General features: G+C 40.2%; 6 protein-coding genes and 1 pseudogene across 6 annotated transcripts; 5 read left to right on the top strand and 2 right to left on the bottom strand.

The window, feature by feature from the left end:
• The first annotated feature begins 4403 nt into the window (after positions 1–4403).
• LOC137288165 (uncharacterized) lies at positions 4404–14042 on the top strand. The gene is made up of 8 exons (XM_067820588.1): positions 4404–4454; positions 5959–6062; positions 6555–7555; positions 8049–8255; positions 8729–8856; positions 10283–10419; positions 11121–11203; positions 12557–14042. Exons 1-8 carry the CDS (start codon positions 4435–4437, stop codon positions 12776–12778), a joined length of 1902 nt encoding a protein of 633 aa, XP_067676689.1. The 5' UTR covers positions 4404–4434; the 3' UTR covers positions 12779–14042.
• A 10235-nt stretch (positions 14043–24277) lies between these two features.
• LOC137256224 (uncharacterized) lies at positions 24278–25090 on the top strand (annotated as a pseudogene).
• A 4169-nt stretch (positions 25091–29259) lies between these two features.
• Positions 29260–39211, top strand: LOC137288155 (uncharacterized). Its single transcript, XM_067820576.1, has 8 exons — positions 29260–29449; positions 29696–29799; positions 29931–30931; positions 32770–32976; positions 34606–34733; positions 35878–36014; positions 36577–36659; positions 37274–39211. Exons 1-8 carry the CDS (start codon positions 29412–29414, stop codon positions 37493–37495), a joined length of 1920 nt encoding a protein of 639 aa, XP_067676677.1. The 5' UTR covers positions 29260–29411; the 3' UTR covers positions 37496–39211.
• An 888-nt stretch (positions 39212–40099) lies between these two features.
• On the bottom strand, positions 40100–45887 carry LOC137272481 (uncharacterized). Its single transcript, XM_067804866.1, has 4 exons — positions 45708–45887; positions 41429–41691; positions 41129–41226; positions 40100–40804 (listed from the first exon to the last, which is right to left on the bottom strand). The coding sequence occupies exons 2-4, from the start codon at positions 41679–41681 to the stop codon at positions 40664–40666; spliced, it is 492 nt and encodes a 163-aa protein (XP_067660967.1). The 5' UTR covers positions 41682–41691; positions 45708–45887; the 3' UTR covers positions 40100–40663.
• A 4625-nt stretch (positions 45888–50512) lies between these two features.
• On the top strand, positions 50513–82749 carry LOC137288147 (protein sel-1 homolog 3-like). Its single transcript, XM_067820564.1, has 24 exons — positions 50513–50779; positions 61372–61921; positions 62778–62904; positions 63687–63826; positions 64777–64895; positions 65592–65650; positions 66180–66315; positions 67150–67288; positions 67875–68074; positions 68485–68619; positions 70687–70804; positions 72025–72086; positions 72716–72835; positions 74010–74147; positions 74652–74714; positions 75503–75673; positions 76384–76508; positions 77229–77312; positions 78051–78141; positions 78988–79078; positions 79658–79764; positions 79964–80091; positions 80187–80289; positions 80855–82749. The coding sequence occupies exons 1-24, from the start codon at positions 50720–50722 to the stop codon at positions 80951–80953; spliced, it is 3165 nt and encodes a 1054-aa protein (XP_067676665.1). The 5' UTR covers positions 50513–50719; the 3' UTR covers positions 80954–82749.
• A 976-nt stretch (positions 82750–83725) lies between these two features.
• Positions 83726–97409, bottom strand: LOC137288138 (vacuolar protein sorting-associated protein 26C-like). The gene is made up of 9 exons (XM_067820552.1): positions 97007–97409; positions 94098–94241; positions 89090–89239; positions 88440–88520; positions 86888–86962; positions 86509–86589; positions 85712–85808; positions 85048–85173; positions 83726–84367 (listed from the first exon to the last, which is right to left on the bottom strand). Exons 1-9 carry the CDS (start codon positions 97058–97060, stop codon positions 84285–84287), a joined length of 891 nt encoding a protein of 296 aa, XP_067676653.1. The 5' UTR covers positions 97061–97409; the 3' UTR covers positions 83726–84284.
• A 7-nt stretch (positions 97410–97416) lies between these two features.
• LOC137288130 (stabilizer of axonemal microtubules 2-like) lies at positions 97417–114494 on the top strand. The gene is made up of 7 exons (XM_067820540.1): positions 97417–97764; positions 103187–103421; positions 104158–104380; positions 105290–105412; positions 110689–110917; positions 111204–111342; positions 111928–114494. Exons 1-7 carry the CDS (start codon positions 97679–97681, stop codon positions 112393–112395), a joined length of 1503 nt encoding a protein of 500 aa, XP_067676641.1. The 5' UTR covers positions 97417–97678; the 3' UTR covers positions 112396–114494.
• The last annotated feature ends 2623 nt before the right edge of the window (positions 114495–117117 follow it).

Raw genomic sequence — 117117 nt, 5'->3', positions numbered from 1 at the left:
TAACACACAGCTTATTGCTCATAGTACATATCCCATCTCACAATATATAACACACAGCATATTGCTCATAGTACATATCCCATCTCACAATATATAACACACAGCATATTGCTCATAGTACATATCCCATCTCACAATATATAACACACAGCATATTGCTCATAGTACATATCCCATCTCACAATATATAACACACAGCATATTGCTCATAGTACATATCCCATCTCACAATATATAACACACAGCATATTGCTCATAGTACATGCCCCATCTCACAATATATAACACACAGCATATTGCTCATAGTACATGCCCCATCTCACAATATATAACACACAGCATATTGCTCATAGTACATGCCCCATCTCACAATATATAACACACAGCATATTGCTCATAGTACATGCCCCATCTCACAATATATAACACACAGCATATTGCTCATAGTACATGCCCCATCTCACAATATATAACACACAGCATATTGCTCATAGTACATGCCCCATCTCACAATATATAACACACAGCATATTGCTCATAGTACATGCCCCATCTCACAATATATAACACACAGCATATTGCTCATAGTACATGCCCCATCTCACAATATATAACACACAGCATATTGCTCATAGTACATGCCCCATCTCACAATATATAACACACAGCATATTGCTCATAGTACATGCCCCATCTCACAATATATAACACACAGCATATTGCTCATAGTACATGCCCCATCTCACAATATATAACACACAGCATATTGCTCATAGTACATGCCCCATCTCACAATATATAACACACAGCATATTGCTCATAGTACATACCCCATCTCACAATATATAACACACAGCATATTGCTCATAGTACATGCCCCATCTCACAATATATAACACACAGCATATTGCTCATAGTACATGCCCCATCTCACAATATATAACACACAGCATATTGCTCATAGTACATGCCCCATCTCACAATATATAACACACAGCATATTGCTCATAGTACATGCCCCATCTCACAATATATAACACACAGCATATTGCTCATAGTACATATCCCATCTCACAATATATAACACACAGCATATTGCTCATAGTACATATCCCATCTCACAATATATAACACACAGCATATTGCTCATAGTACATATCCCATCTCACAATATATAACACACAGCATATTGCTCATAGTACATATCCCATCTCACAATATATAACACACAGCATATTGCTCATAGTACATATCCCATCTCACAATATATAACACACAGCATATTGCTCATAGTACATATCCCATCTCACAATATATAACACACAGCATATTGCTCATAGTACATATCCCATCTCACAATATATAACACACAGCATATTGCTCATAGTACATATCCCATCTCACAATATATAACACACAGCTTATTGCTCATAGTACATGCCCCATCTCACAATATATAACACACAGCATATTGCTCATAGTACATATCCCATCTCACAATATATAACACACAGCATATTGCTCATAGTACATATCCCATCTCACAATATATAACACACAGCATATTGCTCATAGTACATATCCCATCTCACAATATATAACACACAGCATATTGCTCATAGTACATATCCCATCTCACAATATATAACACACAGCATATTGCTCATAGTACATATCCCATCTCACAATATATAACACACAGCATATTGCTCATAGTACATATCCCATCTCACAATATATAACACACAGCATATTGCTCATAGTACATATCCCATCTCACAATATATAACACACAGCATATTGCTCATAGTACATATCCCATCTCACAATATATAACACACAGCATATTGCTCATAGTACATATCCCATCTCACAATATATAACACACAGCATATTGCTCATAGTACATATCCCATCTCACAATATATAACACACAGCATATTGCTCATAGTACATGCCCCATCTCACAATATATAACACACAGCATATTGCTCATAGTACATATCCCATCTCACAATATATAACACACAGCATATTGCTCATAGTACATATCCCATCTCACAATATATAACACACAGCATATTGCTCATAGTACATATCCCATCTCACAATATATAACACACAGCATATTGCTCATAGTACATATCCCATCTCACAATATATAACACACAGCATATTGCTCATAGTACATATCCCATCTCACAATATATAACACACAGCATATTGCTCATAGTACATATCCCATCTCACAATATATAACACACAGCATATTGCTCATAGCACATGCCCCATCCAACGTTATATAGTACAAAACATATTGCTCATGGTGTATATCCCATCTCAGGTAACAGAACACACAACATATTGCTCATGGTACATATTCCATCTCAGGTAACAGAACACACAACATATTGCTCATGGTGCATATCCCATTTCAGGTAACAGAACACACAACATATTGCTCATGGTACATATTCCATCTCAGGTAACAGAACACACAACATATTGCTCATGGTACATATTTCATCTCAGGTAACAGAACACACAACATATTGCTCATGGTGCATATCCCATCTGACGGTATACAACACACAACATATTGCTCATGGTACATGCCCGATCTTAAGTTACACAACACACAACATATTGCTCATGGTACATCTGCAATAATGCAAAGAAATTCTGAATTTACAGCAAGCGTTAACTAAACTCTTATCGAATAAAAACCCTGTATATCATTCCGTGTGAAACAATGGTTTCACTTTACCATAATTACTGAGACAGAGAGTGATGAAGAAATATCACAGTGTCATCGCTTCCAACATGTATCTTTCAAAGGTTGTTTAAATGGAAATAGAAACAATTGTGAATCTCCCATATTGAGATCACCATAGATAGATAGATAGATAGATAGATAGATAGATAGATAGATAGATAGATAGATAGATAGATAGATAGATAGATAGATAGATAGATAGATAGATAGATAGATGCCACTGGGACCAGGATACGACTGCTGTATCAGCAACAAACGTACATAGAAAGCGTATAAAATTTGAAGAATGCACCATCTCAATCACCTCGATGATGAGAGTACAACCCTGTTTTACATTTCTAGATGTAGAAAAAGCCCTGATCGTTTATTATCATCCACTCACAGAAGCACGCGTACCTTCTAAAAGTACTAACATTTTACCATGGCATCTCACCCGTCTGTTATTCTTTCTGTTCATATCGCTGGAAAGGTATTACGGGAAAAGTTCAATGTTCGTCCAGTATGGTTCTCTGGTGCAGCCATTTGCAGCATTTCTATGGAACTCATACGTAGTTCCTGTGTTACCCTGGGCATTTCTTTTGTATGTTTTCCTAATACTGCATCTCTAAAATGTGAACTGATCAGTTTTTGTACCGTTTGTAGAGTTTCAATACACCTGTCTCGTATTACTGGACATTTCTTTGTGTGTTTCCTTTTTTTATTTCTGCATCCCCAACAAATGTTTTATACCGTTTGCGCGTGTAAACACACATGTGACGTTCATATATTATATTACCCCAGTTTTGTCTGAGTAATGTGCCCTAAAATGTCATACTGTTATACATCATCCTAACACGAGCAGGAACATATGTCGCCACGTGTAAACAACACTAGTACCATAGTGTCTCCTCATACACCAAACTCATCAACGCGTTTCGTCTACCTGTCAGTACTGAACTATGTCGTACAACCTTCTGGTATTACCGTCCCAAGTGTTACAGCTATCTGCTATTACCGTACCATCAGTTACAATCACGCAATACAGCTATCTGCATTCTGTATACATCTAGCATTTAGTACTCTTCTAAGGGTTACAACCATGAGCGCTATCAGTTACATGTTCATGATACACCTATCTTTACTCTGTTTTACATCTAGCGTTTAGTAGTGTTATAACTCTCAGCGACTACAGGGCGGTCTGTTAAACTATGAACTACAAACTATGTTTAGGTAAAAAGCATTAACACCTTCCTGTTCATATTACTGGAATATTGCACAAATCGAAAGCGACACAAAACTCTCATTCACCAAAAAACAATGGTTAGTTTCACGTGCCCCTAAAACAGACTGAAATGCAAACATATACTATAAAAAGTAGGGGAGATTCCATTTCGCGAGCATAACACAAGCCAATCCTTTTGGATTCGTGAGCCAAAACTTACATAAAACGAAGACATTTTAACGGTCTAATAATTCACAGAGGGTGAAGGACCTGCACCGTTTCCTGCGTGCAAAACCATGAATATAGGTATTGACGAAGAGAAGAAGCTCCAGGTTTCGCTTCATGAATCATGTGACCGGTTGTTAACCGATAAAGTCCCTGGGTCGAGGGTTACCTCTCCTGGCTCCCATTTAATTCGGTATCAGCTGTCTGCGGGCATACGGCACACTCAGGAACAATGGCTCTGTTCCACTCAAGGTAGGCATGGCTAATATTAAACACTTCGCATTATGTTCATGTTTAACTACTGCGAATGGTCATCTGTTTGTCGCGTGTCAATCAACCCTCTCATTCTAGTACTGTAGAGTGTCCATTGCTGCTGTTACCCACCTTGATGTTGCTGGAATATTGCTATGAAACCAAACACACTCAGTCACTCAGCCAGTACTGTGGAACTCATCTTCAATTGCATTCAATGAACAGAATCTGAACAAAGTCTGTTTTCGTTTGGATTCATTGTGATATCTGCCTGTCCATGGCATAGGATCTTGTGAAAAACATCTTAATCTAGACACTAAAACATAAACATCTGAGATAAATATTACAGGTGGCTGTAAGGATGGGTAATCGGAACCATCATCGACTGGAACAGGTATAGATTATGAAGTATATTCCAGTAGTATGGACATATGACACGCGGCGGGATAGCCGTCACGACTAAGACTCGAGTTCGATTCTCTACATGGGTAGTGTGTGGAGCTCATTGCTAGTGTCAATGGCCGTGATATTGCTTGAATATTGCTAAAAACTCACTTACTCACTCATTCGCTCGCTATCGATCTGTGTGATACTGCTTATAAATTGATCTTAGGAACATTGTCTTTTGTGACAAAAGCACTTGGTAACTTTTTCGTCTTGAAAAATTTGGATTCTCTCTCTCTCTCTCTCTCTCTCTGTGTGTGTGTGTGTGTGTGTGTGTGTGTGTGTGTGTGTGTGTGTGTGTGTGTGTGTGTGTATCCATGCATGGTATCTCAGTACAAACAGCCATACATACACAGGCATGCACGTCGTCGTGCGGGCAAAATATTCTTATGTACGACGTTAAACCACCTCACCGTCTTTCCATGACACTCCATGAATGTCACAATTACCTCAGACTGTGCCATTCTTGGGTCAAATCCCAGGTATATCATTCTTTTATCAAAACGTCGGGAGCGTTATGCAAGGAATGTCAAACAGCGTCTGGAAACTAATGAAAGAAAATGTTAAAGGTGTGACTGGAATCTCACATAATGTCTAGGATTTTTCAATTGTATGTCATACAAAGTCTAAAATTTATTATGGGATCCATAGGATGTGTGACAAGACATGTAATGTTCTCACTGGAAAGTACGACAATATCTGGAATGTTATCATTGGAATATCACAGAATGTACGGGGTGTTATCAGAGAAATGTCAAACAGTGCCTAAAAATCATAAATGGAATGTCAAATAATGTCCCGAATGTTATGGAATGTCAGCCAGTGTCTGAAGTGATATGCATAAAGTATTAGAAAATGACTGGAACGTTATTCATGGAATATCAGATAATGTCCAAGTTGTGTAAATATCAAACATGCGTATTGTCTGGTCAAGATTCGAGTATATACTGACCACCCCCATATAACCGCTATATTGCTGTGTTACAAAATACAAACTGATACAGGAAACATTGCAGACACAAAGATGATTGTCCACAAGGATAGTTCTTCCTGTTCTCAGGTTCACGCCATCCCTTGTCCTGATTGTCGGACTTCATCTTGGAACACTTGGCCTGTATCTCACGTTCAGATCACCTTCACAGAATGTCCTTGCACTTCTTATAGGTGAGTGATGGTTTATCGAGATCCACATCTGAGACATTCTAGCATCCCTGTGTTGTCTACCTTAGCTTACAGGATACGGTCAAAGATTACGATCCCGTCACCATCAGCATCATACACCCATTTGTGTTTGACGAAGCTGTTGAAAGGCAACCACCAACAGCGTCAAACACTAACAAATTACTTCCAGCCTTCCTGCCACACAAAACTGATGCGTCTTGATAGTGCCACTTAAGGTGTTCTCTGGCTTAATTCACTCCTTGATGACGGAGAATGTGCTTACCGCATTAGGTAAAACCGAAAGCCCTGTTTCTATAACTATCGTATAGCTGAGGATAGACGTGATGTTGTTTCTTTCCGCTTTTGTAAAGGTGGAATTCTAGAAAGGGCTTGCTGAGCAGATTTCAAGCCCTGAATGCCTTATTATTTAACTGCGATTTAACAGAATGCTCCATTGTTAAGATTAAGGCAGAGAATAACGCAACTTTGTTTCAGAAAGATTGATGGGTATTGTCTTCATGTTGGCCTCCCTGATAGCAGCCGATATATACAGATCGAAGCCCGTACACTCCCATACATGGAGTTCTATGATACAGCAATATGTCAGCTTCAAGAAACTCCTCATCCAGCATTACCAACTCAAACGAAAGATTCTAGCTCATATGCAGAACGTGAAGACCGCCCAGGTTGACCTCCTGCGAGACATCCTCCATCAAAGAGCACAGACGACATATGGGAAAGATTTCAAATTCAGTGACATAAAAACGGTAGAGGAATTTCGAGCTAGGCACCCACTTACCACGTATACACACTATGAGGTTTACGTGTCTCGTGTGGTTGATGGAGAGCCTGACGTCATGTTTCCGGGAACTCCCCAATACATCGTCCTTTCTTCGGGAACAACCTCAGGGAAAAGTAAGAGGCATCCAAAAGACCTGAACTTTTACGGTACGAAGAGCTGGATGTATTTTCTGTATCTCAGAACCACACTGTTCCGATTTCGACACATGTCAAAGCTACAGTTATGGCATGATATCCGAGTTAAACCACCCATCACCAAGTCGGATATGGGAGTTCCTATGGGAGGCGGAAGTGGGTCGGCATATTTTGTGTGTCCTTTCTCTGCGTCACCACCGGAAGTGTACTCAATGGAAAACGAGCAGACGGTACTGTACCTTCATTCTCTATTTGGGCTGAAAGAAAAACACGTTACTCTCTTTAGTTCGATGTCAACCCCGCTTGCACTCAACTTTTTTAAAACAATTCAAAAGTGCTGGAAACAGTTGTGTGATGACATCGAATCCGGGAAAATAAACCAAACGATTGACCTTGAACCTGCCACGAGACGAAAACTACAGAAGTCCTTGACTGCAGATCCAGAAAGAGCCGATGAACTTCGGAAGATATTCCATAAAGGAACTTCTCACTTCGGTCCACTTGTGTGGCCGACATTCGCAGCCCTCCACGCTCCTGGAACTGGTGGCTACTCGTTTGCTGTGAGTATATGTTTAGAAGCGCTGAGTTTTAAGAAAGTGTGATTTGTTACTAGCAATCAACCCCTCTCTCTTTAAACTTGCCCGCAAATACACTTTTTACCCACAGAATCGGGGCAACCGCTGGGCAAAAGATATACATTTTACGTCGATGTTCTGCTACAGTCACCATGTTTCCTGATAAAAGGAATATAAGAAGTTCGTAAATGTATCAAAATGATTGGTGTATGATGTCATGATCAAGTTTTGCATCTTATTTTTTGTGTAGGATAAGTCTTTTTTCCACACTAGGCGTATTCCTTCAAAAAAACGTACATCACCGCGCCAAGTCCAACAAAAGCTGTATGACGTGTTTAGCTTTAGACGTGTTTGGGAAGGTCTTCAAGGCTTACAGTATCGCTCGACTCCATTATTATTCAATATTTTCCCAGCCACCACGTCTGGTATGATAAATACCCTTTTGGAACGTGCTGGTAACTCCATTCTATCACTACAGACGGAGCTTTTGAAGAAGAACTTTCTGGGGGGCGTGCCGGTATCATCTGGAGTCCATATCTCATCTGAGAGTCTGTACGGTCTGAACCTGCACGTGGAGGATCAGACAAAGACAGAATACACAATCCTTCCTTGTCTGAACTTCTACGAGTTCATACCTAAAGACTGCATAGACAAGGAGGATCCCACGACTCTTCTAGCTCATGAGGTAACTAGTGGTTAAGCATGTGTAACTGACGGCCTCAAGGCACCTCTCCGCTTTAAATAACACTTCCGTAAGAGACATACAAGCACCCTTTTGGCAGCTAAGGCTATACGTACCATCGGTGTAACGAGCGGACCCTTTAACCATTGGGCACCCTTCCTACTCAGAACAAATGGAAACTTACTGTAAAGACAAACATTACGTAGGATGTATGGATTATATATTCGACTACGAAAATGCAGATTATATACCATCACCACAAAAAAAGAGCAATCGGGGGAAAGGAGAAATTATTAAAAATATGTTGCTTGTAAAAGGTGTAAAAGTTGCTGTTATTCCTAATACTGACAGGTCCTGGTAAAGTTTTTATATACAATATTTGCTCTGTGACAGAACAGCATATTTACCTCCAGTATACCCAGGTTTTCCTTATATTCAGGTCACTATTTATGATACCATATATTCATCCCCTGCAGGTTGAGGTCGGCGAGGAGTATGAGATGGTGGTGACGACATGGATGGGGCTCTACAGATACAGGACCGGGGACGTCGTGCGAGTCAGCAGCCTCACTGGGACGACTCCCAACTACACCTTCTCCCAGAGGTAATTTGACGAATGTCATTGTGTTGCATGAAGTTCCCCTGCTGTTACCATGGTGCTAACATGGTATTTGCCCTCTGTTTCCGGGGTTTTCACCTACTATTTTCAGGGGTTTTGTGCGCATCTGGGTACTGTAGCGACTCGAATGTAATGTGTCATTTTATCATTGTTGTATTGCGTTGGGTTTATAAAACTTCTTTTCACATCCCCTTCCTACAGGTGATAAGCCATGTTTATAACCACAATACTAAACGCTATGTCATGAAAAAGACTGCTTGTGTCAGCTATTTGACAGTTAATTGTCAGTTATTCATTTTTCTTATGGCATTTTTGAGAAAAGATAAGCGCAAGGCGACGGTTGTCCCAATTACACGTAAGTCCCCAGGCGAAACTCTCATCTCGTCTCAAACTATCTAAATCTCATAGTGTATGCATCAGTTTGTGACGAACCTTTGGGAAGAAATGCCAAACCCTTTTCAGCACATGTGAAGTACCCAGTCAAATATTAGTGAAGTCCACTGGTATTTCTGAACACAGCTATTGATTGGTTTCCCTATGTGTTCCTATATCAATAAACATATTTGTTATGCTTATACCATTAATTTTAACAAGAAAAGGACGGTTTAGATATAACCATTATCTGAGATGATTCAATAACCATCAAATGCAAAGTTACGAGATTCAGAGTGACAAGACACGTGACGATCTACGTTAGAATCGGTCTTCAGCAAACCAGTCTTGTCATAAAAGACAACTAACGCAATTGGCTTGTCAGGCTCGCTGACTTGCAACTGATTAATGCATATCATCGTATCCCATTTGTGTAGATCGATGCTCATGATGTTGATCACTGGACTGCCTTTTTCAGATTCGATTATTCAAAGATCGACGTCTGACAGTAAAAGACAAAACACTCTCTACTCAACTGAGACATAATAGAATCCGCACATGGGTACAGTGTGTGGAGCCCATTCCTAATGTTGCCCTCCGTGATATTGTAAAATGTGACCAAACACCCACTTTCACTTTCACTTTCATCATATAATAACATAAATCAGGCATTGTGAACTCGGATAGGGTATCAATTATGCCAGGTTTCTGTTAGACTATGCATGATGCCGGTGTGCATGTTTAGACAGTCCTGGCCTTGTATCCAACACATATGTGATGTGTGTATTTTTCATTACGTAGTAAATGAGCGAGTGTGGTTTTACCGCGCCTTTAGCAATATTCCAGCAATATCACAATCGGGAACACCAGAAGTGGGCTTCACACATTGTACCCATGTGGAGAATCGAACCTGGGTCTTCGACGTGCCAATCAATGCTTTAAGCACTAAGTTACCCCCACTACCACATTTTCAGGTAGAGAGAACATATACCAAATTTGAAGCTCAAAAACATGGAATCCTGTTTTGAAATTTCCTCAGATCATCTGACTACATGGACAAGTACCCACAGTTCTTGTTCACGGAGGCAATCCACGACGCCGCTAGAACGTGGACGTCAGGAACGTCATTGTACAGCTACATGGCATGTGAGAGCCACCACATAGACGCCATCACAGGTACAGCAAACAATATGCAACAATATATTTCTTAAGATAGATCCCATTGCTTTATATTTATATGCCATGAATAAGAGTCAAGATATGTCAGTTACCTCCCTTATCTACAAAAACGGGATTTGATGGGTGAAGTCCAGATTCCATGTCATACAAAAGCACTACCACTGCTTCCCTCCCGTGTCCAGCTATGACGAAGTGTTGGTACAACTGTTCAAAGTGAACCCAACTCGTTGTAGATGCTGCCGCATGGGGATGCAAGGTCTGGACACGTCCCCAGTAGTCTCTGTGGGTAATGACCGTCGCCATATTGCTGTAATATTGCTGAGTGCGGCATAAAACTCTCTTTGTGGGTATTGAAGGATGACCAGATAATTCTACTGAGTGTGAGCATCCCCAATCCAATCGTGGTCATTAACTGTCACTATTTAAGACATCATCAAGTGATTAATTGTCTGTGACTAATATCAACACAATTATTGAATGCGGTAATTCCATGCCGCGACGCTTCGGTTACGATAGAAATAAGCCAGAAGTTAGGACGGACAATGGCATTAGAACCGTCGCTCTGTATTACAGAAACTGCGTCTAAAACGCGTTAGGCCAGAAGTTATATACGCTGACTATTCGCTAATAAAACCCATCGCCACCACTAAATCCCACCAGAGTAATGCCATACATAACAAGCTACTGTGTGTACACAGGAGATGTAAACTCATCAAGGTGCTACTATATCTTTCTGGAGCTGGACGATGATACAGTCCTGTCTGAAGAGGACAAAGGGAAGGTAAGCCTCCGCTTCTGTGTGTGAAAGTGCATATTAGGTTTGTTTAATCGTTAGGTAATCCTTAAATTCTTGTACGTCTATGGAAGCGGAAGCATTTTGGCATGCTTTTATAAAGCTCTAAGCATTAATTAAAAACTGAAAGTTCTTGTACGTCTAAGGACGTGATGACCCAGTAAACACAGTCCAGTAATTGTTTCGTCTTTTGTGAAACCTAGTTTAGCTGCCATTCTGAAACGAATCCTGTGCCTTAATCATGTCAGTCTGATTCAATCAAATGTTATGATCAGTGAGTGAGTTACTTTTACACACACACACACACACACACACACACACACACACACACACACACACACACACACACACACACATAAATATTTCAGCAACATCACAGCGGGTGACACCTGGAATGAGCTTCACACCATCTTTATTGGTTGTTTGTTTATTTCTCACAATTTTAGCACGATGTTCTTTTTCATACCAAGAGCAAACGTTCTACGTTTCATGTCATCCAGCACCTTATAAATCTGCTTGCTACGTTTGCTCTCTTTTCTATAAAAAATAAAACTCCTTTAATTCTAATTAAACGTTTGGCATCATCTGAATAAGCTTTAATGATGACAACTAGAAGTAGACAATGTGAATGATCCAATCGGTCTGTCACTGTGCAGTGAACAGGTATCATGCCGCTGTTACAGGTCATTGGTTACCTCCCTCTGCAAGCAGTCTGCGTTATGCTTTTTATTTTGTTGACAGTTACATAGGCAGATTCTTTCATACAAATGCATAAAATGCATGATTTACAATGTGATTAGGTTGTCTAACAAAACATTCACATGGATGAAGAGTTATTTACAAAAATAACGAGTCCACATTTCATGGCAAAAGGTAGGCTTCCCCATCGCACCTATATTATTATTAGATCTAATGCCTTGATTTGTCTAAATGTATACATAGTAGGATACATATTTGCTATACATAGAAAATATAAATAATATAGGGTACATGTTGTTACCCTACCTCGGAATTAACTTTGATGTGATCACTTTAATACTTTGACTGCAAACCACATTCAACTTATCCCTGCCATCTGACAACGTCTTCAGTGAGTGAGTACGGTTTTACGCCGCCTTTTAGCTATATTCCAGCGATATCACGGCGTGGTACACCAGAAAAAGGGTTTCACACATTGTACCCATGTGGGGAATCGAACCCGGGTATTCGGCATGACGGGCGAACGCTTTAACCGCAAGACTACCCCGCCGCCCCATATTCTACAGACGGAGAGTACAATGTGCACTATTAAGCGCTGAATGTGAAAAATGATCTTGTACTTAAGATCTGATTGCATTTCAGATTGATGGTGTACTTCGATCCCGTTTCGAATATTACCATGGTAACAGGACAACGGGGAAGGTTGTCGCCCCTGTCATCGTGCAAGTCAAGGCTGGGACACTTCACGCGATCAAACAGGCCAACTTCGATCTCAACACTAAAGCTGCGTTACAGCAGTACAAGTACCCGAGTTTTACGAAGAAACCCGAATTTTTACGAATCTTGTTGGCAAACAAGTTGTAAATGTTATAGTCTATTTTATATGAATATATACGTGATGTGTATGACGTCAACAAAATCCGTTGACACTTAATGAATTTGGATTCTATCGCGGAATTCTCTCCACTGAACCGTTTTCAGAAAAAGAACAGAACAGAACTTTTATTATGTTCAGGCCGGCATCAGAGGCATACATAGAATATATGCGATAGTGGGATGGTTGGGTGGTTTACATTGAAGATTTGTACAAACACGTTACAATTTAATTCTCGACTCACAAAAGTCCAGAAACTCTCCGTACTGTGGCCACTCTCTCACAAGGGATTTGGAAAAAGTAAACATGCAGCTGTTATGTATATGTGCTAAGGATGAAAAATTGAAATTTTGGTTTTTCGAGAACTCAAAATTTAAACTCGCTCGGCCATGAGCATGCCCATGGGCGAACAGTGGGCCACAGGCAGGCCCATGGGCGAACAGTGGGCCACAGGCAGGCCCATGGGCGAACAGTGGGCCATGGCAGGCCCATGGGCGAGAACGTTTCATTTCGTCCAAAATAAATGTTTTGGAGGTTGTAAATGAATGAAAAAAATGTTAATAAGTATTATGACACAAATTTCAGCTCGTTGTTACCTTGACTCCGCTAACTGACAGCGATTTTAAAGAATCTCGCCCATGGGTGAAAAACATACAGGCTCATGGGTGAGAATATTTACTTTCACTGAAAATATATGTTTTCCCATGTTTTGCAGTTTTTAGATAAATGAAAGTATATTTATTAGTGTCGTGACACGAAATTCGGCCAATTTTGACTTACTTCTGCTAATTTTGAGCGATTTTTAAAAATATCTCGCCCATTGGCGAAAAACATTTGGCCATGGGTGAGAATATTTACTTTTACTCCATATATATCTTTCCACATGTTTTAGGGGGTGTAAATGAATGAAAGTACATGTATGAGTATCATGACAGAAATTTCAACTCATTTTGGCTTATATTTTAATTCCGCTAACTGAGAGCGATTTTAAAAAGTCTCGCCCATGGGTAAAATACATTTTGGCCCGTGGGCGAGACTATTTCCCTTTGCTCCAAATACATCTTTTCCAATGTTTTTGGAGGATGTAAATAAATGAAACTGCCTTTATGAGTATCATGACACAAAATTCAACTGATTTTGACTTAATTTTGCGAATTCAGCGCGATTTTTACAAAATGCTAGAATGATTACTTTTACTTCAAAATACATCTTTTCCTGTGTTTTTGAAGTTGTAAATAAATGTAGATATATTTATAAGCATCATGGCACTCATTTTGACTTAATTCCGCTAATTTCAAGCCAGTACAAGAATCTGCACTTCCACTCAACTTCATAGTTTCTTTATTGTCTTCGAAGTTGTAAATGAATGCAAGAGTGTTCATAAGTATCATGACAAAAAAAATTATTAAATCATTCCGGTCTTAATTCGACTAATCTCGCTCGTGGACGAAAATATTTTCATTTGCTTGTTTCCTTTAAAAAATTGCAAACATATGGTATAAAAATAGATCAAATTATAATGAGAAATAATTTCTGTTTAATTTAGTGAGTTTAGTTTTATGTCGCACTCAGCAATATCCCAGCAATATGGCGGCGGTTTGTAGATAATCCAGTTTGGACCAGACAATCCAGTGATCAACAGCAGGAGCATCGATCTGCACAACTGGGAACCGATGACATGTGTCAACCAAATCAGCGAGTCTGACCCCCCGATCCCGTAGGTCGCCTCTTACGATAAACATAGTCGCCTTTTATGGCAAGCAAGGGTTGCTGAAGCCGTGTTCTTCTTGTTACGGTTAAGAATTTACCGTGACAACAATTTAAGAAATCCCCTTGTAAACCAGCAAAACAGAACAAAGACAAGTTGTTTGCGTTCAATTTCTTTATTGTTATACAACGAGAGCAAGATATACAGAGTCACAAGTCAATATAACAAAGCAGATTTCAGGTGCAATTCAATTTCAAAATCTAAATCAGTGGGTCACAAAAATACAATATGTCAAACTCACCGAAGTCTTGGTGTGAGAGGGAACAGCTATGGCAGAATGTAAACACAGCGATCGTGCGACAGCAGATGATGTAGATTCAGGCGTTGACAGGATTTTGATGATCAAGCGTGGCAGAGATGTAAATGAGAGTCAGTGTGAGTGTCGTCCTCCACACTGCAACCAGCCTATTTATATATAAACTAAGTCTCTCCCCGAAAGTTCGGGCACAAACGAACGTCGTCAACACTGTAGAATGGTCTCGAAACAGTATCCCAGAAGTGAACATCGAAAACTAGGAACAGATAAATTCCGGAAAACCAGAATGCTGAAAGTGTTGACCAGATATTAAAACGAAATGTGACCCATCATATTTAATATTCAAAAACACTAAAAATTTATGAATTAATAATAAAATATACAAAAAATACACACTCGTAACATACTCCAGATCTTCACGGGTCTTGAACCCAGAACTTTACTTCCAGCAACGTATACAGTACACATAGAATACTACTTGAGATTCTTTTGAATTTAGGTATTCTATAAATATAACGAAATTCAAGCTATATCTATGAAGTTGAAGTTATTTGTGGAAGTCCTAATCAAGAGTGACCAAACTCCAGTGACAAAAATACTATGCTGGGACACATTAATAAACGGTGTTGTGAGATCTTTAAACGGTTAGGTCATATTGACACATTATCTATACAATGTAACATGCGAAATCGTATCATACGATATTGTGTCATGCTATACCTATCATAGTACATTATACAATTCATATCATGTCATATAATACATCATATCACATGTTAAACAGCAAATTTATCATGGCATATCAGTCATATACATAGATCACACTAAGTATACTATAGTGTCATGCCCAATTACTCCCTTCAAAATATCATATGTATGTGTGTATATTCCCTATGCATCTCATTTGTGGAATAGTTCTATGGATAACAGAGCTTTGTGAATAAAAGTTGCAATATTTTGGATCACCTTTCCATTTTAGCAAGTCAACAGTGAGGAGAATTTATCAATCGACGGATGCACAAAATCGCATTCTTTCATGTATGTTCTACCGAGAGTATCATATGCTGGACAGACAAGAAGGAAATGATATTCGCCTTCTATAGTATTGCTGGTGCAATATTCGCATAATCTGTCATCTCTTTTTATATTCATAAATCTCCCTTTTTCAGTCAATAGGTCATGGGATGAGCAACGGAAACGTGACAATGATGTTCTGAATTTCTTGACATTTACACATGATAAATAACCTACAGTGTAAATGTGGGTTTTTAACATTGAATAATAATTACATTTTGCTGATAGTGAAATTCAAGCTATATCTATGACGTTATATGTGGGAGCCCTTATCAAGAGTGACCAAACCCCAGTGACATAAAGACTATGCTGGGACACATTAATAAACAGTGTTGTGAGATCTTTAAACTGCATTGACTGGGTAATTAAGGAAAGAACTCAAAATACTGTCACCTTCTGTCCAGGACGTCACGTGTTACCGATCGGGAGCTAATGGCCTTGTAAAAGCTCTCACAAAGGAAACACAAAGCACCAAAACTGTGTTTCTTTCCAGGTGACACGCGATATGTAGTCAAAGTTTACGTTGTTGAATACATTCTATCGTGGGCAAAACCTGGAAAGTGTATCTACCCAGTTGCGTTTTAATATTGTGGTCTCCAGTTGTAAATATTGTGGTCTCCACTTGTAGTAATTCCCGTTTGCCCGTCCCAGCTTTCCTTCGACCGAGGTTTTATGGGGTAGTCTCCTATTTGTCAGACCAGGAATAATCTACAACAAGAACAGGTCACTAGCTTGCTTTCTTTAACATTTGTACTAATTAACATGCGCCTCGTCATGCATCAACGCACTCAGTGACTTGGTTTGTTTCCATCGCAACTTCGGCTGCGTTTAACAGTGCTTCAGACAGTTTACTGTATCAGTCGAAATCGTACAATCAATGAATGACATATGCATACATATCATTACATCAAATACAACTATCAGATAAGTAACATATAAACACCAATATATTTAGACTCTAAGTTCACAGTTTACTGTATCAGTCGAAATCTTACAATGAATGAATGAATGAATGAATGAACGATTGAATGAATGAATTATTTAAAGCAAGAAGTATGTGTGAATGAATGAAATAAATAAAAGAAATAAGTACATATGTGAATGAATGAAAGAATAAATAACACCAGGACCATCCCTTCCAAAACAATACTATCGTTAGGTCACATGTGTTAACATCAGCTTGTCATAGTCGCCCTGGTCAGACCATCAGACATAACAATTGTCAGACAGGTTAAAACAACAAACTATCTGGTTGACTGCACAGCTGCCTGTTGACGTAGTATACCCACATCACCTAATTTTCCCGCGAAAGTTTCATCTACATCACCATCTACAGCACAGAGCACAGAAGGCTGTATAGCTGTAACCAGTGAACCGTGGGTCCCACTGTTCCCAAGTTCATCTAACAAGCTCAACGCATGCAACTTTTAACTAAAATGTGATGTTATACATGTAATAAAAGTGTTTTTTATATATTATTCAGCTGATACATTATCATTGTATGATACATATATATATGTACACACACACACACACACACACACACACACACACACACACACACATACATATACATATATATATATATATATATATATACATACATACATACATACATACATACATACATACATACATACATACATACATACATACATACATACATACATACATACATATAGTCTGGTTCATAATTATTGAGAATTTTTCTTCTTACTTTAAGCTATCCTAACACCTCAACTGATTCACTGATACTTAACACTAAGTAATGGTATAAGGGAGGTAACTCATCTTGGCCTACTCAGTATAGTACAATTAGAGTTACCTCACCTGAATTTGTAGCAGACGTCATTTTCCTCAGCACTGTCAACAATGTCTGCTGAAGATAAAAGAAGGTTGATTTTTGAGTTGTGTAATCAAGGAATTGATGATGTAAATACATTGGCACAGAGAACAGGAACTCCTCTTTCTACTGTGTATAGGATTAGGAAGAAGTTTAAAGAGGGAAAGGATTTTGGGCACCAGAAAGGAGCAGGGAGACCCAGAAAATTGGACTTCTCAGATCGCGTCCGGCTGGGAATTTTAGCGTCTAAAAAGCAAAGGGCAAGCATCTCCAACATCAGGTATGAAATGATAGAAAGGGGATCAACAGTTGTATCAAAATCTACAGTTAGAAGAAATTTGATTGATCTTGGATGGGAGAAAAAGACTGGAATTCCTTCTCCTCTCATGAAACAAGAACATAAAGACAGGCGTGTTGAGTGGTGTTTGGCACATGAAAACTTTGACTGGGAAAATGTGATTTTTACTGATGAAAGCTCAATATGGGTATATCCCAATAATGTGAAAATATGGACAAAGTCTGCGTCAGCACCGTTGTATCGACGACCTAAATACAGCCCAAAGTTTCATGTATGGGGAGGGATATCCTTATTAGGAACGACCCCGCTGTGTATGTTTGAGGGAAATCGGACAAGTCAACGCTACACTAACATATTAGATAATTTTTTCCTTCCAAGTGCACATGTGTTTTATGGAAATGACTGGATTTTGCAGCAAGATAATGATCCTAAACACACCGCAAAACATGCCAAGCAGTGGTTTCAGGAGAAAAATGTGACTGCATTACCATTTCCTGCATATAGTGTTATTCTTTCACTCCAACGTGGTTGCTAAATCCCCTCTGAACATAGTACATGTGGACTCTCCCACACCCAGTTCCTGAGAAATTAACCAGACATGACATACCCACATCACCTAATTAATTTTCCGTACCTATCGAGTAAAATATACAACAAAAAGGGAGGACATTCTAATAACTCATGGGAATGAGCCTTTTAGAAAGTAACCTTACTCTCAGAAACCCACAGATGGAGGAGAAGCGGAAGTGTTTGTCGTGGATTCTTCTGGCTTTGACAAATAAATCATACATAAACATGTAAAATAGTTTGCTTTGATTGTGTAACTACCCACATTATGACATTGAGACCATCATGAGTTATCAAGTAAAATACGATTGTATAGTTTAGAGTTAGAACATATAACCGTTTACATAAAGGTGTCTTCTCGTAAAATAAGTAAGAGGAAACGTGAAGTACAGTAGCGCATTTACCATAACTGAAGTTGTTTAAATGATAATGAAAACTGTAATTTCCAATATTCACATAGCAAGCAATTTTATTAAGAAATTAAATAACTCATTACTGATGGAAGGAGTGAACTGAAACTTCATTTTATTTACAAAAGTCACTGAGTGAACTCGCTAACATCGATTCACTTACATTGTGGTACACGTGTCGTATTTCGTTTCCTGAGGAAACACAGTTTACGTTTTTGTAGAATACCCGTGTCTAATCCCTTTAAACAACACCGTCACTACACCAAACGATTTTGACCTTGACCCAAAGCAAAGGATTAACTTACAGGACTACCCTGTATACGTCGCTTGCTTGATAACGTTGTACATCCACAGAACTTTTTCTGTTTTTCAGCTTATCATGACCTGAACAGATATTACTTTGGCAACGACTTCATGAGAGATTTTCAAGTTCTAATCCACACACCGATTTCCACTTTTTTGTCATTCTGACTTTTATGTCAGTTCGTTGAGAATTTTAGCATAACTCGCAAAGACAAGATCACTGAACGGAACGATGACGTTTTTGATTCTCCGCGTTCTGTTACGTAATTTCCGCAAAAGCGCCTACGACAATTTGCACCGAAAAAGTCGTGTCTCGTCCGCTGGTCTTGTGTATTGGAGTAAAACAGCTGCCGCTTTCAGACTGACTAAGGCGTCGAGCTGGTTTTGTGTATAAACCTCCTTCGCCATGTGAACTTAGAGTCTAAATATATTGGTGTTTATATTGTGGATGCTGGCAGACTTTATATACAAATATATGCACATGAATAATCTAGAATTTTGACCTTTTGTAAAGTTCTGTCTCCATTAAATTAATTGTCATTGCACTGTAAATATATTGAAATCAATATATATACATGCATGTGTGAATGAACAATCGTTATAGGAGTCCCCTCTTATCCACCGAGCCAAATTGTCGCTGTCACGGCCCCACAATCCTACACGCCCTGCTGGGGTGTGGATTCGAGTAAGGGGGGTAACAGAGGAGATGACCAAACCAAGGAAAACACAAGTACTCCATATTCTATCATGATCTTCCTTACTGCTTGAAGATGGGCCTTTTCTCACTGTGGTCTATGATGAACGGAAACAAAGAACTTATTCACCGTGAAAACTAGAAAATAGTTGAATCCGTCCGTTTTATCATAAAACACAAATTAGAAAACTAATGAACTTATCAATAACCTTCTCACAATTGTTCAGTGTTTCTACAAAGAGCTAGTCAGACACAGCAAACCGTAAATCTCTTTTTATGTTACGTATGTGATAGTTGTATTTGATGTAATGATATGTATGCATATGTCATTCATTGATTGTACGATTTCGACTGATACAGTAAACTGTCTGAAGTACTGTTAAACGCAGCCGAAGTTGCGATGGAAACAAACCAAGTCACTGAGTGCGTTGATGCATGACGAGGCTCATGTTAATTAGTACAAATGTTAAAGAAAGCAAGCTAGTGACCTGTTCTTGTTGTAGATTATTCCTGGTCTGACAAATAGGACAGACAGACAGACAGACAGACAGATAGTTTATTCCAGTCTCACCTCATATATTACAATAAATTTTACAATGTTAAAAAAAGGGATTAAAATATACGAGCCACCCAAAAGGGTTATGAGAGACTTACTAAAATATCAATATACCAAGTAAAACACACATAAAATAGAAGCATAAAATGCGTCCTTACATCAAGCATAAACGACTACCCCATAAAACCTCGGTCGAAGGAAAGCTGGGACGGGCAAACGGGAATTACTACAAGTGGAGACCACAATATTTACAACTGGAGACCACAATATTAAAACGCAACTGGGTAGATACACTTTCCAGGTTTTGCCCACGATAGAATGTATTCAACAACGTAAACTTTGACTACATATCGCGTGTCACCTGGAAAGAAACACAGTTTTGGTGCTTTGTGTTTCCTTTGTGAGAGCTTTTACAAGGCCATTAGCTCCCGATTGGTAACGCGTGACGTCCTGGACAGAAGGTGACAGTATTTTGAGTTCTTTCCTTAATTACCCAGTCAATGCAGTTTAAAGACCTCACAACACTGTTTATTAATGTGTCCCAGCATAGTCTTTATGTCACTGGAGTTTGGTCACTCTTGATTTGGGCTCTCACAAATACCTTCAACTTCATAGATATAGCTTGAATTTCGTTACATTTAAAGAATACATGTACCTAAATTCAAAAGAATCTCAAGGCTTAGTATTCTAATTCTGTATAATGTTGCTGGAAGTAAAGCTCTACGTTCAAGACCCGTGAACATCTGGAGTAGAACACGGCTTCAGCAACCCATGCTTGCCATAAAAGGCGAATATGTTTATCGTAAGATGCAACTAACGGGATCGGGTGGTCAGGCTTGCTGACTTGGTTGACACATGTCATCGGTTCCCAGTTGTGCAGATCGATGCTCCTGCTGTTGATCACTGGATTGTCTGGTCCAAACTGGATTATCTACAAACCGCCGCCATATTGCTGGAATATTGCTGAGTGCGACGTAAAATAAAATCACTAAATTAAACAGAAATTATTTCTCATTATAATTTGATCTATTTCTATACCATATGATTGCAAAATAAAGAAAACAAGCTGGGGAAAAGTTTCGTCCACCAGCGAGATTAGTGGATTTAAGACCGGAATGATTTCATATTGTTTTGTCATGATACTTATAAACACACTTTCATTCATTTACAATCTCCAAGACAATAAAAACTATCATTTTTGAGTGGAAGTGCAGATTCATGTACTTGTTAGAAATTAGCATAATTAAGTCAAAATGAGTTGAATTTTGTGCCATGATACTTATAAATATATCTTGATTCATTTACAAACCCAAAAACATAGGAACAGATGTATTTTGAAGTAAAAGTAATTATATTGGCATTTTCAAAAATCGCGCTGAATTCGCGCAAAATTAAGTCAAAATCAGTTGAATTTTGTGTCATGATGCTCCTAAAGGCGGTAAAGGGAAGGGAAAGAGAAAGAAGATATTCTCGCCCATGGGCGAGAGTTTTGACAAATCGCTCTAAATTAGCAGAAATAATTCAAAATGATTTTAATTTCGTGTCACGACACTCACAAATATACTTGCATTCATTTCCAACCTGCTAAACATGAAACAAAAATGTATCTCTACTGAAAGTAAATTTTGTCGCCCATGGGTGAAAATGTTTTGGGTCAGACTTTTTAAAATCGCTCTCATTTAGCGGAATTCAGTCAAAATGAGTTGTAATTTCTGTCACGATACTCATAGATATACTTGCATTCATTTACATCCTCCAAATCATTTGAAAAGATATATATGGAGGAAAAAGAAATATTCTTGCCCATGGGCCAAAATGTTTTTCACCCATGGGCGAGAGTTTTAAAAAACGCTCTCATTTAGCGGAATTAAGTCAAAATGAGTTGAAATTTTTGCCATGATACTCACAAATGTACTTTCATTCATTTACATCCCCCAAAACATTTGAAAAGATATATATGGAGGAAAAGGAAATATTCTCACCCATTGGCCAAAATGTTTTTTGGCCATGGCTGAGATTTTGTTAAATCGCTCAAAATTAACGAGATTAGGTCAAATGCGTTGAAATTTGTGTCATGATACTTATGAAGATACTTTCATCCATTTACAACCTCCAAAACATGGAAAAAGAACTTCAAGTATTTTGAGTAAAGGTAAATATTCTCACCCATGGGCCAGTATGTTTTTCGCCCATGGGTGAGATTTTGTATAAATCGGTCTAAATTAGCAGAATTAAGTCACAACGAGCTGAAATGTGTGTCATGATACTTATGAACATACTTTCATTCATTTACAACCTCCAAAAATTTATTCTGGACGAAATGTAACATTCTGGCCCATGGGCCTGCCCCAGCGAGTTAAAATTTTTAGTTTTCGAAAAAAATTTTTTTTTCATTTTTTCATCCTTAGCACATATACATAACAGCTGCATGTTTATTATAGCGAAATCCCTTGTGAGAGAGTGGCCACAGTACGGAGAGTTTCTGAACTTTTGTCAGTCCAGAATCAAATTGTGACATGTTTGTAACAGCTTTCTTTATAGTATTATACAATGTGCGTATTAGTTTTTAAACACTTACTTGTCTACAGGTAAACATTCTTTAGATTTGCACACTTTGTATTTCGACCATACTATTGTTTGGGTGAACAATGTATGTTTTCTGATGTTTGGAGAAAGAGCAGAGAAAAATGTAATAAAATTCATTGCCAATATGTCACAGAGGTTACAAATTCTTTCTCTTTTGTGGATTGTTGTCCCACCTAGATAATGCTAACTGTTAACGATGCCATTAGGAAGAACAGTCAGTGTGAACGGTTTTATTTGTTGGATCTCAAAAACTGAAAAATTTGAAAATGCAATTGTGTGGCCGCTTCCGACAGTTTTGGCAATGTGAAACAGGGAGTTTAAGTGAGTGAGTTTAGCTTCACGCCTCTTGGAGCAATACTCCAGCAATATCGCGGCGGTGGACACCTGGTAGTAGGCTTCACACATGCCCATGTGGGAAATTAAAACCGGCTTTCAGCATGGCCTTTAACGCTTTAACCATTTAGCTATTCCATAGCACGTCCATGTGTAAAGTGAGCGAGTGCTTGAGTGAGTTGAGTTTTACGCCGCACTCAGCAATATTCCAGCAATATGGCGGCGGTCTGTAAATAATCGAGTCTGGACCAGACAATCCAGTGAGCAACAACATGAGCATCGATCTGCACAATTGGGCAACTGCTGACGTGTCAACCAAGTCACCGAGCCTGACCACCCGATCCCGTAAGTCGAATCTTACGAGAAGCATAGTCGCCTTTTATGGCAAGCATGGGTTGTGAAGGCCTATTCTACTCCGAGTAGACCTTCACGAGTCTCAGTGTTTAAAGGCGTTAAGTACTAGTTCCCAATGATGGATGGTTGTTACTACTTCCAACAGTTCGCAGCTCGTCCCCATTCCGTCACCTTCCGGAAGACTTGTGTCCTTCTTGGTGCTTGTCATGTGCGCAAAATCGCCAAACAGTCCTAACGACTCAAAACGACACAAAATCATCCCCACTACTAAAAACGGTTGAGAGATCTTTGGCCAGGCGCCCACTAACCACGTACACACACTATGATGGTGAGTCTAATGTCATTTCTCCGGGACTTCCCAACACATCGTCCTTTCTTCAGGAACAAGTGAGAGACATCCAAAGGACCTGTGGTTTTTCGGTTAAGTCAGCTGGATGCATTTCGTCTATGTCAGATCCACACTGCTCCGGTTTCGACACATGTCAAAGCTACAGTCCTCCTATGCAGGTCGTGAAGATCACCCAAGCTGACCTCCTTCAAGACATCCTCCATCAAAGAGCACAGGTGACACATGGGAAAGATTTCAAATTCAGTGACATAAAAACGGTAGAGGAATTTCTGGATAGCCACCCACTTACCGCCTACACACACTATGAAGCTAGTATGGTTGATGGAGAGTTTGATGTCATGTTTCTAGGAACTCCCCAATACATCTTCTTTCTTTGGGAACAATCTCAGGGAAAAGTAAGAGGCATCCTGAAGCCCTTAAATTTTACGGCTGGATCTAGTTCCTCTATCTCAGATCCACACTGTTGTGGTTTCGACACATGTCAAAGCTACAGTTATGGCATGACATCCGAGCATTACCAAGTCGGATCTGGATGTTCCCATGGGAGGCGGAAGTGGGTCGGCGTATTTTGTGTGTCCCTTCTCTACGTCACCATCGGAAGGGTACAGATTGGAAAAGGAGTAGACGTCGTTGTACCTTCACAAGTTATTAGGACTGAAAGAAACGTCTGTGACTCTTTTCAGTTCACTGTCAACAACGGTTGCACTCAACTTTTTAAAACAATTCAGAAGTACTGGAAACAACTGTGCGAGGACAACGAGACCGGGAAAATAAGCCAAACCATTGATCTTGAACCTGGCACCAAACAGAAACTGCAAGCCTCCTTGACCCCAGATCCAGAAAGAGCCGATGAACTTCGGACGATATTCCGTAAAGGGACTTCTCCCTTCGGCCCATGTGCAAAATACTAGCGCCTTGAGCAAGCACCAGTTGCATGGATATGTGCGCAATATAAATATCGTATCCCATCTTGCTCTTTGTGTTAAACAAGGAGATGTCTTTATAGTTACTGGTTACATCTGTGCTGCCGTTACGTAGGGGTTTCATTACGAAAGTAGTTTGAAATGCAGAGGATCGTGAAAAGATGCATATTGTGGAAAACTGCAGCCAGAATGTTAGCATTAAACATTAAGTGTCTTCTGTCTTAGACCAAAATATCAAATGTCAGTCATGGAGAAAACCTGAATGAACATTAACGGTCCAATGATAAGTGTATGAGAGAGTGAGTTACATTTACATTTACATTTACATTTACATTTACATTTACATTTACATTTACATTTACATTGTGCAATTTCAGAAAGGCGCCGGTTATGGTGATTTTGAGATTTACGTTTTTTATGCGACATGATGCGTACTTGCCACTCGGTCCTCTTTATGAAGGGAAATGACTTCAAACAACGCATACGAACCGCTTCGTTTGTGAGCAGGAGTAAACTTTATTTTAATCCAACAACATTGTGTTGGCAACTGTCCTTCGCCTACATGGATGTTACTCCACTGCACACATGTACAATATTGATGATGATGGCACTGAATATCTCATTTCGTTTGAGGTTGACAGTCCATTACAATCTCACTTTGAATTCTTTCGCAGCAGCCGTGTAACGGGGAGGATTGGCACCTCTGTAGTGATCAAGGGGGAGCCCTTGACGCTTGACGTCATCAAGCAGGTCAACTGTGACCTTAACTCAAAGGCTGCAATCCAGCAGTACACGTACCTGAAGTTTACCACGAAACCCAAACTGATACGAATACTTTTGGCAAACAAGTCATAATTGTCAATTGTGGTACGATATCTCGACTGAAGGTAGAAACAACATCAGGTGTGAACCATGAAAAGGCTTGATCTTGTTGAGAAAACGTTTGTCACTGTGAAGCTAGGTAAAAATGTCGTTTACTTGTCGTTTAAGTGTCGAGTTTATCACTGCTCGAAATGTTTTGATCTTTACTCAAAGGTTATTCAAAATTTGTCATTGGATACGACTGACTGTTTGAGTTGTATTCTAGAAGATGATAAGTGAATAATAAAGCATCCGACTCAAGGAAAACAGCTTGTTTGAGCGACATTTCAGTGAAACATTTTACAACTGATGCTATTGTCGCAAACAGCGATTTTGTATTTTCGCCTTTGTAGTATCGCTTAGAAGAAAATTCAAACGTTGCTTCACAGCAACATATCCAATAGATATTTCCTTGTTCTCTAATGTTGTTAGTTAAGGCATTTGCAATTGTAATTTATATGATGATAGACAGTTATAACGCGCCTTTTCCACACACTTGTACATGTTCAAAGTTGCTAGCACATTATTACATGGGATAAACCAAGCTGCCCGGTAGGCGCTAGAGGGTTATTAGTCACATAACTTATCCCACCGGGTACCCACTTACAAATTTGAACCAACTCACTTACCAAAGGAAAACACAACTGCAGTTGCCGTTCGACAGTAAGCATATTTTTACCATGAGAAGAAATATTAACAGTATCCACAAAAATTGATCCATCAATTAAATCATACAAACCTTGAGTAAACTGTTGATAAACGAGACATGCGCATGCGCTTCATTGTGGGGCAGGAACGAAGACCTAGAAACTCCCAGGAGTCAAGCTGACAAACATCCATCCGCGCTCAACGTTGCGTATCAGCAGCTGATTTCATTTCATGCATAGGTTAATGTAATGTTGTGTTTCGTATAATCTACACAGTTAGGAATATGTATATAAGATGCTTTTAGTCACTAATAACCATTTCTCTCTATTTTCTGCTCAGTAGTAAAATGAAGAGCAAACAGTAGTTCTGTTTCAAAGAACTGTTGTCCTGACGAACTGAGAAGATCCCAGAAAGAGGACCAGCAGTAAATATCTAGTTCATATCTTTTTCATTTCAATCCTGATTCATTTAAAAATATATTTGTGTTTTTATATGTAGCTGTTTTAAGGTACTTTTTTCATAACTGGTTTATACATAGTAATTTATGGCTGGATACATTGTGTGAATTTACACAGATTCAATGAAGACTGAAGTAATAAATGAATTTGATCGTAACACGTTGGAAATGTTAATATTTACCAGTGTGTATTTGTCCGATATTTATGCATGGCAATATAATTTCCACCTCGTGGACGCACTAATTCTGTGTAGTGTTACAAGTCAGTCACCTTGAAACTAATCATAAGAGACGGACTTGTACCTGTACAGATCCGTGTTAGAATTGGTCTGCAGCGACCTCTGCTTTTCATAACAGGCGACTTACGTAATCTTGGTGAGGCACCAAAGTGAGGCGTGGAGCAGACTCGCTGACTTGTATATCCCAGTTGCGTGGATCAATGTTCATGTAGCAGAGCTCGCGGTATGTTTTGTCCGAGTGCGTGGAGAAACAAAATAGTACGATGTAGTTCATATCATTCCCGCGTGAAATTTTCATTTTAATCCTGATTCATTTCAAACTGTATTTGTTTTTATATATAGCTGTTTCAAGGTACTTTTTCATATTAGGTAGGTCAGAATCTAAGCGTCCAAAACACGGACGCAAATCATTTGGCGTGCTTTTAATAATATTGTTTGCGTGGAAAACGCAGGTTCCTGCCTTAACGAGAACACTTAATTGGTAATCACTGGATTGCCTGGTCTCAATTCGATTATTTACATACCGCCTCCATGTTCCTGAAATATTGCTGAGTACGGAGTAAGACAACAAAGAGCAAACAGAGCTACAAGATACTCTCTATCAGACTGAGAGATGATATCGCGCATGGTAACAATGTATGAATCCCTGCTTGTCTCAATGCTGTCAGTGAGTAATTGTAGCTAGAAGCCACACTCCATTATATTCCCGCTACATGGTGGCGGTGTGTAAATAGTCAAGTCTCAGTCGGACAGTCCAGTGATCAGCCTTTACATTTGTGTATGGGGGAGTAGTATATGGTTTTGGTTCAACAAACTGAAGGAGTGCTTGACTCGAAACTGTCAGATTCGATGGTGGTCAAGACAGTACAGGCAAGATAAAAAAACAAAAAAACACTGAGCCCTCTCTCAGTGGGAGGAACTACTCCTCAACGGGAGTCCTTTTAAAAAGGCTTCCCTATTGTCGCTGTCAGTTCACGTCTTCTATTATATAAACTCCAACATAATACTTCGCCCAGAAAGAGCGTTGTGATAGTACACTTATTCACTGTAATGTCAGACCCATGTGTGTATTTAGTTCCGCTGCGGTATTAGAAAAGGGTTATAGTCTCTGTAAACAGTAGGACTCAGTTCAACAGGATTATTTGAAAACCGAAAACAGGTTGCATCAACGTGACTCATGAACTGGCAACGTTTTGTCAGGTGACAGTCACAAGCACGAGTGTAATGTTACTATCGGCTACGTATGGGGGACCTGTGAAAACACAAACGAGCTGAGATTGTTTCAGATCAAGTCTGTTCTTGATTCCAAATGCTTCAAAAGAAAGTACTTTTCACCCAACGTTTTAATCAAATAAGACCACAGTCCTGACAACTAATTACAATTAAAATACATTTTCACCGAAATTCAACTGAACGATAAATTTGACTGACATGTAAGAACTATAGGAAAAGCTGCAGAAATTCAACTACAGGCATCCAAAGAAATAAAATATTCTGCTCCGTTTCACACAAGGACGTATTCAGTGATTTCAGGTTAAATATAAACATCAAACGTTTACGCCCAAATTGCTATAATACCACTCAAATTTGCGATTTTGAAAACAATGTCACATTTCAGGAGTAAATGCATGTCCTGTCTGAACCAAGCATAACAACATAGCTTATATAAGATGAATACAATATAAAACAAGATAGACGTTGTCTGCTCTCTCACACACAATTATGTATGGCCTATTAATTCAGAGGCCGCGAAGAACTCGTAGCAACTTACATAAGATGATTTTCGCCCCAGTTGCTATACTGACACCAAAACAGGTTGCTTTGCGATTTTGAAAACAAATTGCCACATTTCAGGAGTAAATGCATGCCCTGAATGAACCAAATATAAAAACATAACTTATACAAGATGAATACAATATAAAACAAGACAGACACTGTCTGCTGTCACACACACAAACATGTATGGTCCATTAATTCAGAGGCCTAGAAGATCTCGCATCAACTTCTACAAGATAACCTGATGAAGAAGTATTTGAACCCGTGACCATAAGTCCTCGGGGTAACATGGGCCTTACCCACGTCATTATCGGATACACTCGGGTGTATGGCGCACGCTGCAATAATGGCGCCGTTATACGCAAGGTAAGAAAATTACGCAGAATATTCATCGAGTCTGGACCAGACAGTCCAATGATCAACCTTTTGAGAATCGATTTACGTGATTGGGATACGATGTTAAGTTGGGGTAGTGGGAGTGAGTGAGGTGAGTGAGTGAGTGAGTGAGTGAGTGAGTGAGTGAGTGAGAGAATAAGTGATTGATCAAACTTGGGTTGCCAGGAAAAACAACTATTCCGGAATCACCACAGAGCCGTTTGATTCTGTTCCCAGGTTCAGTCCACTCGTTGTCCTGTTTGTTGGGATTCACCTTGGAACATTTGGGCTGTATCTCGCGTTCAGATCACCTTCACAAAATGTCCTTGCCTTTCTTATAGGTAAGTGAGTATGTCTGGGCTTCATTACATACGAGTAACATGCATTTTAACCCTCTGTGCAGAGTCGCCTGCCTATACTCACATGATCTTATATAAAATACTGTCTGTTTATGTTTACCCCGTATTTTCAGAACGACTGGTGGGAATTGTCCTCATTGTGGCCTCCCTGGTAGCAACCGACATATACAGATCCAAGCCCGTACACTCCCATACATGGAGTTCTATGATACAGCAATATGTCAGCTTCAAGAAACTCCTCATCCAGCATTACCAACTCAAACGAAAGATTCTAGCTCCTATGCAGGACGTGAAGACCGCCCAGACTGACCTCCTTCAAGATATCCTCCATCAAAGAGCAGGGATGGCATATGGAAAAGATTTCAAATTCAGTGACATAAAAACGGTAGAGGAATTTCTGGCTAGGCACCCACTAACCACGTATACACACTATGAGTTTTACGTGTCTCGTGTGGTTGATGGAGAGCCTGATGTCATGTTTCCGGGAACTCCCCAATACATCGTCCTTTCTTCGGGAACAACGTCAGGGAAATGTAAGAGGCATCCAAGGGACCTGCAACTTTACGGTAAGATGAGCTGGATGTATTTCGTCTATCTCAGAACCACATTGTTCCGATTTCGACACATGTCAAAGCTACAATTATGGCATGACATCCGAGTTAAGCCGTGCATCACCAAGTCAAATCTGGGTGTTCCTATGGGAGGCGGAAGTGGGTCGGCATATTTTGTGTGTCCCTTCTCTGCGTCACCACCGGAAGTGTACAGATTGGAAAAAGAGCAGACGGCACTGTATCTTCATTCGCTATTTGGACTGAAAGAAAAGTCTGTGACTCTTTTCAGTTCACTGTCAACCCCGGTTGCACTCAACTTTTTTAAAACAATTCAGAAGTACTGGAAACAACTGTGCGAGGATATCGAAACCGGGAAAATAAACCAAACCATCGACCTTGAACCTGGCACCAAACAGAAACTGCAAGCCTCTTTGACCCCAGATCCAGAAAGAGCCGATGAACTTCGGAAGATATTTCGTAAAGGGACTTCTCACTTCGGTCCACTTGTGTGGCCCAATTTTGCAGCACTCCATGCTCCGGGAACGGGTAGTTTTTCATTTGCGGTGAGTATCACGTCTTAGTAGACCATTACAGTAGCTATTCTTTGATGTTTCAGAATTTCAGAGATCATTTTATTTTCAAACTAATCTGATCTGATTAAGATCTGATTAGCCATGTATTCACAGTAGGAAGGAAGGGATGTAGTCGTCTTTGTAATTTTGTAGTTTCTGTATCTGGTCTGTTCTGCATCTCTGGTATACACTCCAACAAATAAGGTCCACAAGTGGTTGTATAAAAGCTGGAAAGGTAAAGGGCTGAGATTATATTCTTGTAGTACACCAACCGGGCATGCAAAATAATGTGATAACCTGTTTCTGTTACCCGCGGAGACGGCAGGCATCATAACTACAAACTACACTGTGATCAAACGCCAAAGAATTTACTTTAAATCTTCAGCTGATTTCTGCAGAAGGGAATAACAATATTGAAAGCGCAGTAAAACATGCCACTTTAAGTTTAATTGGCTCTAGCATCACTATTGGACGGCAGTAAGATCTCTTGGACATGAATTGGGTGATATCGTGATAAGTCGTTTGCAAGTCATAGCAGTTCACATAGTAAACTGTTGAAGCAACAGGCGAAAGAGGAGACAGAAAACGGTGAATCTCGATGTAGATATCATAAGTTCAAACTGAGCTAATCTCAAAAGAAAATAATGAAAGCATGTATGGTCTCCCCAGTATTTACAGAAACTGCGCAAATCCTAGCCCATCCCCAAAACTGGGAATAACCTCTGTGTGTATGTGCGTGCGTTCGTGTGTGCGTGTATGTAAACGGATGAACGGAGAATATAATGCGTGAGAGTATGTAAACAGACGAACGGGTGGATATCGCTTTGGTTTATAGCGTATGTATTTGAATATGTCTTCGACAAAAGTTGATCCTCTGGCCAGTGACATGGTTAGACTCGGGGATACACCTTACTGCACGTGGGCGGCGGGATACTCGAGTGCTTAAAGACTTAGCTCATCACGTGGAAGTCCCGGGTTTGATTCCCACATGGGTAAAGCGGGTGAAATTCATTTCAGGTGCACCCCGCCATAAATTGAAAGCGATAGAAAAACGTTTTAATTTTCACACACAATAAACAAATTTAGACGGCCGTTTTCTTAATTATGTCTGTTTGTTTTTCTAATAATTCATCCAAAAACAGGATGTAATTGGTACCACTGAGAGATATATTTGGGTTTTTTTTTTCAAACACGTTTTTTGTACTTCTGTTCAAAGTTACTTCTCCGATAATTATCAGTAATCGATCGATGTTTAGTCATAAGCTATCTATCTCTGTTATTTACGTCTATAGTCAGCTCTCGCCAATGTCAGTGACCTCTGCAATGTTAGATCAATACGAAAGGTCCTGTTAATAATATATTATTTATTATTAAACTATATTATTTATTATTAAACTATATTATTTATTATTAAACTAAAACGCTTGGCCGGGAAAATGAGGCCGTGTCAATATTTCTTTTGCTAAATATTATTTATTTGCTTATGTGTCGTTAAAAATTCCAACACTAATCAGGATACATATCTCTCCGCGTCCCTTGGACTTAATGCGACCTAAGAGCTGCTACTGTTCCCCAGTAGGCCAACATTTTCCCTCGTCATACCGAAGACACGAGTTCTATTCCCCACATGGGAACAAGGTGTGAAGCCTATTGCTGTTATTCCCTGCCGTGATACTGCTGACAGAGCACTAAACTCATTCTTACTCACATACTGTCAGGTTATCCAGGCTTAAGGTATCGCTTGATGCCATCGTTGTTATCATCAATAATCCAAGACGAGCACTAGTTTTGATCGGTGCTTATATCTGGTTTCGATTCTATCACTACAGACAGAGTGTCTGAAGAAGAACTTTCTGGGAGGCGTGCCAGTATCATCCGGAGTCCATATCTCGTCTGAGAGTCTGTACGGTCTGAACCTACACGTGGAGGATCAGACAAAGACAGAATACACAATCCTTCCTTGTCTGAACTTCTATGAGTTCATACCTAAAGACTGCATAGACAAGGAGGATCCCACGACTCTTCTAGCTCACGAGGTAACCTCATGTTATGTGTGTTTCTGTGAATGTTTGTCAGTAATGTCCTAGCGTCCTATAAACAAGACGCCACAGGTGGTTTAGTGTTTCCTGTTCGGGTTTTTATGCAGCAAGCAGCAAGCAGCAAGCAGCAAGCAGCAGCAGTAACTGGTGTTTCTAGTGAAAATTGAACTGGGTATTGGGAGTGATGGCGAGAGTGAATCGGATTGTGAAAAGTAATCTTGCAAAGTTTGTAAACCAAAGTATACGTCATATGACCGCATAAACAATTCAATTAAAACATGAACTTATTTTGTTGTTTTCCGGGTCAAGTTCCGTAATGAATCCGTGTATTCATGCTTCGGTCGAAAGCAACATGAATAACATTCTGTGTTCCCCTAATCAACGTTGCTGACTCAACGTGCATTTTGTGCCATTTGACACTACGGGTCATGCATGTGTAGAGTAGCTCAGATCAAGCTGAACGCGCTGTATCTGTAAATAATGGAGCAAACAAACCATTAGCACGAGCATGTCCTTGTCCATGAGACTAGTACACTAGACTACATTTATGATCAAGTCAAAGGGACGGCCAGTGATATTTCCATGTAGTTCTCAGAGGCGGTCGGTAAGAAAAGTGGTACGTTCGTCAACTTCGATTCACTATATAAGCCGTCGTGATATTACTAGAATATTACTGAAAGCGGCGTAAAACAAACTCACAGTCACTCACTCACTCCATCTGAACCTAGTCAGTTTCACATTTCGACTAAAATATCCAGGAAGTCAACGGTAGCAAAGGTAGCTTCGTTATAAGCAGGTTCGTAATAAACGGAGACTACTGCAGTTCATCTGTGCGATCATAAATCGAGAGTCATCTAGTGGTTGGTAACAGGATTCGTGGTTCGTTTGCTGGCTAAGATGATGCTTCATAAATGACATATGTGAACTTGTATTGAAATTGGTCTTCAGTAAGCCATTTTTGTCTTAAGAGGCGGCTAACGGGACCAGATTATCAGGCGTGTTGACTTGGCTGACACATATAATCTTATCCCAGTTGCGTTGATCGATGCTCATGCTGTTGATCATGATTTCCTGTGATATAGCTGGATTATTGCTGAGTGTTGCATTAAACAGCCGCCAACCCAAACCAAATCAATCATAAATGCGTTACACAATGTGACCAACCAATATAAATATAGTTGTTAAAGCGCCAGGCAGTCATACCGAACCCTCTAAACCTCCAGTAGAAAATTACACCGCTATACTCCTTACATAAAATATACATGTATAATTTCCTAAAACATTCATTGCTTCACCGATTTTGTTCAAATTTGAACTACATGTTATTCATAAAAATAATGTACGATTGCAAAAGTGCCGATTTGTATTTTTAAAAACAGTGATTAACAGCGATTCCAACCCCTGGTCTCCATGCCCGTCTGTACATTTATTCCCTGTGATACCCCTATGTATAGCTGGAATATTTCTAGGTACAGCGTAAAACTAAACTAAGCTCACTCATCCCTATGCTGTCAACCTGTAACACACCAGGTTGATCAGTACAGTTATGGCTCTGCACTCAATGTTCGTCCGTATTTTCACCATCGTATAATCCCCATAATATCCTATATTACCCTCCCCCTGCAGGTTGAGGTCGGTGAGGAGTATGAGATGGTGGTGACGACGTGGATGGGGCTGTACAGATACAGGACCGGGGACGTCGTGCGAGTCAGCAGCTTCACTGGGACGACTCCCAACTACACCTTCTCCCAGAGGTACTGTCATGCACTGTTAGATGTCTTGAGCGGATTTCATGTATGAATGAATGTTTGTCCGTTTAACTTTGAACGCCGTACTGACCACCCGTATGATGGCAATCTGCAGATAACTGAATCTAAATCAGACAATCTAATGATTGATGTTGTGAGCAACGATCAACATGGTTGTTCTATATACATGCTGTCCATCAATACGACGACGCGCCCATAACAAACACATGGAAGAAGACCACGTGATCGTAACCACAGTCCCTACAGGATTCCTTGATCTATCGGTCAGTGTAAATAAAATTTGAGTAACCACTGCTTGACAAGTAGTAGATAAGCAACGACATGGCAAATGACCTCAATATGCATATATAGGAACGCCCTCCAGAACATACCATTTGAAACAAGGGGGAAACAGGTTGTCGTCAAAAAGTACAATTTCCTCGTGCGAATCATGTCGTGATGGTGTTTTACGAGCACGTGTTAAATAGTAGCGGTATTGATTTCACGCCGCGGTCAGCATGTATTGCACGTGCTTAATCACCAATCTAACTGTTGCAACCAAGCGTATTCGTCCAGATTACTTGCCGCGCCTGCTTGTCACAAACGCGTTCACTGCGTTGGCTCATCTAAATACTTGTCAAACAGTTACTGTAATAATCGAATGACACAAACCACACGCATCGTTAAACATTGGCAGACTGGAATCTTTTCCTTTGGAGTCAGTAATACAGTTCATAGTAACAAGCTATGTTTTTATATCCTACAGCTGGGGAGTTTCTTTTAGCTACCGCGTACCCGATAGGATGTAATGAAAATTTGTATTTAAGTGCCGACAATTACCTAGGTCTGAGAGCCCACAGGGCTGAGATTAGTTTTGCGCACTGAGCCCTGCCCACACATAGCATGGCTTGTTTGTTGACAAAAATGGCTTTGTTGTGAGAAGCACAATTTGATAACGCCTTTTTTGGCAATATTACAGCAATATCACGGAGGGAGGAAACCAGAAATGGGTTTTATCCATTGTACCCTTGTTGGGAATCGAACCCAGAGCTTCAGCATGACAATCGAACGCTTTAAACACCAGAATATCCCACCGCTCCATGCCGCAGAAAAGGTGAATCTGCTAAATGTGTTGCCATTACTTCTTCAGATCATCCGACTTTCTCAATAAGTACCCTGAGTTCTTGTTCACGAAGGCCGTTCACGACGCTGCTACAACGTGGAGGTCGGGAAGGTCGTTATACAACTACATGGCATGTGAAAGCTATTGTGTAGAGGAAATAACAGGTAAGTAAACACGTCCTGACGAAGCGGGATGTGACCCACCCACCTAGTTTTTTTGAAGTAGGTAAAAACATTTTGTAAATCGAAAAAAAATTTAATAGTCAGTTTTAAGGTTCCAATTGTTTAATTACAGTTGAAAAACATTGATTTTGAGAATTCAAAGGCCGAAATCAATGACGTAATCTGAAGGGTACGACGTCACCTCTATTTCAACTGTCATGACTGTAGCCTGAAGGGTGAAAATCAGTACACATATCTTATATAATTAGGCTATCGTACATTGAAAGAAGTATTGTGAATAATTTATTATGTCTATTTAACCAATACCTATCACTCATTCCTGCTATGTGTAAAACGTAACATAGAGGAATTTATGTGTGACACGTGTACGTACATGTGTTGATATTTTCCTTTCTCTTATTGTTACGCGTCACATAATCAAACCATATGACAACGCTCTGTAAATTTTCAAGTCTGGGTCAGACAATCCAGTGATCAACAGCATCTGTCTACACACTTCGGAAACGATGACGTGTGGGGAAATCTGAACTTTTGTTATATACAGGTGACGTTTCCTGTGTACGGTGCTTCTATATATTTCTGGAACTTGAGGACGACTCTACCTTATCAGATGAAGACAAAGAAAAGGTGTGTCTCGTTTCAATGAGATGTGCCTGACGCAGCTTTAAGCAGTTGCAGAACATCCCGGGTGTTCAGAGGCATATTCATTGTGCATATGTCAATCAAGTCAGCGAGCCTGACCACTAGATCCCGCTAAGTATATTTTTTCACAGATTTTAAAGTCTCGTGTATTGTCCATGGCTACAGGGAAAGAAACCTTTCAAATGTTTTCACTTGACCAGTGGATTAGTGAGTGGGCAAAAATCAATGGCCCGGCCTGTACTTCAATGGTCCAAAATATTGGTCCAAAATAACATTCGTAGCTTTACTTAACTATCAATACAAAATTTACTGGCCACCGGGATAACTGCAAAAGTTAGTGGTCCTGATGAATTATTACCAGCCATGGACCACAGGACCAGCGTAAATTTCGCCAATTGCCTCTCCTGGCACTGAAGGAACCTTACCACACACAGATAATACGTCATGTTGATTTTGATGAGTATTGACTGCCTTGACATCGTTATGACTATTTCAATCACTGTCAATTATCACAAATATCTGTACACTAAAACTATCTGAGCATTAAAATATGTCAACATCCTAAGACAAGGATATTTGTAGCTTTTACCATGTTTCAGGTTGACGTTATGTTACAATCCCACTTTGAGTTCTACCAGGAAATCCGCTCCCAGAGTGAGTTTGTCGACCCTGTAGTGATCCAGGTGAAGTGCGGGACGTTCGACATCATCAAGCAGGTCAACTGCAACCTCAACTCAAAGGCTGCAGTACAGCAGTACAAGTACCCGAAGTTTACCATGAAACCAGAATTGATACGAATACTGTTGGCAAACAAGTTGTGATTGTTAATTGTTTCAAGATTTCTTTTCCCAAGAATGTGGAACTACTGAACTCTCAAGTACGTTTGTCCTAAGGCTCTATGGACTGTTACACTTTATACACTTGCACGAACCGTTTTCAGAAACATTTTATCAAGGTTAAATAGTTCTTTCGTTCTTGTTCGGTCTATTTTTGGAGGATTTTAAACTGAACCACAAGGACAATTTCGCACTGATAGAGTCTTCTTGAAGCAGACACTTCAATTGACTCCCAGTAACAATAAACGGAAGATTGAGTCCAAACCTGACAATTATGACTAACACAAAATGGTATCATTAACATACCCTACCAGCATTGTGTATGGCCTCCGTGAACATCGATGAAAGCGTTGCATCATCTGTACTTGAAATGAATTAACCGGTTGATGAGGGCCATCGGCTCTTGGGTCCATGCTCTGCGTAGTGTCTGATGGTGTCGAGCCAGAGTTGTCGGCCATGGTTGGAGGTCATTTATTCTTCTTTTAATCTCGACCCAAAGGTATTGTACTGGACTTCTTAATGAGTACTGATTATTGTTGAGTGTAGTTGCCATGTTGTCTTAGGAAGTCAAATATTGCCCTATCAGTGTGGGCACGATCGTTGTCTTCCTGGAAGATGTGATTTCTGTAATCTCCAAATTGTGGTACAACGTGGGGTCTAGTGACATGGCCAATGTCGCGAACAGCTGTCACGTCATTTTCTCATCCTGGCTCATCCAACTGGTTCACACCGACTGCACCCGAGACTATGATGCTTGGACCACACCTTGAATCTCTTTCAACAATACATTCATTGGAAAACACTTCCCATGCCTTCGCCATTCTCTCACGCTGCCATCGAAACACAATATCGGCTTTCATGAGATAAAAGAACAGTTCTTTAATGTGGATAACGCCCATTTCGATGCTGAGTTGCCCACTGAAGTCGGTTTGGGCGGTGATGAGCAGTGAGGACAGGATTACAATATGGTCTGTGATAGCAGTTGTTTCTTCGCAGGAAAGTCTCGACACCGGTGGGTCTGTTGCGAGTCCCAAACGGTCTGGCGTGCTGTTTCCGTCGTTCTGAGGAGGTGAACTTGCAAATGGTTGCACACAAGCTGTGGGTATTGACGTTAGGATGTTACTGAAGGTCGCCCACTGTGTGTACGATCTTGGGTGCTGTAACTGACCTCATACCACTCTTGCAGTCGGTAGATTGTCCAAGCAGGAACACTGAAATGATTGGCAGTTTATACCACTTGCAATCGTCCGAAGAATTCGTTCCTCTGGACTCTCGTAGTTCGTGTCAAATTGTGTCAAAACAAACGAAAGTCCGAGCGGGTTTGGGACTTGCTATCATTGGTAGGGTTGTCACGATATCCACGTGCATTCACTCTCACGAATATCATACGGAACCTTTAACCACGTGTGCCTTTTAATTATGTGCGTTTAGTCGATATACTCTTTCATCAGAAAGCACACTGATGCTGGTAGTAGCTGTCAATTCGGATTGAAACCCATGTTAACATAACGATACAATCATTATAAAAACACCATTTTGCAAAAACAAAATTTTGAATTTGGATATGAAATGCGATGTTTCTTTGTGGTTCAGTATATATATAACCTGTTGTTTTTCAGCACACCGCGTTTGTAAAGGTTTTATATTGGTTAACGCACCTGTCTAAATAGAAATAAAATATTTTTGTAACTATTGTGCAAATGATTTTATCATTGGTATTAAACTGGTCCGTGGGTTGCAGTCGATATTGTCCACATTTATGAGCACATGCGTGAGTTAATATTTAACGTCACATTTAAATATTTCAGCCACATCGTGAGCCCATGTAAAAGTTCAATTTGATGAAAAAGTTGCGGGGAGGAATTAAAGATGTAGGACTACAGTTCATGAATAGAGTACTTGTACAGCAGCGTGTGTATGAGCGTATGTCTCGTTGTACCTATTCTGACAGTTGCATGTTTTGTAATGTTCACCCAAACGAGGTACCATGTGGCTGTCTTACATGGACAATCGGCTCAGTACACAGTGAGTGAGTTAGTTCAGTTTTACGCTGCACTCAGCAATATTCCAGCTATATGGCGGGGGTCTGTAAATAATCGAATCTGCACCAGACAATCCAGTGGTCAACAACACGAGCATTGATCTGCACAATTGAGAACCAATTAGTCGTCTCTTACGAGAAGCATAGTCACCTCTTCTGGCAAGCATGGTTTGTTGAAGGCCTATTCTACCCAGGGACTCAGTACAAAGAGTACAATACTGAGACTTTGAGCTTACCAATCCATGTTGTTGTGGTTTTTTTCAAATAATGCAGAGGAATCGAGGCGCCTTTTAACATCAATACTTGAAGGTATTATCTACTTGACTATGAAGATGGTCCCAAAAGCTCGAAGTAAATTTAACAATTTTGGCAATTCATCAGTATCAACATTTGAAGAAGGACATACACAAACAGTTGCAACACGCAGAAGCTCTCTCGGCTAGAAGTGACCCAAGCAAACAACTTCAAACAAACTCACACACTCACTGTGAAGTAAGTCAGCTTCTTCCTCAGAACACAAAATTTGAATGTTAAAAGGAAACACACACTAATGAAAAATATTTACTTAAAATACAATATGATCATCTTCTCACAAAGTGCAGATTCCAGGTATATAAAGATAAACAGAGTAGAAATGCTTCCCTCAGAACACTGCCTTAAGTACAGACTTGAAAAGTAGGCTTAAAAATGGTTCACACTTTTCCGAAGTGTTGTCAAATTATCAAATAATTCCTTCCTTCAATAGGATTTCAGTGAATTATCTTCATAAGTACGAACAAATCACAACAGGATGAACCACTTTCAGAAATGTTTCATGTACCAGACAAGTATAGAATTTATAAAATTATTTTTGTTTATAATAATACAAAATATGAAATGTAAAAACAGATAAAATTTTCATTTACCCAAGGCAATATTATATACTGCCTCCATTCACATTGCAATGTGTTTTACACCAACATGATCAAAGTAGTGCTTGGACCACTTGACATTCATGGTGAAGAGTCAAGAAGTGGGTGAATATGGAGTTGTGTTATTGTATAAATGCTTAAAAAGTCAACATATGCAGGTATGTAGGGTTTCAGCAGATGAATGTTGTCAAAGGGAGGTAATTAGCGGGCAGCTCGCTCAGCATCTCTTGCCTTCAGCCAATCAGACACAGCCTTCTCATAGTCTACACTGGCGTCAGACATCCCGACCAATCGCAGAACTACTTTCATATCTGGCCAGTTAGCGGGATCTTCCTCTATGTGCTAAAATCCAAATACATCAATGACAATTAAATAAATGTATCTGATATTTGATACAATACATTACATAGAGGATAGAATATATCACACAGTTCATACCACACAGCTGAATACATAAAGTATATCACACAGATGATACAATACATTATACAACACATCGAATAGCTGACACAATACATTATACGTTGTATCACATAGCTGATATAATACATCATTCAATATATCACAGCTGATAGAATACATCATACAACACTCACACAGCTGATAAAATACATCATACAACACATTTCACAGCTGATACAATGCATCATACAATACATAACTCACCTGGTACAACACCTGACCACTACGGTCAAGCAGTACAGTACCGCCCTGCTGCCAGGAATCTCCTGCTAAATGAGACTTCTCCAATCCCAGACGGAACCCTGACAAAAGTAAACAGTCACCTATATCACATCCAAAGTAACTGCAAACAACAATATTTAAATCATAATTATGTGAGCCACAAGAGTACCTTAATCACCCTTTATCTTTGATTTAAAATGAGTATTCACCAAATGCCTTCATTGTCTTCAGGATTTAACAGCTTTCCCAAACTCATAAACAATTTGACAAAATCAAATATACCTTCAACAATGCCCTTAAACCCGTATTTCTTCACTCCGCGCACAAGAGGCCGAAATATTGATCTGAACACACCACGCTTCAGACTGAACACCTTGTAGGTCGAGACACTTGGATCATCAAAGATTTCCCCACACAGAGACACAGTTGAGGACTTGAGAAATTCCTGTGTTTGCTTAGATTCAGATGAGGTGATGAATATAAGCCGCACACCATTGTCTACCAAGAGGGACGACAGAGGCAGCATTGCCTGCATGCGTAGCTGACTGCAACAAAAGAGCGACCAATACCAACATGGACAATACCAACTTCAAAGATATAGCCTCAAGGCTCTCTAGTCCACTGACATATGAAGTGAAATCTTTGTTTGTTGTTTTGAGCCACATTCAGCATATATGGGGGCTATCTGTAAATATAAGAGTCTGGATCAGTGAGCCTGATCACACAATCCCCCAATCATGTCTGTTAGGCTTAAAAGTGGACCAGTGAATTACAATCTAACTTAAAAAATGATAAACTTATTTCAATGAAGTCCTGATCATAATCAAAAAATCAGAACGACTGTGGGATTTTTAGACAAATTTACATCCTAAACATAATAATGGAAATATTTATGCTGTTCACTGTTTCTTACGAGGGAGGAGTGCAAAGAAAGGAACAGCCAGGTGAGTGAGAAAGGTTGGAGACGGCACAGCATAGGCAAAGCAATCCATCACTTTGTCGGCAGTTATGCACATGTAAAACATACACCGGGCTGTCTCTTTCTCTGTACTCCTCCTTTGTAACAAAAAGTGAACTTTGTAAATATTTTAATAGTGGTTTCTGAAAACACTTTGTTTATATTTTGGGGACATAAATTCTGCAAAAACTCACAAAGTGGTCTGATGATTTGACTGAGATTATTTAATTAAGTATTGTATGCTAGTTAGGTGCATTTCATTGGTCCGCATTTGAGCCAAAGGGACTGTACAAGCATGGGTGTCTGAAGACCAGTTCTTACCTTGATCTTCATGGGTATGTATATGGTAAAAGAAGTTCTAACAGTCTCAAGTCAGTCTATGAGTTGAGTAAGAAATATGTATGTGTGTGTGTGTGTGTGTGTGTGTGTGTGTGTGTGTGTCCAAATGTATATACCTTATGTATGTATGTATGTATGTATGTATGTATGTATGTATGTATGTATGTATGTATGTATGTATGTATGTATGTATGTATGTATGTATGTATGTATGTATACCTCCAGATTCATCTCCAAAATCTTTGAATTCTCATTGATTCATGTATATATGCACTCAGTGTTAGAAATAATCAGTGGCCCAGAAGCCCAGAGCTGATAATGTTACCTATATATAGTGTATCAGAGTGGCAGTTTCAAATATTTGCAGGCCCTTGTGGCCTTAGTAAATTATCTGTCTTTTTTTCAACTAGAAGCTTTCTGTTGTTTCTTGTTTTTTCCTGTTTCGCTTCTTTGTATTTCACCGCTTAGTGCATCGGAATATCAACACCGGTCTTTATAAAATAATAACTTCTAACAGCACTAGCACAGTCTTCACTATTTCATTTAGAAACAGTGTGCAGCTGTGTAAGGTGAAGTCTATTTATTTTATTGGTTTGACTTAAGCAAAATGGGCCTGCAAAGTTCCTTTAGGGCCTGAAAAATTTTAAAACCTGCCAACAAACAACACAAAAGTAGAATGAGGAAGGTCAAAAGGTCATAGATTATTAAGAAAAACTGTATAAAAAACAAACATATCAAATTTTGAGTTATGTCCACAACCATTCAATATGGCTTTCAGTCTTCTGAGACTGGGATTATATGTGTAATGCTTTAGCTCCATATGCTTTAAGAACTGACCTTTTGAATTTTCCTGAAGTCTTTAACTTAATCACCCTCTAAAATTGACTCAGTACATATTTGAAACCAATACATGTATGGATGAAGTGAGTGTTAAGCAAACGAAAAAGAAATTGCCACCCTATACAAAAAGGCTTATTGCTGCTATTTTACATCAAATACTATGATATATGTTTAATTGAAACAACTTTGTCTGATTTTTAAATACATAATATTGATGGCTTAGTTTAAACTTTTTCAAGAAATCTTCAAAATGCCTTGCAGAAATTCTGCCCTAAATTAGCTCCATAAGCAGTTTTAATAGACTTATCATCCCAAACTGTGTTCACTTGCAGATATTGCTAGTGTGAGATCAACTGATATCTCCTAGAAGATATCGTGTTGACAGTAGATTTTGAACAATGCCCTGATATCATCAATTACATGACTCAAAATACTAGGTCAAAACCTGTTGAGATCACCATGCTGTGACATCATAAACTTGATGACATCATAATGCTATGACACTGCAATACTGTCAGTCTAATGGCAGCACTGTGTTCAGAGATGTGCATTTTTCCTTGCAAACAACTGATAAACAATGATAATTTGAGTATTGACTTGACAATGGACCTGTATTTGCATGCATGAGTGCCAACCACTGGCGCTAGTCTCTGTGATTCAAAGGGTCCCAGCTTGTCCACAACCATGTTCTAATATCAACACTGTGAGAGTCTTATGATTTAAACATATGCAGCTACGCATGGAATCAATTTCATCGCCATGTATTGCACACGCACTTGCCTACATCAGTTCTCCCCTTCTTAAACCGAAGGAGTTTGCTCATTGCCATGCACTGTCTACTTCTCAAAAATGCATTCGTTGCACCGATCGAACTTATCCTTGTTTGCCACAAATGAAGAGTTATTTATGATAATGCTGATGTCAAACCTACCAACACTTAGTGATGAAAGTAAAAATATCCTTGGCAAGCCTGAACATTTGTAACTTAATCATTATAGATTCTTAATATACATATATACAACATTTTCAACGTAGAACAAGGATACTGTCAGTAAGTCACATCTAATTTGATTTAGAACCCAACATGCTATATCTTGTCTCTTTTTCCATGTATTGTAATAAAGTGCTTTGGAGCAACACACAAAATTATCTTGTTGTGTCCAGGGATTGCAAAAGCTAAGCTGCATTTCATGTAGAAATTGGTACAATGGGTACAATGTGTGAAGCCCATTTCTAGTGTCTCTTGCCATGATATAGATGGAATAATATTACTAAAGGCTCAACTCGCTCATTCATTTGAGTTGCTAGAGTAAAAGTTCCCAAACACAATTTTAAATTCCCAATTAATCTGAATTTATGTAACAAAATGTATCTTTTGTACAATATGACAACAGTTTTCCCAATTTGCAGATAAATTACCAGTGCATGCAAGCATGAGCGCACCCTGTGGACAATTCAGTCTGTAAAACCATTGTAACAGATCTACAGATGTTTACAAATATTTTGGGGTCAAGCAAAAAAGATCCAGAGGCAGAGATAATATACATTAGTTGTTTGAAACAGCACACAGTAATTAACCAGCTATATGACTGTTGTCTGCAAATAATCAAATCTAGAAAAGTGATGTGATACGAATTGTCATGAAGGTTATCAGACTTGAGAAAATAATGGTCCAAATGCACCTCTGTAACCATGGCAATTTATTATGAACTGAAGCTTGTAAAAATGTCTTTCTTTTTAAAATTATATTGAATCAAAATATAATGGAAAGTTAAAAAATATGATCCCATATCAATTAACTTTAAACTCCCTGGCCAAGGTCGACTCAAGTTAAGGTTAACAGTTTCTTTGTATTCATTTGTTTTTTCCATAATAACATTGATCTACTTCACTGAAACTACTTGAGTGAGAGAGTGAGTATAGTTTTATGTTGGTTTTCTCATATCCCAGCAGAATCACGGTAGGGGACACTAAAAATGGGCTTTACACCAATGTAAGGAATCGAACACAGGTCTTCATCATGACGAGTGAACACTTTAACGACTAAAATATCAAGCCAACGCAACTATCTGAAGTTTCCAAAATAAATTTGACGCATTTCTCTCCGTATTTCAAAGGAATGTTCTTATTTTGTAAAGTTTTTAACTCATCACTAAGCATGAACAGTGCGGTGGAGAGGTCCAGTAACTCGTCAAGCTGTGTGAATTAAGCTTATTTCTGGTGTCCCGCTATGATATTGCTGGAATGTTGCTAAAAACGGCGTAAAACTAAACTCACTCACTTATATCACTGAGCACAACAAAGAAAGTGAACTTTGAACCTTGTAAGTATCTTGCCTGTACCAAATATAGCCTGGACACGCCGCCAAACAGAGCGTGTCATGACAACCTTATATAAATTACAAAATGTAACAAATGTACATACCACGCTATTCATGCCAAATTTCTAAGGAAAACGAGCAGAGAAAACTTTTCGTCAGTCCTTGGTAGCATTGTCTTTGCTGGTCGAGCCTCCCCGTCAACATTATAGATAACAATTTCCTCTAAGGCTTGCAGGGTACTTTCTTGGGAGGTCGCCATGTTTGACACTTCACATGTGAGAGTTATCTGCCCTTTGCGTGTCGAACATTTCAAGCAGACGTAAAATGCCCACTGTCGCTGCATGGCGGCGGTCTGATCAGATCGGGTCTGTACCTGACAATCCTTTGGTCACCAACACCTTTCAAGGTAACTACTTCTTTCATTTACAGTTATGTAAAGATGTCTGAAGCGATCTGTATGCCAATGTCAAGTTGTTTGTAAATCTTGACAGCAGATTAATGAAATTATGTGTGTAGATCTATTGGCAATCCGTCACAAGAAGCATTAACAAGAAATCTTAAATAGCTCAAGCAGCCACACACAAACGAGCGCGCATGTGCATGTACGTTCGTTTTTAAGTGCAATCTATACCAGCTACCCATCCAGTGAGTCCAACAACCACATGTCCATAAGCCCGTGGCTAGTATAAAGCCAGTTGGCTCATTAAATCGCCACAGTCACTGCCCGACTGGATAGTGAATTGTCATGGGGATATTTTGTAAGTATAACCTTGTTAAGCTATGATACACTTTTAAACCATGCACGATTATGGTCTGATAAAATGTTCATCATATAAGCAGCAGCGTAACGATGAAATCAGTGTCATGCCGACAAATGTCTTATTCTATTCTGTAATCCTTTGCTTAATTTCTACATTCAGTTTTCGAGCTAGTGCATTATGTCGTGGGCTAGTAACTTTCAGAAACAGCTAGCCCGATTGGCTCGCAAAATTTGGTAATTATTTCGCACACTGTACGTAACATGTTGGAAAAGCAAGTACGATCATCTCGAAATCATCATCGTCATCATCATCAGCAGCAGCAGCAGCAGCAGCAGCAGCAGCAGCAACAGCAACAGCAGCAGCACTCTGATTTCGTAACTGTGTGTACGATCTTCTGCAAGTCATCTCTGTTAATCACTGACAAGTAAACAGTCCTTTGTTTCCCCATGTAAGTTTTATTTCTGTCGTCCCTTCTAAATGCATTGTTAATCAACTAGATATGAGAAAGGTAAAAAAATCACGACTGATACGAAATACTCAAATATCCATGTCACATATACACATGTCAAACAACAATCTCCATTGGTATAAATATTAAATTCAGTTTCTATAGCAACCCGTCTCAACCACCCAACCGTTAGTTTCACATTACGATCAAGCGAAGAATGTCTGTGCATACTTAATGAGTTTCTTCTCGTCAAATCTTGGGAAGGATAAAGTCCGATATCAAAACGACTTGCGGCAAGTGCAGGGCGTTTAACAACATATGTATGTAGCTTTAAGCATCTATTATTGTATGAAATTTGCTGAATGTTATTGTGAGTATGAAGGGTATTTGTTTTTATGCGTATATTCAGTGTCGCGTGTGAAGCGACCGGTTGTCACCTAAACGATACACACCTTGGAGTGATCTTGACGATCGCATCTGCTTATATACTACTGCCAACTTTGGACCGTTCATGATTTATGGCGGGGGGCGGGCGGGGTGTAGTATGTGTGCGTGTGCGGGCGTTGGGCGGGGAAGGAAATCACCCAATTTGTACAGGGGAGATACCGGAAGTCATCAATTATGTGTAAATGTTCTACTGGGTCATCAATTTTGTACACATTACCTAAGGGAGTCACCATTTTTGTACACATTACCTAAAAGAGTCATCATTTTTGTACACATGTCCTGAGGCAGTCATCAGTTTTGCAATTGTACACGTGTCCTACGGGAGTCATTGATTTTGAACATGAAACGATATGTGAGGGGAGAGGTGTGACTTACTTCGAACTTAAATTTCAAGGGGCCTTTTAAAACATTATTATCATCACCCCACCACCTCCTCCTCCTCTCTCTTTCTCTCTCTTTTTCTCTCACACCCCCACTCACACTCCACCACGCACCCCAGCCATACATTATGGACGGTCCCTCACTCAAATCCACAGCTTACTAAGTCTTCTTCCGCCTCTTAATTCCTTAATTCCTAATTTATTTATTTTCATTGTATACATATAATAGTTTTCCTGTTTCTTTTCTCTTTCTGACAGTAATTCCTTTGAAACTTTACTGAGTACATAGCAATGCCCACTTACGTCTTCCGTTTTCATAATGGATATCCGCAGTCATACAGCTGGAATATTGCTGAGTGTGGCGTAAAACTAAACTCACTCACTCACTCATAATGGATATATTGAAACTTCAGTTTAATTCGTATTTATTGCTTCTTCAATTATGTTCCTTATAAACTGACCGGCAAAAGAAAGTATACAAGGTTTTCGAGAAGCCATTATCATTGACCCAGAGCACCTAGACACACAAATATATTACAGAGGTGTTAACACCATCTGTACTCAAACATGCGCACGTTCACTGATGGGCCTTGAAAAGCAGTTTTCACACAGAGGATAATCAGGGGATGAGTTACACACAAAAAATGTTCACTACCATCACTTAAGTACGAGTTAAGACCTTTCCGCACGCGTCTGTTTAGTGCATCCTACATGTCCGGTGACATGTCTGGAGAACGTGCTGACCACTGTAGGACGCACATGTACACATTGTGTTTCTCGTCGATGCTAACAACGAGCAACTCGGGCCCAACGCAATCTGTGACGTATGTGTTTAGGGGTCAACAACTGTCCCTTGAAGGGTCTGTAGGCTTTGACACCTGCTATCCGAAGACGTCTAGCCACCGAGTACCGACTGACACGGCGATCAAGGGAATTCGCCGTTGATTCGACGGGAATTCGTTACCGTCAGGAAACGATTTCTTAGGTGTAACATCCTTAAAATTCCGCTCTTCTGCAATGCACAGTCTAGAGACGGCTATACGGGTGCAGCTAAAGGAACCTTCACACTTATTTCGAACTGACAGGAATCAAAGAGAATCAGCATTTGGGAGAGACTGTCAAACAATGTTCTCAATGTTTTCTCAAATGCTACCTGACATTTTGAACAGTGACAGGTGGACACGATTTTATGCTATCCGGCGTTGTTCTATTGAGGTCAGGTCTCAGCTTAAGATCATTCGAAGCGTTCTGACCGTATTCCAGGTGTATTTGAGGTACATTGGAGCTGTATTCCAACTTCAGTGGAAATATTGAAGAATATTCCACCGGCAGTCTAACAGCAATCGAGATACATTCCGACTCATCCGAGACGCAATCAAGACATCCCGACAGGATTTGAAGTAGCTTGTCTTTTCTATTCTTCCCGGAATATGTTCAGAATACTTATAATGCAGTAAAAATATTTAGAATGCAGTTAGAATGCTTAATATGGTGTTCAAATGCACCTCAAATGCCTTTCGATATTTTTCAACTCCGAATGTACCGAATGAAAGTTTTGATCATGTTACAAGAAATGACCCGAATCGTTGGAATACTTTTGGAATGCAATATGAAGTTGTAGTTCAAATTTCCAGGAACCTCCAGAAATTTTAATTCCGACAGCATTTCGGCTTATTCCACCTCAAGTGTGAAGGGGGTACGAGTATAAAGGTTCTGCAACGTTGGTGTGTGTAGACGCCACCTGGCGCACACATACGACCCTCTCACGTTCAGCTGCTGCTGGTCGTGTTAAATCTGTGGTGACATTTTTTTCAAACTGCATGTGTAACCTGTCCGCAAAACTAACTTTTATACCTTCAGTACATCTTCAGTGAAACTTTGACAGAGGCCCCAAATTATGGTCTATACAATTTGCCACTTCGATATTGAATTTCACTGCAGGTATCAATTTGCTACCTTGCGGCGACATTTTTCAGAATATAATTTACCAACAAAAAAATTTATATTTATAAAATTTGATGAATTGTAAGTTCTGTTATACATTCTTTTGCCGGTCACTTTATTATCGTCGTCGGGTAGGATTATCTAATTATATCAGATTCTCTCGAAATAAATATCTAAACCAGAAATAATGGTTTCTCGAAATACACGGACATCGAAACATGTCTATGTCTTGACAAACACTCGTACTGCAGGCGTGACATTTCTCGTGGTGCTGTTAACAAGCTAATGAAGCAATCAAACAGTAGACTGCCAGTTTGGACAGACTAATGACAAAAATTGCTTTCATAACCTACTGGACTACTTTCATTATAATGCACAATAGCGTCACAGTCTAGAAAACCCAATGTGAGATGTTGTACATACGAGGTTTGTTTGTTCGCTGTTTAACACCACACTCATCCACACTGTTGCTGTATGGTGGCTGTCTGTGAATGATTACGTTACAAACCAGTGACTAACATCACGAGTACCGATTAATTGGGATACTATAATTATCATGTGACCACCCGATCCCGTTAGTCGCCTCTTACGACAGGCATGGGTTGCTGAAGACCAGTTCTTATCCGGATTTTCACTGATTATTATACGCGCAAAGAACAGCCAGAAGTGTTGATAAACAGTGTTTCATAGATATTAAAACTGTTGGACAAACCTCCCCCGACTAATATCTGGAATGATGTCATATTGATAGCAACAAATACTGTAGTATCAGTATTTAAGGACGTTGCAATGTGATTTATCCGACGCGATTCGTGTTTTAAGATTCCCCCGACTGTTATCAAACAATTGCATTCCATCGTATCTACAACGATTGCACGCTTCAACATATATCACGATCAAAAGCGAATTTCATTCTGGCTGTCTATTGCAGTTAGATATCCGGGCCATAGCACCCGAAATCGCAGTTACAACTTTATCAACGGTACTTTGAAATCTTGCAGTGCGGTACGAGGCATTGATTCCCAGCGCCTGTCACCACTTCCACGAGCTGCACATGGTGCACGCGCTACGTCACGACCCCCAGCTGTGACCAACTATGAATGACAGGTCGAAAGGCACCGATAACGCACTGAAACATGGCTTCCTTGACGAGATACGTTCTGATAGCTCATGTTATTACTGCGACATTAGTCCAAGTAAGTACAAGATATCATTGATATTAAGTACTATATTGTGATATACACGGATCATGACCTTTGGGTGTTATGTTTGTTCACATACAAGTATTTGTATTTATGATTGCAACTATGTATTTTGTAAATTAAACGGACGGATACCGAACTTGAATCTCTGACTGTAACGTGTTTTACGATATGTGTTCTAGCGTTCATGAAAGCTGTTCCATAATTCATTTGTCCATATGAAGAATTACAAAGTCAATAGTAATTATAGTATACGCCTCATCCATGAATTTACGAGATTCCGTAGAGTTTAGAATATATATAGAGAGAAATACTCTATATTATCTGCTCTCCCTCCCTCCCCGTAGCCGGATCCGGAGGGTGTTGGGGGTGAAGGGATGCGCACTCATCACCCTTTTTAGTAAATGACCATTGAAAACTGCTGAAAATTAGGTGAGCAGTCCCTAATTCACAAGAGTGTGCACCCCTCCCCTCGTTTCTCGACAAGCTGTATCCGGCTCTGCTCTTTCATTCTCTCCTCTCTGACTTCAATCTCTCTCCTTTCCCCTCTCCCACACACACACTCGTGCATGAAAGTATTAAATCAGAAAACGTGCGTTATTACTCATTGTCGACAAATCATAAATCGCTGTTAAATATTAATTTGATATTTCCAATAGATTTTAACTTTTTGTAAACTTTGAAAACTTTGAATGATTCACGCGCCGGTCCAACGTGGCAAACATGCCTATCACAAGCCCTATTGACTTGTTTACATTCAGACGTCATCGTCTTATCGACCCCCTCGCCAGGGGAGGCAATCTCAAACACGACCGCAATGTAGTTAGAAAAGATTCACAAGAAATGTGCAACGTGTATCCAGAACAGACCTTGCTTCTGTTTTTCGCAAAACACAGCGTCCCCATTTTACCATTCAGAATTTTAGTGACGTGATGTTAGTAAAAATGCTCAATAATTAAACTGTTTGAAGTAACTCTATATTATAACGTAGACTATTCAGGTCAGCTAATCGCGTGAACCTGTGTTGAGTCGGTTTCAGCTCAAAAACTATTCAGCAAATTGTGTAGGGGTACTGGGTCGAGTAGTTATTGTATAAACAGGAAATGTGCTACGAAGATTATTTTATTTAATTTACTTGCGTTGACTGCCTGTATTACATTATATCCCTGCATGTGAGGCTGGTTTAAAATAACATGTCAGAATTGGGGAGTGTACAGTAAAACTCCGCTTTTATCAAAATGCCGGTGTAGTAGGGTAGCCTAGTAGATCAAGCGTACGTTCTTCATACGAAGACCGGGGTTCGATTCCCCACATAGGTGCAATGCGTGAAGCCTATTTCTAGTGTCTCTCTCCGTTATATGCCTGGGATATTGCTTAAAGCAGCGCAAAGCACAACTCACTCCTTCATTTAATCCATTTGCCCGCAGTATGACGGAGAGGACATCAGAAATGGACTCCACGCTGGTAGAATTCGTTCGGTTTCTTGATCCAGTATCTCGAGACGACATCCATTACACGACTGTTCACTTCGGCAGAAACGGTGTGTGTGTGTGTGTTGTGTTGTGTTGTGTTGTGTGTGTGTGTGTGTGTGTGTGTGTGTGTGTGTGTGTGTGTGTGTGTGTGTGTGTGTGTGTGTGTGTGTTATTTATTAACTAACTAGTTATTAAAACGTCCGGCATGCTGAATAACAGGATTCGATTCCCCAAATGGCAATAATACGTGAAGCCCATTTCTGGTGTCCCCCTTCCCCGCAAAAACATTTTAACATTAACAACTATTCTGGAACATCATATTTTTGTTACGATGAAATGTCTGTAATTATGATGACGTTAGTCGTAGGACTTCGGTTGGCGAATTTGGTTGATTGTGCTGTTCTGTCGGGTTGGTAGCATAGATAACCCGGGTAGGGATTTCAGAAGGACTAAGTCTTGTATTGACGTACTGACAGTTCCTCATTGTGAAATGTATCAACTGTCCTCGTGGTTACTTTCTCGGATACACAACTGGCTTTCCATTGTATTTGTTCCCTGTCCCACTGGTTGGGCACGGTGACCCCGTCCTTGCCCAAACACCCGTGACACTGCAGTGAGTAATGCCTGAGAGGTTGAAAAGGTGCAGTTTGTGATGATTATGATTACACCTAGGACTGGGACGGGTACTCGGGTACTCGAGTCCGGGTCGGGTACAGCTGGAATCGAGTACCGAAAAGGGAGAGAACTCAGTAATGACAAGGGCAGACGATAATTTATGTTTTTCAGTATTGACCTAAATCGCACTTACATTACTGAGTGAGTGAGTGAGTTTAGCTTTATGCCGCTTTCAGCAATATTCCAGCAATATCACGGCGGGGGACACCAGAAATGGGCTTTACACACTGTACCCACATGGGGAATCGAACCCGGGTCTTCGGCGTGACGAGCGAACGCTTTAACCACTAGGCTACCCCACCGCCCCCCTTACATTACTGGTATTGTCCGATTAATGGGGGATATCATTAACGACTGTAATTTATCGATGCATGAGCAGTGAGATGTCAAGTTACAGTAACAACAGAAACGAAAGGCTCTGTGTTTTAACGATGAATAAGCAGTGGTGTTCACCTCTCTATATTAACTAAACAGATGTAAATCAAATAGCATGAGAGTGAGTGAGTGAGTTTAGTTTTACCTCGCACTCAGCAATATTCCAGCTATATGGCGACGGTCTGTAAATAATCGAGTCTGGACCAGACAACCCAGTGATCAACAACATGAGGATCGATCTGCGCAATGGGGAACCGATGACATGTGTCAACCAAGTCAGCTAGTCTGACCACCCGATCCCGTTAGTCGCCTCTTACGACAAGCATAGTCACCTTTTATGGCAAGCATGGGTTGCTGAAGGCCTATTCTACCCCGGGACCTTCACGGGTATAATAGCATGAGATCAGTTTCGATGTCTTATTATAGCCCTTTCAAGTTTTCTGTAATAATCTCAGTCAAATCATGATTAAATATTCAGAAGGTTGAACGAAACGCTGTATTTCTTACATTTCCGAGTACTCGATTCCGACACGGGCAAGTACATGCGGGTACTTGATTCCATTTTTTCCCTAAAAGCCCTAATTAAACAATGCCAGTTAGATAGTGGCCAAATGTAATATATTTTGTATTTGGTATTACACTTTCTTAGTAAAGTAAAAAATCTAGCATGTTTTTGAGTTGAGTCCCATTCGAGATTCGAACCCTCACCCTCAGAGTCAGGCATCCAAACGCCAGCACACAAAGTCAGCCGCCTACCTGCTCAGTAACTCCGACTTGCCTTAAAATGGAAGTCGAACAACCGCTAGTCTGGACTGTGGTAATGTGTACCCCTCTGGTAAGTGTTCATTGCCACGGCTCCTACAGTCGAGAGTTATGATTACACAATGACATTTAGAAAGTGGTCAAATGTCACAAATGGGATTACACTTTCTTGGTATAGTCCAAATGCTAGTGCCTTATTGAGTTGAGTCCAATCCTGGATTCGAACCCGCACCCTCAGAGTCCCGCATCTAATCTGGGTTCACTAAATCCGCAGTCTATACTAGAAGTTGTCCGACTTCCATCCTAGTGGAAGTCGCGGTAGCTGAGCGGGCTAGGCGACTGACATCGGATGCTGGCCATTAGGTTCTTGACTCGGAGGGTGCGGGTAAATCTAAACACACGTAGTGAATGCATTTAGATTGGGGAGGGGTGGTTCTGACGAGGTTTATCGACGAGGGTCGTTCAAAAATGTAATCAGGCTCATTTACAATATGATGCAAATACAACTCTATTTTCGTATCTTCATATTATCTATCAAACTCAAGCAAATTTGTTTGGCTAAGTTCCAGCCTCACGATCCCCGTGGGCTTGACTTTTCATCTTTGTACTCCCAAAAACGCAAAATCTAAAATACATGCATCACAATCTTCAGGAAACAAAGTGTGCAGGTTAGCGACTAGATCATCACATATTAATAGTTTGAGTTCAGTGTATAGTGCTGATTTAAAATCATTTGAAAATAACTCAACATAAAACTGCGCTATAGATCGCCAGCAACTGACGGTAAATCACCATACTAGGGACCGTGAAGACTTCAGTTACTTTTTGCGGACGGCATTGTCTCCAGCTGGATTTAAGTCATCACCTCAGCTGTTGGCGAATTTTGAGCAATTTAACCATAAATAAAAATTTCAAACATTTTTCAATTCGAATTCTGGCAATGATCAACAAACATTGAAGAATGTGTTCTTAAGTGCCCTCTTCGGGGGACAATATTTTCGATACTTCAACACTTTCCGAGGGTTACACCACTAACAATCATAGTTGTGTATTCATTCGACTTTTTTCGTATTTTAGAAGAACGCATTAATTACAGCATATGCCCGATCAGAGTTGAGAGAGAATGGTTGTTGCATGAAGTCACTCGCCATTATCGCTGTTTGCCGTTTCATCTGGTGACCTAAATAACTTTACAAAATACTTTTCTGGCAAAATATATATCTGCCCTCTTTAACCGTATTATAGTATTGTGTCAGTTACACTACGTATATCGACCCGTGAAGGTCCGGGGTAGAATAGGCTGACTTGGTTGACACATGTCATTGGTTCCCCATTGCGCAGATCGATGCTAATGTTGTTGATCACTGGATTGTCTGGTCCAAATTGGATTATTTACACACCGCCGCCATATAGCTTGAATACTTACTCACTAACTACGTATATCAAAAGTTTATAACTTTCCAAGGTTCGCGTTTTAGCTTGTGCTTTGACCCCGCCCCATTAAATTTGTTCGCTTATGTACAGTAAATTTACGAACAGGATACCCACCCCATAGCTGTTTGACTTCATTTTGTCAGTTTGACGTTTACTTTTGATAGCAGAAATAATCCCAATACTTCGAGTATAACTTTAATATGGTAATTTTCTCGTAACTCTCCATTCCTTAAAAGTTACGTGCCTCGGCTCCATTATTTGCATTGTGTAGTTATATTTACAGTAAGTGTCATGTTAACCTAGCCATGCTACCCTAGCCGTCTTCACACGTCACATACAGACTGCATTCTCATAGGGAAATGCCGTGGCTAGCCGTTACGGTTCAGCCTCATGAGCAACAAGAAAAGCGAAACAAGCATTATCCAAGACTAACTATCTATCCGACGACAGTATGTCTTTGTTAACTGAACATTGTTACAAATACTTGCGCTTTGAGCGTAGAAATGTTAACATGAGTCTTTATCAATTGAAAATTTCTGTCTGCGTCATGGATTTCGCTAACCGATTTTGTAGAAACTGTGTGAACTTGTGTACAACGTAGTCTCTTTTGTTTTTATTGCTTTGAATTAACAAAATGGGCCTGCAGATTCCATTCAGGGCCTGCAGGCAGCAACCGGCCCAGATGCCCAGCTGGCAAATTAAAATATTGCAAAGACTGTATTCAGATATGACGGAAGCAATAGCTGTGATTGTAACAAAGACCTTTACATTTCGGATTTTCAAACTTTTGCTAGCTATTGATACTTTCATGTTAATTCTACCAGCAGTGAAATTATTTTTGACACGTCTTCAGAGATTATTTGTGTTTGTTTTGAATCTTAAATTTAATTGTTTTTCATTATGGAGTTTTGCGTTATTTTAACTGTTGACGCAAGGAAACATTATACGATAAAGAGGTTTTTATGGCATAAAAGAAAATGACAGGATATGTTTTCATCAAATGATATGTACTTCGATCATTCATTCAAGTATTGAGTTGTGACACTTTAATTTAGTCTAGTTCGTATTACTTTCATATTACTACATATTACTGCATTTTTATGAGAGGGAATTTGATGTTAAATATGCTAAGGCTATCACGAATGGCTGGCGCCTGGTTATTCGTTGTCACATAACAGTGAATGAGTCTGCTATTTTGTTGTATTTTATTGATGCATTTAAAATAATATATAGAAATGGTACTTAACCACAAGTGCTCATTATCACAATAACGTCAAAGTTTGTGTAAGGTATACAATGTTTGTTGACCATTAATTGTTATGGGTATACTATGGAAACATTAGTTTTAACAGCTGTTACGGTTAATAATTTGCCGCGACCAAAGGCATAAGAAATTCCCTCAGAACCAGCAAAATATAACACTGACTAGGCTACAATGTTCAACTTTATGTATTGACCAAATAGGAAGATACAGTGATTTACAATAGAGGTTTCTAGTACAATGCAGCTGACTCAAATCAACTCACCAAAGTCTTGGTTTTCAGTGAAACAGTTATACTAAATGTTAGCGAGCGGTCAGGAACAGGTGTAGACGAAGACGCAGAGAGATGCAAATATGCCGAATGATGACGCAACTCCAGTATTCCATCTGTACGTCCGTATGTGTGTCCCGTCAACACATCAACCAGCCTTTATACACAGTCACTGATTCTTGAGCATTGCACCGAAGTATGGAACCTTGGCGAACGGCCTCGTGTTTACCAACAGTCAAAACACACGCCCAACGGGAGAGTGCCTGCAGGGAGGCAACTCTAAACCGCTACCTTAAAAGGTATGCCGCTAAAATGCTATTACCGCGTTCCGAAATGTGGCCATAAAAATTTTCACCCAAAACCATAAACTTTGTGACCCAATAGTAACTCAATTAATCAACAATAACACAAATTACAGAAAGCACACTCTCGTAACACAGCCCCGAAATGCACGAAAGAAATCAACGGGTGACATTAACCTCAAAGAATGATAATAGCAATGCTTATACACTACCATGGTCCACTTGTTTCCATACGATATACACCAAGTAAAATATCTCTTTGTCATGTTGAAATGACATCATGAACAAATGTTATGACGTCACCTTGCCTCTCAAGAAGTCTCCCTCTAACTACAATGACGGTCGGGAGCCGACCTTAGCTGAAAAGTAGACTATGGCGTAATTTCCTCATAACGTTAACGGCATAATATGGGCATATCCTTCTGGTATGGGTATATATGTATCCTTCTATATTCCAACCATGAGTAATGTCGCCAAGTAATGTCTAATAAAGGTTACCAACGCCCTAGTAATGTCCATAGATGTTAGAATTTATGATAAATAAGCACAACCTCACTATTTGTTGGATATGTGACAAAAGTTCATTCAACCATATTAAGATATATATATACCCGTTAGAACCACCACCACCACCACACCCTCTATGTTTTTAAGTATGTTAGGTATAACCGTTAGCACACCCCACCCACTCCATCCTACCACTCCTGTACATGGGCAGTGAAAGCTGTCATAACCGGCATTTGTCCAATCCGGCAAGTTCTCAGTCCCATTCATGGCTTGTACCGGACTCTTTCTTCAGCCTCAATGAGAACGGGTTTAGACAGCCTCCGCTGTAGTTAGGTTTGTTTGTTTGAACATATACATGTATCTTATTCAGCACTGAAAGTTACTGGGTTCAAGTTAGTCAACATGTTGAAACCCGCCTCCGACAATTACATGGAAAATTACATGTGATGGACAATGAACACAGGGAAAAACTTATTACACATAAACTGAAACGCTTACTACATACAATTTATGGACTTGACTAAAATATTTTCATTTCTAGCTAGTGGCATACCAAGGCGGGCGCACAGAATTATGTTTATATCCATGCTAACTTTTAGGATTTCAAAGCCGTGTATCAAATCAAACTGGCAGATCTGACATACTTTGAACATTTAAGGAAGAAATGATTGGCATCTTCAACAAGAGCACGACAATGGAAAGATTTTATTTTCAGATAACTTGACATGAAAAAAATCAGCATTCAAGGAACTACGTGGATGCCTTAAATTAGCGCGTTGAATATTCGTCTTTTTTCACTAAATAGGAAATATTTAGGAACTGTATCAGATAATTTCAATTTAAATAATGGAAATGAATGGAAATATTATATTGTGGTGGAGAGATTATTCCATAAACAAGCACAATGCATAAATGACTTTTGAAGAAATTTGGTTCGGAACTTTGGAATAGCCAAATGAGACTTGTTGCACAAATTGTATTAAAAAGTAGTTTCAGTGGATAAAGGATGTAAGTCTTTCAGATGATCAGGAGTTTAAAGGTTAAAATTTTTGTAAAAGGTTAAAAGTTTCCTGTAAGTATCTGTAACTTATAAAGGTAACCGTTAAGGTTTTCATAGCATGATGGACAAAATATGATTCCCGAACGTTTATAAAGAAAAAGAAAGAAAATAATTATGGAAAGAGATTCCAGTTGTTTTGGGGGTTTTGTTTTGTTTTGTTTTTTCAGACAGATAATGTACTGGAGGTCACACGAGCCTGCACATATTTCAAACTGTCGGCCCGATAGGTAACCACCGGCACTGGGCACTGCTGTCGGAATGTCGCAATAATCCACTGCATGACCTTGCAAATTATCTATACCGAAACTGTCATCGGATGCTTTGATACAAAAAGCGAACAAATTACATCCATTTGTTGGGGGACATCGCAAAAACTGTCGCTGTAGCCTTGAAAATTATCCGAAGACCACTGAATTCCACAAGTGTTACTCGCAACATATTTTCCCACAATACGTTTAGGCATAATATATTAATTCTTTCTCATGCATTCGCACTAAAACGTCTGACGTGCAAAGCAATACCATTTCAGGTGTAAACTCAAAAAGAACACAAGTCCCTAATCAACTGTTGTGGTGGGAATCCCGCCAACGCACCTGGATATAACATTGAATCAAAATCTATTAATTCTTTATAGCGCTACCAACCTTTGTATTGGAAAAACCCTCAGATTTTTGCTGTGACCTCACAAATTATCTCAAGGTCACTAGGTTTAACTGGTGTTTGTCAGTTTCCCCAGGACACTTTGGCACCAGATTTAAACAAAATCCATCATTTCTTTCTTGAGTTATCGCCCTGGAAAAAACTTATGTGATGTACAACATGCGAAGAAAACGAATACACGGGTCTTTATACATGATTGAAACTATTACAATTTACGTAAATATTTATTACATTCTATTGCAAAATTATTACAAATTACGTCAATTTTTATTACAATCTGCGGTTTACAATGTATGTAAATATTTGTTACAGTTAACCCTTGTATTGCAGTTTATGTCATGGGTTATAAGAATTCGCTGCAAGTATCACAACTTATGTTTTTATTACAATCAACGCCGTAACAAGCGGGTTAAACTGCTGACGATTATTAGTCTCATTCTTAGGACGCGGGTTCGAATCCCGGATGGGACTCAACTCAAGAAAAAGTACTAGAATTTGTACTATATTTAAAAAGTATAATCCTAAATATGGCATCAAATTTATGTCAAGTTTCTACTGTCCAACCAGCTATGCAGTATTAACTGGTCTAATACGTTTATGCGCAGCAGTGTCATGCTGTATCATTACCCTTTAATGTTCACTGGATCGGATACATAAACCTATTACGATCAGAGAGACGCTAGGCACAGACTGACGAGCTCATGATCAGAAAATCAGACTGCACATCTAACCGAGCTTATTGTGTTGATCTTAGTGAGTGAGCTTAGTTTTACACGGACGCAGCAATATTCAAGCTAACTTGTGGCGGTCTGTAAACAAGCCAGCCTTATCAGACAATCCAGTGAACGACACCATGAGCATCGATCTGCGCAATTGGGATACGATTATATGTTTCTGCGAAATCAACGAGTCTGACCACCCGATCACGTTAGTCGCCTCTTAGGACATGCGTGGGTTACTGAAGATCAATTCTGTCCCGGATCGGTGGTTTTTGCGTCTGACGCACTGCGGTGGGTCGAAGACAAGAAAACTTAGCATCCAGTTTCGTACGATGACCTGTGTTGGATAGACGACATGTGTCAGTCAAATCAACGAGCGTCACAGCCCGATCTCATAAGTCGCTTCTCGCAGTAAGCTTGGGCTACTGAAGATCAAAGCCGGATCTTTACTGGTCTGGCTTTTAAAGTTTGTCTGACAATTATGTTACCCGGAATGCACGGGATCCTGACATTACAGGTTTCGCTATATGATGACACGTTTAATTATTCTATGTATTGGCATCGTACAGTCCCTTCACGAAAAATAGTGCGTATATATACGAGCAAATTTTATTTGTATTGTAATGTGTTTCCATATTTCGTAACTGTCGCTGAATGCTAAAAAATCTGTGACTGAAATATATATATCAGGCTGGTTGTTGTATTGACGGAATGCGACACACACACGAAGTTACAATCAGAGTAATGCAGGAGTTGTGTCATCATTTGGCCCCTCTACATCTGCCTTTTCGACAATGTTGACCTACATTCAAAAACGCTTGCTGCTTAACATTTAGCATAATTGTTTCTCACTGAAAACCAAGACTTTGGTGAGTTGATATTATATTTCTGACCCATTACCTCTATTGTGAATCATTGATTCTTGCTCTTTAGTCAGTGCATGTTATTGAATATTTTAGACTTGTCAGTGTTATATTTTGCTGGTTTTGAGGTGATTTCTTACACATTTTGTCACGGCAAATTATTAACCGTAACACTATTATTAGTTCATGTCCTTGTATGCTTAATGTAGCACCTTCCGTTTTCAGCCACACAATGGGGAACCTCAGTCTCTTTCGTTGGTTCTCGGCAAAAAATCCGGTGATGCAGAGGAGTTTATCCAGATAGTGCATCCTCCAGATAGTATAGACAACAGCAAACTCCTAACAGTGGAGTACACGTGCAATACAGACAGCATCGTTGCAGTGGAATTGATTGTTATGAAGGAGAAATATCAGCCAACACTCATATACAGGAAGTACTGGAAGTGTGATTCCAGTCATTTTAACAGAAAAAGGAAAGTAAAACTGAGGATAGATGACGACTTGGGATTTCGGCCTGGATATTTTAACAGGCAGTTTTACTTCGGATTGAAACCCCAATTGAGAGCTTTCATACTTCGAGATGTTGTGAAAAGTGTTGTGAAGTCCAAGTCATTTTACTACCTACAGGCAGAAGCCAAGGTGCTCTATAGTGTGTTTGTTACTCCTCCCTATTCCCGGCCAAGGAAGATGCCCTACAAAGCATGTGTACCCTGGTACTGGAAGATCTTACAATGGATACCCAACTTGAATAACTTTGATTGTCCTTATGAACAGGGTGAGTGGCGGTGTGAGTGAGTGACGGTGTGAGTGATAGGGTACGTGAGCAAATTACAGGGTGAGTGAGTGACAGGGTAAGTGTGTGAGTGACAGGGTACGTGTGTGGGTGACAGGGTGAGTGCATGACAGGGTAAGTGACAGGGTAAGTGAGTGAGTGGCGGTTTGAGTAACAGGGTAAGTGAGTGAGTGACAGGGTGTGTGAGTGACAGGGTAAGTGACAGGGTAAGTGAGTGAGTGGCGGTTTGAGTAACAGGGTAAGTGAGTGAGTGACAGGGTATGTTTGTGAGTGACAGGGTAAGTGCGTGACAGGGTAAATGAAGGAAGTGACAGGGTAAGTATGTGAGTGACAGGGTATGTGTGTGAGAGACAGGGTAAGTGAGTGAGTGACAGGGTAATGACAGGGTAAGTGAGTGAGTGATGGTGTGAATGACAGGGTGAGTGAGTGACAGGGTAGGTGAGCGACAGGGTGAATGGTATGGTAAGTGAGTGAGTGACGGTGTGCATGAGGGACAGGGTGAGTGACATGGTGAGTGAATGTCAGGGTGAGTGGTATCGTGTGAATGAGTGACAGAGTGAGTGAGTGTAAAACGTTGGCGGAATTTGACGACATACTTTAAAGTTGATCTTAAGGTAAATATGTTGTTGGTGTTAGAATTTAAGACTTCAGTAGATTGAGTTGACTTGGTTGACACATGTCATCGTTTTCCATTTCCAAGATCGATGCACATGGTGATGATCTCTAGATTGTCTGGTCCAGACTCGATTACTTACAGACCGCCACCATATAGCTGGAATATTGCTGAAACCGGAACTTGACTGAAATGTATTGCCAACTCGCTTGTTGTTTATTTCAGAGATAATTCAGTTGGTGAGCTACCCAGCTGTATTTAATGGTCTCCATTACGGCATACACAGACACTTCCCTAAGTACCAAGACCCAGGCCTGGAGAAGATTAGGAGACAAACAATCGGGAATCCAGCGTAAGTGTCTTGACCAAAAGAGGAGCAGAACAATGATTTGAAATAATGAAAAATAGGATATTATCTGAATAGTTTGTAAGGACAGTTAAAATTTACGTCAGATTATAGTTTTGGTTTTGGTATAAGTAGTCACTAAAATCTGTCTCCTTTATTTTCCACGGCGCAATATTTTAAGCAGCACCATTCACATTCACAACTCGTGAAACAGCTCAGCATTTACAAAAGATAGTGAAAGTGGCCATGGTGGCCTAATGATAACAGTCCAGTCCCTTAGTCATAGCAGGACCCGCTGTCAGAATCCAAGGTTCGCCATGATGATTAACTTTAGCCAAGTACTGAAGTAGGGTGTTAAGATGTCTTAAACTTGCTGTTTGACTCAAGTTTACGAAGTCACTCGTCCCTGTTGTGAAGAAATTTGCATAGCTTAAAACTGTGAGAATTAGTTGTGATTCGAGTCGGATATTTGCCCTTGATTACTATTGGCCTTCGGTAACCCATGTTGTCGTGAGAGGTAACTGACGGGATCGGGTGGTAAAATTTGGTTGACGCATGCCATCGGTGTAGAACACCGGCCAGTAAGGCTCTTAATTTGGAACCGAAACCACTCACTCACTCACTCACTCTAATAATACTGAACAAAATGGTAAACCCCTTTATACCTTACCTCACTTGGACACGAGTCACCCCATCTCTCCTCGCCTCGCCTCCACATGACAGACTATCATATAACCGAGCTAGCGGTGTCAGACTAAACCACCATTGCGTTACACCGACATGACCAGATTCACCGTGTCGATGTGGATGTACATCCTGGACTACTGCCCCGAGAGGGAAGGTCATCCGAACCTGGCGTGCGGCATTTTCATCCACGTGTCCTGGAACAACTGGTATATGACTCCCATACTCCTGGTAGACTACAATGGTAAGCTGGACCTTTGACTAACACGTACACAGTCAGATATGTTCGTGCTATTCATTTGTTGGATATTTAAACGCCACAGAGTATTTTAGTTTCAAAATCATATAGTGAGTGAGCTTAGCTTTACGCCGCGGTCAGCAATATTCCAGTAACATCATTGCGGTGAGACATCAGAAATGGGTTTTACACATTATACAGACTTGAGTAATTAACAGGGGTCTTCGGTGTTCAAAATTGTGATTAAAGCGATCGCTCGTCACGCTTAAGACCCGTGTATGATTCCCCACGTGATTACAACGTGTGAAGCCCATTGTGGTGTTCCCCACTGTGATATTGCTGGAATCGTGCTAGAAGCAGCGTAAAACTAAAATCACTGACTCTATGCCACATAAAGAGTGCTATGCGAATTTGGTTTAATATCATGTTATTATAATTATCTGAATGATAATGTGGTGGTATGTTTACCTACACGTAGTTAGCGGTAAAGAACCGATCATCGTTAACATGTCCAACAGTTAGGCAGTTAGGCATTAACGTTAAATATTTCTCTCCAGAAAGAAGGTACAATATGAATACGAAAGACTTTTCCTGGCGGTTAGTGATTAAATTTAACCACTGTAAATATTGAAGGACTTTTTGAAAAGGTGATCACACTTCAAGGTGAATTTAAATTTTTGCTTATGGTAAAAAATTGATTAATAGTAATGTATAGTAATTCGAAATGAACTTCTTTTGCTATCGACTAGTGAAGTTTTGGGTTATAATTGGTCTTTTGTGATCCAGGCCTGTCGGAAGAGGCAAGTAACAGGATCAGGTGGTCTGAATGTTCATGCTGTTGATCACTGGATTGTCAGGTTCAGATTCAAGTATATACAGACCACCGCCATCAGATGGAATGTAGCTGAGTGCAGTGTTAAACAATCTGTCAGTAATTTGTATAATGTGTTGTCAAGGTCATCCGCGAGTGGAGGTTATTCTGAGGAGAAGAAAAGAGCACCATTCCATCAAAGTCAACTGGACCTTCCCCAAACATCAGTGGATCAGAGTGACCTTCGCTGTTAGTCATAACTCGGTGCGTGAATTACATTCATTATTTACATATGCTGGGTCTGTAACTTGATGTACAGGGATTATCAATGTACAAGTCCCCGTAACTGTAACAGGAACTGTAGGGTAGCCTAGTGGTTTAAGTATCCGCTTGTCACGCGGTGAGGATTTGGGTTCCATTCCCCACACGGGCAGTACGTCTGAAGACCACCCCCGCCGTCACACTGCTCAACTAGTGTTAAAAGCGGCTCAAAACCACACTCACTCACTACAACTGTAACACAAAATACGTCTGGGGGTAATCAAGAGGTTATTCTAGTTAGAAAAATACTATTCTGAAACATTATCACTATTATATATAACTGGGATTTTAAATATTCATAGTCTGATGCGTAGATTTAATATACCCTTGACATTATGAGAATAATTTAGCTCATCCTGGACGAATAAGACAAACCTTACCAAAAGCTCGATGGTATTGTTTGGGATCTCATTGCTTGAAGCAATATTTCATATATAGGCTTTCTTATCCTTGATATTTTCAAGCATCTTTAGAGATATGTTCATTTACTGACAGGGAATGCTTCAACAATTAGTTTTCAATCTTCTTTATTGAAAGTCTTTTGTATGGGTCATAGTTAATTTGGTGTAAAAGAGAATTTCTATATCACTGATATTGCGGCATGTGCAACCGCTCACTTACTCACCCCTCCCTTTGCAGTGGAATCTAGCCGTTAACTATGGCGCTAACTTCAACCAAACGCTGGTGTCAGAATTCACGTAAGTTAGAAGGTGTTCAAGCTTCCTTTGTTTCGGACGGTATTTCCAGCATTAAGAGGGTGGTTATGTAGCCTAGCGGATGAAGAGGTCGTCTGTTGCGCCGAAAATGCGGGTTCGATTCTCACATCGGTACAAAGTGTGAAGATATGTGTGGGATACCAACCTCAGCCTCCATCACACTTTTGTCCAGAAATTTTGTTATATAACCATTGCAAGTGACAAGCTAGCCACTGGTTTCTTAAACCTGTAAATGACAGACACATTATTGAATTTGATCAAATCAAGTAATCTTCAGAGAAGGGAAATCAATAATACCCCTACATCCTTACGATACCTGGGATTGTCTAGGTTAGTTTCCCTTGAATACTATTTTCACATTAATTGAAGTTCATTTCATGTTTACTCATCAAAATATTTGCATGTGCAAAACAACGAACAAGTAAAACAAACCTTCCTCAGAAATGCACTAGCAGCAACACAATGATGTTTTCTTATTGAAATTAACCCACGTTTTCCACAAACCTCACAGGTACAACAGTGAGATGCTGATGGATGACACGGAGGGAGACTTCGTCATCGGCGGTATCGACGCCCTTGTTCCCAGCTTTGTCGGCTACATTGGGAAAGCGACGTTCTACAGGCGACGGGTACTTGAGCCCAGTAAGGTATCAGCTAAGTAGTCATAACTGACAAGTCTTTTACAGGAGACTGCACTCGTGTTGTCAATAGTAATATCTTTCTGAACAGCACTGATTCTTCAGCGAAATGTCTGCTTCATTCGTCCATGTCCATATCACACGGGCACTGCTCTCAATCATGTGTGCATAGCTTCATTTGATGGGATTCCGCAACGGCATGGGGCGGAGTTCGTGATATCAGACCCTCGTTTGCCAAGCCCAGTTGTGATGTCAAACAGTAGTTATTTTCTGGTGTACAACACACAGGACCAAATGTAAGACTACGCAGTTGTTCCAGAAACCTTATATAAAAACACTTGCCCAGCGTTTACTTCAAAAGTTGATTGACAGTATTTCTTACAATTTATATTTACTGATCGAACGTAATATCAGTAAACTCGCACAGCAGTTCACCTCGCTTGTTGTAATGCTATGTATGGTTTAACGCAGCCTTTTTTCAATATGGCAACTTCACGACCACCTGGGGAATTGAACCCGGATTGTCGTGAATGGACCCTTTAGCCAATAGACTACCCACCGATCCAACTTACTGTTAGTACAAACCCAAAAGACCACTAATTTAAGGTCGATATAAATTTGGTCCGTTGTACTCATTTTGACTGAAATATCCAACGAATCCAGAAACAGTTCGTATATCTGTGGGTTCATTGTAAGCTTGTTTGACATAAAGGTATTTTACTATAGGTCAGCTTATGCAACATGACACACATGGGGTTGTAACAGATGCGGACTGGAAGTCATAATGATATGAAACAGCATTTTAATCATGTTTAAAATAATGTAGACTCACTCTATATCCAGATCCCCATGCCTGGTCCATATCACCCAATGTTCGAACTGGGGCTCACGCGGAGAGAGGTCAAATGTCAAGCCTTCATGACCTGGATCAGCCAACAAGAGAGGTTCCATCAACACCTCCTCGCAGAAAGGATTCAACAAAGTAAGACGTATTCTGTTTTACTGGAGAATAATATTCATCTGTTTGAGGTTTTTGATTAATATTTTCAGCGGGTTGTGTTTAGTTCAGTCTATATCAGTTACCGTAGCTCTGACTGTATTCTATGTGTATGACTGTTTGGTTCGGATAATATCCTGTTTGAAATTAATGACAAAGAAATTGCTTTATTTTGAGTCAGATCATCCCATGAAAATGTGTTTCATTATAAACGCTAATTACTTATTGTCCTTTCCAAAGCCTTTGTCAGTCCAATTCCCTTTTCTCGCATATGATAAACCTCAAACTACCCTCACATGAAAAATGTATCAGACACATGGTGCGTTCAGGGCACATATTACAACATGAACTATTAAAGTAATTGCCCAGTACTTATTTGTTTGACCATAATGTTTACAATGAGATTGTGTGGGTTAACGCCGCTTTTAGTAATATTCTTGCAATGTCAATGTGGGAAATCGAACCCAGATTTTCATCGTTACAAGCCATCGCTTTATCCACCAAGCTGCCCCACCATCATCCTCAATATTGCTGAGATACACATCTCAGTTCTCACTCACATCTTTTTCAGATAAGTGTATAGATAGGATTCAACAGATGTTCGCCAAACAGGAAAACAAACATTGTCCAATGTTGTCAGCATCGAAACCAAAGAAGTCCCATATGCTCAACACCTTCATTCGACGGTCTGTCAGTCAGGGGAGACAACTCGGAGAACAGGGTTTCCAAAACGTCGCTGACAATATTTTCAACAAAGCCGTTATCATTATTGTAAGTATGCATATTGTATGTATTCAAGAGGTTACAAAGCCGGTACACAAATAATGTGTGATAATTAGTATGATTGAGCTGCGAGATATTGACGAGGGAGTGATGCGCAAGTTTTACATTTGATGATAAGCAAGCGTTTTAAAGGGGTATAGGCCCAAACCCGCCATTTTGTGGACCAAATTAAACGCCTTGCTGACCTCATTTCGGCGATAAATGACCTTGTACTGAGCTGACTTTAGAAATTGTAGTCATAGGTGTCCTCCATACCCACACCTCTACAACAGTTTACATTTAGTCTGATGCGTGAAAATACTGAGGTAGATCGTTATATTTGCAGAAGTTGTGATGTATGGTGTGTAGAAATGTGTGATATGTGGCGCGTACGTTTAACAAGCGCGTTATATTTCCAGGAGGGGGACATTAAACGCATACCGGCCGCCCTCCCGCTTCTGAGGCAAGCGGCGTGCCTCGGCAACTACGACGCCATGTACATGCTGTCCGTCATCCTCAACAACGGCCTAATGACCAAAGCCGACGAAATTCAGGTGAAGTAATACATGTTTTATGATCCCACATATGTGCTAAAAGATCTTGGGTGTTACTCAGTACTTCTAAACATTTCTGTCCATTATGGCAATATTGCAATCTGCGGTGTTATACAAATCACACCAATGGTAACTATAGACCATAATTTTAAATATGGAATGTAAGAAATCCAGTGATTCATAACATTATTGATTATTACTGTTAAGAAATCCAGTGTAGAAAATCTCGTATATTTACAACCAGTCGGGACGGTGCGTGGCCTAGTGGTGAAAGCATTCAAGACGCGGGTTCAATTCCTCGTATTGGTACAATATTGCCACAGACGTCCATTCTGGTGTCCCCCGTGATATTGCTAGTATATTGCTACGAACGGCGTCAAACCAAACTGATTCACTCACCTAAATAGACAATGTGACTTCATGCGTTTGATTTGTGTCGGGAGTGGAGATATCTGATTTATATTACGAACGATCTAAAATGAATGAGTTTAGTTTTACTTCGCACTGGACCAGACAACCCAGTGATCAGCAGCATGAGCATCGATCTGCGCAATTGGGAATCGATGACATGTCAGCGAGCCTGACCACCCGATCCCATTAGTCGTCTCTTACGACAACCATAGGTTCCTTTTATGGCAAGCATGGGTTGCTGAAGGCCTATTCTACCCCGGACCTTCACGGGTTCTAAAATTAAAACCTGTTTCGACATCACGTCAATTTCGACATGACATCTGACAAAAAGTTATACACGCATAAAACGTGTTCATATACACATGAGTCACTGTCACTGTACAACCCGAACGTTTTATGACACTTGTATTACTGTATGGAAATAATCCGTGCGTGTAGGAATTGGTCACAGGAAACGCCTGTAACGGGATCTTATGCTGACTGATTAATGCATTCCATTGCATCCCAGTTTCGTAGAACGATGCTCATGATGTTAACCACTGGACTGCTTCCAGCCCAGACTCGAGTATTTACAGACCGCCTCCATATACCTGTAGTTTTATTGATTGTTACTGTTAAACAATGAAGGAACACAACTGTGTGTTAAAAATGATGTGTGAAGGAACACGTATATATGTTATCGTGCCTCTTGCTGATGATGTACCATGCGGATAATTTTAAACATCGTTAGACTAAAGCACGGAATGGTGGGTTTACAGCTACCTTAGCCAAATTAATTGGCAATGTCTTGTAGATTTGTACAATTATCACGGAGGCGCATTCGATCAAACGTCTAAACAACTGCTACTGCGGTATGTATACGTTCTTTTACTGCTATGTGTAAGAGCGATTGCCAGGTGTTGCCACTGATCAATACATGCCTATGAATGCCTATGAATGCAGACATTGATATTCTGACATCTCCTACATGGTTCCATCGATCACGACATCTACATCAAAGCCGAAGTCGCAGGTGGCCAGCCAGTCATGGAAAACACAGCAGTCGGCCTTGTCTCACAGTCACATTAAATAATTACAACTGCGAGCCTTATTTTTTCTGATAAGCTAAACATTGACCAGGTTTTGTTCAAATACATGACATAATTTTGTATATATAGAGGCGGTGGAGGGGTCCCTTTTGTCGCACTGACAACCCAGGTTCAATTCCCCCTCATGGGTTCAATGTGTGATACCCAATTCGGGTGTCATCGCAGAAATGTTGTTAAAAGCAGCACACGTCCTAAAATCTCATTACAGTTTATATATTATTAATGCTAACAATATAATTTTCAATAAAGATTCTAATGTTATGGTAAAAAGCACTGGTGGGGTGTCACATTTTTTACGATCGCTGTTCATGTTATCAGTCACTAGTTTGTCTACAAAAAGATGGTCGTGGTAGCCCCACCAGAAGATCCCGTTTAGAACTGATCTTCATTGACCCGCGCTTGTCGTAAGACGAGACAAACGGGACTAGCAATTGTTTGACACATGTCACGGTATCCCAGCTGCATAGATCAATGCTTATGATGTTTCTCACTTGGATTGTTTAGACTCGAAAAAATGTTTTGGTTAAGACGAAGTATTTTTTAAGACGATGACTGTTTTTTTAATTAGGCGCAGGCCTACCTGATGTTGGCGGCTGTGGACAAACACCGGTTGTCTACCTTGGCACTCGGACACAAACACAGGAACGGCTTAGATGGCGCCACATTTGACAAGCAGCAAGCTTACAGTAGGTTGCCCACCCTTGATATCTCCGGGGTATACGTTCCCATGAAAATCCACTATACCCTGATGCACATACGGCTCGGCCCGATAAGTTTATTACCTCCATTGCTGGCCCAGCATTCTGCCGTTACAACCGAGCTAGCCAGTGTCCACAAAGATAACAGTCGCAGCCATGAATTGTATTGCCAAAGTTAATCGGTTAGATCCTTAAAAAAAGTGTGACTGATACGCTAAACTTCCCAGCGTAGACTGCTGATGGTATAAAAAGCCATCCAAGGGAGGTAAAAAAATCGTCGGAACCGGCCGTAGATACACCCTATACTCATGAGATATTGAGGATGTAGGCCGCACCGAAAGGATGGTTCATTTGTCCTTGATTCACTGATATTCCCTGCTTCAAGAATTTCATGTCTAAAGGACCAACCTGTTTTACCTGTGGTCTTCGTTAACTCTGCCCGGACTCAGTCATGTGCGTGAGCACCAGATTGCTGCATTCAGCACTCGGATTGTATACTCAGTATAAATTTGTCCAATGTTGTTTCTTTGTTTCTGAAGCTAAGTTTCTACAGCTTTCCTCTTTCACACATGACCTTTTGGTGTTCCAGATAAATTTTCCTCAGGAATCTTTGCTTGTGTAAAGAGACGATTACGTTGGTGGAGTGTCACAATCAGTGTCTTGATTTTCATGCCGCCGTGTCCACGTTGCGTGGACAGATACCTATAAATAATTTAATCGTTTGATCCAGACTCTCTAACAGACTGCTGCCATACAGCTTGTATAACAAATAGGGTCGTTATCTCAGTTCAATTATTTCAGTTATTTACTGACCGCCATTATTTAGTTTCGATAATTCTACGTGTATCGGTAAACAGCAAACAAATAAAATAACCTCCAGATTTCTGTCGAATATACCCCTATTAACATGTTTATATACACAGCTTATATGGAAATGTGTGACTAGTAACACAAGGAAATAGCACTAGGTGTTGTTGTTTGACGCCCGCTCCAGCATTTAGGCTATATGAACAAGCTCTTTTAAAAAGCCTGGGCCCCACAATGCAGTTACTGACGTCATCAACATAGGGATACGAACGTAGGATACGAGTACTGTCGCTTTTGGATAATACTGGAAGCGGGTTTACCGGATCCCGGTAAGGGGGCATACGGTCAGTCATTTTGTTTCAAAAGTACAGTTCATTACGGACAGGTTGTTCTTTTACCAGTGTATTACAAGTACGTGGCCGGGAAGACGAGAGATGACAGAGACCTTCATAAGGAATCAGATGTAAGCACCCTTTTGTCAGGTAACCATCGTGCAAAGTGATTGCTTAAAGACTGGTTTTATAGGAATGTGCCTATACATGTCTGAACAGGCTGAAGTATTTGTGCACATTGTCGTTTAGTGGCAAGATGCAGCGAGATCGTATGTGGATCCCTCGCAGACGGATATTGTTCTAAGTCTCAAGATCAGGGTAGGGCGGTTGTAGCCAAGAGGTTAAAGACCAGGGTACGATTTCGAACATGGGTGCAATAATATGTGAATGCCATATCTGGTGGCTCCCCTCGTGAGACATTGCCGGGATAATGCTAAAACAAAACTCACTAAAGATAAGGTTAAACTTTCACGACAAAAGAGGTGTGCGTGTGTGTGCGTGTGCGTGTGTGTGTGTGTGTGTGTGTGTGTGTGTGCAGGGGTGCTCTGAATCCGCCTATGCACAATCCACATCGGTTTCCGTAGTGCTCAAATGGGCGCAACATTCCATTACGAATCACCATGCCTTAGACAACTGTGCCGTGTCCATGTCAGAATGGCATATGAAACTGCTCTTCGAAGTCAGTGTATTTCATGTATATTTTAGATTAGACACCCGCGTATTTTATCCAGGAGGATGATACATTTGGTTATGCTTGCAGGTTCTGACGGAGTCTGTGAGACTGACCGACGAGGCAGCGTTGAAGGAGCAGACAGACGAAAACGGGGACATATTTATGTGGTTGAAACACCAGGCCCAGGCTGGAGTAGCATCCGCTCAGGTAAACTACGCTTTTCTCCAGCTAGGCTGCCCTCATATTCCAGTAGGTCTATACAGGGAATTCGTTCACACAGAAACTCCACACATTCTGTCTGTTGTGTGGATATTCTCACATTCTATCCATAGTCAGTACTGTTACTTCGGACAGGACATATTATCTGTCTTCAAAAACCAGTTGATTGCAACACTTCCATACTGTCAGTTCACGCTGTGTATCCATTTTTTTGCCTCAAGCTCTCGGTCATTGGATTGTTTGGTCAAGACTCGGATACTTCCAGACCGCCGACATATAGTTGCAATATTACGGAGTGCAGCGTTCAGTTGCAGTCACATGTTTATGGGAGATAACTCTTTCCAGGTGCACTGCGTTTTGTAATTGTATTGTAACAGTTAAGTACCATGCTCATCCTGACTGATTAGAAACTGTATGTTAGTACGTTGTAATGTTGACTTGAGGGTCTCCTTAACAACAAAGGTATTGTGTTAATAAAATTATCTTGAAGCGTGACGTAAGTTTCATTAATTAACAGTCAAACCACCTAACAAGGCAACCATAATATTCAGTCAACAGGCAGTCACTTTGAGCAACGGTGCTATCCCGAAGTATTTTCAGGTTACGTACCATTCTGACAACAGGCAGTCACTTTGAGCAACGGTGCTATCCCGAGGTATTTTCAGGTTACGAACCATTCAGTCAACCCCGGAGCTAACCAAGTCCGAGGGATTGTTGTAAAGAAGTTTGATCTCAACTGTGCCTCCGTCTTCGTCAATGAACACTTCATATGAAATAAGAACTTATTCCCCGTCGACCATATGAATGCGGCGACAGGATCATATATATCCGAAGTTTTCTTTTTCGCATTAACTCTAATGTTGATTAGTTTCCGGGTCACTGGAACTGGGTTCGTTATCCGACTCACGTTCTTCGCTCATGACTACAGTACTGATGAGTTTTCTTACCCGTCAAGATCCGGGTCAGAATTGGTCTTCAACAACTCTGCGAAATCGGGTGGTCAGGCTCACTGATTTGGTTGGCACGCGTCATCGTTGCTCATGCTGTTTATCACTGGATTGTGTGGTCCAGACATGTTGCACAAACAGCTGCCATATAGCTGGAATACTGCTGTATGCTGTGTCATACAACCAGCATGCCAAAAAACCAACATGTGTTTCAGATACGCTTTGGGCGGGCGTTGTTCTGGGGCTCCCAGGGTCTCCGGCGGAACCTAAACGCTGCTATGGAGGTGTTCCGGATGGGGGCAGAGCAGGGCAACCCCGACATGATGTTCGACTACGGCATCAACATCTACAACGTAAGTACCAGCCGGTGCTAACAGTCGCACTATGTGTACCCAGCATCCATAATGTATTGTGGCGGTGAATCGTTACTCCAGCACTGCTTAGTTCCCAGATGGCGTAGATAAGTCTTCGTGGGTTTGAGCTTAGATGCAGTACCCTAACACAGAATTTCGCAGGGCTGAGAGTAGTATTGGGCCCCCTATACTACTAATCAGACAACAATGATTGGCCATTTGTGCCAATATGCATTTCCTCTCACTAAAATCACTTTGAAGAAAACACTGAAGTATCTGCATCCATCTTAATCAGTAGTCGCACCGGGGTCCCTATACACAAGGCACCAGTAACGTTATGATAGTTTACTATGAGCTCACCTGGCATTACCAGTGTTTTGTTGATCACAGCCAAGTTCTGTATCCTGCTGTTTCGACCTGTGATTGCACGTCACACCTGACGTTTCGTTTCCAGTTCATTCTGCTGGAATTTAACAACACACCCTACAACATTTTTTGTTTCAGAATAAAACGCAGGAAAAAAATAAAACAAAGGCCATTGAATATATGCAGAGAGCCGCCGGAAAGGTACGTATGTTCTCTCATTTTGTATTACAGGGAAGAGTACGCATAGATATCACTCTTTCACTGGGATGAAACAAAACAAAGTTTAGGAATTGGTTGATATGCCTCATTAATCTAATCTAGAAAGAAAACAGTTCAGCATAAGTGTTGAAATGTTGCAAGGGGCATGCACTATGCGAGCGGCATACACCATGGTGTGACAATGTCGAAAATATGAAAAATATTAGGCGATATAATGGAGAACATATATACGTGACTTGAAGTATTTCTGAGAAATATTTTTATATCTAAAAAGTGAAAGCAAAATAACTTGTCCTCTTACTCTTGTAAGAATCTGACCCGTGAAGGTCCGGGGTAGAAATAGGCCTTCAGCACCCCATGCTTGCCATAAGAGGCGACTAACGGGATCGAGTGGTCAGGCTTGCTGGCATGGTTGACACATGTCATCGATTCCCAAATTCGCAGATCGATGCTCATGTTCTTGATCACTGGATTGTCTCTTCCAGACTCGATTATTTACAGACCGCCTCCATATAGCTGGAATATTGCTGAGTGCGGCGTAAAACTGAACTTACTCACTCACTCACTCTTGTTAGAATCCAGGAGAACATTGGTATTTCTTTTCCCAGCTGTATCCAATAAACTATTAGTTCACTGAGAACCATCACACAAATTAATAACGCAAAACATGGCGTTTGAGCGTTTTTGAATCTTATTAATACCGCTCAAAGCTATCAAAAGGCTAAGATGGTTTCATGGAAACGCTTTGAGCGCTTGTCTGTTGTTTCCAGGGTAACGCGATGGCCATCAATGCCCTGGGTTGGATCGCCATGAGACAGAAGAACTACACACAGGCTGTCCACTACTTCAACCAGGCGGTCAGGTACGGCAACGCCGACTCGGCCTACTACCTCGGCCACATGTACCTCGAGGGATACCACCCCACAGACAAACAGGACTGGGTAAGGCGCACGTGCATTCGTGACTCAAAGAGTGAGTGAGTTTTGTTTTACGCCGCTTTTGCAGTATTCCAGGAATGTAACGACGTGGACACCAGACATGGGCTTCACACATCGTATCCATGTGGGTAATCGGTCTTCGGTGTGTTCAGCCAATGCTCTAACCACTAAGCCACCCCGCCGAGCCTATGGCGACACTTAGCAAATCGTTAGCAAGGACTATCCTGTATGGCTTTGTCCCTATATTTTCTGAATAGTTGCTTAAACTGATAAGTGCCACTTACGTTATGCGTATTTTCGCAAATATTTTTTTTCTAAAGCCCAACTCTGATACTTCAAAAGAATCCAGCATTTCGCGGTTAAAGCGTTCGATGATCACATTGAAGACCTGGTTCGATTCCCAACATTTATACAATGTAGGAAGCCCATTTCTGATATTGCTAGAATATTACCAAAAGCGGCGTAACACAGACTTCACTCACTCATGATGTGGTTGACACGTGACACTCCGACTGTTGTACACATCTGGGCCCAGTTTCACAAAGCTTTCGAAAGCCTGAGATCCCGGTACTTTCCACTAGCATTCCTACCTCCTATACTATACCGTTAACTTAAGGTAGTCGCGGCGCTACGAGAGCTTTGAGAAACAGGCACTAATGTTCGGACAACCTGTCAGCGACATTCACTGATTCAGTACACATTGTTTGTTCCAGGACAAGGCGTACAAGTACTTTGAGTTTGCTGCCTTGAGAGGGCACTACGATGCAGGAGTACTGTTTGCCTACATCAGCATGAAGGGAACATCCAAGATGCCTCGCAATCTCTACCTAGCTACCGAGTGAGTCACGCTTTGTCAGGGAATTTTTTGTCGTCATGGGACTTGTTCAACACCGCACTCAAGAACGTTCCTTTCGATGTGCATGAATAATCGGCCCGTGAAGATCGGTTTGGAATTGATCTTCAGTAACCTATGCTTGTTGTAAGAGGCGATTAACGGGACTGCATGCTCATTCGCTGATTTTGGACTTAGTTGACACATGTCATTGTATCCCAGTTGCTTAAAACGATGCTTATAAGGTCCAGACTCTATTCTGTGCAGACCGCCGCCATATAGCTGGAATATTTCTCAGTGTGGCGTACAACAGACTCAGTCTCTTACACACAAGTAATCGAGTCTGGCCATGAACAAACAGTGATTAATATAATTAGCAGCACCCCCGCGTTGGGATACGATGCCAAGCACAACCAAGTCAACTGAAGACCGATTCTACAAAAGATCTTCGCCAGTGAACACAACCTGTTTACCTTCTTCCGTTAGTAGTCTCGTAACTGATGATGACACACACATACCTAGGTGTCCACGGGGTGACCATAAGTAACGTTATCGTAACAGTTGCTACAGTGGTTGGATGTAGTTTTGAACCGCAGAGAGTAACTATTTAACGTATACCACAGTGATCACTTATAATAACCCAGCTCTATTCTGTTAAAGCTTAAAGCTTGCAATTTGCAAACTTCATTCACCATCCCTACATATGCTTTTATCATCATATTGCAGGTGGGCACGGTTTGTGGCTGAGAAGAACCCGGCTGTTGGAATTGTGTTACGGAAAGGTCTCCATGCTTACAGAAGTGGCAACATGTAAGTCGATACAAACGGGAAACACCATTTTGGAGTCGGCTTATTGGGGCTGAAGGAGGGTGTGGGAGTGAATGTTTAGTGTAGGGGATGCACTAGGATTTTATTAAAAATACAAAAAAAAAATCATATATATATCATAAAATCATGCTTGACAAGTCGCGGTTTTTTGTTTCATGTCATCCGAACATGCATGCATGTGACTGTGTGTCTCGACTGACATGACTTTGTATGAGGTGTTGAGAAAGTGTACTGGGGATCATAGTTTTAATTGGTAGATTCTGACGGCGGTAGATGGAATAAATGTCTAATAGTATGCTAACTTCAAAGACACCAAATATGAAACAAAAAACTTCCCTACTGGAAACAAATACCTTAGAAACACATATTTTACCATTCAGGTTTATGAAGTATGTGTGTTGGTTTATTTTCGTTGGTCATAACGGTATGTAGATCTGTTAACACGTAGACACGTAGCTGACAAACACGTGTAAATGTATTAACACGTGACAATGATACACGAGCTCAGTATATTCCTCACTAAATGAATCTTGTATGGTATCACACTTCTTACACTGACTTCTACAGTGCTTCAAAGGCAGTACATGGGGTCAATAAGAAGACTCATTAATCAAAGGTTAAGGGAGACGTCGACATTATTACAACAGTTTTATCAATGGAGTTCGGGTAAGATCGATACTTATGTTATTGGCTGCACGAATGTTTTTTCAACCCCCACAGCCCCCTGTCGTTCTTCTACTACTTATTGGCGGCCGACACGGGGATTGAGGTCGGTGATTTCAACGTCGCTTGGCTCTGTGAGGAAAACAAGGTCAGTGACCTACACTACACTTTTTAATCAACTACGGATCCATTAGTTATGCGAAGCTATGAAAAGCGGTTATTTTTTGTTTTGTTTTCTCTCAAATAATATCATCATATTTGAGTTCTTGAACCAAATACGAAGCCTTGTCTAATCTGTGTAACTAGTTTGTCCACGCGTGTAATTCTGTAGTTTGTTGGTTTATGACTTAATGACATTACAAAAGATTATACTTGAAACGCTCACTTGTTATGGCGTCGGTTCATCCTTCCGAAACACACAGACATTCCTAGGACATAAAGGTAGAATAGTTAGTTTAAATCCATTTCCGTGAAGATATGTATGGAGCTTCAGCTAAATGTTTGATACAAGCAGGTATTTTGAGAGGATATGGCTTAATTGCGCGGTGAGCCTATTGGTTAAGGCGTTCTCTCGTCACTCCGAGGACCCGATTCCCCACATGGGTACAATGTTTGAAACCCATTTCTGGTGTTCCCCGCTGTGATATGGATGGAACGTTGCTAAAAGCAGCGAAAACTAAACGCTCTCACTTCATTAAAGCGATCAGTAATTCAATGAGTTATAGAAGATACCTGGGCGTGAAAGCATGTCATTTCTTAAAGAGACCCGTGAAGATCAAGGTTAGAATTGTTTTTCAGCAACCCATGCTTGTCAGAGCCGACTGACGGGATCGGGTCTCTAACTTGGTTGACACATGTTTTGGTAACCCATTTGTGAGAATCGCTGCTAGTCATGTCAATCACTGGCATGAGTGGTGCCGACCCAATTATTTACAGTCCGCTGAGCTCGAGGTTAAACAACAAACATCGCGTCTCTCTGTGTTTGTGTTTGCAGGAAGGTATCGTGCACCACATGGAGAAGGAGTGCATGTGGAGACACTACAACCAGTCACTGCAGAGGGAGACCCAACTAGTCGATTCCTACGGTGAGAACACAAACAAAATCCGTGAAGATCCGGGTTAGAATTGATCTTCAGTAACCTGTGCTTGCCGTTGGAGGCCACTAAGGGATAGAGTGGTCAGACTTGGCTGACACATGTCATCATTGATTCTCATACTGTTGATGAATGGATTTTCTGGTCCAGACTCGACTATTTCGAGACCGCTGCCATATATAGCTAGAATATTGCTGAGTGCGGCGTTAAACATCTTATCAAACATTTGAAATAAATGTCAATCGTTGACTGGTCATACAACACCGTCAGATTTATTAATTTGGGGAACACGATTACTCATTTATCTTCAAATTATTTTAAATTACCATATTTTCACACATTAAACTCTTTGCATGTGTCTTATTAGAAACAAATTCTTAAAACCTCCTTGAACATTTGTGAAAAACGTCGCCTGCCTTACTGTCATATTCTGAAATGTCGTAAAAACCCGACTGTAATCTTAACAATTGGCCTTTATTTTGAAGCATTATCACAAAATTATGACATAATGAAATATTCTTATGGAACAATCGTTGTGTTGTTTCAACTGACAACGTTGAGTGTTTTCAGCCATGATCAAGATGGGCGATTACTATTGGTTCGGATGCAAGGCTGAAAGAGACATTCCCAAAGCTTCTGTCTACTATGCTAATTCGGCCTTGAAGGGAGACCCGCATGTAAGTATGCCTTCTGCATTTTCATGAACTTAAAATCAGCTTTCTCCAACAACATGACTGATCAACAATTTAATATGGAGGGACAGACGCAGAATTCCTTTAAGGGAGTGTTTCACCTTTTAAAGAGTACGACTGATCATGCTACATGGTTTTTTTAAAAATATGATTATAGAACTGCATGATTTTTTCTATTTTATAGGCGTTGTTCAACCTGGCGTTCATGGTGGAAGAAGGTGCCAGAATCCCCAACAGCACCTGGGACATCCTGCACATCCCCCAGGCACATCGAGCCAACAACATCACTCTTCTTGTGTATCTGTATACAAGGTAATGTATTCTCGTCTTATAGTTAGCTTGTTGGTCTTAGTTCAGTGAATATAACAACCGGTAGAAGTTATTACAAGAATTTCGTGGTTATGCAGGTGCAAGGAATCCCGGAAGACCGAGGCTTATCTTCCCTGCAGCCTCGCTCTGGCGAAGATACAGTTTATCGATGTGTGGACAAGATATCATATATGGATGAAGGTACTTCTCTCATTTTGTACATTTTTGCATCATTATTTAAACATATCATACAATTAAAATGCCATAGACTAATATCATTTTGTGTCAATTTTGAATAGGAGAAATTGAGACACAAAGCTTTAGATATTTATTGGAGATTTAAAGATCAAAACGTTCTAAGGTTCAATGTATTGAACAGTACTTATGACATTAGTGATCCCGCTCAAAAACATCACACAAATAGAAACAACCTGCTCGACCAGTGCATGCCATGAGAGGCGATTTGGAGGACAGAGCTGTCGGCTCATTAACTTAGTAGCCGTATCATTGGATTTTCTGGTCCATACCCCACCCAGCAATATTCGAGCTATATGGCGATGATCTGTAGATTCTCGAGTCTGGATCCGTCTATCCAGTGACTAACAGCATGAGCATGGATCTATGCTATTGGCTGTTGTTTGAAAACCGTCTTCACATAGCTGGAATATTGCATACCGACGCCTTAAACAAACACGCACAAAAACCAACAAACAAAGATCAGCTGTCAGTGTGACTGATACTGATGTATGAATGTATGTATCCTCAGCTGTCCAGCATCGTGGGGGTGACGATGGTCGTCGTGGTGACGTTGCTGACGGTGTATCACCAGATGCATACAAGGAGGCAAGCGGAACTGGACATTTGATCAGTTTAATTATCAAAATGTGGAAAGAAATGAGAAACTGTGAAAGAACAAACACCGTGATTAATGTATATGCCATGTTTGTAGACATTCCAAATCGAAGATACTGTCAAGAGTGAAAATATTACCTTGAAGAACAGACACTAATCTCTACTGTCACACTACTGTACATTGAATGTTATTGTAGTGTTTATCAATACATACAGTGCATGCCGTTATAGGATGGTCTTCGTGCTGTGAAGTCTCGCGAGATACTAGTGACTTCGCGAGACTTGGACAGTTAAGTTGTGTGACTGTTTCTTCAATTCCTGGATCATGTCCCCTCAGCTACAACGTATCATATTTATTTTAGCAGCGGAACACTGCAGAGTATTTAATTTCAAATCTATCAAATAATTAGGATATATCAGGTGAAACCAAAAAGCTGTTTTCGATGCTTCGTTATTTTATTCTCTGTTGTTAAAAATGTGTGTTTTGTATTGCCATGTTTCGATTGTTATCAAATCGGTTTCATTTTATCTCTGAGGAAAACAACGTTGATTGTATCCGACTAATGCAATCATACTATTTACTGTCTAGCTTTTAGCTACTTCCGGTACTCAGCTAAGCTGGTTCCTGCTTGGCTCCCTTGCCAAACTGCGATATGCGAGACAGCACACTCCGGTGCAGCGATGACTTAGCATGACATCACTGCCACAGGCTAATTTGCATATCACGTGACCGTACATTTGTCTTGTTTGTCAATAAGTATATATTCATCAATAAGTAGAGACTGGCATAACGCAAGCGATTCGGCGCGGTTTTCAAAATTGTTTTACACTGTTACGTAAATATTCGACAACAGCTGCGACAGTAAAGTTCATAAAGCTTCGATGACAGCACATGGAGCCGTACAACCAAAGTATCGCTGCGCAAATCGAAACAGTTACACGTTTTAGGATATTTTCTCAGTGAAACTAAACCATTTTGACAACGACGTTTAATTAGATGTGTATACTCATAAAAAATACGGAAGTTAAGAAATTGTGTACATAATATTAAATAGACTGTGTAAGATGTGAGGAATCGTCACATCTTTCTGGCCTGTGCTGGCTCGCGGCATGGAACTCTGGGTAGGAGAGTGGCGAGACGGGGCCCAGCTCACTTCCGGTACCAGTTAGAATTGGTTTGGGTTCCAGATTGTGCGACCGACGGCAACTGAGTGATGTATGTCACCGGAAGTTCAAACGTATCGCTACCTACTTACGGGTACTGTAGAATATGATACTGACCAGGCACAACAATCCCATCATTATCAGATTATAGTGAGGTTTTCAGTTGTGTAGATGAAAAACTGATTCTGTTTCTTGGATAGCTTTTTTGACCACCTTGTGAACGTGTGGCAAATGCTGAAAGTTAACAAAAGTTAACAGTCTGGTAAACGCAAAGTGGTGAACGTCTGAGACCCGACATTTCTCAAATATGAAACGGGATCGGGTCAGAGATGGGGATCCTTGCACAACAACCGTCGTGCGTCCATATTAACGTATGGGAGGTACCAGGAACGAACCCAGGCCCTGATACAATTTTAGCATTGTACAATGCGGCCTAAAACAAATGTCGCTCACTCCTCAGCCGACTCTTTGTGATGTCATTTCCTTTCACACTGTTCCACCATATTGATTTAACAGGATCAGCTCTCTTTCCTTGTTTCTTGGTTTGGTATTATGGCAGTTACGTATGCGAGAAACAATTACGTATTTGTACATATGTATATAAGAATCCAATACAATGTGTTTTACATAAACAGTGCAATATGATAAGCTTGGTTTGTTCTTTTTTAGTTATTGTCTAATGGATCTGAACGTGGAGTGCACCTCTGTGTGTGGTTATTTTGTTCAAGTCGGTCGCTCTCGAGCGACGTAGCCAGAGGATGTAGCCAGGGGATCGAACACCGATCTTCCTCAGAACTCAACATATGTCATACTTGGCATTTCACTTTCTCAGTAAAGTACAAATTCTGGTACTTTTTTTATTTAGTCTCATCCAGGATTCGAACCCGCACCCTCAGAGTCAGGCACCTAATCGCCAGCACACAAAGTCAGCCGCCTAGCCCGCTCAGCCACCTCTTTCTATAATGGCATCGTGTAATCATTCCTCAGAACTGCATCACTGTAATGGTAGAGTAATGTGACTCAACGTGCAATGTTTACTAGTTTCATAAAATCGACGCACAGTAATAGTTTTGCAGTCAAGTAATCCAAGATAAGAACCCTTGATCACTATCCTTGTACCACCAAGCTGGACAACTGTGCACATGAATCTGCGAGATTTACAATAGTCAACTCTGCATCCGTCTTTGTAAGGGTACATGTACAAGTCCTTCGAGTTCAACCAACAATGAAACACTACTGAGAAGATGACGCATGTGCAGAATGTCCCATGAGCCTTTTGCACGTGCAATCCGCTCTTTAGTGATTCTAACCAGGGTCTTCATGAGTTTCCTCAAAGCAAGTTCATATCAGAAAAGGGGTTCACTCACCTTTAGAACTGATCAAGGCTTCTGCATGAGGAGTGAACACTTCAACCACTAGGCCACACTACCAACCCTCATGCTCCTCAAACAAAGGCCTATGAAGATGACATATACTCACAGAAACAAATAAGGGAACACATAAAGTACTTTTGTTCCTTTATATATTCCAAGAATTTCACCCACAGTGCAATACATACACTGTGAAGAAACCATAAGTATATATAGAATATAAAATTTCTCGGTGACCAGACAAAAGAATATTTGTTCACATTCATTTATTTAAACATCGTAAACAACGTCATTTATGTACAATATTATATTTACAAAGGTCCACATCCATTCAAACATGAAATACGTCAAACAATATCTTAGCACTATTCCAGCTGCTTGAAATAATTCTTTCATGACTTCCACTTTTACAGATTCTGACATTTCCACATTACAAATGAAACAACAAAATGTATTTAATAAATGTACCTATTTTGTACATTTTATTCTGGCACTGTAACTGGTATGGCAATTAATTGATAAACTTTCTCAGTAAAGCATAGATTCCTGTATTCTTATAAGTTGACTCACCGTATTTAGAACTACTAGTATATTCTTATGAAAGGAAAGTAATAATTTCTGTTTAGGGTCTTTTTCATACAAGAAACCTATTAACTTTGGGCTGAATGTTGGGTTTGAACAGGTCTAGTTCAACCCTTGCCGTAGGCAGCTGAGGTACAATATAGTCGTTCCATCTGTGGTGAGGACAACATTTGGAAGTTATATGTGTATTGCCTTCAAAGAGTTGGGACGAGCACCGTCATGTGTTGTTCAGAAGCGCGTCAGTTTTATGGGGAAATTCTCTGTCACTAGATGGTCATCATGGAACACAAGCACAATGTTGATCTCAAACTCTGAAACCATAACACCAACTCAGTGTAAATAATTAACATCCAATAAATTGTAAATGAATGAGTGATTTTAGTTTCACACCGTACTCAGCAATATTATAGCTATATGGCACCTGTCTGCAATGATTGAGTCAGGACCAGACAATGCAGTGATCAGCATGAGTATCGATCTACACAATTGGGATATGAAAACATGTCAGTCAAGTCGGCGAGTCTGGCCACCTGATCCTGACAGCCACTTCTAACAAGAAGCACAGATTACTGAAGACCAGTTCTAATCCTGACCTTCACAGGTTAAAATTGAAAATTCTGCAGTATTTGAGTGGCTAACTTTGCCATTATCAGAGACCATAAATTAAATAAGATTTTACCTATGGTCTCTCCACAAACAGAACAGATTTAGCCAAGCATGTTGCAGGACAAATAAATTTGCATATCTCCATGGGGAAATCTACACCTGATGAACACCGTATTGCCTCTAGTAGAGGCCCATGTTTGGTTTTATATGCTAGCCATTGGTACAGTGTCTATTAGAAGCAAGTGTTTATAAGAAGCCCACTGTGGATAGTAATGCTGAGTTACCCCCCTTAGATCATGTTGTATTTTACTCACACAGTTGTGAGACAAGATCACTGTAGACTGTTAATCCGGCTCAGATATTTCAGTAAACAGGACCCACTTACCAATTTTAAAGTTACTTGTTGACAATGTTGGGCAGGTAAAGAGCCGAGGAAAGATCATAAAGATGGGGATGCTCTGTCCCCGACACACATCTCCATCAGCTATCTGGATGTTTTGTATCTCCGTGGCTGGAACAGTGAGTAAGGAACATTTCATGCATTTAATAAACATGTCTAACGAACACTTGCATGTAATGAGGTTTTTGGTGCCGTCAGTACTTTCATTTAATGTACACTTACATTTAACAAACGAATACTCATAATGTGCACTGATGTGAAATGAGTACAAATGTGCACTAAACGAAATGCACACTTGTTTACAACAAACCTGTATGCAAAATGAAAATGTAAGTTTTGACTACCCCCACATCCCGACTTTTCCAAATGGCTAATGACCACATTGAAGATGATGTCTTGCATTGGTGGATCAAGCGTGGGATTCAAGGGCTTCAAACCACCACTACCATTCCTTTGAAAATGCCTCGATCCATCTGTGCTTTAAAACTAAGTGTTCACTACATGTAAGTGTTCATAACTGTTTATGTGCAATTGTTCAGTGCTCATAACTCATTAATGATCATTAAATGTAAGTGACTGCTACATGAAATCATCTACAATGTATTTAAGATTGAACGCAAGTGCTCATCATACACAACAATCTACGCACCATCTTTAGCATACCCCTCTGCACAGCCACATGTCTCTACTCGGACCAACTGGATCTCAATAGACTTGATCTGAGCATCACATTGATCAACCTGCAGCTGGAAAGAAAACAGGCAAGCTAATTACAATGAAATCAGTGAGCACACACACAAACAAAATACACACAAAAACAGCAAATAACACACATTTACTGAGAGCCAGAGCTATCTCATTGTAAAATGTACATCAAGAAAATTATAAATGAAGCTGAGAACAAAGATGAATTTCTGCCTGGAGCTGAGTTAATTTGGAACTGCAAAATTATTCTTGACATGAGTAGGATTGTTTTTATATTCTTATATGTTTCCCACTGTGACACAGACAAACAAAAGCCATACTCTTGACAATGTCCCAGAGCCTGTAAAATAATTCTTGACAGCAGTAAGATTAGAGTAATAGCTTTTTATGCCATTTTTATATAAAATGATGCGAATGTTTGTTAATCAGGTAATCAATCAATCTTTTTGTAAGCATTTCATGAGAATCCTTACTAACTACAAGAAAGCAAGGGGAACAACTCTGTCAGCATTATAGAGTCTTCTTTGGGCGCATATAGGTCTTTTAAGGCCCAAGGTCGCCCTAAAACCTTACCTACCTAGAGTCTTCTTCAAATACATTATTTAAAACTGAGGGCATTTATTGGACAAAGACTTTAAACTGAATGCAGAACTTTCTTAACACTAAAATTTTTCAGATACTTCAGCTTAACGGAGCTTTGTAACAAAAGCCACATTACTTGTAGCGGACTCTGTGACTCACCTCCCCTGTTAATGGCTTCGTTATCTGCAGATTGGACGAGCTGAGCTTTCCTTTCACTTTAAACCTTGGCACATTCTGTTTCTGGAATCAAAACACACCCACTGAAGTAAAACAAGCCAACTTTCCTTGGAAAAACTTGAAACAAGGGGTATATATATGCTCTACTTTATGCCTTAGTGTCAAATATCATACAGTGCTATTAAATATCCACACTATGGACAAGTACATACAGTCCCCAATCAACCTTCTTTCAGTTGCTCAATGAATCTCACAGACATTTTGAAAACTATGTCTCTGTGAGTCTTGACAAAACCAGAACACATTTTAAAAAAAAAATAAGAACATATTGCTAAGAGGAAAATATGACCATGGGAATTACCTCTTTTATATTCGTCAATGTTTCTGGGGTGATTGTGAAGCTGACAGGTTTAGGCTTTGACTTCTCCTCTTGATCCTGAAACAAACAGATCAGAAGTCTTAGCTTGCTTGTTTTCTGTTCAGCTATATGATTGTGGACTAAATATTAATGGTCCTGGAAAAGACAATCCAGTGATTGACATAATGAACATTCATAAATGCACGCAGGATATAATGCCCTGCATTACCATGTCAGCGAGCCTGGCCATCCAATCCTCTCTGTGACCTCTTACAACAAGCATGGGTTTGTGAAGACTGATTATAAACCAAAAGTGATGTCACTCTATTGGTTTTTTTTGTAATATCCCTCAAATCTTGAAGATTGATACGACTTTGTCTTGGATTGAGTGAAAATGATCGTAAAATATGATGTTATTGACAATCTTCAACATGTAGTGCTGAACCCCCAAGTTCGAACCCCTAACCCTTTGCTTACTGGCTTGGCAGGTTTATACACTAGGCTACTAGGCTACAAAGGATTGCTGTAAAGAATGAGATACAAACCGCATGTTTCTCACAATGCAGGTAGTGCGAGCAGCACATAGGGAAAGCCACGGTTAGCTGGTAAAGCTGCCAGTGTCATCCCAGCTGATTTCATTAGTGAATACCAAATATTGAAATTATATCTAAAGTATATGTCTTTGGTCGGTTTATAACGTGAATGGAACATGACCTGTGGGCATTATTGAGAAGTAAGACCTCTTCCCTTGGGAAATGCACGTGGGTTTCCTTCTCCATAATGACAGCGGGTCCTGTTACATGATACATTTCTAACCTGTATCTTCAAGAAGATCATGAGGCATCAAGTGTGAATACTGAAATCAGTTCCGTTTCTCTTTAAATCAGTTAGGAAGTGGTGGTAAAGGCGTGTATCAGATACTGTTGAATAAACACAATCATAAACTGTTTTATAGGCATTTTTAGAAGTTGCTGAGCTAAAGGTGCTTCACCTTAAGCACACTCATAGTAAAACAAAAATCCATGACAGCTATTCTGGAAATGTTCGTAGCCCTATGAGTGAGTGAGTTTAGTTTTATGCCGCACTCAGCAATATTCCAGTTATATGGCGGCGGTCTGTAAATAATCAAGTCTGGACCAGACAATCCAGTGACCAACAATATAAGCATCGATCTGTGCAATTGGGAACCGATGACATGCGTCAACCAAGTCAGTTAGTCTGACCACCCGATCCCGTTAGACAAGCATAGTCATCTTAGTTTTATGGCAAGAATGGGTTGCTGAAGGCCTATTCTACCCTGAGACCTTCACAGGTCCATAGCCCTACGAACTTCTTAAGGCCATTCTTAACAAAATGGCTCCAATCAAAGGTAAGAATTCATAGGGCTAAGAACATTTTGAGAAGGGCCAAGTATATTAAAACTGATACAGTCAATGACAAAGATTCAGGAAAGAGATCAATTCTGAAGGTTTATACAGAGGATTGCCTAATACATGGTGTCGGCTTATTCACTGTACAGATGGCAATATACATGGACAGTTTGTTGTCAGTGTACCTTATATTCGACGATGAACTCGGTCTGCTTTTGAAGGTCTTTGTTGAGCAGGGATCTCTTCATATCAACCTTCACACAGTACTGTAACATGACAGAAGAGACAAGGATCAAGTCATTATCAATATGTATTCCTGACGAGAATGAGGGTTCAAATAACAACCAGAATTCCAGATAAGACCTCATGTGGTTACTGTACCCACTGTATTTTTTTGAGTGGGTATTATTTTCTTTTACCAACTGCTTTCAAATATGTGGATACCTCAGTGATTTATTGACCGATGTGTATGTCAATGAGTAAATTTACTAAGCAGGTCCCTTATTCTCGAAATGTTCGTAGCCCAAAGAATTCTTACATTTGATCATAGCCAATGTGTTAAGTATGGACTTGAGAAGTTCATAGGGCCACGAACGTTTCGAGAATAGCTAGCCAGGTATGTACTATCTTATGTCATACTTAAACAAAACCAACTTAAATATAATCGAATGATGTCATTAAAATAACTCATCAGGTATTTGTTTTGCAGTCTACCATTGAACAACGACTCCTTATACTATGTAAACTATGTTGTCTCATCTCATATCAGAGTAGGTCCTCAAACAAATTTAACATATGAAAACCTCATAACCTCTTTTTACTGATAAGAGCTCACCTGTATGTTGACAAAGACTCCATGGTATGTTTCATACAATGTTTTCCCTGCCTTAGCTCGGAGCGGTACCTCAAAGGGTATCTCAGTCTTCCCTGACGGTAATTTGCCAGGTTTGGCCACCTCCAGGTTGTAGTTGATCAACTGGATAGGCTGGAATGTACACATCATAAAATAATCATGACATTCATGAAACTGTATTGATCATGATAAACCAGGCCTCAAGCAATCTGTCCACATTAGTCTACCGAATGGATCTGTCAGGTTCAATGACAAGGATGACAATGTGTCATCATACAAACAGGTGCTTGTTTTCTTGTTCAGATATTTTTGGATCTATTCATATCACATGTATGTATACAACTACACATTATGTATATCTGGTGTGAAATGAAAGATCTAGAAATATATAAGGGGGTGAGACTGTACTCAAATGACTTTGCTCAAGAATTGCAATCGCCTGATTTTATGATTCTGATCGGATCATATACTGGCTGCCATCACTCAGCTGGTGCATGTCATTGCTGAGGGCGCCACAGAACAACAAATAAATAAAATTATGCATTTGTTTAATTCAGAGATGCCACAAATGACTTGCACTGATGAGTGCATATCAAATAAAGTCAAATGCCAAAATGTGTTCAGAGATCTACAGATGATGACAGAAATTATGAATCCTGCAGTCTGTGCCAAAACCATTTGAGTGCTGACCAGCCACGCTATTTTCCTTTGGTTCAGTGGTATACAGAACAAATTTTATGGATGGCAACTTCTTTTACAAATGCTTCACAATGGTACAAAAATCTGTATTGAAACATCGCTCTCATGAGTAAAAGAAGTTGTTATTCCTAAAGTTTGTTCTGAATTGTACATCCCAACTTCTAATATACCACAGTGTCACTGTGATGTCTGATGATGTTTCTGAATGGGACGTTACTTTTGTGCAAGTCTGTACCGGTATGTTGTTAAAGATTTCATTGTAAATCCCCATGTTTCCCATCTCGGCTTGAGTGGATCAGTTGATAAGTTTACAGTTACCGGTACATATGTCACATTTGACCACTTTAAAACGACACCTATCAGTCCACATGATCAAAGAGTCTTTCCAAGTTCTAGCGACATTTTCAAAAAACACAGTTCACTACACTGTAGTGTTACTTCAGAGGACACTCGTTTTGTTGAGTGAGAAAGCGTATTGTTCTCTGGTGCTTTTAGCAATATTCCAGCAATATCATGGCAGGACACCGGAAATGAGCCTAAATCATTGTCATCATAATGGGGTATCAAACACAGGTCTTTTGCATGACATGCCCCTTCATATTGAACCCTTAAAAGTAATGAGTAGAGGTCAAACCATTTTTCAGGCTGCAAGAAATACTGTTCTTGCATGCATGTATGAAAACATCTAAAACTTTGGGAGTCTCTTCAGTGATAGGTTTTGCACATTTGTTGCAAATACGCTTCTTGTTTTCAGCTATTGTGAGAACAATATCTGTGCCTATGACAATTTCAATTAAATCTAACAAACGCATTCACACTGAAACTGATACTGGTGATCATGAGCCCCACCGACTCACCGGAGCAGGCCAAGTCACTACGAAGGGTTTTCTATGCTGTGGCAAGGTATTTACGTCCACCTTTGACGGTCGAGTCCAATTCTCGTTCTGCCCCTGGATCAAGTCAACACTGACCTCAATCAGTGCATGAATTGCTTGCTCTTCTGTTAAACGTGTTGATGATTCCCAAACCACCTATTTTTCTAAACTACAATTACATAACAAACAGATAGCTCAACCTTTCTATGCAGAGTTGACCTAGTTATATATGGATGTATGTGCCCTGGAAAATAGACGGGGAAAACGTAACTCATGTAGTGTTTTGATAAACAAAGGCATATTTCTAAAGAAGTCACTTGTACAAATAGGCACTTGCTACATTTGATTTTCAGTGCAAACATGACTGTGAGCCATGAAAGTCTCATCAGACTGCCAAACACTCTCTCACTGAGGGACTCTAGAACTTAGTATAGGACTAATGACAACTGGTGTGAGGAGTTCCTCTAATTTTCAAACTTAAATCCTGCTTTACTCTAAATATGGGTCTTAAGAATAGACAGCAAGAGTAGTATACTCCCAAAGGAGTTGACATTGATGACATGATGTGCTGTTTAAGTTGACATCCATTGATTGCAGGAAAAAATATCAGTGCCATGAGCACGCATCAGTTGCTTGGATGTGTGCACTAAATAAATATTCTATATATAATTTTTTTAAAACAATCAGACAAGTTGTTTCAGAGGAGAAAAGATGGGTGTGACATGCAGAAGACATGCAGTTTATTCTTGTTTTGTTTGTTTCTTTATGCAATACTGAGGAACATTAAATATTTCTTAGTCTGTAACTTAATGAAGTAGTCTGTAACAATTAAGTTCATTGAAAATGGAATCAGACACCTTAGTGTTGATTTTCAGTAATCATTATTACTATTTTGATTCAATATTTGAAAATCCTATTTGACTTATTTCCACACAGGAAGAACATAACTTTTGACTAAAATTCAAGCAGTTTCAGGCTCTGAAAGTTTGAAGTAAAGAAAATTATGCATATGTTGTGTATCATTTGGGTGATAATGGTACTAGGATGTCCACCGAGATGCCACATGCACAGCGAGAAAGAAGTTGTAGAGCTATAGAAGGGTTCCACTTCCAAGAAAGAACTTGTATAGCTATAGAAGGGTTCCACTTCCAAGAGAGAGGTTGTATAGCTATAGAAGGGTTCCACTTCCAAGAAAGAAGTTGTAGAGCTATAGAAGGGTTCCACTTCCAAGAAAGAAGTTGTATAGCTATAGAAGGGTTCCACTTCCAAGAGAGACATTGTATATCTATAGAAAGGTTCCACTTCCAAGAAAAAAAGTTGTAGAGCTATAGAAGGGTTCCACTTTTAAGAAAGAACTGGTATAGCTATAGAAGGGTTCCACTTCCAAGAGAGACATTGTATATCTATAGAAGGGTTCCACTTCCAAGAAAGAAGTTGTAGAGCTATAGAAGGGTTCCACTTCCATGAAAGACGTTGTAGAGCTATAGAAGGGTTCCACTTCCAAGAAAGAAGTTGTACAGCTATAGAAGGGCTCCACTTCCAAGAGAGACATTGTATATCTATAGAAGGGTTCCACTTCCAAGAAAGAAGTTGTAGAGCTATAGAAGGGTTCCACTTCCAAGAGAGACGTTGTATATCTATAGAAGGGTTCCACTTCCAAGAAAGAAGTTGTAGAGCTATAGAAGGGTTCCACTTCCAAGAAAGAAGTTGTATACGTATAGAAGGGTTCCACTTCCAAGAAAGAAGTTGTATAGCTATAGAAGGGTTCAACTTCCAAGAGAGACATTGTATATCTATAGAAGGGTTCCACTTCCAAGAAAAAAGTTGTAGAGCTATAGAAGGGTTCCACTTTTAAGAAAGAACTGGTATAGCTATAGAAGGGTTCCACTTCCAAGAGAGACATTGTATATCTATAGAAGGGTTCCACTTCCAAGAAAGAAGTTGTAGAGCTATAGAAGGATTCCACTTCCAAGAAAGAAGTTGTAGAGCTATAGAAGGGTTCCACTTCCAAGAGAGACATTGTATATCTATAGAAGGGTTCCACTTCCAAGAAAGAAGTTGTAGAGCTATACAAGGGCTCCACTTCCAAGAAAGAAGTTGTAGAGCTATAGAAGGGTTCCACTTCCAAGAAAGAAGTTGTATAGCTATAGAAGGGTTCCACTTCCAAGAGAGACATTGTATATCTATAGAAGGGTTCCACTTCCAAGAAAGAAGTTGTAGAGCTATAGAAGGGTTCCACTTCCAAGAAAGAAGTTGTAGAGCTATAGAAGGGTTCCACTTCCAAGAGAGACATTGTATATCTATAGAAGGGTTCCACTTCCAAGAAAGAAGTTGTAGAGCTATAGAAGGGTTCCACTTCCAAGAAAGAAGTTGTACAGCTATAGAAGGGCTCCACTTCCAAGAAAGAAGTTGTAGAGCTATAGAAGGGTTCCACTTTTAAGAAAGAAGTTGTAGAGCTATAGAAGGGTTCCACTTCCAAGAAAGAACTGGTATAGCTATAGAAGGGTTCCACTTCCAAGAAAGAACTGGTATAGCTATAGAAGGGTTCCACTTCCAAGAAAGAAGTTGTATAGCTATAGAAGGGTTCCACTTCCAAGGGAGACATTGTATATCTATAGAAGGGTTCCACTTCCAAGAAAGAAGTTGTAGAGCTATAGAAGGGTTCCACTTCCAAGAAAGAAGTTGTAGAGCTATAGAAGGGTTCCACTTCCAAGAAAGAAGGTGCATATCCATCAAAAGTGTTTCTCTTCAAGAAGAAATGTGATTGAGTGACGCCAGATTAATTATCCTGTAAGAATTTTCAAGTTGATGATGGATTTCATGCTAAAAGAGCTGACATGGATGTTCAATTAAATTTTATGTTTCTACTTGTATGAAGAATCAAATAAAACAAAGGTCAAATCAAGGGTCCAAAATCATAAATGAAATCATAATGAGGACTGGGTGAATCGTTGCTGTCCTATTATCAAGTCTAAAGCAAGCTGTCCAGTGATTGGCACCATGCACTTCAATTAATGCAGCTAGGATACAATGTCTTGAAACAACCATCACCGAGAACGATGTCAGCTTTCACATAAAATATGTTCATTCATCTTACAAAAAAAGGCGTAAAATTTGTTATGACAATATGCAACCATGCTGCAAGCAAACACAAATTTGAGCCACATTTCAAACAACTCCTCCTGCTTCCTGCTTTCAAGTTAACTAAACAACATAATTGCAACATGTAAACAAGGCCTAGTGGCAGTCATCTGTGCTTCACTATTTGTTTAAAAAAGTGAAACTGTCTACGTCTGAGATAGATGGTGTCATCGCATTGTTGTCCCCATGTTTGTTGTTCTGACACATCCTAATGACAATTTCAGGTAATGATGGGTCAAGGCTTGTCCCAGCTATTGTCTAAATTTGCCTCCTACCTTGAGCGAGTTGTAGAAGGCCTCAAACACTCCAACACTCTTGGCACTGAGCTGTAGATTAACAACACCATCTACGGCAAGGGTGATGCCCTGGTGCTGTAGCTCCCCACGGCTCTGCACCACCACAACACCAGATACGACATCCTGGGAGAAACAAAACATGTTCATCCTTTCATTATCTACTGGCAAACAAGGACAAGTTGAGCACTGACCTGCCAATTGACCACTATAGCATGTATGACTTTGAGTTCTGCCTGCCATTGTGAGTGAAAGGGCCCCAGGTTGTCTGTGACCCTGTCAGAGTCTTGTGAGCATGGGGTTGCTCAAATGGGCTTGTTCACTGCCATACACTGCCTACTTCTTTACAAAATTTTCTCTGTGCTGGTCCAATTTATCTTTGTTTGCCAGCAGGCTACTGGCTGATCAAATTAATATACCTGTTGTGAAATATGGCAATGATATTTAAAGAATGAGCAAGTATAGGGAACCAAAAGGAGTTCATCCTTTCATTATCTTCGAAGCTAACTGATTGCCAATAAAATATTATTGTCATGCAATGTGGTAAGCAAGTTAATGAATAAGTATCTGTGAGTATAGCATAATGCAGCTCGTAACAATCTCCAAGTAACGTCATGGCAGGAGATACCAGAACTGAGCCTCACACACGAACCTGGGTATGGTGGACACTGTCACCACTAACATGACATTGAAAGTGCCAAAATTAAGAACACTACAATACGTTCAATCAGAAACAATATGATAAATTATATGGTGTCTGGTTGAACATTACCATAAATCAAACACTAATAGTTATGATGTTTTGGGGGTCATGTTTGGTTTTTTCAAATGTAAAGCCACATACAGGCTACATACATACATAGTTAAATGACAATACATACCTTGATTTGAGACCTTGTAATTACAAAACCCTGTCCCAGGAATATTTGACAATCTAAAGTGTTACAATCTAATACAATATGGGTTATCATGCATATTATAAAGTGCCAAATAATTATAATGTTTAGCAAGAACAGATGACAGTGACACTTTGTTGTCTTGCTGGCAGAGCTACCCATGAAAATCTGGGTTGAAATTGAAATTGCTTGTCATAAGTGGTGACTAACAGGATCGGGTAGTCAGACTCACTAACCTGGTTGACACATGTCATCGTATCCCAATAGTGTCAAATGCTGTTGATCACTCCATTGTTTGATCAAGACTATTCCTGACCGCCCCATATACAGACTCATGCCATTTATTTTGGGCCACTTGACATCATTTCCATAGATGTACATGTTATTTCAGTGTAGCACAATCAAGTTTCATGAAGTGAGTTCATGATGGATCTTTGTAAAATTTGACAGGCAAATGTATACGTAAAATCATCTCTGTTCTGAGTGTGGTGATAAACAACCAACCAACCATCTTAAAGGTCACATGCAACATAAAACACTTTGCAGATTCTGACACCTTTCGGTATGCTCTTACCAACAAAGAGTTCCGCTCTTACCAACCAATTATCAAAAATGTCAATTCAACCTATACAGTTGAAGAAAAAAAGAGGATGAAAAAAAGCGAGAAAAATCAGAGTTCAAACCATACACAAATTTTCCCCCAGCGTAGGTTCTGAGAGCTTGAAACAGTATGCCTGCCTGGAGTATGGGGTCATAAGCAGTTGTCTTATCTTGGTTGTGTACATAAACAAGTAAATAATCTACTTGCTACATAAAAAAAACATGTTGATTGTGATAAGCAGACTCTGTCACGGAGAAAACTCAATGTCTTGTTTATTGACACCTCTATGTCTACCTGCCTGTCTGTTGATGACAATATGCAATGCACAACTTCAATTACTGACCATAAACTAAGAGTCGGCTAAGAGTATCGGCAAATGAACCAGTGGCCATTGAAAAAGCCCTGTTGCACTTGACTGTACACGCAGCGATACACACTGGGTTCATGGCTGCATCATTTCGAGGGAGGTAAACCCAAGTACAAAATATTGCACTTTTGATTTGCGATTATACACTTATAATTATGTTTGGTTTGGGTTTTTTTTCACTATCACCAATGCATTTTATACATCATGAACAAGTGATAATTATTTTTGATTTTTTGGTAGCATGTGACCTTTAAGTCATAAGGACAAGCGTCAACTAGCACACAGATCACTTATGCTTTCTAACAAAAAAATGTAAGATGTCTAACAGGCAAAACATTAAGATAATTTAGAGTTTGTTTCTTTGTGCAACACATATGAGGGGGTTCTATAAATAATCGCGTCTGGGGGAAAGAGTTCTGCCCATACCTCGCTCTTTATACATAGAATGTATCCACCTTGCCTGGTGTAATATTCCAACACTGACATGAGTTCATTGATTGTTTTCTTATAACTGTTCCTGTTTATCCAATGTAAATTTAGGGTCAGGAGTGCATGTCAGTTCGTAATTGTGGCTTTTGATTGGCGTGGTGGCTGCGGCCGGGCCTCTAACCGAGTCTGTGTTAAACAAACCAGTTACTGGCGGGGTGCGATGCCATTTATCAACTGTTAGCAAGCCTGACCACTCGATCGCTTTAGTCCTCTGGACAGTTAAGGTTATACAGCAGAAATGTCGGAAATGTCACTCATGCGACAAAAACCATCAGCAACAGAAGAGTAACATCATGTGTTTAATTTAAAATATGTCAAAACGACATGAACATACATTCTAAGAAATACTCGATCTCGGGAAACGAAAAGGGGAGGGGCAAACATGATCGAAAACAGGACATCAAAATTTCCAACATGCAAATACTGCAGAGAACAAGTGTTAGATTTACCATTTCATCGCATGACTCTTTTACACGGCACATGCACTGGCAATACTTTGCAAGATGACAAATGCACCAACACGTCAATCCAAACTTACCCCTTCCCTATAAACCTTGTTCACTTTCTTCAGGCGAATGTCGATCGTCGCCATCTTGGATTGTCATGTGACTCAAGTTAGCCGCATACAACATGTAAAATGCAACATAACGCGCTTCCAAAAGATAACCATATTTCACAGCACGAAATTTCATTCGTATCTAACATTCTTAAAAATATAATCAACTGAACATAAAATCAGAATTGAATTAATTTCAAAATAAATATTTTTAGGATAATTACTCTGGCCTAACTTGCGAAAAACGTTATTTAAACGTTCACGAAGTATTATAAGTAAAACTGTGATGCCATGATTTCATATAATATGCCATCTTTCATAACGTGTGCTGAGATTTTTAAGACAAGAAAACTAGTGGGAGGTTAACGGAATAGCCGTTGTCACTGAAGGCGTTGCTAGGTACGCTTTCAGCAGGTGCAAAGCTGAGCGTTTTGACGGGCCTCTGAGAAAACATGTCTGAAAGAAGTATGTTGACATGATAGGTGTCAAGATTTATATACCTCTAAGATTTTAACAAGTTGCAGTTCATTGGTACAGCTGAAGAAGAGAAACTGATAACCCGCTCTGTGTAAAACGTGAGACATTGATTACTTGGGCACGACACAATCCTGCTCATTCAAAAGCCAAAACGTGACTGTTTTATCAACAACCAATATGTCGAAAAGCAAGTCGTGTTCCCTGGATAGTTTCGTTGACGATTTCCCGGAGAATGTCAACATTGCTGACCTCTGTGATTGTGGGTATGTATGTTGTGAAGTTTTATACACACTTATTGATGACAGATGAAGTCTCAAAATATGACTACAGAATTCAATTTGTTTGTGAAATTGGTATTGTTCATTCGACCATTTACTAAAACTGACATGTTCCTTGAATTTGTAAACATTATAGTAAAGTATATATTGTGAGGGAGCGGTGGGGTAGCCTTGTGGTTAAAACGTTTGCTTGTCACGCCGAAGACCCGGGTTCGATTCCCCACATGGGTACAATGTGTGAAGGCCATATCTGGTGTCCCACGTCGAGACGTTGCTGGAATATTGCAATGGTTGCCTTGAGTTAGTGCTCTGTGTCGCGATATATTATCCATGGAAATCAGAAGCATCAAATTTCAGTGTAAGCAGTTTGAAAAAAACCCCAAAACATTAGTCTAGATTTGTTTAAGCGCGCGCGCACGAAAGCGCGCACGCGTGCACGCAGACACACACGCACAGAGAGGGGGCTTGGACTGTATATACGCCATTATTCCGGATTTGTACTAGCGAGCGCACACACGCATTATTATGCAATAAGTGCAGTATATTTAAGTGCAATCATCTTGACGTCTTTGGCAACGGGGTAGCTTGGTGTATAAAGCGTTCTTGGTATTAATTCCATTTATCACGGGCTATTGTTCATATCCGTCCTTACAACAAAACACAAAGCCCTAATGCAAGGAATCTCTCAATTAACAATAACATACCACAATTTTAAAATTTCACTAGCATCATAGCATCAAATTCATAATTTTCTTAGGTCTTCAATCTACCAACAAACAACCAATGTCGATAAGGATAGTTTATTATATATATATCCTTGGACATGTTTTTATGACAATTGCCTGTAATGTTTACAAGTGATACATCAGAGATATTGACCAATAAATTACCTCAAGGACGTATGTTTATGGTATTAATACCTCGTGTTCAACATGAGTGAATAACCGCCCGCAACACCGAAGATTAGTACAATAAACGTATACACCTTGTTCATAGCGCAGGTATGTCGAGAGGGCGGTCAAAGGTTATAAAAGACCCCTTCGATGCTTCTACCCATGTACAAGTACTCTTTCATAGACGCTTGAATGAGATTATATAGCACGGGCCGCTTATTGCACTAATATTGCTGTAAATAATGCCCAAAGACTGGCTCCAATCGAACGCATCTGTTGTAAACATATGTCATATTATGAAGTATATTAAATAAAGTTTTTAGATTTAATTATTTGAAGTAAATAATAATATAAACTGTTTAAAGTGAAAAGTAGTTAATGTCACTATCGGTGTAATTAATTATGTACTTCAAACATGCAAGGAATGCATTTAGAGAAAAAAGAAAAATGAAGAAAAGAAACTTTCCCGCGTTTTCCTTCGCCTGCTAAAAAAAACAAGGATACTAAAATAATACAACAGACATTTAAAATTTTCATTTCGGTCTAACGACGTGAACTTCCCAGCTAAAGTCTTTAAACAAGCAAACTGAAATGTCCTCGGTTCTCACTCTGTACGAGGAAACTAACCACAGCCTTCACTGCCCCTTTCAAATCCGGACGATTTGAAAATGTGTACTGATCGTGTACAAGATTCCCCAAATGATTGTTTTTAAAGGGTTCGAAATGTTTTGTTTTTCTGTGTTGCTCTGTCCCTGACGAATATTCTGTTAGAATCATTTTCTCTTGTATGGGGACTTATGCAATATCTGTCGATGATACAAATAGAGCTACCGAACTGGCTACTTTAGGAACAGTGTAAAACTTCGACCACGTTGATACCGTATCATACGTATCATACGTTCTGGTAAGATTATTATTTTAGATTTAGTGCGCCAAAATATAATATTTTCAGAAGATCCGCTGACTGTGGGTTCGAATCTCATCGTATTGGTTTGACACCACCATATTAATGTTCTCGATTTTGTAAATCATGATTCAAATATACTTGGCCGAAGCGAACCAAACGCAAGGACCAAAATACAGCCATAATACACACCTCTCATATGATATTATTCTTGTTTTTTTTCAGCCTCTATTAAAATCGTATAGATCTAGTTTCTTTTGCCTATCAGTATACGCCGTGTGGCAGGTGCTGACGAAGATCACTGTGTGAAATTACATGACAAGCACAATTCGCCAGTGTGCTAAATCCACAATAAGATAAGATCGAAATCCCAAAATTCACCATGACGGCGAGTTATTCAATTAATTGCTTTCCAAACACATTTTTCACATGCCAGTATCGAATAACACTTAGAGAACTGTCGATACGACCCCTGGACTTCATGAAATCAAAACATTTCTGCTGAATCAATTCGTGGCGACGAACAATCGATTGGCTCTACCCTTGGAACTTCGCAGGTGTGTCTGTTCTGTATTAGGGATTTTAAACACGGGTATCGAGTGTCTTTGTGAGTTGAGTAGTCAACAAGAATATCTAGGTTTGATTTGAACACGGGTATCGAATGTCTTTGTGAGTTGAGTAGTCAACAAGAATAAGTAGGTTTATAACATCAAGATAAACAATTGCGTTCGATTTACAAAGCTTCTTGTAAGCGTCTCTATAAACAGACATCATTCACAGAGGTCCGTGTCGTCTCACGGGTCTTTACCCTACCATAGGATGTATATCTGATGTTTTTCAGACGTTTTCTCTGGCATATATTCTTTTTGGAAACTAGCTAAGAACAAATTTATACACATTATTCACAATGATAGTTTAGCTATTCCCCTAGCCGTAATTGTTACCGCTGTGTACAAGAGCAGAAAGTTTTAAATTGTGCTGTATATAGTGAGTTTCTGATCTGGAAGTTGACGTGCTATTCTCACTGAAGATGTAAATACATTTACGATTTCTCAGGCATCCTGTCTCATAGGCCAAGTGGTCGGTCGAATACGATATTCGGATTAATTGTTCGTATGTACACCGCGTGGCATGTAAATAAAATAATTTTTTGGTTATTGCTTTTTTTACCTATTGCCAGTACTCTTGTGGTTCACTGATTTAATCTGCGTTGACTGTTTGTTCTGCCATTTTTCCACACACGACGATCCCATCATCGTGAGTCAATGTACTATGAATATATGTCCCGGCAATCCAGTAGTCAGATGGACTGGTTGGTCACCCTCGATGACTTGTTGAGTGCATGCGGGAAAGGATGCTCAATCACTGGATTGTCTCGTCAAGGTTCGATTATCTACATACTGTCATGAAATTGGAATAAATGTAAGGTTTCTTGTTTAACTCCGCTCTCGGCAATATTCAAGTTGTATGTAAATTATCGAATCTGGACCACACAATCCAGCGACCATCAGCATGAAATGGAGATACATGTTTCAACGGCTTACACAATGGGATACATGTTTCAACGGCTTACACAATGGGATACACCTTTCAACGACTTAGACAATGGGATACATGTTTCAACGGCTTACACAATGGGATACACCTTTCAACGACTTACACAGTGGGATACATGTTTCAACGTCTAAGACAATGGGATACACGTTTCAACGACTTACACAATGGGATACATATTTCAACAACGTCAGCGATCCTGCCCTCCCGATCTGGCTTGTCGCCTCCTGGGGATATGTATGGGTTGCTGATGATCAATAATTATTCTAATACGGATCTTCACAAGTACGGCGTCAAACAGCAAACATAGCAATAGACTATACTACGTTTGCTACTATATACTATACCCATCCAGTCAAACTGTGCTTGACACTGTGACGCTTGACACCGTAACATACCGTCTTATTTTTGTATGTTTCCTCACAGCACGGGAGCAATATCAAAAGTTTACACTTACAATGATACGACACGCTAGCAATGAAAACATATTTTATACACACAGTGAATTAATACACATCTACCGCCGACCCAACACTACCTAGATAGAGTAACCTTTCACCTTAACCCTTTATCAACGTTCGCCCTAACTGAACGCATGCTCACCTGCCCGAGTCTATTCGTTTCAAAATGTGCATTGCCGTCGCTCAATACTCTCGCTACTGAAACGTAATGGTATCTTTCATAACCCTCCTTGTGTATAACCCACGGGCATTCAAAGTAATGTGTGTCGATTGAATAATGTTACTTGATCACAAAATAAGTTTATAGCTGAATGCGGGAACACGCTATGGCTTATGTGAAATGCGATAAGCAACGTCGCCTGAACGCCCATTGTGCGTTACCTACCAACCGAAACGTTTTTACCCCCTTGGGATTTCCACTGGCGTGTTACAGTATCGTCGAGGTCGGGGTCAACTCAAAAGCAATTTATTAAAAAAACACAATGCCGCATCTGCTTGTAAAAATGTACATTTCGGTAGTGTTATGTGTGTTTGAAAACTTCATGTTTTTTTCCTTTCCGGAGCAACTGAATGAATTGATTTTCTTTGTGTTAGGATTATATAGTTATTGAACGATGTGTCTGGTGGTTTTGAGTTGAGATTATCGCTGGAGATTAATGCATAATCACAAAATGAGAGGGATTACCTCGATAGTTGCTATGGACGGCGGATTTTCTTTTGGCAGGTCTTTCAGGTCACGTAACTCATTTTCCGCGGAGTAACTGGATAGGAAGACGTTAATTGACATTGTTCTGTCATGAAGTTGGAGTGACTGGATTCATGATTTGCGACACATTTGCAGTTTCTATATCAGTGATCCAACAACGACAATAAGGTAATATCACAAATTCCGCATACACTAAACACGACGGATAATAGTTACACAAACCATTGTGAACTACAATTAAAACGGTAAAAACATGCATTCTGAAAAGAAAAGATGAGATTGGTTATATATGTCACCGTTTTTTCGTTGTTTCCTATATTCTGTCCGACGATACACTCAGTAATATCCCATGGTATATGTATATAGTTCTCGCAGTTGCTAAACAAAACATGTCTGACATCTCGGCTCATGTCACGTCAACAAGGACATAGTGAAGACATATGTAGTGAATGAGTTGACTTTTATGCCGCTGCTGGCAATATGCAAGAACACCAAAATGGGCTTCACCCATTGTACCCATGTGGGCAATCGAACCCGGACCGTTGGTATGTTGGGCGAACGTTTTAACCTCTGAGCTATCCTACCGCTAGGAAAACGCTTACGTATGAAACACGAACGTGATTTTGTGAGGATATTACCTGAAATACCGTTTTAATAGAGCGATATTACCTGAAATACCGTTTTAATAGAGCGATATTACCTGAAATACCGTTTTAATAGAGCGATATTATCTGAAATACCGTTTTAATAGAGCGATATTATCTGAAATACCGTTTTAATAGAGCGAAAATAATAGTCGTGTACCTCCTCCAGCCTGTTTAACATTGTCGTAACGAGTTCATTGAAAATTGGTAGTAAAGCGGATTAAAGTTTTACTACTTTCCTCCAGTCGCCATAAGAAGATGGGGCGACTCACAAAAACAACTCGACGCCGGGAAAAGTTTCCAGTGACAGACTACCAAGCAACGTTTCAGGCAGTGCAACATCCACGACCTCGCTCTTCTAAGCGCCCCCCTCCCAGTCCTCCGCCGGAAAATGCTGGCAAGCCCATGTTCTTTGAGACGAACCAGAGATTCGAGTTCAGACGCCCGACTAATGTAGAGAGGGTGAAGCCTATTGTTCAGGTGCGTACATTTGTTTAGATAACTAAAAGATTCTTGCCAATTCAGTATTCAGACGATTCCCTTTAAAAGAAAAAATGGATTAAAAAGAATGAATAAAAAGTCAATTAAAATGATAACATACACATACATTTGTTTTTCAATATCTCACTGATCATTTTATTTAAGAAACGAATGTATAAATGCAAAAAGTAAAAGCAAATAAAATGGTCATATGTACAGGAATATGGTTGTAAAATATTTTCACTAATAACGAATAGAGTGTGATATTTATTTCAGTTCAAGACATTACGCTTCTCAGATTTGATTTGGAAAACTCAATGCAAAATTTAACTACCACTGAGAGAGCAGATTAAGGTACTGACACTACTTGGTGAGGGAGCTGGGATTAACGCCGCTAACGTGAAGATCCGAGTTAGAATTGGTCTTCAGCAACCCATTCTGTTGTAAGAGACTACTAACGGGACCGGGTAGTCAAAATCACTGACTTGGTTGACACCTTTCCTTTGCGTAGATCGGTGCTCATGCTATCAATCACTAGATTTTCTGACTCAGACTCTATTATTTACAGACCGTTGTCATGCAACAGTAAAACTGTTCAGTGCGACGTTAAACAATAACTAACAACAATCATGCGAAGTGATGACACCAAAGGGCGACACTCTGCACAGCGAATCTGCACCGTCTTTGTCTGTGATGCTATACGTCCAGAATCCAAGTTGACCTTTCATGTTTACAGGAGGACAAGTATGAACGCCTCGACATCCCGCTTGACACTACCACGTCATACCAGAAGGAGTTCATCCCTAAACAAGCGGAACCGGAAATACGGGTCTACCCTATGCGAGACAAATTGAAAGTGTCGTCTGCTAAGTTTGAAAGTTCGACTACCAACAAGCAGCACTATAAGCACTGGGTGCCCCAGCCGAGTGTGCCTTTCGGGGAGCTGCCGAGTTTTGCAGGTAAGGCATATACGTTATATCTCCGTGTGTTGGTGCGTTGCGTTTTACCGCCGCATTGAGTAGTATTCCTATGATAGCATGGTTTCCCTACCGAGGGAGGTGCCAAATGTCTGGTGCCAAGCGTATGGTTCTGACAACCTAGAAACATAACTTGGGCGAACATGAGCCTAGATTTCTAAAGATAGTTTTAAGTTAATGATGATGTATGGCACTTACGACTGTCTTAGCGCTAAGAGAGCTTCGAAACTCTAGGCCCAGTATCCGAATGTCATAAGTCATAAGATTCTGGCGAATCCAGTGGATGCAGCTCTGCATAATGGACTGCGGCATCTGAAACGACTGGATACACTTTGCCGAAGATAAGGACAGTCAAGTGTATACATGTATATACCTTGGGCTCCGTGTTTGGAAGAGGCACAAAGCTTGTACTGACAATTAACAAGAACTGGTGGAGAATCTCAAATATCTAGCTCACTGAATGCGTGAATCGATGCTGCCGATGTCAATTGAGAGAATGTTTGGTCAGGACTTCATGGGGAGAGGATTTATTTATGACCTAATAAGAATTAATGGGCGATGGAGAAGCGTGTTCCTCTCTAGCCAGCGCTTGAACCATACATCGGATATCATTGATGCTTTAAAAACGCTCCGACGTGCTTATTTTATGTGATCCCAAATTCTTTCACCTTTTTTTCTGTGTGTTATCAGGAATTACGTCTTAGTGTAAAACGTAGGGCGACCTCGCTTCCGTGGCAGAGTATAACGTCTGATGACGTCAAGGTAAAGACGACGTCACGATGGTTTGCAATCATGCTAATTGATATTATTCACTATAGTAATCCCAGGACATACATTGTTTGATATCAGGTTGAAGCGGGTATTGGGTGATATATTTCACTTCCTCTCCAGGGTCCATCCTGTTCCCTGAGAAAGAATATTTGCCTGTGAGTACCACCAAGAACTCCTTTCTGGGGAGGTTCGCCCCTCCCGCTGACCAGGTCAAACCCGGAATCACAAACATCAAGATTGAAGGTTAGTGACAACGGTTGTTTCTGAAGTTAGTGTTAACAGAACATGTCTTTGGTTGTTTCTAGGGTTAGTGTCAACAGAAGTTAGTGTCAATAGAATATGTGTTTGGCTGTTTCTGAGGTTAGTGTCAACTGAATATGTGCTTGCCTGGTTCTGGGGTTAGTGTCAACTGAATATGTGTTTGGTTGTTTCTGGGGTTAGTGTCAACAGAATATCTGCTTGGCTGTTTCTGGGGTTAGTGTCAACTGAATATGTGTTTGGTTGTTTCTGAAGTAAGTGTCAACAGAATATGTGCGTGGCTGTTTCTGAAGTTAGTGTCAAGTGAATATGTGCTTGGCTGTTTCTTGGGCTAGTGTCAACTGAATATGTGTTTTGTTGTTTCTGACGTTAGTGTCAACAGAATATGTGTTTGGTTGTTTCTGGGGTTAGTGTCAACTGAATATGTGCTTGGCTTTTTCTGGGGCTAGTGTCAACTGAGTATGTGTTTGGCTGTTTCTGAAGTAAGTGTCAACAGAATATGTGCTTGTCTGTTTTTGGGGTTAGTGTCAACTGAATATGTGCTTGGCTGTTTCTGAAGTTAGTGTCAACAGAATATGTGCTTGTCTGTTTCTGGGGTTAGTGTCAACTGAATATGTGTTTGGCTGTTTCTGGGGTTAGTGTCAACTGAATATGTACTTGTCTGTTTCTGGGGTTATTGTCAACTGGAAATGTGTTTGGTTGTTTCTTAAGTTAGTGTCAACAGAATATATGCTTGGCTGTTTCTGGGGTTAGTGTCAACTGAATATGTGCGTGGCTGTTTCTGAAGTTAGTGTCAACAGAATATCTGCTTGTCTGTTTCTGGGGTTAGTGTCAACTGAATATGTGCTTGGCTGTTTCTGAAGTTAGTGTCAACAGAATATCTGCTTGGCTGTTTCTGGGGTTAGTGTCAACTGAATATGTGTTTGGTTGTTTCTGAAGTAAGTGTCAACAGAATATGTGCGTGGCTGTTTCTGAAGTTAGTGTCAAGTGAATATGTGCTTGGCTGTTTCTTGGGCTAGTGTCAACTGAATATGTGTTTTGTTGTTTCTGACGTTAGTGTCAACAGAATATGTGTTTGGTTGTTTCTGGGGTTAGTGTCAACTGAATATGTGCTTGGCTTTTTCTGGGGCTAGTGTCAACTGAGTATGTGCTTGTCTCTTTCTGGGGTTAGTGTTAACAGAATATGTGTTTGGTTGTTTCTGGGGTTAGTGTCAACCGAATATGTGTTTGGTTGTTTCTGAAGATAGTGTCAACTGAATATGTGCTTGTCTGTTTCTGGGGTTAGTGTCAACTGAATATGTGTTTGGTTGTTTCTGGGGTTAGTGTCAACAGAATATCTGCTTGGCTGTTTCTGGGGTTAGTGTCAACTGAATATGTGTTTGGTTGTTTCTGAAGTAAGTGTCAACAGAATATGTGCGTGGCTGTTTCTGAAGTTAGTGTCAAGTGAATATGTGCTTGGCTGTTTCTTGGGCTAGTGTCAACTGAATATGTGTTTTGTTGTTTCTGACGTTAGTGTCAACAGAATATGTGTTTGGTTGTTTCTGGGGTTAGTGTCAACTGAATATGTGCTTGGCTTTTTCTGGGGCTAGTGTCAACTGAGTATGTGTTTGGCTGTTTCTGAAGTTAGTGTCAACAGAATATGTGCTTGTCTGTTTCTGGGGTTAGTGTCAACTGATATGTGCTTGGTTGTTTCTGAAGTTAGTGTCAACAGAATATGTGCGTGGCTGTTTCTGAAGTTAGTGTCAAGTGAATATGTGCTTGGCTTTTTCTTGGGCTAGTGTCAACTGAATATGTGTTTTGTTGTTTCTGACGTTAGTGTCAACAGAATATGTGTTTGGTTGATTCTGGGGTTAGTGTCAACTGAATATGTGCTTGGCTTTTTCTGGGGCTAGTGTCAACTGAGTATGTGTTTGGCTGTTTCTGAAGTTAGTGTCAACAGAATATGTGCTTGTCTGTTTCTGGGGTTAGTGTCAACTGAATATGTGCTTGGCTGTTTCTGGGGTTAGTGTCAACAGAATATGTGCTTGTCTGTTTCTGGGGTTAGTGTCAACTAAATATGTGTTTGGCTGTTTCTGGGGTTAGTGTCAACTGAATATGTACTTGGCTGTTTCTGGGGTTAGTGTCAACTGAATATGTACTTGTCTGTTTCTGGGGTTATTGTCAACTGAATATGTGTTTGGTTGTTTCTTAAGTTAGTGTCAACAGAATATATGCTTGGCTGTTTCTGGGGTTAGTGTCAACTGAATATGTGTTTGGCTGTTTCTGAAGTTAGTGTCAACAGAATATCTGCTTGTCTGTTTCTGGGGTTAGTGTCAACTGAATATGTGCGTGGCTGTTTCTGAAGTTAGTGTCAACAGAATATCTGCTTGGCTGTTTCTGGGGTTACTGTCAACTGAATATGTGTTTGGTTGTTTCTGAAGTAAGTGTCAACAGAATATGTGCGTGGCTGTTTCTGAAGTTAGTGTCAAGTGAATATGTGCTTGGCTGTTTCTTGGGCTAGTGTCAACTGAATATGTGTTTTGTTGTTTCTGACGTTAGTGTCAACAGAATATGTGTTTGGTTGTTTCTGGGGTTAGTGTCAACTGAATATGTGCTTGGCTTTTTCTGGGGCTAGTGTCAACTGAGTATGTGCTTGTCTGTTTCTGGGGTTAGTGTCAACAGAATATGTGTTTGGTTGTTTCTGGGGTTAGTGTCAACCGAATATGTGTTTGGTTGTTTCTGAAGATAGTGTCAACTGAATATGTGCTTGTCTGTTTCTGGGGTTAGTGTCAACTGAATATGTGTTTGGTTGTGTCTGGGGTTAGTGTCAACAGAATATGTGCTTGGCTGCTTCTGGGGTTAGTGTCAACTGAATATCTGTTTTGTTGTTTCTTAAGTTAGTGTCAACAGAATATGTGCTTGCCTGTTTCTGGGGTTAGTGTCAACTGAACATGTGCTTGGCTGTTTCTGGGGTTAGTGTCAACTGAATATGTGCTTGTCTGTTTCTGGGGTTAGTGTCAACTGAATATGTGTTTTGTTGCTTCTTAAGTTAGTGTCAACAGAATATGTGCGTGGCTGTTTCTGGGGTTAGTGTCAACTGAATATGTGCGTGGCTGTTTCTGGGGTTAGTGTCAACAGAATATGTGTTTTGTTGTTTCTTAAGTTAATGTCCACAGAATATGTGCTTGGCTGTTTCTGGGGTTAGTGTCAACTGAATATGTGTTTGGCTGTTTCTGGGGTTAGTGTCAACTGAATATGTACTTGTCTGTTTCTGGGGTTATTGTCAACTGAATATGTGTTTGGCTGTTTCTGAAATTAGTGTCAACTGAATATGTGTTTGGCTGTTTCTGGGGTTAGTGTCAACTGAATATGTGCTTGTCTGTTTCTGGGGTTAGTGTCAACTGAATATGTGCTTGGCCGTTTCTGGGGTTAGTGTCAACTGAATATCTGTTTGGTTGTTTCTGGGGTTAGTGTCAACAGAATATGTGCGTGTCTGTTTCTGGGGTTAGTGTCAACTGAATCTGTGTTTGGCTGTTTCTGGGGTTAGTGTCAACTGAATATGTACTTGTCTGTTTCTGGGGTTAGTGTCAACAGAATATGTGTTTGGTTGTTTCTGGGGTTAGTGTCAACAGAATATGTGCTTGTCTGTTTCTGGGGTTAGTGTCAACTGAATATGTGTTTGGCTGTTTCTGAAGTTAGTGTCAACAGAATATGTGCTTGGTTGTTTCTTGGGTTAGTGTCAACTGAATATGTGCTTGGCTGTTTCTGAAGTTAGTGTCAACTGAATATGTGCTTGTCTGTTTCTGGGGTTAGTGTCAACTGAATATGTGTTTGGTTGTTTCTGACGTTAGTGTCAACAGAATATGTGCTTGTCTGTTTCTGGGGTTAGTGTGAACTGAATATGTGCTTGTCTGTTTCTGGGGTTAGTGTCAACAGAATATGTGCTTGGTTGTTTCTGAAGTTAGTGTCAACAGAATATGTGCTTGTCTGTGTCTGGGGTTAGTGTCAACTGAATATTTGCTTGGCTGTTTCTGAGGCTAGTGTCAACTGAATATGTGTTTTGTTGTTTCTGAAGTTAGTGTCAACGAATATGTGCTTGTCTGTTTCTGGGGTTAGTGTCAACTGAATATGTGTTTGGTTGTTTCTGAAGCTTCTGTCCAAGGAATATGTGCGTGGTTGTTCGTAATGTGTATGCTGACGGATGATTATGAGGCGATTTTCCTGAATCAGCGTAAAACCAAACTCACCCAGTACGTCCATTTATATATCGGTATGCATTGAGGGTAAAGCAGATGGATTATGCATAATACAGTTTGGGGGAAAACATAATCAGAGGTTGTGTCTATTTCTGACAAAGGTGTATTGAACGTACAAAAACCCAGATTATTACCACCTGCTTTGTTGCTGACATGTCATAAAATGTTAACATGACTGAATATACTTGCTTCAGTCCGCTACAGTCCTCACTGTCGTCAGTCTCTCTCTCTCTCTCTCTATCTATCTATCTCTCTCTCTCTCAGCGACTCAGTTACTTTCCTTAAAATAATAATAATAATAATAGTCCATTTATCATGCGCATTAGTCCATGCCCAATGACCCGTGACGATCACGGGGTAGAATAGGCCGTCAGCAACCCATGGTTGCCATAACAGGCGACTATGCTTGTCGTTAGAGGCGACTAACGGGATCGGGTGGTCAAACTAGCTGACTTGGTTGACACATGTCATCGGTTCCCAATTGCGCAGATTGATGCTCATGTTATTGGTGACTGGACTGACTGGTCCTGATTCGAATATTTACAGACCGCCGCCCAATAGCTAGAATATTGCTCAATGCGTCGTAAAACTAAAGGCACCCACTCACCCTTGCACAATGCATGCTGGAGGCACCCAATCAATATGATTACTATTACCCGATTTAACCCAAGCAGCCTGTTAGGCTTTAGAAGGTTAGTGGTTACATGACATATTCCATCGGGTACCCATTTTCTGCCGGGTGAACAGAGGTGGGAGACCACATTTGGGGCAAGACTGAAGTCCTTGAAACTTTCAGGAGTCAAGTTGCTAAACACGGCTAAGCCCATCCAGAGACTTCCGAGCTCGATGGTGCTTAACTTTAAGTGATTCGTGACCTGAGCTTTGAACACAGGACCACACGCCACCTTTACCCTATAAAGATATCTTTACGCTTTAAACGTCCTCACGCACTCAGCTTTTGGGCAAAAAGGGAGAATTGCACTAATTAATTCATCATAAAAATTAAAAACATATACCTCTTTTCAGGGGAAATGAATTTCGATACAACCCACAACAGGACGTTTCAGAACATAAGCGGAGATCACCGAGTCAAACCGATCACAAACAAGCCTGACCTGGCACTTCAACGCCGAGAGCGTTTTAACGGGGAGTCGCAATCTAAAAGCGACTTCCCTGGCTTTATGTCAGGGCAACCGCTTCCACCGAAACCGGCCGAGCCAGCACCTGCTACCATTGACTTAAGATTTGATAACAGGTGAGTTGCCCTGGTGTTAAGGGTCAATCAATCAATCAATCAATCAATCAATCAATCAATCAATCAATCAATCAATGTAGTCTTGGTGTAATTGTGGCAGTAAAATGTCGTAAAACTGATCTTGTTAAATGCAAGAGAGTAGCGTGCCCTTGGCGTACTAGGATCATATGAATGCATTTAACAGCATCATACAAGACCTGTTGAACCTATATATAACTTACGTTATATTCAAAGCGACTTTGCACAAATCACTGAATCATCCATTCACGTTACTTGTCTGCTGCAGGAGGAATTTTCAGACAGAGCAAAGATCAACGTTCAAAGGTCACGACGTGATTCAGCACCCAGCTCCCTCTCTCTGTAAAAAGGAAGATGAAGCTTACGTTCCTTCGGCCATGAAGTTTGAGTCGGAGACGTCACAGAGGGTGAGATAATGTAGTTTTACACAGTTTGGTCCTTTTCAATTATTTATCGCTCGCTGGTTGCAATATTCCGATTACATGAGGATGATCAGTCAATAATCGAGTTTTGACTTGATAAGTCAGTGGGTAATATTCCTAATCACTTATCAGTTACTTAAGGCATAGCCTGCTGGGGATGGGTTCAAACCGAAATCTTCTTTGACCACATGACTGAACCAGGGTTTGCGATATTAATTTATTAATAATAGAGATTTGTACATAAATGATTTTTGATGTGACTTATCAATAACATCAATAACCATATCATCTGTGATAATGGTTTAACAAAATGGTAGAAACCATCGACTCGCTAGAATAGGTCGCAGCACAATTCAGTCTCCATTCCGTCATGGTATCCCAAATACCAGGTCCATGCTGTTGATCACTGGATTGTCTGGTCTTATTTATTACTTGATAATGCTGACTGCGGCGTACAACAACACACTAACAAACATAACAACCTCAGTTACAACTACAAATATAACTAGTTAAGAAATTTCTAGATTATTTCTTGTTTGTCTTAACACTGACACTTATCCTTGCTCACAGAGAGATTTCCGACCAATAGACGTATCACAGAATACAGTACTCAAAGCTGTTGCTCCAACAGCCAAGCTCCACACATCGTCCGATGTCAAGTTTGACGGAAGAACCAGTAACAAGGACTTCTTCAAAGACTGGGGCGTGGCACCACGAGTGAGATACGGCGACTTCCACGAGAACCGACCCTACGTCCCTCCCGTGGTACGATTTGAAGGGGAGAGTGTCACCAAATCTACATTCGTGCCCAAACAGGCCGAACCTGTTCGGAGTTTCAAACCGGAAACAGCGGCCAAAGACACGCAGCCGCAGACCAAGCATTCAATGGACTATTCCACCTCATACAGTGAGACATTCCAACCCAAGAGGGCGCCACTGTGCAAGGCACAAGCGTATCTTATACAACAGGAACTGAAGAGACGAAAGGCAGCGGCTGAGAATCCAGAAATGGCAAATTCTTTAGTGTTTGCGAAGTAACCCGTTACGAACTTGAAACGATTTTCAAATGTTATGACTTCATGATTCAAGGTTTCCCTGATCCAGGCAAAGTTGATATCGAATCATGGTTATATGTTGATCCGTTAACCCTTTTATTCTTGGTGGATAATAAGTCATTCGTACAAGTAAATGAACTATATGTACAAACTCGCAAATTCGTTTACGATGTAAGTCAAAATTTAGAATGTTTCGCTATGACTCAGTGTATTGTCGTTTGTTAATCTTTTACTTTGAGATTATTTCAATGTCGAAGCTTATCTGTGATTTTATTGGTGCGTGGCTTCCATCTAGGTTCGGAATCGAGTGACTAGTCATGGCCATAATCCCAGTGTCAAATAATGGTGGCTGCGAAATCGAGGCTGGGGGTGACTGGGGATGTGGATAGCCAGCACCATGCGCGTGGTAGCCGGCTGCAGCATCTGCGTAGTAGGGGCGGTGAGGTAGTTGCCATCGCAACTCACATATTTCATCATAAGCAGGACAGACGTATCGTTGAGATTATACAGCGGATCCTTACGTCAGCTGTAGTATTTAGTCCTGACGTTCTCTAAAGTCTCCAGTATAATTTAGTTCTGAAATCCTCAGCATTATTTAGTCCTGAAATACTACTTATTTCATCAAGTTCCTGGAATTATTTGTCCTGAAGCCCTCGATATCATTTAAGTTCCAATACTGGTCCCAGTCCATATTTCACCAGGCAGTGAATGGGTATTTTACAACAGAAATTATAATCAAACTGCAAACAACGTTCGAAAGACGGACAATGGGCTCAAAGCCGACTAAAAACCTCTCGGACTCTTGTTTTCTGCAGGTCCTTGAGGCCGACAGCTTTTTCATCACCAATAACAAAGAATATTATGTCTGTAGAGTTCTGAGTCCTTACAGCCGGCAGTTTTTCAGGGTTAACAGCAAACACCGATTACAAACCTCCCAGCCCCTCACAGGCAGGTAGGGTTTTATGACCCCTAGGACGGATATTGTGATACATCGACTGCACTCTGACTATAGAGCAGATACCAACGCAGAGATTCGAGCATACTCTTTACAGCGTATGCTCTTTACGGACGTGCTATAATCATATCTCTGTTATGGAGCTTTTACCGTACGTATGTATTTCTTCACCGTATTGCCCCGAATTTGCGTGGATGATGATGCACCGCCTTATATCTGAAGACAGGGTTGAGAACACTTGCACTTTATCCATTTCGAATACCAAAGCATGCTCAAGCTGATGTTTGCCTTGTTATTTCTACTGATCAAATCTGTGATAATTTGTGTGGTTTTCATTGATATATCTTTGTGTGAGATTATGTTGGTATAACCTTTCGACTCATCCATTGTCATTTGAGTGACAACTCTCGTTATCTCCCCACTTACCGGAAGTGATCTTACTTCCAGAAATGATATCGTTATATTTCGACAGACGTTTCGAAACATTCTGTTTTTCGCCCCATCGTAAGGTGTGACGTATATTGGTCGATATATCGATATTGGTAGTTACGAATGTTAAGCAAAGCCGCCTTTACAGTCGTATTATTTATATTGTTCATGAACAATTTTTGAGGTGATGATAGTACCAACTTGGGGTTATACTCAAGCAGGTTGCAGTGTGCTCTTCGTCTGAAACGGACATGTATGATGTATGTATCTTTCTTAGTGTTTCATGGAGCCAGGCCAGTATTTGAATTTATTTGCTACCGTGTATTGTCCGCGTTTCAAGGACATTTACCATTAAATAATTAGTGGCTATTGGATTTAGAAGATTGATAAAATGCAAATCTACATTGTTCATGAACACGTTTTGTGCTGATGATAGTATCAACTTGAGATTTATTCATGTTTTGATAAGTTTTCATATACGATATTCTGTTTTTCACGTGGAGATGTTTTTGCTATTTATGTTTTTGTTATTGTTTTGCCGTGTTTTATATCTGTTTATTTTATACAATCCATGTTTATTAAGTGATTTATGTCAGTGTGTCCTGTCTCGATTTCATCATATTTCCTACAAATAATGAACAGATTGTCTACCAGAAATTATTGTTTTGTTTGAAATAAAGGTGTTTGGGTTTCTGTTCCTCATTGTACATTTCTTAGGTGAACCTGTCACTCATTATATGGAGGCGTCCATTTCATAGGACACACAGTGCCACCGCTGAAGTCGTGGAGTCTGAAAATAGTGGGGGCGGTAGTTAATGGTTAAAATGTTCGCTTCCTATGTCGAAGACCCGGGTTCGATCCCAACCACGGGTGTAATACGTGAAGCCATACCTGGTGTCCCCCAAACCGTGATATACGAGGGTTGGCTGAAAAGTTTTAAGCCTCACTGTGAAAAAAAGTTACAAAGTCCACGTTTGTAATTTATTTTTCTACATAGTCCAGTTCCAAGTTCAACCACTTTTGCCAGCGTTGCTGCAAGGCCCAAATCCCGGTCAGGAAGAAATCTTCTTCAGCTACCCTAAAAAACAGTCACAGCGGAAATGACGTCATCATTACTTGCAAAATGGCGACCGGCGAGTTCCTTTTTCATTTTGGGGAACAGGTGGAAGTCAGAAGGAGCCAAATCAGGTGAATAAGGAGGATGGTCAATGAGTTCAAAGCCACAATCGCGGATTGTTGACATGGCCACCACCGATTTGTGAACAGGCGCATTGTCTTGGTGGAAGAGGACACCTTTAGCGATCATCCCTCGTCGTTTGACTTTGATTGCTTCTCGCAACTGGTTCAGTAGATCAGCATAGTATCTGCCCTTGATAGTTTGACCTTTTTCAAGATAATCAATGAGCAGAATACCCCTGGAATCCCAAAAGTCTGATGCCATCACCTTTCCAGCTGAAGGAACAGACTTGGCTTTCTTCGGAGCTGGTGAATCAGGATGCTTCCACTGTTTTGACTGTAGTTTTGTTTCTGGTTGAAAGTGATGTATCCAGGTCTCATCCATGGTTACAAATCGTGCCACACAATCATCGGGATCTGCTTCAAAACGACGCAAATTGTCAAGGGACGTCTGGAACCTGACACGCTTCTGTTCTGCTGTCAAGAGCTTTGGCACCCATCTTGCAGAAACTTTAGTCATTCGTAATTCGTTGGTGATAATATACTCAACCCTCTCATGAGAGATGCCCACTACACTAGCAATATGTCGAGTAGTCAATCGTCGATCATCCATCAACATATCGAGCACTCGCGTGATGTTTTCTGGAGTGGTTGCTGTTGAAGGCCTTCCTGAGCGTGGGTCATCATCAAGGCTTTGTCTGCCACGCTTAAATTCTGCAGCCCACTTCTTTACTGAGGAAAATGAAGGAGCATCATCCCCTAGAGTGGAGACCATGTCAGCATGTATCTGTGTTGGGGACATCCCTTTCTTTTGCAAGTACTCGATGACTTCCCTGTATTCAGTTTTGTCCATTTCTGATGATTTCAGAGGGTAGGTGTACCAAAAGAGCTGTAGTTGAGATAAAACTGTTAGTACGTTTGTAGTTCTTGTGTCTATGATTCACTAAATGATTGTCCTCATTGGTGGCAAACACCTGTCTCTACCTGGTGGGGAAAAACCACTCAGGCTGAGACCTTTTCAGCCAACCCTCGTAGCCCATCGAGGAACTGAACGGGAAGGCTTTCTTAAACCCCTCGAGATCCGGATTAGAGTTGGCCTTCAGCAACCCGTGCTCATAAAACGGGACCTGGTAGTCAGACACCCTGACTTGGCTGACACATGTCATCGAATCCCAATGGCGCAGATCGATGATCATGATGTTGACCAATCTACTATTTGTAGACCGCCTCCATATGGCTGTTGGGTGTGGCGTAAAATGACAAAAGTCAGGTTTCTTGTGTGCGCAAAGGGACGCAACTCCACAACGAATGACACCACCGGAGACGACTTGGTTACCGTGTACATGCCAAACATGAGCTTCAGAAGGAAACAGGTAATGACGAGATAACCAAGGTTATCATAAGCCAAGCACCCTCCCACATGTATCTATCTAATGAGTTTCCCCCTTTCAGATACTCCTAGCCCGGAATACAAACATCTCCATGTGACGACCTTCGTTGTTGGGGAAACAGATGTTATCTCGGTGACAGAAATTAATTGTTCTTCATGTGGTTAAATGGATGTTGAATTGGTGAAGATAAAAATGCCATGTCCTTGATTAAAATTGATTCTGTTTTCCGTTCGATTAGCGCACAAATTGCATTTTTTGTCACAGGATTATTTTTTTAAAACGGATATGAAATTGACGAAGGCAAAGTAGTAATGATCTTGCTCCAAACTGATTCTGGTTTCCTTGAGAGTAGTACACAGCTCATCAAAGCATGCAACAACATACATCACTGATGAAGTAGATCATGGGGCCTTGCCGAAACATTCGAAACGTGTGAGCCGGTGTATGTTTGCGTTTGTGTGTTGGTGTGAATGTTTGGATGTGAGTGTGTGTGACTTGCTTCTGTATGTTCGTTTCTGCCGGTTACAGACATTCTAGTGATGATACTAAGGGCAACGATCTACTGATGGGTACGATTTCCACCGTGTTAGATCTGTGCGAACACAACATGAAAAATACTTTCACTACCCAAAGTCCATCTATACGCTCAGCCGGTTCTGTCGTGTCATAAAGGTCTTGAAGGACTTTTCATCCACGATTGTACAGATTATCTGAAACATGTCAAATATACACTTAAGGACAAAGGAAAGAGAAT

Source organism: Haliotis asinina, chromosome 1, assembly GCF_037392515.1.
Source record: "Haliotis asinina isolate JCU_RB_2024 chromosome 1, JCU_Hal_asi_v2, whole genome shotgun sequence".
NCBI lineage: Eukaryota > Metazoa > Mollusca > Gastropoda > Lepetellida > Haliotidae > Haliotis > Haliotis asinina.
This window is presented reverse-complemented; position numbering and strand designations above follow the sequence as displayed.

What these genes read in the sequence shown, in the direction of transcription:
- LOC137288147 (XM_067820564.1), top strand. Translation starts at nt 50,720, where the DNA reads ATGGCTTCCTTGACGAGATACGTTCTGATAGCTCATGTTATTACTGCG. An exon ending in GGGTACTTGAGCCCAGTAAG is followed by an intron (nt 66,316 to 67,149) that starts GTATCAGCTAAG and finishes CTCTATATCCAG; the next exon opens with ATCCCCATGCCTGGTCCATA. An exon ending in CCAACTAGTCGATTCCTACG is followed by an intron (nt 79,079 to 79,657) that starts GTGAGAACACAA and finishes GAGTGTTTTCAG; the next exon opens with CCATGATCAAGATGGGCGAT.
- LOC137288165 (XM_067820588.1), top strand. Translation starts at nt 4,435, where the DNA reads ATGGCTCTGTTCCACTCAAG. An exon ending in CGACTCTTCTAGCTCATGAG is followed by an intron (nt 8,256 to 8,728) that starts GTAACTAGTGGT and finishes CATCCCCTGCAG; the next exon opens with GTTGAGGTCGGCGAGGAGTA. An exon ending in AACTACACCTTCTCCCAGAG is followed by an intron (nt 8,857 to 10,282) that starts GTAATTTGACGA and finishes AAATTTCCTCAG; the next exon opens with ATCATCTGACTACATGGACA.
- LOC137288138 (XM_067820552.1), bottom strand. Translation starts at nt 97,060, where the DNA reads ATGGCGACGATCGACATTCGCCTGAAGAAAGTGAACAAGGTTTATAGG. An exon ending in GAGTCTTTGTCAACATACAG is followed by an intron (nt 88,521 to 89,089) that starts GTGAGCTCTTAT and finishes GTCATGTTACAG; the next exon opens with TACTGTGTGAAGGTTGATAT. An exon ending in CGAAGCCATTAACAGGGGAG is followed by an intron (nt 85,809 to 86,508) that starts GTGAGTCACAGA and finishes TTTTCTTTCCAG; the next exon opens with CTGCAGGTTGATCAATGTGA.
- LOC137288130 (XM_067820540.1), top strand. Translation starts at nt 97,679, where the DNA reads ATGTCGAAAAGCAAGTCGTGTTCCCTGGATAGTTTCGTTGACGATTTC. An exon ending in GGGTGAAGCCTATTGTTCAG is followed by an intron (nt 103,422 to 104,157) that starts GTGCGTACATTT and finishes TCATGTTTACAG; the next exon opens with GAGGACAAGTATGAACGCCT. An exon ending in GACTTAAGATTTGATAACAG is followed by an intron (nt 110,918 to 111,203) that starts GTGAGTTGCCCT and finishes TGTCTGCTGCAG; the next exon opens with GAGGAATTTTCAGACAGAGC.
- LOC137288155 (XM_067820576.1), top strand. Translation starts at nt 29,412, where the DNA reads ATGGCGCACGCTGCAATAATGGCGCCGTTATACGCAAG. An exon ending in ATGGCGCCGTTATACGCAAG is followed by an intron (nt 29,450 to 29,695) that starts GTAAGAAAATTA and finishes TTCTGTTCCCAG; the next exon opens with GTTCAGTCCACTCGTTGTCC. An exon ending in AACTACACCTTCTCCCAGAG is followed by an intron (nt 34,734 to 35,877) that starts GTACTGTCATGC and finishes TTACTTCTTCAG; the next exon opens with ATCATCCGACTTTCTCAATA.
- LOC137272481 (XM_067804866.1), bottom strand. Translation starts at nt 41,681, where the DNA reads ATGCAGGCAATGCTGCCTCTGTCGTCCCTCTTGGTAGACAATGGTGTG. An exon ending in GTTTAAGGGCATTGTTGAAG is followed by an intron (nt 41,227 to 41,428) that starts GTATATTTGATT and finishes TACTTTTGTCAG; the next exon opens with GGTTCCGTCTGGGATTGGAG. An exon ending in GTGGTCAGGTGTTGTACCAG is followed by an intron (nt 40,805 to 41,128) that starts GTGAGTTATGTA and finishes TTTGGATTTTAG; the next exon opens with CACATAGAGGAAGATCCCGC.